Source organism: Pantherophis guttatus, chromosome 3 (genome assembly GCF_059756535.1).
Source record: "Pantherophis guttatus breed Tessera chromosome 3, ASM5975653v1, whole genome shotgun sequence".
NCBI classification, from domain to species: domain Eukaryota; kingdom Metazoa; phylum Chordata; class Lepidosauria; order Squamata; family Colubridae; genus Pantherophis; species Pantherophis guttatus.
In genome coordinates, this window is record NC_142065.1 from 25470274 (window position 1) to 25614452 (window position 144179).

Here is a 144179-nt window from a genome sequence, read left to right on the forward strand (position 1 = left end):
TATTCATCTAAAAGAAATCCAAATTTAAATAGTATTTCTCTTACAACTTTTCACTAATTGGGAAATAACTGCATAACCTTCCGGTTTCCCCTTTGCATCTGATATATTTAAAGTAGAGGTGAGAAGCATATGGTCTTTCAGATATTCCTAGAAGCTCAGCCACCATGGTCAGTAATGAGAGATGCTCAGAACTGCTCAGGACATCTAGAAGGCTTAGGTTCCCTACCCTGCATGAAATTTTAAAAGTTGCATCATAAATTATACAAGCATACAGTAAGTATGCCCTATGTCTTAAATGTGGGATATGAAAGGGTGGAAGATTAGTATTCCAGGTGTCACAAGTCAAAAAAGCAAAAAGTTGCCTTTGTAAAGTCACCATCACTTTTCAATTTCTGCAGAATCACCCAAAAGAAGCTTTGAATATAGAAAGCAGCATTTTTTCTCTTAAATTATTCCTTCTGTCACTTTTACTCAGAAATATAGTAAAACTTTAAACAAGGAGTTCGCATTACATCGCATTTCCCTTAGCAACCGAAGTTAAACTTTGTGGCAGAGATTATAAAATAGGAAGTGGAATGAGAAGAGGCACCTGAACCTTATTTGAGAAATTTGCACCCAGCAGGCCTGAAAAATAAAATCTAAAGTACAATTCCCAACCAAGGCTGTTATTAATTAATCCCCTGTGAAATCTTCCAGTTGCTCTTGCTTTTTTATTCAAGTACTGGATACAAGATAGCTGCCACTTCCTCTGAGATCTCTTTGTGTGTGTGTGTGTGTGTATTCATAGTTAATTTTGGAAGTTCATGACAAATGAGTGCTTCGGTGAACATCTGTAACAAAAAGGGTACTTCACCTCCCACATATGCTTAAATCACAAAAGAATGTCCTGCTTTCTTAAAAGTTTGAATTCTAGCTGCACGCCAATTGCTTCTTTCTGATGTTATCATCAGTTATGTTCCCTGTATGATAAAGGCTACTTAGTTGATTGCAGTTTTAGCAGAGAATGTATTTGAACCAAGTTATCTTGTTAAAAGTGGCTTAAATTGGTCATTCTGCGGGATGGATGAAATGGCAACAACTTCAACTTCTCCATTGATTGCTGTTCATCCAGGTCATCATGTCTTCTCTTTAGCTTCTGTTCTAGCTAGATAATCCATTTTTAACAAAGGTATTATGTTTCTGTTCTCTGCCTAAGCAAAGAAAATCTGTGCATTCACTTTTTCCCAAAGTAATTTTGGACTAGGTTTTCACCTTTAATTTGCATCTCATTGCTAGTCAATAGGTAGCAGAAGGGTGAGGTTTTTTAATCTGCCTCAATTTCTCTGTAAAATATGCCAAGAGGCATAGAATTTAAACACTGAAATAGGCTGCCATCCAGGGGTGAAATGCTCCCGGTTCGGACCGGATCGCCCGATCTGGTAGTGATGGCAGCGGGTGGTTCGTAGAACCAGTAGCAAAAATCCCTGCCCCCCCCCAACCCAACTGAGCCGCGCGATCATCAGAGGCTTTTTTTAATTTTTAAAAGCATTTTTTCTACAACCTCTTCGGCCGAAAAAATGCTTTTAAAAGTTTTTTTTTAAAAGGCTCTGACGATCCCAGCTAGTTGCCTGATTGTCAGAGGCTTTTAAAAGCATTTTTTAAAAACCTCTTTGGCCGAAGAGGTTGTAGAAAAAATGGTTTTAAAAGTTTTTTTTTAAAAAGGTTGGCCATGCCCACTCAGTCACATTACCCCCTCGCCCCCCACCAAGCCATGCCCACAGAACCAGTAGTAACAAATTTTACATTTCACTACTGCTGCCACCACTCTTTTTCTTTATTCATAGAGCGAGAAAGTTTCTAGAAGTGCAGGCTTCTTAACTTCTTGGGAATGAGAGCCAATACAACTTACTTTTACTATTACTATAAACACAATAAATGTAGCCACAGTGTTCCTGTACATTTTAGTCATGTAGGAGAAGCGATCCCTTAAAGATGCAAAGAAATCCTCATCAACCCTCTCCAGTCTAATTACAAATAAAAGTTTACTGGAAATAAAAAGCAGTGATGTGTAAATCATAAAATAAACATAAAATCCTATACGAGGACTGCCAGATTTCTACGTTAAAATACATTATTCTACTTCAATAGATTTAGAGGGGTCCTGAATCAGTAGCATATCACACATTGGAGTTACCTGGTCCAATGAATTGAACAGGGATCCCAAGAATAGACAAAACAGCACGAGACAAGAAAAGGACTTTGCTAAGTTCTATCACCACAAGGCATGCTGGCTGTTATAAACCATAATTTGAGCTGTGCCATTTCATCCTGTTTGCATAATTATCTAAGCCACTTCTTCCCTCACAAATTAAGATAGTGAAATACATTTTGGCAGGGCTAGTTAATGTTTTACTCTATTCAGAAATGAATTTAAAAAGTACAGGAACTCCTTTTTCTATATTTAGGTGGTAATAATAGTTCAATTTGAGATGGAATGCAGAGCAAAGTGAAGTTAGTGTTTATTTTTGTTTCTATGGGAATTAAAAATATAATCACGGTGTTGATCAGATGTAGCCTATGCAAGCAATGAGATGATTCTATAATTTTTCTGTTTTTTTTCTTTTCTGACATACTTCTGTCTGATTTCTTAAAAAGTCAGCATTTCCTTACTGTTTAGTACAATCAGGTCCCAATGGATTGTCTGGAGAGGGAGGATGCTACTTACCCATAAACTGAAAGAGGTATTGGAAAATAGATGAGGGAGGAGGTTTTCTCCAACAAATGGTTTTGGAGATACAAAAACATCTCCTTTAGCATAAACAAAATCCATCAAGTTGAAAAACATACTATCCAAATATCCAATCAATAGGCTCAAATATATTTTATTCATCAAATATTTATAAAATATATGAACATACCAGATATACTTCCTCCAGGGGCTGGAATGCTAGATTCTACACATAACAAAATATGTATATTTATATATAAAAAAAAAGAATTATATTGTCACCTACATAAATACAAGATTGTCATGAAATGGTACCAAAATTTCTTTTTTTGGGAAAGTCACCATAAAACTTCCAGCATGATATAGGTAACCATTATGTCACGTCACGAGTGATGGCTCCTTTTTCAGGAAGCATTAGAATTGTCTACTCTTTGATATTGAGCACGTGTATAGATATCTCTTCTGTGCCATAGTTGGTGCCAGCATATATTCCTTTGCAGCAACCTGCCAAAACAACGAAGAGATTAATACGGATTGACCATGCCCTGCTTCAAATTCTCTATGATATGGGCAAAACACTTCTGCATTGGTCAGTGTTAGCAGTGACAGATATTGTAGCCAAAGCCAAACTACGACATACCGCTTCTTTGAGAACTGATGGTCTATCTCTTCCAGAGACTGTCCTTTGGTTTCAGGTACAAATAAATAAATAAATAATACAGCCGCCAATCCCACCAGTCCATAGAAAATGAAAGTCCACGACAAGCCAATGATATCTGCATGGAGAAATGTAACAAAATCAATGTATGACATAAAGCCACATTTGCTGGGATAGGATAAAGGCTGTCGTGAAATCAGGAGCTTACCAAAGGCTACTTAAAAGGAGCTTCAAAATTTCCTTTCAAAAGTAAATTTACACTTTATTAGACTCACGCATTCAGCAAAAACAGAAGTTTCGTCTGGGCATTAGTACAACAATAGATGCATTGTAAAAGGTGCCAGTCATTTTAATTAAACTGAATTAAAATTATCACTTTATAGCATTTTGATTGCAAAACCTCTCAGGGGTGAGGTAATAACAATAATAAAAGGTTTTAAAAACATTAACAGCATGGTTTTGCAGTGTTTCTCCACCTTTAGTACCTTGGGGATGGACAATTGCCATAAATACTTTTCAGATGAGTTTTACTATTAACAGCAGGACCAGATGGCTTTCCTCTTCCACACACAGACTAATACATATCTGAACTACAAATGAGGGCTGACATAATATTTCTGGAATTAAAATATCTGGCAATACTTGAAATATTTTGACAATATTTTAAAATATTACCTCAAACCCAAAAATAATTCTAAAATCTTCTGAAAGAAACAAAGTCTAAACCAGCTAAATTAACTGAAGAAATGCAACCCTTCTCATAGAAGTTCCAGAGATGCTTTTCCAAAAGGTAACTGGACTTTTTTTCCCTTCTTCTTTGAAAATATTTCGCTTCTCATCCAAGAAACTTCTACAGTTTCTTCTTCAACCATGACCTATGTGATTAAGAATCTCCATAGACCTCATAAAATCAGATAGATTATAATCTTACTTTTTCAAGTGAGCTTCAGAAGTAGCTTCATATTAGCTTCACAATTGTCGTTGTGTTGTATTGTATTGTACTGTACTGTACTGTATTAGGAAACAACTGACTTTTTAAATTTCAGACCTGGGGTTGCACATGTCTGGGCCAACAACTGTTTCATACTACTAGTTGTAATTTTTTAATTTAATATCTACTAGTGACAATACATTCAGTATGCAATCCCACTCTTGAGAATGACACTAAATGGCAAACCACAACATCTGGTGTAATTTTGGATTTTTTACCTTTTTCTGCAGCCTTAGTATTATCTCCTCTGATGCAGAGTTCTGGAGCATGTAAATATTTGTCTGCTCTTTTGTGAGGAAAACACTGTATCGCCTAATAAATATATTATTCAGCTATGGACTTTGGATTTTTTTCTTCTTCTAATGACACCATTATGATATCTTCTTTTAAAAGTTACTTTTGCCCATCCAAGAAAATCATGAGAACACCATGGCTTCTGACATAGAGTAGACTAAGATTGCCTTGAACTGAGTTTTCTGGTTTGGTAGAGATTTGAGACTGGCTATCTTGAGTCTAAATTTAACATTCTAGTTATTATATATGTCTGATCATGATTCCAGAAGTGACATAATAAACAGGAGACAAGACAATGGCAGTGACCCTTTGTTGGGTCTAGATCAGGGTTACTCAACTTCAGCAACTTTAAGACATGAACTTCAACTCCCAGAATTGGGAATTCTAGGTGTTAAAGTCCATAAATCCAAAACATGTTGAGATTTAGAAACACAGGTCTAAGTGCACCCTATTATCACCTCCGCTATGGTTAGCAGAAAAGAATGTCAACAGCAAGCCAATACTATACCTACCAATGATGTCAAGGAATGTAAGACTGATTAGTAAATTGGCAGCCCAATTGAAACTATTGCAGAATGCAAAAGCTCTCCCTCGTATGCTAGCTGGATAGATCTCACTGAGGACAAGCCATGTCACTGTGGGAGGAGAAAAGAAAGTCAAGGAGTGCAATTAGGCATGAGGAAGAAACAAATCATAAGCAACATTTTGTCCAACCATAAGAAGAAACTGGAATGGGAACGATATTATAGAAAGAAAGCTTGAACTGTTGGGTTGGAAGATGCAATTATTCAGAAGCTTCAAGTTAAATACAATGAAGACATGAAGACAGACACTCTGGATTATTATTATTATTATTATGACTACTACCACTATTACTCTTGCTCCTAAACAGACTTTTAAACTCACACACTTTTAAACATAAAATAAATATCTGCACATGCATGTTACTTTTTTACAAGAAACATTGAAAAGATAGGTAGTACACTGTTCCAGAAAATTCTATGTGTACAGAGTGTGAGTGGACAAGACAGACATTTTCACTGGATTGTAAAATAACTGGAACAATAAAAAAAAAATACTTGTTACAACAGGTGCAATACCTAGATGAATTTGGCTAATCCTGAAGAAGCTGAGGAGAGTAAAGCTGACCTGGTAAATAGTTTAATGCGAGGCCATCAATAAATTCAATTTGTGGAGTAGAGTGGAAAATAATAAAAATACCAAAAGGCAATGGAAAATAACTTCCATCTCACTGGTTAAGAAAACAATATGGACATGGACGTGTAGTCTCCAGATGTCAACTCAAGTTAGGGGAGATTTTACCTTTTCTCTTCATTTTGGAAAACTGTATTAGTAGGTGCATTACAGTAGTATCCCATGTCATTTTAATAACTAAGTGGGGCCCTGATGGCTAGAAATTACAGAGTTCTAGTTACAGTTTTAACCCATCTAGAGAACATCAATAAGAAGGCTGGGCATTGCATTGCCCAGGTGAATGCATTGCACCAGAGAGCACTTATGGACTAAAGGCTGCTTTGTCAAGTACCAGTATCAACAAATTGACCATGGTAAACGGTTGGATTCATGAATAATATAAAATAATGTAGAAGTCAGTATCAGATTTATTAACTGAAGTTTATATCAATTTTTTTGTGAGATTGCTTGGCCCAAATAATGAAGATAAAAGCCCTACTTGTGGTTCTACCAATGAGATCAGTTCACAGGCAATGCCTTGGAGCAGCACTTATAGTACTTGGTTATAGCATTCCAATTATGGAACTTCAGAAAGATGTTTAGCTGGTACCTATGCTATCTTTCTGTAAATAATTGTAGACATGACTATTCACCCAACAATTTATGAGATAACAATTTCTCTAGGAATAGATTCACTTTAAGATGACCAGTGTTTTTTTTCATTTGTTAAATTTGTTTTAATGTTTGTATTTATTGGTTTTTAAACATTTCTGGTTTTATTGTGACAGTTTTATTTAAGACTGTTTTTTTAAAAAATTCTTTTGTAAACCACTCTGCTTCTGAAAGGAAGAATAGCAATATGCAGAAATCACATAAATCAATTAAACTGTCAGTCAATAAAAACCAGCTAGTCTGAACTTCAACTTTTCTTAAAATAATACTTTTCTTTTAATCAAATGCAAACCTCACCTGATTAAATTATCTTTTCTAAGGCTTCTAACTGGCCAACACAGGTTCCTCTTTCATTTAGATATCTTCTAAGTATTTGGAGCAGGCATATAAAATATGCTGGAATCATTGTTTGTAGTACTAACGCCTCAACTGAAAATATTGACATTTTATTTGCAAACTGTGGAATTATAAATCGGCAGATGTATGTTATCCATAGTTATGTTTGCTTAACTAGGTATGTAAAAACATTTGAACACAGTGCTTACTTCCTGGAACAGATAGGTAAAAGGAACTCTTTTAGAAAGTTGTGTGTGTGAGAGAGAAAATACTCCAGTGATTCCACTTATTGAATGGAACAAGACTAGGTGCTTAGCTTAGTGGGAAAGCATAGGAGAAAGCTTGTCCTTAGCATGTCCAGTTTAAAGTGAGACAGAACAATAGTGTAAGACACATTGTAGGTGCATAAACCATGGATTCCTGTGTGACCCGTGCCAACTTATTTCAGTTCCCAAAATATATCAAGAATGGGAATTGGACAAACTTGCTGCTTGACTTTCTGCAGAGTAATGGAATTTTAATATAACCCCCTCCCCAAACTTCTCATGTTACCTGATTGTAACCAGGTTCCATACCTGTTACCTTGTGGCCTTTGGAAGCTAAGCGGTTTCATTTTTCTTTTGTTTCTAAATGAAGCTCCTGGGCATAAGATTGCTACCCTGGTCTAAAATCATCTCTGAAGTGAACACAGAATGGCTTTAGAAGATCAGAAAATTATCCACTCAAAAGCCTATTCACATTTAGCCAGAATAAGCCCTATAAAATTTAATTAAAGAGGCTAATGACTGAAAATTAAGAGTTCTTTTTCCTGGGTTATTTTCTTTTTAAATGAACACTCCCTCCATTCCTGACCCTCTTTATTATGGAATACTCTAATAAAGAATAGGAACTCCCGCAGAAACTGCAAATGCATTTATGGTTTGCATGTATAGATTCATGAATCAAATGACTTACTTCACTTGTTCTATTATGGCACATACCACGATATTCTAATTTTAATACCGTAAGGAGTAATTGCAGGCCATTTCGGAGCCAAACTAATTGGGCAGCACAGAAGCCCAACAAACAAACATAATAAACTACTTATTAAGACTCAAAACATATTCAGGTATAGACAGGTCCATCTATGTCAGAGGGCCCTAGGACAAGAAGTATGAAATCAGGAAGATACTTACTTGGTCCAAATCCAATTGAGAATGCACTTACAAAGGCCATCAAGCTCAGGAGTGTAATCCAGTTTAGGAGCATGTGCTGCTTGGAAGAGGCCCCACTCATTGAAGAATTGGTATCCCATTCTTTTTCTTCCACTGACTGGGTGAGAAATGGAGTTTTCTCAGTTTCTAATGTAACGGTTGCCCTTTTTTCTCCACTTTTATTATCGGTAAGCGTTTTGGCATTGACTGCTGGTCTCATGATAGCAAAAGTTGATTCAGCTTGTATTTCACTAGTATCTTTTGTCAATAAGAAATAGGAAGCAGCTGGTTGGGGAGAAACTGAATTTATGTGGGGAGAAGGTGAACGGAAGGAAGTATTGTTTGAATCTATGAGCATTTCGCAGTCTTTAACCATATCTAATGGAACAGAGCAGCTGACCAGGCCAATAACCATAACTGAAAAAGACATCACCAAACATCCAGCCATCAGCAACACCCTTCGGCCAACCTTATCTGCAAAAAACATGGCAAACAGAGTTGCGATAACCTTCATCACCCCTAGACCAACAGAGGCTAGGATAGCAGAGGAATCAGTTTGAAATCCCACAGAACGGAAGATAGTCGATGCATAATAGAGGGCATTGGGCTGTCCGGTGAACTGTTGAAAGAGGACCAATCCCAGGCCAACCAAAGTCCTGTTTCTCATATTGTCCTTTGATCTGAGGAGATCGACAAGAGAATAATTCTTCTCCATGGGGCATGGAAATATTATGTCTTCACCATCTTCATTCTTGTGAGATTGAATGAGGTTACTATGAGTCACACTGTAGTGTGCCTTGAAAGTCTTGGAGTTGTTGGGGAGGAACAGGATGCTGAGAAGCTGGATGACGGCCAGGCCAATAGCCAAGCCAAACATGTATCGCCATCCCTCAGGAGTGTCAGCAAAGATATAATTCAGTGCATACGAAAGTAAGATGCCCATGGTGATTCCAGCTTCATAAAGGGATACCAATACCCCTCGCTGATGGGCAGCCACCATTTCAGAGACATATATGCAGCACGCCATAGATGATAAAGAAATGGCAAAACCTACAGTCAGACGTCCAGCCACCAGCCAAATAAGTGATCTAGCAAGTGTCAGGATGAGACTGCCACACAGCAAAACTGCATTGCTGAGCAATATTGCTTTCCGTCTTCCCTGCCGGTCAATAAAGATTCCTCCAACCAAAGAAGCTATGAGAGCTCCAATGAGTAAGGCACTCACAAGGACCTCCTGCTCAATACAACGAAGATGGAAAACCACCTGCAGCTGCAACAGGGCTCCTGAGATGATTCCGAGTTCATAGCCAAAGATCAGTCCTCCAAGGAGTGAGATTGCTGATGTCAGCAGGAGGACGAACAACGCTTGTCCTGGAGATTGAGAATAAGAGCAAGAGTGAGATCTGACAGAGCTTCTTCTTTAAGTTGGTATAGTTTATAATAACTTCAGTGTTGTAAGCTACACCACATTTGAAAGCAAAATTTGTTATTATTGTTTTACATATAAAGTCAATCCAGGATTAATTGTCTCCAATACAGGTTTACAACAGTTCATTTACTGACTGTTCAAAGTTACAACATCAGTGAAAAAAGTGACTTATGACCGTTTTTCATACTTACGATCATTGCAGCATCCCCATGGTCACATGATCAAAATTCAGATGCTTGGCAACTGGTTCATATTTATGAGGGTAGCTGTGTCCAGGTGTGGCATATGATCACCTTTGCTTCTGAGAAGCAAAGTCAATGGTGAAACCAGTTTCACCTAACAATTGTGTTAGTAATTTGCCAACTGCAGTGATTCACTTAACAACTGTGGCAAGAAAAGTCATAAAATGGGGCAAAACTCACTTAACAAATATTTCACTTAGTAGCAAACATTTTGGGTTCAATTGTGATCGTAAGTTGAGGACTACCTATACATCAGCATGTTCACTTTAATGATATTGTGGTTTTTAAGACCTTATCTTTCTGTCTTATCTACTAAAACTAATCTGAATGTCAACGTTTCTGAGGTCAGAAATGGCAGGATTTTCTGAAATGCAAATTAATTCTGTTTTTTGGGGGGGGAAGCGCAGTTAGGAGAACCTACATCATAGTCCCAGTGAAACAAGAGTACTTGCAAGAGTCACAGAAGTATGACTCAATGTTGGAAAACATGGAAAACCTGCTAGGGCAGAAAACAGGGTACGGTAACCAGATTTAGTACAATCCCCACCGCAACGTATTTTGAACATCCCATGGGTTCCTGGAAAAGTGTCCATTATTTTCAAATTATTAAAAATAAAGCTGCTTTCAAAGGTTTTATAGGCCTAAATTTGAATCCCAAATTCTACCTAGATCATGACAGTATGCAGCATGTTTTATATCAAAGTAAACATAGCAACATCTTAAGGAAAGGGATCAGTGGTGGGTTGCCCCTGGTTCGCAACGGTTCTATAGAACCGGTAGTAAAACCGGCAGGAGGCTCCGCCCACTGACCCTGACGTCATGAAAACACTTCTGTGCATGTACAGAAGCTTCTGTGCTTGTGCAGAAGAGTGCGCCGCGTGTGAAGCAAGCACGTGCGCCCAGCCCCGTTGCGAACCGGTAGTATAAGTAAGTAGAACCAACCCCTGAAAGGGATGTATTACTTGAGTGCATATTTTGCTCTGAAGGGATTTTTTCTGTATAACTACAAATCTGCATTCACCATCTATTTATACTTTGGCCTTCTCGTAAAAGTGGAAGCTAGCAATTATCTCACCATAATTACAGTGAACATATTTTCTTGAGAAAAAACAAAGGACAAACCTGAAAAGGGGGCAAATCTGAGAGGAGTTCATGAAGATAAAAAACGCTTTAATAGCTTATGTTTGCTTTAGAAGGGCAAATTCAAGAGCAAACCAAGAAAAACTACAAAAACGCATATTAAAATATTTAAAATCAAAGAGTATATGTGCATTTACCCTTTTAAAAAGAATTTGGTTTCCATATTTTTTTCACGTGGATGTGAAAGCTTGGGCTTTAAGTGGTACCATTTGTATGACACAAGTTAAATGACCAAAATAAAGGACAAATGTGAATTTTTGAAAATTAAGTAGATCTGAAGAACAGCTTTCTCAAATACCGTAAAAGGCTGTCCTCTATAATAAAGGACATATGGTCACTGTAACAATTCGTTTTATTTCACAACCATCTTGTAGAATACACTGGGCAGAGAGACAAGAACTATCTCCTGGCAAACTTCAGGGCCGAGTGGGAGTGTTTGTAGCTTTGGTTTAACCTTCTAGTCTCTGTGATGGATGTACCCTTCGTGTTGTGCGAAAGCTGAATTTCAAATTCCCTAGCAGCAGGTTGTAAAACAGTATTATTGCCTGTGAAAACCATCTGCTGGAAATTAGGGGGCTTCTTTGGGCAGCTGGTTGGTCATTATGAGAACAGATCGCTAGGCTAGATAGGGTAGGTGTCCAATCCAACAGGGCAATGTTTACTGTACATTATTATGAACAGCATAATGTAACACATCAGCTCCTATTAGCATGCTAACAGCCACTGGCAGGTTATGGATGGATGTCACAGTACACAGAGAACTCCATTTAGTGAATCAAGATTTCTGTCCTTAAAGGTTTTAGAGAGATGATTTATAAAACATTATTTTTCATTCACAAAATATTTAAATCTGGATCCAAACTCTATTCTGATTGTCCTGCATGCAATAAGCAGAAATACTGCAATGACTAACTTTTAACATTCAGTATAATGAAACTAGATCAATTGGCTTGATCTAGACCCCATTCTTGCAATCCAACTTTATGTATATTTATTTTCAAGCATATCCCACAGATTATCTGTTTGTTTGTTTCTATGCTTGATTTTTTTTCCCCAAAAAAATCAAGGCAGCAAACATATACATTACACCTTCCCCCTCCTATTTTTTCCACAATAACAAATCTGTGAGATGGTTGGGTTAAAACTGGCCCAAGGTCACGCAGCTGGCTTTCATGGCTAAGGCAGGATTAGAATTTGGGGTCTCCCGCTTTCTTTCCTGGGGCCATAATCATTAGACCGAATTGGATCTCTTAGTAGCCGTGTTTCCTCAAAAATATGACCCTGTCTTATATTTTTTTGAACCCTGAAATAAGCGCTTGGCCTTATTGCCATGTGCTCAAAAGCCCGATTGGGCTTATTATCAGGGGATGTCTTATTTTGGGGGAAACAGGGAAAATAGAAAACCAGGAAGCTGGATAGAAATCTTGTTTATGTCAATTCAATATGATAGGGTTTTTATATATTTATATATATATATATATATATATCTTCTTAAGTTTTCACGGGTGTGCATATGCAAAAAATTAAAATCTCGGGTGTTTTCCCGCGTCATTATAAATAAGTTGGTTAAAATATTTAAAATCCTGGTTAAAATCCCAGCTTAAAATCTTCTAAAAATACAGAGTGCTCTGTAAGGATTTTTAAGCTGGGATTTTAACCAGGATTTTAAATATTTTAACCAACTTATTTATAATGACGCGGGAAAACACCCGAGATTTTAATTTTTTGCATATGCACACCCGTGAAAACTTAAGAAGATATATATATATATTTTGCATATATATATATTTATTCAGAAGGGTAAACATCCTATAAACATGAATCACTGCATGAATGTATTTCTCCAGCTGGAAATAACATCAAAGAATGCAACCAGATGCTTTCTGGAGCTAGTGGAGGAAAAAGATACCAAACGGATATCAAATCATTCTTTGTTAGGGAGAGAATTCTCATGAAAGCTATAAATAATTGCTGAAAAAGTCCCAGAGTTGCAGCTGGTCACACCAACCAGGTTTTGTGACATTTTTTTTGGACCGTTCTGTACATACCTACCCCCCTGGGATACATTTATTGGGATTTACTCCTAGCTAAGTGTCTATAGGAGTGTTACTCAACCTTGGCCACTTTAAGATATATAGATTTCAACTCCCAGAATTCCCCAGCCAACATATTGATGTCCATGTGTCTTAAAGGGGTCAAGGCAGGGGTGGGTTCTACTTACCTTTACTACCGGTTCGCAACGGGGCATGCGCAGAAGCGTTCTGATGACGTCGGGGTTGGTGGGCAGAGCCTCCCTCCGGTTTTATTACCGGTTCTATAGAACCGGTCTGAACCGGGGGCAACCCACCACTGGATCAAGATTGAGAAACACTGGTGTATAGACTTGCTTATTGAACTTATAAGCAAGCATGGAAGAAAGAATGGCAGAAAGAATGGTTTTAAGGAACTGAGGGCCTTATAGAGACATCAGAGGGAATGACAGGAAAAAATCAAGATGACCAGGACAGTGCAATCAAAGCCCTTTACCTTTTTATATTGAGGTCTATATGATGCATGTAAAAAGGGCTGGAGATTCACCCATGTTGATTTTACCTAACTAGGTGGCTCAGTGGCTAAGACACTGAGCTTGTCAGTCAGAAAGGTTGGTAGTTTGATGGTTCGAATCCCTAGTAAAGGTCTCCTGCGTGAACAAGGGGTTGGACTAGATGACCTCCAAAGTCCCTTCCAACATTTCATTTCATTTTCATTTCATTTTATTTGATTTATATACCGCCCTACTCCCAAAGGACTCAGGGCGGTGAACAGGCACAAGATAAAACACATAGAATACAAAAATTTAAGAGCAGAAGTAAAATCGAATTAAATCAATTTAGCCCAAGACAAATTTAAAACCCCAGGTTAAGAACAAATTAAAATTTACATTAAAATTTACATTAAAAAGAGAATGGGAGAGATTAGGCCAGACCAGCCTGGTGAAATAAAAAGGTCTTAAGAGCGCAGCGGAAGGTGCCTAGATCCGGGATCCTCCGTATCTTCGGGGGGAGCTCGTTCCAGATAGTAGGTGCCCCCACAGAGAAGGTTCTCCCTCTGGGGGCCGCCAGCTGACAATGTTTGGCCGACGGCACCCAGAGGAGTCCTTCTCTGTGAGAGCGTACCGGCCGGTGGGAGGTGGGAGGCCGTTTGCGGCAGCAGGCAGTCCCGTAAATAACCAGGCCCTAAGCCATGGAGCGCTCTAAAGGTGGTAACCAAAACCTTGAAGTGCACCCGGAAGACCACTGGGAGCCAGTGCAGCTCGCGCAGGAGAGGTATTACATGGGAGCGCCATGTCGCTCCCATAACCACCCGCACTTTGCGCCAGTTGGAGCCTCTGGGTGCTCCTCAAGGGGAGCCCCATGTAGAAAGCGTTACAGTAGTCCAGGCGGGAAGTGACGAGGGCATGAGTGACCGTGTTTAAGGAGTCCCGATCCAGAAAGGGACGAACTGGCGAATCAGGCGGACCTGATGGAAAATCCTCCCGGTCACGGCTGTCAAGTGCTCTTCTAAAGACAGCCGTGAATCCAGGAGGACGCCCAAGTTGCGAGCCCTCTCCATGGGGGCCAGCGATTTGCCCCCAATAGTCAGCGATGGCGTCAACTGACTATATCGGGACGTCGGAAACCACAGCCACTCAGTCTTGGACGGGTTGAGCCTGAGCGTGTTCCTTCCCTACAGATAATTCAGGAAGCCCTCTATTCACATAACATCAGCCAACTATATGGAGGAAGAGAATTCAGTCCTTGGCTAGATTTGATTCCATCCTTTTACCTGGGGAACATTTGCTCAATGCCACGAAAACAACAACATCATAAATACACTTTTGTAGGAAGAGGTTTCCAAGAATGGTGAGTTGCAGTTGAGACAGCTGAGAAAGTGGATGAGAATTCAGGTGAGGATTATATACGAGGTGACTGTTCAATTGGCAGAAGAGCCATTGGGTTTTCTGGGAACTTATGCCTTAGTCCAGTGATGGCTAACCTTTTTGCTGTCACATGCCAAAAGTGGGGGAGCACGCATGCGCCCACACCCATAATTCAATGCCCCCCTGCACCCTGCATGCGCGATCCCCTACTTTTGGCACACAATGGCATGGTGGGCCCAGAAGGCCCGTTTTTCGCTCTCCCCAGGCTCCAGAAGCTCTCTTGGAGCCTGGGGAGGACAAAAACAGCCTTCCCCACCCCCTCAGAGGCCCTCCAGAGGTAGGAAACAGCCCGTTTCCCGACTTCCGGTGGGCCTGGAAGGCTCGGAAATCAGTTGGCCAGCACACACATGCGCGCTGGAGCTGAGGTAGGGCAATGCTTGCGTGCCCACAGATATGGCTCTGCGTGCCACCTATGGCACACATGCCATAGGTTCACCATCACGGCCTTAGTCTAATTCTTAACTACCCCCCCCAACAGCTCCAAACTTCATTCTCAGCCACTAAAATTAATATCTAATTCTTTGCTGTTAAAAAAAAGAAACCTTATTTTTGTACTTCATCTCTTCACATTGTTAGTAGAATTTCAGTGTCTAACTTTGCCGTCTCTCCCATCCCCAAATAGACAACACGTAGGTCAGAGGAAATAAATGAGAACTTTCATTGTTGCATTATTTTTGCCATATGAAACATTTCTTGGTCTGTTTGAGCATTCACTTCTACAGAAATTGCTTCCAGTTTTGGAGTGAGACAACTAGACTGTAACTTGTGAAGAACTAGGCCTATATTTAAGTACATTAAGTTCTAAACTTAGTATGCAACAAGGAGACAGACAAGAAAAACTAAAGATAAGAACTCTTAGCTGTGTTTGCTTCCCTTTTGTTAATGGCCAAATCTGATTACTTTTTAAATCTTTAGTTGCTTTATCTTTATATTATCAGTCTTTGATTTTTATCTACCTTTATTTTATTGAACATGGCATACATAATTCTCCCTCTTCCTTTTTTCATCACAATATTTTATGGTGAACTGGGGGCAGGGAGGGAAGGAGGGAGGAGAGGGAGAGAGGGGGAGGGGGAGGGAGAGAGAGAGGGGGGGACTGGTTAAAAGTCACCTATATAGCTTTTATGCATAAGATTAGAAATCACAATTTTATGGTTTCTAATCCAGAACCTTAAATGCTATACCAAATGGACTCAGTTTATTGATTATCTAGTTTATTGTGTTATTTTATTATTATCTACCTAGAGTTGAAGTTGGAGCTGTATACAAGACCTGTAAAATAAATGTCTGAATGGAGGAACAAATTGAAACACTTCATGGAGTGTGTATTCCTGGAGTTAGGAATAACAGCTCAGAGACTGAGTACTGCAACTTTTAATAATCAAACACAAAGTCTGGAGGTACAGATTGGACAGATCAGTCATGCCATAAATAATAAAGTTCTGGTATACATAGATGAAAATTCATATTTTAACCCAGAGATTGCTGAAAGCAGAAATAAAGGAATAGACAGAATAGTTTGAAGGCATACTTCAAAAATGGTTTGGAAGAGAAGAAATGGTCCAGACCTGATGCAAGCAAGCCTCTCTATTATTCATTAAAGCAGCTTTTTCCCTTCTCTATGCCTATTGAAAACTTTTTAAAGGTTTTATATATTTTATAGTTGACTTTATAGCCCAACCTCTTACAAGGGTTGAAGATAACTGGATAAAAAGAAGTACTTTTTTCTCCTTTACCTAAGGATCATATATCATAAACCGCAATGTGGTTTGTTTGGGTTAGAGTTAGCACAATGAAATTTGGAAAGTATGATTTTACAGCTTACATGTGAACTGGGCTACTCTGTCTTATTCAACTAACCATGACTTGGTGCAATTGTAAACTTTAATCTTCAAACATTAACCCTTAAAATTATCAACACACTTGAAAATGGTGTCAATAGCTGCAATCCTGTATTCAAAGAATTGAGGTACTTTCAATTTCTCCCCCATTCTCTGGCACCCCACCATCGTATTATAAAAAGGGTAGGAAGCCAAATGAATTTTTAACTGAAATAGTGTGCTGCCTTTGAAAACCGATACAGAGGAGCAAACTGATTTCAATCTGAACTTTCATTAATGGCTGTGCTAAATCTTTTTCTGACATTAGCAAGTATGTTTTTGTGCTAGAAAGGTAAATTAAACCAGTGGCCGCATTTAATTGGGGAAATAAATGGCAAGGTGTTTCATTCTGTAAACAATGATTAAGAAAGGTCTTGTCTTCCATCTAAACCAAGGGTCTCCAACCTTGGCAACTTTACGACTTGTGGACTTCAACTCCCAGAATTCCTCAGCCAGCACGTGCTGGCTGAGGAATTCTGGGAGTTGAGTTCCACAAGTCATAAAGTTGCCAAAGTTGGAGACCCCTTATCTAAACAAAATCCATTTAACAGAGCAGGTCTTATTCTTGAGCAAACATGTAACATTTATTAAAAGACCACCTGCATATCAGAGGCAGACAATATTCTCATGCCCTACCTTCTTATAAACTACTCCACGAAACCAATATGTTCTGGGATTGCATGATATACTGAAATGTAAACTTAATCCCATGGGATCCGTTCACACTGGGCTAAAATGTAGTTGACAAGTTTACCATTTGCCGATTAGCCAAAAGAATGATAAACAGTCTGAGAGAGAAGTCTTATGAGCTACTTGCTTAGGTTCACGGTGGACGGTGACACTGCGACCCAATCCTATCAACTCTGCACTTTGACAGTGCAAAAGAATGCAGCTTGATTAGAAAAGCGAACGCCTTCGGCTACTCTTAGCTTTCACTGAACCCACCAAAATCTTCCAATCTGGCTGACTTGACCTCAACTCCTACCATCCCTGGTCAGCTCTAACCCAATGCTTCCCAAGGGGCATCAGACAGGGAATGTTAGTGCTTCCGCTCCTAGACCTAACACTGTAATCCAAGATAAAGAAGGAGAACTATTTTTTTTCTTGAGACCATTTTAAAAGCGTTTGGCAAAGCACGGAGGTACGGAGGATCCCGGATCTGCGCACCTTCCCTTGGGCGCTCAAGATTTTCTTATTTCATCAAGCTGGCCTGGCCTAAATCTTTTCCCCTGTTAAATGTAAATTTTAATTTGTTTTTTAAATTATTGGGTATTTTAATTTGTCTCAGCCAAATTATTTAATTCGTTTTTATTCTATTTTAAATTTTTGTATTTATGTGTTTTATTCTGTGGCTGTTCACCGCCCTGAGTCCTTCGGGAGTAGGGCGGTATACAAATCCAATAAAAGCAAACAAAAACAAAACAAACCGATACAGACAGATAGATAGATGCACACGTAGGATATTAACCCATTAGTCTGGCAGAGGAAAACAGCAACTGAGCACACGGGACAAAGCAATGGGGAGCAGAGAAGCGAACCGCAAAGGCGACTTGTTTGAGAAAGAAGCAAGTCGAAAAAAGTTCCTTCCATCAGAGAACAAACCGAAGCCCTGTAGAGAAGTCCGCCCTTCCCCGTCCCCTGCTACTCTCCTCGCCGGACAAGGAACTCACCCATGTTTGATGGAAGCGGCGCACACAGCTCCCCCCAAAAAAGTTTTGTTTCCCAACTCGAGAAAGAGAAGAGAACTGGCGGCCCGGAAGCCCCTTAAGGGATCGAAACTTCAACCAGCGGTTCAGCGCTTCCCAGCCCTGGACTTTAGCGGCGAGAATGAAGGGACGTCCCGCATTCCGACGGTAGAGGGCTCGCCGCTGGGACGCCCCCGGGGCAAAGCTCTCCCTTTGCCAGGATCGCATCCTGGATGTCCGCGCCGCCGCAGAAGGACAGAGGCAGGAGCAGAAATTGTTGCTCCTTCGGGAGCCCCGGGAAGCTGGAGGCCCACGAAAGCTTCACTTGCCCTACAGTAGGGACCGAAGAGCGCCACGTTGCTCCGGACTTGCCTACGTGCTCTCGGCGGGGAGGGGAGCCCCCCTCGCAGAAAACAGGGGAGACGGTCAGCGGCGCTGGGGAAAAGGAGGTGCTCGTTCTTCCAGGGCAGGAGCGCATTTTCAGGGAAACTAGCAAAACGGCCCCCTTTGCTCGGGCTTGCTAGATCCCATCCATTCCGGATGCGTAGACTAAACGTCGCCGATTCTGGTCTGCGAAGTCAACTACCGATTGTTTGGGAAGACCAAAGCATCGTGAAAAGCATCTTTGGCACAGGGATCTGTGCCTGCTTTAAGATAAGATAACCTTTATTGTCTTCTTTTTTTTTTTTTACTGGCACACATTAAAAATGAAATTATGTTGCCTGCTCTCAAAAGTGTACACATTCATAACAGGCACATGTATGTATTTACCTACACCCTTCCATATAAATACATATAAACATTAATCACTGCCCATCTCTTGAATACATAGTGGGAAAGTGGAAGCTTGAGAGTATCACAAAGTTGATACTGGATGGAACAAAACTGTGACTTGAATCTGGATGTTTTGTTTCGGATACCACGAAGTTGCCTCCCAGAAGGTAACAAGGAAAAAAAAGTCATGAAGAGAATGTGTAGTGTCCCAGACAATACTGCCCGACCCTGCTCAAGCAATAACACTTATATTGCTATGTCCTGGATAGAACTGAGTGAAGTGCCAATATTTTCTGCCATCCTCACCGCTCTCTGCCCCGCCTTCCTGTCTGAAGCCGTAAGGCTTCCAAATCAGACTGTAATGCAAAATTTCTATTTCACTCTAAAGCAGGGCTGTCAAACTCGCGGCCTGCGGGCTAGATGCGTCATGTGGCCCTGCCTGGTTTAGCGAAGGGGCAAAAAAGTCCTGAAACGTCACGTGATGCTGCCATGACAACATGAATTTGACACCCCTGCTCTAAAGCCATATTTTCCTCACCCATGATTTGTTGAACAAGCCATAGTGGTCTGGTTCATGTCTAATAGGCCCTGTTCATAAACTGCTCTGGCTATTCCGCACAGTAAAGGAATAGGAAATGAATCACAAGTTGGCATGAGGTAACCAATGTCCACAGACATTCCACAGCATCCAATTGTGGCCTTCTAATAGCACCATGATTGCTCTTAACTTTGGCAGCAAAAAGGCTGATTTGGAAGTGTGTGATTTACACTTGGGGGTTTGTGGTCAGTTTAAGAGTGGGAAATTATGAGGAAAAACGGACCCATTTGTCTCTTCTAATTGCTCCCAAACAAGTAAACAATCCAACATGTGTGTTTGGGTAACCTTAGAAGGCCTTTTGCAGCTAGCTGGCTGGTCAGAATCTAAATTCTGTGTTTGTGATACATGTGAACTCAACCACTTAAGTCAGTTCAATATAATACTCTGCTGGTGGTGTTTCCTGGTTCTCCCCAAAGTTGATTAGGATTAAATCTAAACCAGGGGTGGGAAACAATGGCACTTTTATGGCTGGCTGAGGAATTCTGGAAGTTGAAGTCCACAAGTCATAAAGGGGCCATGCAGTAGTGGGATTAAAATCCCGTCGCTACTGGTTCGCTAGTGGGCACGCGCTCGCTCACGTGCGCGATGCTTCTGCTCATGCGCAGAGACATCTGGGTGGGTGGGTGGAGCCTCCTGCCACCGCCACCAGTTTGCCCGATCTGGGGCGAACTGGTAGCAACCCACCACTGGGGCCACGGTTTCCCATGTCTGATCTAAACCTTCACATTGTTGCTATTGGCCTGAACAAAATTTCAACCCTGGATTGTGAGCTGCCCAGAGTTTTTGCTGAGATGTGCGGCTAAAGAAATCAAACACACATGCAAAGCATGTCACTTTCCAAACCCTTTACCAGTAGTGGTCACAGTATACATTATTGTGTGTAATAAATAATGTGTGTGTTTGTGGTTTATGTCTTGCCTCTGCGTGGTAATTAGATAATAGATTCCCAATATATATACTACTGGAGATAAAATGTTTCCTTGATTTGAATTGTAGTTGAAGTCTTGATTCAAAGTGCCAAGTCATGATTTGTTTCATTGTGGTTTGCTATATAAGCCACAGCTACATTGTCGGGGCGATCTTGGCTAGAGATTTGGGATTAAGAAGATATACTGAACGTGTATTTTTCCCCAAGGAATCACATTAAAGCCAGCAACCCCTTTGTGAATCAGCCATTAAGACAAGAAAGAATTGGAGAGGCATTTAAAAGTAAGATTTATAGTAATGAGTAATTTCAGCCTTCCTTGCCTAAGCTTGATAAGTACATGAGACAGTTATTACAAAGAAATAAAATATATACTAGGCTAGAACATTTGCAACTCTTTAGTTTCTAAGAACAGCTATTAAAAGGGGAGAGCATTAAGATCTAAGATACAATTATGCACGAGTAATATGAAGTGGACAGAGAATTTATTCTCTCTTAAAATACCCACTGAAGCTTTAAAACCATACAGTATTTAAAATAGACAAAGAAAGGCACTCTGGAAAAAGGTGCTTCAGTGCCCACAGGAGTGCTGATTAAGATCTGTTGGCAATTGCTTTAAGCCTCTGGATCTTCTAGGATCACATGGCTGCCCTTTGCAACTGTAGGATGATCCCTAGAAAAAGTTGTGTTGTGTAGACAAGGGCCAAATATGGATCTTTTGTAAACTGAAGCTCCTTTTTCCCTTCAAATCTGAGGTTTTGCATAACCTTAAAAGAAAGCATTTCTTCCATTAACCTATGGCATTCATTACCACATATAAGGGAAACTAATAGACAGCTATAAAAACCGACTACATACATTCATCAGGAACAGATTTGTCTTAAAGAGTTCATGGTAACTCCAGGTTGAGATTATCATGCCTCCAAATACCACTTGCAGAGGGGTATAACTATAGCAGAAGGTAGGTCTAGGTTGACTATGGTGAGAAACCAGATTCTTGATTAAGATGAACCTTGGTCTGATCTAACAAAGCAATTCTTATATTCTTATAAGTATCCTAAATAATTTTACTCTTAACACCAGGGAATCTTAGGATATAGATCAAAATAGTAAATGGCAACGCAAATCCTATCCTTTTGAATACGTGTCTGAGACATTAATAAGCAAAGGGGATGGGGTTTGTATCACAACATTCTGTCCATTATCTTGCAGGAGTTGATAATAACCATTATCCTGCAGGAATTTAATAAAAAATTAAAAGTAGAATCAAGATCAAATCCTTACTGATTTTAAAAGATTATTGAAAAACCAAAATAGTAGCTCACCTAGAATGTATGCCACAGGTCAGGTATAATTGATTTATTCCTTGCTTATTTTGCTCTCGCTATATAGTGGTTTTCTTTTTTAAGAATCTTTCTTTCTTTCTTTCTTTTCTTTCTTCTCTTCCTTCCTTCCTTCCCTCCCTCTCTGTTTTTGTAAGTTACAGTAACAAAAAGAAAAAAAAATCTAAGAGTTCATTTTCTATTTCTGTGTCATAATAAAACTGTTCACTGCTGTTTTTGCTAATATCAGGTTTCTTTTACAATATTACAGACCCTAGGCTAGGATTGCCTTTTGTTTTATTATTGTTTTTTTTTTCAAAACCTTGTTTTATTACAAATTGATGGTATAATGTCTCTCTTTGGAATTTCACTCTTGTTTTTTGAACACATGAAGTTGGTTCATATTTTCTCTCCGTGTTTGGGAATACAACTGAAGATAATCTGTTCTAGTCAGAGGGGTGTATATCCAAACTTGTTTTTTTTCTCTTCATATTTCTAATTCATATTTAAATGAGCCAGCTCTTTAGATGTTTTATAGATTGGCTTACTGTTCCCTTTTTCAAATTTAACTTGGAAAAATTAAAAAAAAAATGTTTATCCTGAATGGTTACATCTTATGAATGGTTCAAAAGGACTTCAGATAAGATATTGAAGAAAATCCATAAAATCAGTAATGTTGAAGGAAGTGGGATTTAGAAAAATGGATTCAGAAATGATGTTGGAAGGATTTGCTAACTAGAGCAATTGCTGATCACCATGTTTGTTGGTCTTGCACTTAATAGGACAGTGACAATCCTTCATTTCTTCCCAGACTGATATTTTAGTTTATTAGGATTTGCTCCACATCCTGCATGCAATAACTGGGCTCATACCTCAGATGGGAAGTATGGGAAACCGAGGATGGCTGTGTGAAAACATTGAGTAGACCAGTTCCTTGGAATCTCTTTTAATGAGAGTGGAAAATCACTTATTTGCTTCACACATTTGCTCCTTGTGAGGAGACTGAAAGACAGCGGATTTTCTGCAAGTTTCAACATTCAGACATTACAGAATTACCATCTCATTTGCAACTGTGGCAGAAACTTTTAAAAGAGTACTTCTAAGCTATGAGAGAACTTTGGAATTACAGCTTTGAAAATGCTGGGTGAGTCTATCTTCAAGCTTGAATGAAAGGAAATTTTGATCATAAGTTTAACAATTTAAAGAATCTGAAATAAATAGCAAAGTGCTAAATAAGATTTCAATTTCAGAACGCTATAAACAGACTAAAAATCCAGATAAAATTGGAATAAACTTGTAAAATTGAAACTTTTACAAATACAATAATGATAAAGCACTAACAGTTTCTTAAGGGAAATAGATCCATTTTGGTTTTTACAAGACAATATATTTCATTATTTCAAAAACTGGACATGAGAGGGGACTATGGTTTTTAGGTAGAAAGAAGACATATGGGCCTATAAGATGATGGAAAACATTATGATGTTAAAAATACTGAAGGAAACTTTTGAAGAATGGAATCAGAAAACAGTAGCCTCAACAATGTCAGTAATAATGTCTGCTTCTATGGACAGACCTATGTCCAAAATATATTACTAAAGAAATTTCAGATGGAGAACAAATCTTATCTGACAAAATAGAGTTCGTATTGAAAGTTGATTTACAACTGATAGGCCGAAAGAATGATTTACAAATGGTTGTTTCACTGAATCTACAAAAGAAGCTATTGAGGTACTGAAATTTAAAAGTGAAGTTCAAATGACAAACCAAGAGGGTGATTAAGATATTTTTTTCCTATTGGATTTACAAAAGAAGCTTGTTAAAACATTGAAGGACTCTGAAGTAAGGAAGTAATGAAGAAAAATCAAGTTCTACAACAATTTTTGAATGAACTAAAGATTAAGTCTGTTAGAAGTAAAAGGAAGGAATAGAAAGTTGGTTTATTAGATCAAGATTAAATCAAGATATGTTGGTACTTCTAGTTATCTTTTCTGGACTTTCTGCTGACACCAGGACTGAAAAGATGACGTTTTGTGAATTTGTCTATAGATAAGGAATGGGACATGGGAAGAAGAAAGAAATATTTGTAACTTTAGAGAGCAGGAAAAACAACTACAATAATCCACTGCCTATACTTTTGACATATGAGATTTCATATTTAGGGAAGACAGGAAAAGGGAAACAATAATTTCAATATAATGGGTGAATAGAGAAAAAGATAAACTTGCCATTTTAATCATATGCAAATTATGTTAAGCCACTTACAGAATTTACTGTACAAACTGTACAGTACTGTACTGTACTGAGTGTGACATTCTTTTCAGATGCATCATGCCAGGTTTCATACTGGTAAAAAAGTGCGGAGAAATGCATTTCTAAAAATGAAGCATGGCACTGCTTTTCATGTCCATTTCATTCTATCAAACAGTAATTTATTTTGAAATAAAATTTGGGAAGAGCCCTACTGCAGTAGCTCAACAGCCCATTTAATCCAGCACTTTGTGTCATATAATGCTTGACCAATTTTTTGGGGGGGGAAGCTTACAAACTAGGACAGGAGGATAGTAGCTCTTCTACACTGTTATTCTCTGATAGCTAATAATAAAGACATACAGTACTTGATTCTTGAGCTAGTAGCATCAGGATGAGCATCTCTTGGTACCTCAAAAACTCCATGGATATGTTTTACATTTGCCATATCTGGGGCACAACTGAATGACCAACCACTAGATGGTGCCAAAGACATACAGAAAGCTAATTCTTAGGGTTGAAGGCATTTGGATTTTTCCAGATTTGGAGGCTCCATACATACAGATTATTCTTAAAACCATCTAAACAATTAACCATCCTGTTTGCTTTGTTCCAACACTAGAGATGGCAAGAGGGTTGGGGGACAAGGTTTTATAGCTTTATAGCCAGATTCATACAAAAATCCATAAAGTCATCATGTCGTTTGACTGGATTTTGCTTAGCATGAATTTGCTCAGTAGGAATGCTAACTTGTGTTTTAAGGATCAATATGTTAGCTAATTAATTTATTCAAACCATAATAAAGTAAGCATGATTTAGCAATGTGTATAAACACCTCCTAAAAGATCCAACATACAAGTTACATGTGCCAACATTTTCCCTTCCTTAGATATGAAAGATGCAGATATTCTTTTTTTACAATACCATCAAAGTTACCCACACTTGTATCTGTCGAAATAAATAAAAATCATGAGAGGAAGCAGACAGTGAATTAATTACTCTGAAACCTTTGCAGTGAACACTCTGCTCAGAATGAAACATTATCTTGAAGAATGCAGGCCTCACTTACCTACTCTGGCTTTATGACTATGTAGGGCTATAATTCCCAACTATCCTAATCAGTATAATTAGAAAAATAGGACTAATATAAGCTATGCCAGTAAAGCAAATGTAGCATTAAAAATCAAGCGGGTATGTGAGTTCTCCCTGCTTGAATTATAGAAGCATCTTTGTTTTCATGTATTCTGTGATGGCGTCTTTATTCATTTTCTGAAGAGTTTACAGAAACTATCTTCTGCCCATATGACTAAGAAGGAAACAATTATTTACATATTACATTAAACATTAAAATCCACTGCCAATTTTTGTGTAATTCTTGGTGGTAGATTGAGACTTGGGGGGCTACAGGTTGTACAGCCAAGGAAAGATTGCAGTCATGCAATTCTTTTTATATCAAACTTAGTAAATAATAATCCAAGCCTGTGTTTACCCAGGACTAAGGCCAAATAAATTCAAAGGGTTTACTCTGAAGCAAATGGGTACAAAATCTAAATCTTTAGTCACTGGGTGTTGTGCCTTGTGATTCCTGATGAGTGTATCTTGTCTTTTTATCTACACTGAGAGCATATGCACCAAAGACAAATTCCTTGTATGTCCAATCACACTTGGCCAATAAAGAACTTCATTCCATTCCATTCCGTTGATTGCCAAACAGGTTTTCTTGGCAACAGTTTCAAAAGCAGTTGGCTTTTGGCCTTCTTCCTAAGGCTGACAGTGTAGGATTGACCCAAATACCCATTGGCTTCATGAGTAAGGCAGAAGTATAATTCAGTTTCTAGTCTGGGACTCTGGTACGTTTTAGCCACTACACCAAAATGCCTTTTTAAGAAAAATAGGTTAATCTCCAAATATATTTTGTTTAAATTAGAAAGCAAATTAGGGGATTAGAGGAGCTGTAATGCAACAATACCAGGCTCAAGGTTGACTCAGCCTTCCATCCTTTCTAAGGTAGGTTAAATGAGGACCTAGTTTGTGGGGGCAATAAGCTGACTTTGTATAAATATACAAAAGTATGAAGGCTATTGCTTAACGCATGGTAAGCCGCCCTGAGTCTTTGGAGAAGGGCGGCATATATATCAAATTAAAAAAAAAATCTGTTTCAGGAAAGTGCTGGGATGGAACTCCCAGTGAATTTCCTAATAAGGAAATCTGAATGACTGTAGGAAAGGAGCGATATGGAGCAACATACAGGTAAGTAAGTAAGCAAGCAAGTTATGCAGCACAGCTCCAAATTCAGATTCTTACTTGATTTTCTTCATTGGTATACTAGCCCTATCATTCCAGAAAGAATGTAGGAAAATTTACTCTATTACGGTTTAAAAATATGGACTGCAAACACACAGCCGACCACAAGATGGCAGATTTTCCTCGGTTTCCTTGCTGACATTTAATGGGCTGATGCTTACAACTCCAATAACGTTGCTCATTCAGCTGCGGAATTTGCGCACCGCACACACACCACTTAGGTTAGGATGATTGCGCATGCGTACTAAAAGAGAAAGGTTGTCTGGCCATTTTGCCATCATGGCAGGATCAAATTCGGAAGGTGGGTCGGTCGAAACCGATCCATCAGGATTCCCTCCTCCCATGGAAGGGCTGCAGTTGATCCAGCAGGGAGCCGAAGCCCGCCTCTATCGGGGCCAATTCTTAGGCAGGCCGACCGTGATGAAACTCCGGTTCCCGAAACGTTACCGGCACCCAACGATGGATGAGAGGCTCAGCCACAAGCGAACGGCACAGGAGGCCCGTTCGTTGCTACGCTGTCGACGGGCAGGTGGGGCGGGGCTTAGCCAGGGATTGGATGAGGCAGGAAGTGGGTGGGCTCCACAGGGCGGCCAATCAAAGAAGAGTTAGATCCGCTCTCCCCCCCACCCCATGAATTAAGTATTTAAAAGCTATTCTATTATATTCTAAATAGGCTAAAGGAGGGAGATCAAATCAGCTCCCGTTTGACAAAGGAAAATATATATGACAAAATATACATGTATATTTTATTGTCCTTCGAACATTGATCAGTTTTTAGTAGAACTTGATTTAAAGGGTTTTTTTTACTTCCCTTTATTGGAGGGACTGTCTGAAATGGCTAAGGAAGCAGATTGAATTTTTTAAAAAAGAAATGTAATGGATGTGTTAAACACGTTTGAATGTGTGGTATTTGGAAAAGATATATCACCACCTCTTACTTTGAGGATTACAAAAAAAATTCTTTTTCTATAATACTTTTTCAATTTTAATGTATTAATTCCATTTGCCGTCATCAATTTCTCGTAGACATTGCCATGATACAGGAAGTATTAATGTGATATATTGAGTATGTTCCTGATCAAGTACACCTTGTGTTTTACATTTCTGCAATTAAACTTACTAAACTAAATTGGATATCAGACTGCTGGAAGATGGAATTGTGCTTTGGGCAGTGGCCATGACCTTGTGAGCTTCATACACAGCCATGGAATCTCACTAGGTGATTTGGAGCCAGCTCTTCATCTTAGCCGATATTCCTCTTAAGGGCCTTAGAGAAAAATGGAGGGCAGAGTGCTATATAAGTGTCTTGAAGGAAGAAAGACGAGATGCAAGTTTCATTGAATAAAACATGCCAGTTTTAAAATCAACATTTTTTCTGCTCCAGACTTTTAAAAACATTTTAGTCATATCTTGTCAGTACATGAGCATTCCCAGCTTTTCCCTTATATTCTAAATTCTGTAGCTTCTCATAAATAGCCAGCTACAAATAGTATGGTGATGTGTTGATTGTTTGTTTTATAGCTCAAAAGCAAAGAAAGACTATGGCATACAATAGCACATGCCAAAGATAAGGGAAGGGATAGAATGGTAACATTGTCTGGAGGAAGATGAGCACCAAAAAATGCTTTTTTCAGAACATTAGTCTATCTCCTAAGATGGTATATTCCACCACAAACTAATGGTTTTTATTGTCTTTTTAGGGATTTCTGCACCTGTTGTGTACTTTGTGGACTATGTTGTCAACTGTATATATCTTGAAGACATTGTAGGATCAACTACTGTTCGGGATTATATAATCTCCCAGCAGCAATCTGGTGAAGGTATCAGCAATCTTATTCAATTAGCTGAAAAGATAGGAGAGATATTGGCACGAATGCATGATGAAGACCTCATACATGGGGATCTCACAACTTCTAACATGCTTTTGCGACCACCAGCGGAGAAGCTGGAGTTGACATTAATAGATTTTGGACTAAGTTTTATTTCTGGCCTTCCTGAGGATAAGGGTGTTGATTTATATGTCTTAGAGAAAGCCTTTTTGAGTACCCATCCAAACACAGAAGCTCTGTTTGAAGCACTGTTGAAGAAATACTCAGCTGCATCTAAAAAATCAATTCCAGTGATAAAAAAGCTGGATGAAGTACGATTAAGAGGAAGAAAAAGATCTATGGTTGGATAAAGAATGCAGACAACACAGGGAGAAAAAGAAGAGGAACTTAAATTTTATATGTCCTTTTAAGTATTTTCAGTTATGTCTAATAAAATTGAATTTAGTTGTTTTATTTCATATTTATGTACTGGAACGTTCTTACTAGATTTATATAATGATAGTGAAAAATTCAAGAACAGGGGTTAGTATTTGCTTCTTTGTAATCTGTTTATTTCTTGAATCGGTCGGAATTTGACCCACAGTCTTACTGTGAAGATGTAAATCCTTGATGTAATATGTTATGCAACCCAGTCATATGATTGAAATAATTTGGGCCATTTCAAGGCTTGCAAGTTCCTATTCATCTCTTAAGATTTTATTTGCATCACTCCCTTTTATGCCAAGAGTACATTTATGGCCTCAATAAATATTGTTAATACCTACAGGTTGAATATCTCTAAATCTGCTGCAATCTGTAGTGTTAGACAAATTTTATTGTATACTATGCATTCTCAACATTCATTTATTAGATTTGTTTCCTGCCCATCTCACCTTGGGGCCACATGGCAATTGGATAGGGTTATGCCTGTGACTATTCCTCTTGTTTCCTGCCAGACTTCTTGTCCCCTTGACCACTTACTCCTTTCATTAGTATTTAATAGTAAGTTGCATAATGCAAAACAAAAAGTCAGCCCCATCATCATGTTTATTTCCAAGAAAGTGTCTTATTTTCATAATCTTTGGTTTCTGCAGACCAGTACTTTGTCTTGATGCATATTCATCTGTCTAGAATTAAAAGATAATTAGTGAGAAATGTGGCAGGTATCATTCTGATATATGAGTAAGTGGGAATATCATTCATAGTACCTCTATTGTGAAAGTGCCCCTGGGGTTTTTGACATTTCAAATGCATATATTATTCCAGAGAGGTTGAGGGTCATAAGTCTATCTTTCACATAAGCCCACTTTGAATCCAATAGAGTTTGCTTCTAAATATATTCATGGAAGATGGACTATGTGACTGCAGTTCTGAGTACTGGAAGAAATGAAGTAATGTTTTGCGCCTCTTGGTTATTTTTGTCTTTTGGATTTCAGTTTAAACGAATATCCTGTTGAAGCTATAGGAAGGAGATCATGTATCATCTGAAGGGTTACAACGGATTAGATGCTAGTCTAGACACATATTATAGATTCACTCCAATTCATTTTCCCCCTTGTGATGATAGCAGAATCACAAGGGTTTTTCCAAAAAATAGAAAAAGGGACTAATAGTGGATTTCCTTCAAAGTTGGAGCTTATTTGAGCTTTTTGAACGGAAAAATTAAAAAAATCGCACAGGCTATGTCACCTCAGAAACCACAGAAATGCAACCTAGTGTATATATTTGTATAAATTGTTAGAAATTACTAATAACATTTAGCGGTTGCTTCTTACTAGGTTGGTGAAATGAAATACATTTTGGAAATTCATTTACAGAACATTTAAGCTACATGTTTCCCTTTTCTCCTGTAGCAGCTGTTGCTAAATAGATAATAAAGATACAGCCTTTATTATTTCTATAAATAATTCAAGACAGTGAACATACTTAATATTCTTTCCTCCTATTTTCCCTACAACTGTGAGGTGTGTTGGACTGAGAGAATGTGACTAGCCTGAAGTCACCCATGTGGCTTTCCTTAGACTTAATTATGGTAATTAAGTAATTAAATTGATTAACATTTATTAATTAAATTAATGGAATTTGACAGATTTTCTTCCGCAAGTTTCTTGTAATAATTATCTGGCAGGTAAATATTCGTTTACCCTAACCCTAACCCTAAATATTCATTTTCCAACATGCAGTATTTCCCAGAATTAGAGGTGCACATGTGCACAAAAAAAATATTTACCTGTGCATTGCCTGCCTGTTATGAAATTGTTAAGAGTTTTCAATACTTATAGCAAAGGAAAAAAGGGGCAATGACCATAAATATCCTGTCTTCTATGAAAGCTTTTTTTTAACGTCTTTTTTTCCCATTTGGCAAACAATACAATGAACAGAAAGCTAAGGTCATATCATACAGTAGCATATATATATTTGTTTTCTGAGGTTTTCGCGGGTGTTTGTATGTAGGTCTTTGGTTATTCGGGTTTTCTCCCGCGTAGAATTGGAGGTTTCTTGGCGACGTTTCGACGAAGTCTCATTCGTCATCTTCAGGCTGGTGTCCTCGGCTTCGTGCTTCCAGGAGCAATGTGAGATCGCAGCTGTCTCTTCCTTTTAACTGCTAGTGGGGGTGTGAGCTGATTGGGTGGGAACTTGGCTGTGTTCTGATTGGGTGGAGGTGTGTTCTGATTGGTTAGGGGCTTGGTTGTGCTCTGATTGGATGGGGGGTTGGTTATGCTCTGATTGGATGAAACTTCGTCGAAACGTCGCCAAGAAACCTCCAATTTTACGCGGGAGAAAACCCGAATAACCAAAGACCTACACACACACACACACACATACACACACACACATATATATATACATATGTATATATATACATATATACATATATATATATATATATATACACACACACACACACATATATATATGTATATGTATATGTATGTATATGTATGTATATATGTGTGTGTATATATATATATATATGTATATATGTATATATATACATATGTATATATATATGTGTGTGTGTGTGTGTATGTATATGTGTGTGTGTGTGTGTGTGTTCTGTGTGTGTGTTCTGTGTGGATTTAGGATCTGAGGTAAATTTCAGCCTTCGACTGATGCATGGATGCAACGTTTCTTACAAAAAGTTGCCAAAGAGGGAGAAAAATAATACATATTAATAAGGCAGATACAAGCGAGGTGTTTTAGTTAGGAAAAAAATATTTATTAATAAGGCAGATGCAAGTGAGGTGTTTTAGTTAGGAAAACTAGTGGGAAAGGATTAGCTTTCCTCCTTACATATTATTATTAATATGTAGTACAGTAGGTGGATTCTGTGTCGCCTCCGCTCCCCTATTCAAGGCGTGGAGTTACAGGTAGCAGGTTGTCTGCTGGGTTCTTTAGAACAGGGATCTCCAACCTTGGCAACGTTAAGACTTGTGGACTTCAACTCCCAGAGTTCCTCAGCCAGCAAAGCTGGCTGAGGAACTCTGGGAGTTGAAGTCCACAAGTCTTAACGTTGCCAAGGTTGGAGACCCCTGCCTTAGAAGCGCTACACTGGAGTAAGCGCATGCAGCATCGTCCTGGTTTACACCTGCCCTCTTAGGCATCCTGTATTTAAAATATTTGATAACTCTTTCAAGAGACCTGGTAGCCCCCACCAGCATGGACTGGACCGGATTTACTTTCCCGGTGGGTTGCAAATGTCGAAAGATCGTATAAACTTCACGAAAGTCTCCCGGGGATGAAGCTGATCGTCACAACCAGAAATGCCGGGGGGGCGGGGCGGGGGAATGCACAACGCAGAATCCGCTTCCATCTTGTTCGCCTAAAAACACGCTTGTCGCTTCCAAAACTACCGTAGCGCAGCGGCAACGAGCAACGATAGTTTCTTATGAAAGGTCGGCAGGTATCGAGTTCGAGACCGCGCTTGGATACCCCGTCTTCCCTGCAAGCGTCCTAGCGCCTGAGACTGTTCGTGTCAGAGGCGTATTCACTTACTTGCTAGAAAAGTTGCTCCAGGCCAAGTGCCCATTTCCCCGTGGATTCAGGGTTCCACCGGCCAGGGCATAATTTTAGTCCGCGATGATCACTTATCCGGTTCCCAATTGTTTTGGGTTCCTTGCACGACGGGAGGGGGCGCTGTAAGACATCCCAGGACTCAAACAAAAGGCAGAACTTTCTCTGCCCCAATGCCAGTCCCGTGTCTTTCTTTCTGAATAGCCATGGGTCTGTTCCAGCATTTTTTTTTGGGTCATGAGCATGTCTAAACCTGTGTTTTTCAAACTTTTCTCAGAATTTTCCAGCCAACCATGAATTCTGTGAGTTGAGGTCCATCCATCTGAAAGCTGCTGACACTGGTCTACAGTGCTTATCTGCACACTCTGAACCAGGGGTGAAATCCAGCAGGTTCTGACATGGTAGCAGAAATTTTGAGTAGTTCGGAGAACTGGCAAATACCACCTCTGGCTGGCCTCAGAGTGGGGTAGGAATGGGGATTTTGCAGTATCCTTCCCCTGGAGTGGGGTGGGAATGGAGATTTTGCAGTATCCTTCCCCTGCCACGCTCACCAAGCCACATCCAGCAAGCCACACCACGCCCACCAAGCACACCCACAGAACCAGTAGTAAAAAAATTTGGATTTCACCACTGCTCTGAACCATATATCTTATCATTATATCATATTATATTATGTGTTCTTATTATATATTATATCATATCTTCTCATCAGTCCTATCACCCATCTCCTCCCACTTATGTCTGTATGACTGTAACTTGTTGTATCCTTACGATTTATATTGTTTCCTAATATGATTTGATTGCTTATTTGTACCCTATGACTATCATTGTACCTTATGATTCTTAACGAATGTATCTTTTCTTTTTATGTACATTGAGAGCATATGCTGCTCTCAATGTACATTGCCCAATCACACTTGGCCAATAAAGAATTGCATTGTATTGTATAGAAATCATCATCATCATCATCATCATCATCATCATCATCATCATCATCATCATCATCTTTTTAGCCATTGTCTATCTACTGCAGGATGAAGGCCTCTTCTACATGTTTCCAACCAATACTGAGTTTTCTTTTGCCAGTTGGGCCCTGCATTACCGGCTAATGTCGTCGATACATCTTGTTTTAGATCTCTTTCATGGATGCCTTTTTATCAAGTGGAATCCATTCAATGACTGCCTTGGTCTACCTGTCATCAGTTCTTCTTGCTATGTGACCAACCCATTTCCATTCCATTTCGTTTACTCTCTTGATAATATATTTTTGTTTGTTCTCTAATCCATGGGCAGGTCTTTCTATCTTGTCTTGTAATGCTGAGCATATGTATCTTTCCATGACTCTTTGTACCAATTGTAGCTTAAAAAAATCTGTTTGCATTAGTGTAAGAAGTTCTGTCCACAAGAGAAACTGACGGAGTGGGAAAGAAAGAGGAAGGGAAAATAACTAAAATCTTTCATGGGGCTGAAATATCCGACACTCTCCAATTATAGGAACAGGAAAAGGGGGAAGAAAAGTGTGGGAAATTGGTCTTTTGGAGTCCCTTTGCCCCCTTAATTCTCTCAATTTCCGCAAGTTTAAGAGATGTAGACCTGAATTCTCAGAGTTTCTCAGGAGAACGCTGAGGTTCTCCTGAGAAGCTTGCTGAGGTTGAGACACTGTTCTAGGGCATGGAGGCTGAAGAACTACTTCTATTTCAGCTGCTTTGGAGAACAAACACCACAATACAGTAGTTCATTTTCTTTATCAACACTGGAACTTAGAAGAGTTTTTCAAGCATGCTGGCTGGGGAATTCTGGGAGTTGAAAACCATGTGTGTGAGAAAGAGAAGGGAGGGAGGGGAGGGAAGGGAAGGGAAGGGAGAGAGAGATGTCAAAATGGTGGCTCTAACTTCTGCGACACAAGCTCTACCCTGTGTTATATGCATGATTGACGGTAACCCAATCACAGCCACCATCTTGATTTTGTTTTGTTTTTTACCCCTTTATGGACTTCCAGCTGGAGGTCACAGATTTACTTCTGTTTTCCACAAGCATTTATAATTTCAGCAAACTAATCTTTAAAAAAAATTTTCACTGCTGCTGAATCAGGTGCTTTATATTTTTACAAGATGCCAAAATATCCTGGCTCCCCTTCAGCCTATGTTCCCTTTCCTAATTATGTTTCTTAGCATCAGGAAACAACCCCCCCCATCTTGTTTTCAGGATTAATTAACCTCTAGTAATCATAGATAGCATTTACAATAGAATGCCTAATTTTGTATAAACTATTTCCAAACAGTTTCGGTTTGTAATGTGAGGATCATGTAATAAAGAGATGGAAACCTGATTATACCATGCTGATTTTCTTCAGCTGGATCCAGTAATTCTTCCTTATACAAAAACTTAAAACACTTGAAGGAAGTTGCCAAGTTTGAAAAATACTGACTTAGAGGAGCCACTGGGGAGAGTGTGTATGTGTGTGTGTGTGTGAGAGAGAGGGGGGGAATATCACACAAAATATTTTGGCTAGTGGACATATTTGGAATTTTGAAAGCATGTTAGGCCACCATAAGAAGATTGATCCATTCATGAAATTGCTACCATTGTGACATGCAAGTCCCAGAATGATGAAAGTCAGGCAGAAGAGACAAACCCCACAGGCCTTCTGCTACGTTTCCTCAAATGGCCTTTATATCATAACATGCCTTGCATATGTCTTCACTCTTGAAGACAGTTGCCTGTTTTCATCCAACAGGGCTCACTCCAGAATATTCTGAATTCCCACTGCAGGTTGAGTTAAAAACTGCTGAACCACACATTTTTCTCCTAGTATGATCCATGTGAACTGGTTCCAAGATAAGGAACCATTAAATGTTGGGGTCTCTCACATAGACTTCGTAGTTGGCACCAATGTTTTGTACTCCAGGAGAAGCCTTCTGAGAGTCACATCATTGATGGAAATTGAGAATTATGAGGCTTATTTGCAGAGTAGAACACACCATTAAAATATGTTGTAGAAATTGTGATTGTGTTTGTGTGTGTGTGTTGTGTATAAGCATGCTGAGTCCTGTCCGTTTAGACAGCTGAATTGATAAAATCCTTGACCAAACAACATGTGGGCTGAAAGGGGGGCCAAAAATGCACTCTAGATAAAGCCACGTGAATAGAAAAGCAGTGAGGCAGCAGCTTAAATGTGACCTGACCTGCATTCTGACACTCTTTCACTGCAGGACACACAGCAGCACATTTTGGCTTTCGGTCTGAAATGGTCATCTGTGAAAATACCACATACTGTGGCAAGGAGATTAAATTTTGCCTACAGAGAGCTTTGAAGACAGTCATTTCTAATTATTAATGTTATGGTGTAGCTATTGCAGTCAAGGCCATGACTGCTCCCTATGACTGCAAGTAATGTGAACATGGACAGATCGGCCCCTGGATTTTACAAGTGATGGGACCCTTGAAAGGCAAAGCACTTCTGGCCTGTTTGCACAGCATTGCTAACGTGCTCTGGGAGCAAAGATACTGCCCCCTGAAAACACTCTAACCCAGTTAATTAACCTCAACAACTAACTCATAGGGGGTTAGCTTCAATGTTAAGCTACCCCAGGACTACACTAACTCACTTGCCCTGGTCAGTAGTGTCAGGCAAACTGCTAACTGGGGAAATAATTGTCCATTCCCACTTCTGAGGCAGAACTGAAGCTCTAGAATGGCCCAGGAAAATGGGAATTCACCAAACATGAGTCTTCCATCTCCTGTTTATCCTTTATTTCCTTGGGCTACACGGGATGGACGAAATGGAACTGAAGATGTTAGTGGGATAATGCCCATACAGCCTCTGATGGTGCTAACCTTGAATACAACCAGAGAACATTTCTTTTACTCCTGGTAACCAAAATAATACAAATACCATGGTATTCACCTTCTTTTGCAGTTTCTGAACGGCATACTTCAAAATGACAGATTCCCAATTAAACAAGTTAATGGGATGTTTTTTTTTCCAAATTAGGAACTCTTGATTATTTCCTGGGAGAAATAATAATACACCTGGGGGTAATTTGCAGCTGGCAACCAAATTGGAAATTATAATGGCCTGTCTACTGGAATCAGGATGTATGACTTCCCAGATAGAAAAAAGAAATACTATTTTGAGAAATGAAGGAGCATGAATATTGGTAAATACCTGTGGATTTTCTCAGCAGTAAAAAAAAAAAAAATGCCACAGCTAAGAGCCAATGATTGGCTTAACCATTCAGGCTGGAATGATAATTGAATTTATTTTTGCAAATGCAAAATTGTAAATGGGTAAAAACTGTGATCTCCATTTAAGATGAGTGCTTGGGATTTTTAACAAAATGATTTTTGGGGATTTTGTTTTAAAAAACAGTTGGTAGGAGGGGATGATGTTCCCAGACACTATTGCTGTATGCTGACTTCCTTGCCGAAGTCTGCTTATTTTCCATTACTCTCAGATTAATGCAGGGATCCTTATGACCTGCATAGGATGATTGTGCCTCAGCCCAGCTTCCTTGCCTAAAAGGAACCTTTTTATTTAAGGAAGCTGTTTACTATAAGCAGTTAATTTACTTTGCAAACCAGGGGTGTCTGCACATTAAAACTGAGTGGAGCTTTAACTGCATTGCCACAGGTCTCTTGACCTTTTTTTTTATTATTTGATTTATATGATTTGATTATTTCATTTACCTTTGACCATAACATACAGGCACACCTGCTGTGAAGCATATACTTGTTTAGTCAACAAATCTGACAACAACAAACAACAAATCAACAGAGCCTGGATAGCTCTGCAGACAAAGGCACTGTAATTTAACACCAGCTGTCTGCAATTAAAGTAAGTTCGAATCTCGCCAGGCTCAAGGTTGACTCAGCCTTCCATCCTTTCTAAGGTAGGTAAATTGAGGACCCAGTTTGTGGGGGCAATAAGCTGACTTTGTATAAATATACAAAAGTATGAAGGCTATTGCTTAACGCACTGTAAACCGCCCTGAGTCTCCGGAGAAGGGAGGCATATAAATCAAATTTAAAAAAAAATGAAAATTGCCCTCATTTGTATTTGTGCCTTTTATAAAAGATTGGACAACTAAACTCAGCAAGTGATTATTTTCACACATGTAAAATTACTAGTTAATAACTACAAAACAAGTTGCTATTAAAGATACAGTTACGATGACTGCAGTCAGCAACCTGAAAACCTGAGTGTATTTTAAAAATCTTTTCTATATTGAAGGAAAATTGAACAGTATTTTGAAGTGGAAATGAATACAGTATACTGTAAAAGCAAACCAAAGTAGCTTAATTTGATTGAGCATCAAGACTTGGTGAAAAGTAAAATATTGTCTACAGCTAACAGATGTCGCTCTCCTTTTCAATTAAGCTCTGATCATTGTTCCTTCTCCAGCTACAGAATTTAATATATATCTTCAGGGAGGAAAACAGTAGAACAGAACTATTACAGTAAAATTATATATTATAAACCCTGATTTGTATTTCACCTTTAACATGTAGTTTAACAAGGTATCTTCAATGACAAAGAAAATACCCCGCAACATATTTTCCTGTATATAATCTGTATATACAGAGACAGTCACTTAGACATATATGGGGTTCCTAATGAAATAAACTACAATTGATTTGGCTACAACAGTCTGTACAAATTAGAGGATGCATTTCTTAAGAAGATCAAATAACCCTTATACTTTACTCTCCTATTAAAACCACAAATTAACTTATAGCTCTGATTCTTTAGAAGGTACATCTATATGTGATCACTAAGAGTTGACATCAACTTGATAGCATATAAATTTAATAAATAAAAATTAAAATAATGACTTTTAATAAAACAACAATTACAAAACCCAAAGAACTAAAGGCAATGCAATTGAAAAGTCCTTCATTTGTGCAACATCTGGGCAATGTCAACATCACAAAGCCCCTTTTGTATATACTGCCAGAGGTATCCTAGTTGTTAAATGACTTATATATCAGCACCAACATCTTGAAGTAAATGTGAAAATCAATGGGAAGACAGTGAGCATCACAGAGAGTAAGTATCGTATGATTTTGATGTTGTGTATTGTTTTATAACCTTGCCACAGTAATATTCTAGCCAATCTAAAGCCTTCAAAAAGTCTTCCACACCACAGGAAAGAATCTATAGATCAGTGGGATGCACAGGCCCAGATGATCCATTGGAAACTAAGAAGAAAATATTAGAACATTGTTTGTTTCATCATTAGATGAATTATTTAATTATTGTTGTGTTCTATGATGCACCTAATATATTGGTTTTAAAGTGCTATATTGTGGCCATATAATTTTTAAATAAATTAATAAACATATTCTATTGGATGTTCAGACTCAACATTTTGACTGATCAATATGTACAATCAAAACTGCTATTACAGATGATGGAATCCTACAACTGGTCCCTCTCCTTTTCTGGGGATTGGCAGGGGTATTTCCTGCTGACTGGTGATATGGAGAAAAGTGTAGACTGCAAAGCTAGAAGAGTCAGCCAACTACTTTGCTTATCATGTGCTGTATATGAAAAATCAGGATAGCATAATACTGGCATGACTGGGAATAAATGCAATATAAACTGAATAGGGATCAACAATGGATGCAGTAGTATAGTAGGACTAATAGTATACTGGTAGTTTTCTGTAGGTAATCCTATACATCAGCAGTTTGAAAAGACCCTATTCCAAAAAGGTGAGCATAGCTTATCTGGCATTACAATTTTCCAAAGTCAACAGGGCATTCTGAGATGCCATCCACAAGAAGTTTCATTTGGGATTGTATTGCGAATTGAGGATTTCTTTCTTTCCAAATTAATCCAATAATTATTCAATCGAGCCTTTATTGTGCACACCTCCAATGTAAGTTGTAGCTTCAACTCACTGTCATAGAATTGTTTTACAGCTACTATATAATTCTATCCCTTCCCTCTAGTACTCCTATCTCTCTTGCTGGATAGTTATGTAGGAAGAACAAAGCTTGATTTCTGTCTAATCTTAGTTTTGTCTGTCATAGTTACAAGGTTTGTTTATTAATGTCTAGAACAAGTGCTAAAATGTATTATGTATACCCTAAAAATAGGAAAAGAGAGAAGTTGTTTTGTTTTCTTACTATGGAGGGTTTTTTTTTTCTGACTGTAAACACATCAGTGATACAGAAGGCAAATCCAGCTGATAATTGTCCCTCACCCTCTTATCTTTCTATGCTTTGATCTCTTCTTCTATTTCATGATAAAACATGGCATGAAAGTGGTATTTTTTCCTTTTGCCTGTAGCTGAGATTCTTTACTAGCTCCCTTGTTGAAATGACTGGTTTTGCATTGCCTCCCTATTGTCAATTTTCTCTCTGTTTATGGAACTGAAAAGCTGTGATGCCTGATTTTTTTTGTAATGCTCCAGTTATGGCAAGGTTTGCTTATGTGTAAATTATTATTTTATTAGGCAAGCTTTGGGAACAAAACAAATCTCTTAAATTACAACTGTTTGCTGCACACCTCACCCAGTGGTGAAATTCAAATTTTTTTACTACCTGTTCTGTGGGTGTGGCATGGTGGGTGTGGTTTGGCTTTGTAGGCATAGCTTGGTGGGCGTGGCAGGGGAAGGATACTGCAAAATCTCCATTCCCTCTCCACTCCAAGGGGAAGGATATTGCAAAATCCCCATTCCCACCCCACTCTGGGGCCAGCCAAAGGTGGTATTTGCCGGTTCTCTGAACTACTCAAAATTTCCGTTACTGGTTCTCCAGAACCTGTTAGAACCTGCTGGATTTCATCCCTGACCTCATCTTACCTGCATAAAATAAGTGAACACATGTAAATAAATCCTTGCATCTGGACATTTAGACACATTCATAAACCCGACATTTAGACACATTCATAATGCCCAACTGGGTTATTTAAAAATGTTGTATGGGTCTAGCAACCTAGTCATTTCTGGGTCAGGATCCAGGTCCTATTAAGCATAAATACCTCCATTGTTCTGAATTCAGATGGCTCATGTCGTGCATGGAAAAAAGGATTAATATATGATAATTATCTGAAGAAGCATTGGATGACCCTATAGAATGAGGTTTTTCAAGGCATGCCCATATAGTTTCAAATGCCCCTATGAGTTCTGGAATTTCCCCCACATAGGCTATGATTACATCCTGGTTTAGGAGATGGAATAAATTTACACCTTTTCCCTTCATTTTTTTCCCCGAGAAAACTCTTGAAATGCTTTTTTAAAAGTATGTAAGTTAGCCTTTGACATGGAAAACATACCTGCTGTCTTAGCCCTAGTAATACAGCTTTGACGTTTGCACAGGTTCTGGCTAAGATCTTTTCAAATAGAAGGATCTTTGTTACACAAGAGCAGCACCGCCAATTGTTGCCAAATTGTCTCTGTGTAGAATCAGTGCTTCCTTATTCTGAATGAAGAAGGTGAACCACTGCCTGGCTGCCACCACCAGAATAAGTGAATGGCCAGAGAGCATAGGAGGATATTCTAAATGGGTTAATAAATAGAAGTACTGTAACCCAAATATTCATTTAACAAAGTAACTTAAATATACAAATCTAGTCTTTTGCAATGGAACTGTTTGTTTACAGGATGCCTTATCAACTGTTTATATATAACCTTTGACATATATGTGTTCCACTGCCCTTTAACCCTTCATTTCATTCAATAGTCTCATATTATTCTCAGTGGCTTTTGAGTATTGGTGGTTCATCTTAAACTCACCTTGATTTGCTTCTTGCCAGTTGTGTGGTGCAAAATGAAAGCTTTTAGTTAATACCAATACAGTACAAAGCATCTCAATAAATCTCTCATTCTATCCCTTAAGAATGTGTCTGTGGCACAGTGGTTAGAATGCTGTATTATAGGGTAACTCACTGCTCACTGTCAGGAGTTTGATCCTGACTGGCTCAAGGTTGACTTAGCCTTCCTTCCTTTGGACATCAGTCAAATGAGTACCCAGATTGTTGGGGGCAATATGCTAATTCTGTAAACCTCTTAGAGAGGGCTATAAAGCACTATGAAGCAGCATATATGTCTAAGTGCTATTGCTATTGCTATTTTTGGGACAGAAGAGAATGTGTATTCTAACTACTCCATCACATGTAGGATGTTGTATCTTCCTTTCCATTTGCATTGATGATAGTGATGTTTGATTTAAATTATAATGCTGCAATTTAAATTTTGTTATATGATTACAAATTCAACCTTTCCCATTCAAGTCTCAGTCAGACATTTTCTTCTATCTATCTATCTATCTATCTATCTATCTATCTATCTATCTATCTATCTATCTATCTATCTATCTATCTATCTATCTATCTAACATGGGTTCTGGATGTGCTGTAAGCATTTACTTATTTGTTCAATTTATGAGCTGCCTCAATCATTGCAATGACTCTAGATGATATATAGCAGTGATGGCTAACCTTTTCCGGACTGAGTGGCCAAAGTGCGCGCGCAGGTGCCCGTGAATACATACGCCCGTGCCCAAACCCCCAAAGTGCAATGCGTGTGCGCCCCCTACATGCACCCCACCCCTGTGCATCCACGTGCCCCCTGCATGCACCCTCCCCCCACATGCACACGCGGCCCCCATCATATGCCCTGCCCCCCTGTGCATGCGTGCATGGCCCCCGCATATGCCCCTCTCCTGTGCATGCATTGCAGAGACCTGAAGACCAGTTAGCAGGTGGAGGCACCGCACAGCGGGGCTGAACTGGGGCGACGGCTCACGTGCTCACAGAGATGGCACTGCGGGCCACCTCTGGCACATGTGTCATAGGTTCGCCATCACGGATATATAGCATATTTTAAAAGGTAGGGAAAAAACAATGACAGAAACTCTGAAACATGTTTTTTTTCATCCTTTTAGATAATATTACTGTTTCTTTTAACCTTGTGAAGCTGTCCAGAGTTGCTTTAGTTTAGAAATCTGACAAAAATCAATACATAAATGATTAGGCATTTATTTTTATCAAGCACAGACAAAAGATACAGATCTATATCTTCAATTTGGAATTTGATGATTCTGCAAGGGTTTCCATCACTCTTCCAGTTATGTTGGACATCAGGTCCCATAATTTCTAGATTGACTGGCATTGGCTTGGGGTCTCCTGACTCTGGGTGCATTTCATCTTTACTCTTGAATTCAGAACTGTTGTGCCGTTTGGGGGTTTCTTTGAGACTCCTGGATCTTGCTGGAAGAGCAACAGTACCATGCTGAGAGGCAAATCTATTTTGTGTCTAAGAATTACTCTTGTTCCTAGGTTAGGAAGCCCTGCTCACTGTCATCCATTCATCTCCTGTTTGGACTATTGAAATGCACTGTCCATGGGATTGCCCTAAAACAGGGGTGTCAAACAGTGGTGGGTTGCTACCGTTTCACCCTGGTTCGGGCGAACCAGTAGCAGCAGAGCTGGAGGCTCCGCCCACCCGTCTGGATGCTTCTGTGCATGCGCAGAAGTGTTGTGCGTGCGTACTTGCACACGCACATGAGCAAACCAGTAGCAAACTAAATTAAAAATCACTACTGGTGTCAAACTCACGGCATCATGATGGCGTCACATGATGTATCGTGACTTTCCCCCCTTTCGCTAAACCAGGAGCTGGCCACGAGTTTGAGAGCCCTGCCCTAAAAGAACATGTAGAGGTTGCAACTGGTCCATAATATGGAAGTGCAAAAAATATGGGTTCACAATGGCACATCTATATAACACTGCTGCTCCACAAATTGCTTTAGCTTTCTACAAAATTCCAGGTGCAATTCGAAGACTTATTTACTGCTTTTAAAGATATTCATGGGTTAAAGGTAAAGGTAAAGGTTCCCCTCGCACATATGTGCTAGTCGTTTCCAACTCTAGGGGGTGGTGCTCATCTCCATTTCAAAGCCGAAGAGCCAGCGCTGTCTGAAGACGTCTCCATGGTCATGTGGCTGGCATGACTAAATGCCAAAGGAGCATGGAACACTGTTCCCTTCCCACCAAAGGTGGTCCCTATTTTTCTACTTGCATTTTTTACGTGCTTTCGAACTGCTAGGTTGGCAGAAGCTGGGACAAGTAACAGGAGCTCACCCCATTACGTGGCACTAGGGATTCGAACAGCTGAACTGCCGACCTTTTGATCGACAAGCTCAGCGTCTTGCCCACTAAGCCACCACATCCCTTCCATTCATGGGATAGGGCTCAATTATTTGCCAGACTGCCTTTTTCTGATTCTTTGCCTGTCCCATGAGATCTGGCAGGGGGGACATGCTTCAAGTCTTTTCTATGAAAGTGTCACCTAACAGACCCAGGAAACATATCTTCTGTTGTAGTGGCCAGCTGCTTGGAATAGCAAATCTTCTGTGATGCTGTTGGAATTCCAATAAAATCATTTTCTTCTAACTATTGGGCTAGTTGGATGAGTTCATCCTGTCCTGGTTTTAGATTGGAATATGTTGGCAATTTGGCCTCATTTTTTTTCTTTTATAGGCCCTCAATAGTGCTTTCTCCAAAAAGTGAACGGAGAGGGATAGATTCATACTGCACAGAAATATATATATATATTAAAGTGGGTGTTGTGGCCCATCAGTGGCCGGTGCAGCTAATAGCTGATTCCGACAGCAAGGAGGCTGGTGTGGTGCTGGCACTCGAGTCGGACAATGAGGAGGCTGGAGAAGATGTGGTGCCAGGGGTGGGGATTCAGCCAGGGCCTTCAGAACCTCCAGAAGCTCCCTTAAGTGAAGAGGATGAAGAGGAGGAGCCTCTTCTCGATGCACGGGTGTGCAGAGCTGCCAAAAGGCAGGAGTGGCTCCTCAGGAGGAGGTCTCCTTGAGAGTAAGGCTTGGGGCTAATTGGCAACTCCCTTAGCCTATTTAAGAAGGAACGCCGACTGAAGCAATTTGCAGGGAACAACTGTTCACATACCTTCCTGTCTTGTCTTGTTTATCTTATCAGCTTCCTGCAAATTGCTTCTGGGCATTCTGCCAAACACAGTAAGCTTTCAGTATTATTCTTTGAATTCTTGGCAGATGTTAATGCCATTAATTAACAGCCGTTGTTGTAAAAAACTGGTTTATTTAAGGTTTGAACAGACTTTCTGTGTGCTGCGTTCTTTGGGGTCCATAGTTGGGGCAGAACAGTGGGGAGCACATTTACTACAGGTAGTTCTTGACTTACAACCATTTGTTTAATGACTACTCAACATTATGACAGCACTGAAAAAAGTGACTTAAGACTTCACTACAACCATGGCAGCATCCCTATGATCATGTGATTAAAATGCAGGTCTTTGGGTACCAACATCTATTTACAAAACCTGCAGCATCCCAGGGCCGCATGATCACCATTTGGGACCTTCGCAGGGGGCTTCCATCAAAGCCGATGGGAGAAAACAGGATTCCCTTAATCACCGTGTGATTTGCTTACTGACCAAGACAAAAAAGTTTGTAAATTGGGCATGACTCACTTATTGACCACATCACTTAGTGATGGAAATTCTGGTCCCAATTGTGATCAGAGGCTGAGGACTATCTATGTTATATCTTTCATTTCCCATCTTCCTGGCCTTCTGGTATTTTTTTCCTAATTCATTCATAAACTTTCTGAGACTTTGGGGCTTTTGTTATTCCCCCCACGATCAAGCAAAAGAAAGTGACTGTTTCAGGACTGAACATTATCACTTTGGTGGAGGGGGAGGGGAAGGCATGAAAAGAGCTGCAGATCAAAGCATCCTTGTTGTGTTTGGATATCTGCCTTGTGGAACATCTTGTCCTCCGGTGTAAGGTTGGCCCTGACCTTCTGATAGAGGTTAAAGGCCTGGGCTCTGCCAGTCAGCTTGGGGCTCCAATGGGGGGGGGGGTGAAGTATCACAGTGTAGGTGGTTGATCAATTAACAACAGATCCCACCTCTCCCCCATCCTGCTCCGCCCCGCGGTCTCCTTTTTTTAATTGGGCCACAAAGTTCTGCACTTTATACTAATTTATTTATGTTTTTAGTTTATATTGTTTTTTTTTATTTTTTATAATTGTAAGCCAGCAAGAGTTATCTTCATTTAAGATGGGCAGCCTATACATTTTATAAACTACCCAGAAGTGAATTCCACGAAAATGGAATCAGCAGAACTAGAGAAACACAGAAGAAGCGCGAAGATGGACTCGAGTACAGGTAGTCGTTGTCTTACGACCACAACTGAGCCCCAAATTTCTGTTGTTAAGTGAGACATTTGTTAAGTGAGTTTTGCCCCATTTTACAACCTTGCTTGCCAGTTGTTACGTGAATCACTGCAGTTGATAAGTTAGTAACACGGTTGTTAAATGAATCTGCCTTCCCCATTCATCTTGTCTGTAAGATTGTAAAAGGGGATCACGCGAGACAGCAACGGTCATAAGTATGAACCAGTTGCCAAGCTTCTGAATTTTGATCACATGATCACGGGGATGTCACAGAGGTAGTGTGAAAAACGGTCATCGATCATTTTTTTTTCAGTGCCGCTGCAACTTTGAACGGTCACTAAACGAACTGTCTTAAATCGAGGACGATCTATATTTATCCCTGCTCGAAAATGACAGCCATCCGTTGGGAAAGACCGATGTCAGAAGACGAGGCCTGCCAGGAAATGGGAGTGGGTTGGGTGGAGCAGGGCTGATGCAGCCTTCCTTTCTGGCCTCGCCCCGCTCTCACCCCGCTGCATTTCAGCACCGCGCTGCCACTTTTCTCGCCGCCTCCTTACGAACCAACCAGCACAGTTTTTAAAAAGAGCCGTGCGCCGCCTCGGCAGGGGCTGTTCCGGCGCCGAACCGCCCTCTCGATTTCCCTCGTCTCGGGCGAGTAGAGGCGGCGTGAGGGGGCGGGTGCCCAGGCGGAGCCATCGAGCTTGGGGGCTCGTCTTCTTGGGTCCGACAGGGCTGGTACGGAGTAGGAATCGGTTGGAAGAGCCCCCTGCTCCGGTCCGGCCCGCTACTCCCCCCTCCCCCGGTAAAACCCCTGCCTCCTCCTCCTCCTTCCTCCCCTGAGATAAAACCTCGGTCCCGGCGCTGCGTCCGGTCTCACTTAAGCCGGTCCCGTGGGGTGTTTGTCAGGGTATGGCAGCGCTGGGAGCCGTAGTGAAGAAAGTGTGGTGTATCCGCCGCTATTTGGTGCTTCTGTGCGCTCCGCTGGTGCTGCTGCCCATCCTCTTCAACCTGCCCCCCAAGGTAACGCCTTGCCCGCCACCCTTTCTAGGGTACCCCCTTATAAAGAAGCTTCTTTTCCTTCCTGCTTTCTGTGCCCCGATCCCGGACTCCGTGTCCGTCCCCATGTGGAGTAACCACTGAGCTGCTCCACCGACCAAGCTGCCTCCCCCCCGTCTTTCCAACTTTATCTTTAACTAAGATAAGCAACATCTGAGCAGGTGATTTCCCCCCCTCCTCCTCTTAGTGTGTGGGAAGCTCGGTTCATATAACTTTCAGACTGTCACCACCATTGGCACGTCGTAGTTACAGCAGTAGGAGGAGGAAGAGTAGTATGTCCTCTACTTTGCTGAAGTAAAATCTCTGCCTTAATTGTTTGTTCAACTTTTATTAAGCAAAAGTAAAGCAATATTAACTTTAATTAAGGGCCTCCCTTTTCATAAAGAACTTGTTCTCTGGAACAGCCCAGAGGTTCTGAGAAGCAACTTTTCAACATTGGTCCTTGTTCCTCTTCCCCATCTCTTCTGGTAACTTTGATTTTTTTTCTCCCTCCCTTTTCCTCTTTATCAACCGTCCTGCTTAACGTCCCAACCACTTAATCCACGCCACTTAATCTGTGCATTCTCAGGATTCTAAAATATTACTATCATATTTCTATGGTAATAATTGCTGGTTTTCTGATTCTTGCAAACTTATTATTTTTTAAATTTCAAATATGTTTATGCTGCCTTTTCTCTTAACAATTCAGAGGAACTTAAAGTTGTTGGTGCTTCATCTTGGTCTCCTACAATTTATTGATTGTACACCCCACCCAATATGATTTTTGATGACAGAAGATCATAATGACTAAAAACAGTTCTAATCCAGTGTGTTTGAAGGGCAGCAACTTGGAGACAATTGACGTTTCCAGCTAAGAATCAATCTTTCAAAATACAAGCTGACTTTCACTGATAGTTGTTCTGTATCATATACATTTTCCTTTCTTCTTTTCCAGGTTTCTTCCCTTTTCCCTCAGCATTTTTATCACTAAGAGATATTTGCCTCAAAGGAGTATTTTTTCTTCAAATCTAAATCATTAATCTCTCTGTAGAAAAATAATATTTCTGTGTCTTTAAAGTTCCAGTTTCCCCTCTGCTATGTTAGAAGACTTGCAGCTGTAGGAGAATAACTCTTCTCTACCACCCAGTCAAGAATACTGTGAGCCATGTACTGTTCTCTCCAAAATTAATTCTCTCCAGCTAAACATTGTAGCCACTATTCCCTGGCCTGATCTGGTATGATTCCCTGGTACAAGATTGTGTCTTAACGCAGCATCCTAAATCTGAATATTTTTAATTGAAGAAGACTATCTCAAGTTATTGGAGAAACCTTCATTCCATTCTGAAAAATAATGGAAAATCACAGTTTTCCAGATGCTTTTTTCATTACAAAACTAATGTAGTTAGTTTGGTTGAAGAACTGCTTCTCATTCATATCACAAGGATATGAATATTTTTCCTGGAGAAATATCCAGAGCTTGGTCATTATTGTTTTTTCAGATGCCACGTCCAGACAAACGTTTTTGTACCAATAAAGAAGAATATTTGTAGCTCAGAGTTGAAATAAGGCGTCCTTGGTGCTCTCTGAGCTTGGTTGTTTTCTTGCAAACGTTTCATTACCTGTACTTGGTAATATCATCAGTGCTTGTGACAAAAACAAACATTTTTGTTTCCTGTGCTTCAAGCGAACCTGATTAATAAAATAACATCGCTTTATTCCAATTTTTGTCTCTTCTTTCTTGGTTATTGTTTCCAAGATATTTCGTTGTTACTTTTATGTTTTGGTCACAAAGATGTTCCAGAGAGCATGCTCAGAATAGAATAAGTAAGTCCTGTACATTTTAATATACAAACAAGTAGTGTAAGATTGTAATGCAGTGCAATTTATTTTTAAGAAAAACGATTTGATTAAGAGTTTTCTAAGCAATTATTTGGCCCACTTCCTAAATTTGTCATTCCATGCATCGTCTGCAGTATAATTGTACATTATTTTTGGCTATTTCAGTACATCTATAGATGATACAAAGTCGTGTACAATAATATTAGATGTGGAATAGGATTTTTTAAAAATAGAATCAAACGTAGAAAAATGGTATAGAATTTTCTTATAAATGCTAGGATTATCATCCTTTTCTTTTTCCTCTTGCCAAGTTCTAATTGAGATATTCAGAGCTTTGCTGGCACAAGGGAGACCAACAGCAAGGACACCCAGTTCCAATTCTCTGAGAAAATGTCCCTGTCTCATCTTCTGCTTCAGTCTTTAAATGTCTTTCAGGTTAAAAGATCTGCAATCATGTGCAATAAAATCCAGCACTAGTGCTTTCAAGCACTGTGTCTCTCACTGTATATTGTATTTTGACCATTCCTGAACATGTTCAGGACAACGGTGTGGCACTGCTTTACACAATTTAATGTTCTTCAGCTACATTGTCTTTCTTCCTAAACTGCATTCCCATCAATCAGATAGAAAGCTGGTAGTATTTTTCCTTTTACACCATGAAAATCAAATTGTATCTACAGGTAGTCCTCACTTAGGGTCTGCGATTAGGTCTAACAGCTCAGTCTTTAAGCAAAGTGGTTGCTAAGTGAAATGTGCTTCTGATTTTATATAGGACAGGGTATATTAACTGACCATAATGTGAATACACGACTGAGAAAGAGAGAGATGCTGTGAAGATGGTAAATGTGAACATGGGTCACAAAATTATTTTTCCAGCAATTGTTGTAATTGCAAGCAGTCACTGTCTGAGAGAGTAGTAAGTGAGCACTACCTGTATTAATATAATATCTTAATATCATTGGACTCCCTGTTAAATTTCCTCATCCATTGATCTGCTTGCTTGGCAGAGCTATAAAACTCACAGGGAATGAATATTTTTCTTTTTTTAGTGCCTTCAAGTCAGTCTGCACTCCTTGCAATTGCCTGAAGAAGTCCCTGCGGCTTTCTTGGGATATTTTCAGAAGTGATTTGCCATCACTGCCTTCCTAGGGCTAAAAGAAAGTGACTGACCTTAAGTAACTAAGTCAGCTTTGCTAAAAGCAGGGCTAGATATCCCAATATCCTGGTTTCTAGCCTGGTGTCTGTAATCATTACACCAAACTGGATCTCTTTAGAAGCTTTGTTTACTAATTAAACTTTCAATAACTGCATTCAAATACATGTTCATACAAACCAGAATGAATAGTAACATACTAAGGCTCTTTATTTCTACCATTGAAGATAGTGTTTTAAGATGGTTGGGATATCTATCTGGCCATTTATTTGGAAGTTCAGTTGTTGGAGCCAATAATGAAGCACTTTTTGCCTATACATTCTAGGGAAACTTTTGTTTCTTATATTTTAGCCCTAAAGTGAAGCAATTATATTGTATTCTTATGCTATTCTTAGGACTGAAGTAGATATAATTTGAAATGAGTTTCAACCTGCATGTAGAATAACAGAGTGGAAGGGACCTTGGAGGTCTTCTAGTCCAACCCCCTGTTTAGGCAGGAAATCCTACACCACTTCGGACAAGTGGTTATCTAATCTCTTCTTTAAAAACTTCCAGTGTGGGAGCATTTACAACTTCTGGAGACAAGTTGTTCCACTGATTAATTGTTCTAACTATCAGGAAATTTCTCCTTCGTTCTAAGTTGCTTCTCTCCTTGATTAGTTTCCACCCATTGCTTCTTGTGTTTAAAATAATACTGATATTATCAGGACAGTTTAAAGGACTGATAATAAATGAGATCATAGCAGACGAGGAGACAGGTATAATTCTTTCCTGCAATAATCCTGAAAACAACCCTTACTCTGAAGCTGATACTTTAGAAGAATAAGACCATTGGCATAAGTGAAGTTTCAGCATTTGCAACTAGAGAAGGAAAAAGTTAGCCTCTACCTGCCCTACTGCGTTCTTTCTTTCGATTTGTCCAGTGCTTTTAAAGCTTGCATGTTTGAAGGAGAATCTGATTGTAAAGAAATTTGAGAAGGGATATTTAAACTTTGAGTGCTGCATTTTGTTCAACTTCTTCTGTTATGGATTATCAACTTTTTGGTGTTATAAAAATAACGGGTCCTTTTCTGACACATACATTAGAAATTTGGATTTATTTCCTACTCATGAATGCTAATACTATATAGTGCAGGGGTGTCAAACTCATGTTGTCATGGTGGCGTCACGTGACATATTGCGACACTCCCCCCCCCGCTTGCTAAACTGGGCGTGAGCGTGTCTTGTGCGTGATGCATCTGGCTTGTGGGCCGCGAGTTTGACAGCCCTCGTATAGTGGTTAAAGATGCTGCACCAAAACAAAAGAAACCCAGAATCTAGCCCTTGAGAGGCATGGAAGCCAGCTGGCTAATCTTGGGTCAGTCATGCTCTCTCAACCCAAATCAACATTCAGGTTCTACAACAACCTGTGGAAGAGTAGAACCCCTTGTCACATCAGATACTGAAAGCTTTGCTATGTGAACTGAAGCAATTGTAGTGCAAACCAAGCACTCAATTGAGACATGCTAAGAAAAACAGCAACATTTTAATTTTTAATTTTTTTTAAATCTGGCCCTTATTGTTTTTTTAATAAATAACTCAAGGTGATAAACATACCCAATACTACTTCTTACTTCTATTTTCTCAACAACAACATCCCTATGAGGTGAGTTGGATCGAGAAGACTAGTCCAAAATCCTCCAGCTGGCTCACAATCATCTAGTTTCTAGCCTGATAATACTTTAATCATCAAACTGCCTCAGTTTCCTACTCAGATTGTTGCCACACATACATTTTGCTAAAATAAACTGTAGGAACTGGTAGAGTTCTTCCAAGCTACATTATGCACAATGTTATTTATCACATTCATAATGCCCCTTATCTCGCAATTCAGGCGACAATATGGTAATATCTTCAATGTACCAAACAATATTAGCAAAAATCCCTGTCCCATGAAGCTTATAATCCAATTGTAAGCATGCTCCGCAACTGGTTGGATGGCACAGTTGATATGTTATCTGTCCCAGCAATAAGGCTATCTATTCTATAGACCAATCGCACCATCCATATTTAATATATCACCTCAGCAGTGACTGGATGACGATGAAAATCTTTATTATGAATAATCTTAATGTCTGTACTTTTGAATGCGATATATCAGACAGTTTAATTACAGCTTTTCCCCAAAAGGTCTTTTTCCAATATACAGTTCATAGAAGAATGCAAGAAATTGGCATCATTTTGTTGAAATACAATTTCTATTGAGCTCTAGGCTCCCTCTCCTCTGTCCCTATTTAGCGCCTGGCTCTGATGGGATGAAACATCCTGCAGGCCTGAAATCTTGTCCATGTCTGCATACAGAGGTTCCATGCAAATATTTATGCTATCTCAAGGCAATATTTTCTGTATTCGTTAAATAAACAGATTTCTTTAATTTGGGAAAAATGGCAAATGCCTAATTTTTTTTTTTTAGCAGCCAGATATTCTTCGTTGTGCTTATTGTGAGACCAATTTCTGATTTTGAGAATCAGAATAACTTTGTATGGGCACACCGAGAAGGCTGCTGTTGAAAAAGGAGAAGGCCAGACTGTACATTTTAAAATGGTGTCTTGAAATGCTAAAGGTGTTAGGACAGGTGAAGGCACAGTGGGCCAAGGTGGCGCAGTGGTTAGGGTGCAGTACTGCAGCTACTTCAGCTGACTGCTAGTTCAGCAGATCAGTGGATCAAATCTTACCGGTTCAAGGCTCAAGGTTGACTCAGCCTTCCATCCTTCCGAGGTGGGTAAAATGAGGACCCAGATTGTTGGGGGCAATATGCTATTTAGTATACTGTCTTTGGTGTAAGCCGCCCAGAGTCCTTGGAGAGTGGGCGGCATAGAAATATGAATAATAAAATAAAATAATAAAAATAATAAATTCATATGGTTGTTGGATCTATGCAGCAGGAAGGAAAACAGGTATGTTAGGCATACTTTTCTGAACTGAAACGAAGCCTGGTAGGAGTCGAACTCTAGAATTTTCACCTGCTAAGGAAGATGAAACCGTTCTGCAATGAATGAATTGTGAATGCAATCTCTCTCTCCTTCCCTTCTCCCCACAAACTGCAGAGATTTTCAAGTTTTTTGATCTGATTGACTGACACTGGGGATTTTGGGTGCTGGGTCCTGTTTATGATTTTCTTTCTTTCTTTCTTTCTTTCTTTCTTTCTTTCTTTCTTTCTTTCTTTCTTTCTTTCTTTCTTTCTTTCTTTCACAATTGTTTTAAAAAATATTTACAGAAGAAGATAAAAACTAATACAAACTAACATAAAATATGGAAGAAAGAATCAAAGAAAAATCAAAAAGTATGAGAAAAGGAAAAAGTTCAAAAAAATAGAAAAAATAAGAAAAAAGATATAAAGTAGTAGCATCTGACATTATTCACAGCAGTTTTGCTGTGCATTCTCTCTCTAAAGTTACATCATATGCGAAGTTCTTCTTTCTATAATCTATCCTATCTAATCCTCAAAACCATAAATCAGAAGTTCATTTTTTTTTTAAATTTTAGGCAAAAAAGACTACAAGAGGCTTCCAGTCACCATTACATGTAGATAATGTCCTTTCTCTAATCAAGAAAAAATCAATTTACCCATTTCAGAAAAATCTGTCAGTTTCACCAGTCTTCCATAGTGGATTGTGTCGAATCTTTGCATCTCTCTGAATATAATTATCGTGCTGCAAAAATCATATACTAAAATATTCTTCTATTGCTTTTTTCTAACTATTTATCCATTAATCCTAAAAGGAAAACTTCTGACTTCAGTTGAATGAGCTCTATTTATCTTTGTCCTTTTTTGTTTCTGGACAGCAGGGCACACTTACAAACAATCTGGCCTTCTCTGCAATTTTACAAAGTTTGGTTTTTCCAGTAGGTTTTTGGAAACAGATGTATTGTGAATTCTTTCCTCTTGGAATATGATACTTTTGTTTGAATTGAGTTCATATACCTGTTCCGACACAGGACTGCAAAGTTACTTTCTGATTTTTATGTATATATTTAACCTTAAGTTTGGTTGCTCAGAGTTGCAGTGGCATGTACGTTTCATAAAACAAAAATATTTCTATTTATTTCAGTATAAAATGTCAGGTGGAGTGTTGAATTTGGCAGATATGAAGGAACCTGTCGGGAACCCAAATATTCATGAGCGTATTGATGAAACTTTCCATTATATTACTGCTGGCATTTAGATTATACCTTGATTGAAAAACAAACAAACAAAATAGCTTTGCTGGACCAGGTCAAAGTCTTGCCTAGTCTAGCACCCACTTACATATAGTGTTGTTCATTTATTTTGAGTGATATGGAAGCAAAGCTTGAAGTACCAGCTTCCTCCTGTTGTTCCTTCCAGTAACAGATAATTCAGAGGCAGTTCCTGAATTTCATTTCCTGAAAGTGGCGGCAGCACATCAGCAGTAGCCAATAATTCTACATTAATCTTTTGATTCTGTTTTGACGTCCTTTGTCCCTAGTAGCCATCAGCATGTCTTCTATTATTATAGTGACTTCTCAGTATTAATTATGCAGAAAAACACTTTTTTTCTCTTTGTCCTGACTCTTGGCAAATAGCTTTATTGGCAATCCCCTGTTTCTAGTGTTTGCTTTGCTGTGAGTATAACACCGAGATGAGTAACCTATACCCTAGAATTGCATGCACAGATACAGACACAAACACAAACACAGACAAAGGCACAGACATGCACATATACATACCCGCATCCACAGTGTATTTTAGAAGTTTCACTGATCACTTTTGCTGAACATCAGTTGTAGGTTTCCAGCTATTTTGAGAAGGCAAACGCACAAATATTGCAACGGAATCCATAAAAAGGTCTTAAAATAGAGACAGAGATGGAGAAGGGAATTCTAATACCGGTATTATCATCTTGCCCACTGTCGTGTAAAGTTACAAAGGATGATAATCTGCAGTAGCATAGCCCAAGGTTTATTTGTAGATGGAAGGGAATATACCCCAATTTTGTTAGGTTATTTAATTGTAGGCAGTGTTTTTCAAGCTTGGTACCTTTAAGATGTGGGACTTCAAATCCAAGAATTGTTCAGCCAGCATGTTCACCTGTTTCTTTGCTCTGGAACAATCTGAAAAAAAAGGAAGATTTTGGAAATTCTAAGATTTGAAATTGCACTGGCTAATACCTAATAAGAAAATAATTCATTTGCCCCATTATTAAACAGTTTATTTTTTGCTATTTTAATTGTATTTACTTTTATCCTACTCTACCACATTCATACTTTACAGTAAAGCAAGCTATGATTTTGCTATTCTCAATACAAGAATTTTATTGTATGTATCCTACAAATAATTTACAAGATCCAATATAAAATGGCTAATCACATTACTTATCTCCCATCTCCATACAGTATGTAGTAAGTACTTCAAAACTAGGTTTTGGTACTTTCAATTTATTTGCCTTCTTGTCACCAAGCATTCCCAGTCACCATATTCTGGGAGTTGAAGTCCAGACATCTTCTATTGCACTGTAAATAGTTGGAAGTCGCTGCTTTTTTTTCTTTTTCTTTTCCTTTTTACCTTATATCCCCTTTCCCTTCTTTGTGATCTTTATTTTCATTTATAAAAATGAGATAATAACCTCTAATAAAAATGTAAAAAAAGAGAGATCACTGAAAGGGTGAAATCATTATGGAGTGTACCCTATTGGGCTGGGAAGCTGTGTTTCTCAAGTACTCATCTCATCCCAATCCAAGGTGGAGTTATGCCTTTCCTTCAATGAATTGGAGACGAAGACAGAATACAAGCCTTTATGCCATAATAAAAGGGCATCACACCAGGGGTGGGCTTCAAAAATTTTAGCAAGGGGTTCTCTGCCCAGTTGCTGGCTGGGTGTGGCCATGGTGGGCGTGGCCTAGTCAGCCTCCTGCACCATGGCGGGGGGGGAACGAGTTTTTGCCCTCCCCAGACTCCGGAGGCTTTTCTCGAGCCTCCGGGAGGGTGAAAACGGCCTCCCCAGGCTCCAGAGGCCCTCTGGAGTTTCCAGCCTTCTTGAACTTCCGATAGGCCCGTTTTTCACCCTCCCCAAGTTTCCGTGTGCGCCCTGCACCCTGCACTTACCTGCATCCAAAACTGATTGTGTGGGCACTCCTGGAAGGGGTGGGCAGCGGTGAGCAGGGCCAGCCAGGAGTAGGATTTGGGGGTTCTCCAAACTGCACAGAATCTTAGCTAGCGGTTCTCCCGAACCCCTGAGAACCCCCAGCAGCCCACTCCTGCATCACACTCAGATTTTGGCAGTGTCTCCATAAAATCACACTTGAGCAATCAATGAGGAACAAGGTCAAAAGGGGGCATCAAAAGATATTTATAATGTAGGCTTCAATGCCATTAAACAAAGTCAAGACAAGGTAATTCAGAGTAAACCTTTTGCTACGTATTCTAAGTGTTAATAGCAAGAACATGAGATCTATGTGTCTATCATTTCAAGGAATTTGATATGCATTTAGGCTCTACTAATTCTATATAGTGCTTCTGAAAAGGAGCAGCAACCTCTTCAGAAGCAGCAGCTCCTACTTCAATAAATTCAACACATGCATTTTGTAATAAACAGCTATATGTACAGAAATATTTGAATATTATTCCTGGACCACATTCCTTAATGTTGGACCTCGTCTCTCATCTTTTCCAAAAGAAAGTCAGAGACAAGTGAACTCCAGAAACTTTCCCACACTTATTATATGTGTTCATATGTATTATTCATATAATTTATATATGTTAATATACATAGATAGATAGATAGATAGATAGATAGATAGATAGATAGATAGATAGATAGATACTTAGTATACTTTTTTGGGGTAGAGATAGATTTGAAATTGACTACAGGTACTTAACAACAGTTCATTTAGTGACCATTCAAAGTTACAATGGCATTGAAAAAAAAGTGATTTATGACCACTTTTCACATTTATGACCATTGCAGCATCCCCATGGTCACATGATGAAAATTCAGACGATTGGCAATTGACTCATATTTATGACGGTTGCAGTGTCCTGGGGTCATGTGATCCCCTTTTGCGACCTTCTTACAAGCAAAGTCAATGGGTAAGCAAGGTACACGTAACAACTGTGTTACTAACTTAACAACTGCAGTGATTCGCTTAACAACTGTGGCAAGAAAAGTTGTAAAATGGGGCAAAATTCACTTAAATGTTTCACTTAGCAACAGAAACTATGGGCTCAATTGTGGTTGTAAGTCGAGGAGCACTGTACACTGCTACTAAATATCCCCTGAGAAGAGGTAGAGAATTCACCAAACAGGCCACTGTGATTATTGGTGTTCAGGCCTGCACTTGAGCTTGCACAAGACTCTCCAGTTTGTTCTGATATTGAAAAAGTTCTTGTCACAGCTTTTCTGTCACCTATATACTGTAATTCTGGAAAAAAAAGATGCCATATAGAAGAGGAAAAGGCAAAAAAAAAGTGAAAGGGGGGAAGGAAGATAGAAGAAGAGGGAGAGCACAGAAGGAGGAAGGCACAGAAATATCATGGTCTTTTTTAGAGCATTCTGTAGAACATTGTCCTCTTCTGTAGTGAGATCTTATTTAGCTCTGAGTTATTGAGACGGAACTCAGTCACTTTTGTAATTGAAAACTTCACTGTTGTTAAAGTTACAGCAAAGGTAGATATTAAGGCATATTTTGAACAATTATTCCCACAATCTCTTAATATTGGCATTCTGTCTGCACTGATGGGAATACAAATCCAGAATAAATAATGGAGAACAATAGCAATAGCACTTAGATTGTTACATCGCTTCACAGTGCTGTACAGCCCTCTCTAAGCAGTTTACACAGTCAGCATATTGCCCCCAACCATCTGGGTCCTCATTTTACCGACCTCGGAAGGATGGAAGGCTGAGTCAACCTTGAGCCGGTGAGACTCGAACTGCCAAATATTCTTCTTTTTCCTCTGTGGTAACAGATTATGTAAAACATGTCTTGCATAACTGAGGAAAACACAACTCAGCTGGCAATTATTACACGGTTGGAAAATTAACTCAGTCACAAGGCTCGTAAGAAAGTTCGCATTTGTAACAAAAAAAGTCATTCTGAATGTTAAACAAGTCAAATAATTATTTTTTTAAAAAGAACATTTGAACTAATTCAGAGGCTGGGTCAAAACTAATTGGTCATTGCCATGGAGCACAGTAAGTCAGACGTCAAAACTGGTAGAATCAAGAAAGATGCTATTTACATCTTTTTTCTTTTTCCATGGGAACTGATGCCCTTTGACCAAATTCACCACATGGCTGCTTTGTGCAGAGACTTTGGTTCCCAGTTTATGTTAAAATTGAGAGATGGGAAATTTGGTAGCTTTGATAGATCTGTTTGGAAATCTGTTTGGAAACCTGAAGAACAGGTGGACAACACAAATAGCCCATTTGTCAGGACCGGAAATTCCCATTTTTTCAAATTACGTATGATACTTCTTTCCAGCCAGTTCTCAAAACTTTATAATTACATTGCCTAAAGTTGTGGTTGTGACTTCTGTATTTGAATAAAGATTAATCACTTGCAGAAATGTAGGTGATGTGACTTGGAATAATACTTATTTACTAGCACTTTTATTGGTCAATGACTGAAATACATTTTTTGCCTAGTAAGTCTTGTTTCCAACTCTTGTTTCCAACTCAGTTTCTGCATGCTGCACTTAAGTGGGTGATTAAATAGATTTCTTAGTTCATCTTGTGTAGTTTCCATTCCAGTATATGCCCAGCCCTTTTGAAATATTGAATGATGAGCTAATGACAATGTTTTTCTTTCCTTGGCTGTTTTCTTCCTTTGGTTTTTTTTCACCTGAATGACTGTTTTGTTTTGTTTTCTTATCTGATCCCTCCATTAATGAAATTAATCCATCTGATGTATACCTTTAACCTAAAATTCTTCTTGCAGCCTTAAATCCATACAAAAAAGGGAATCTATTGAGTGCTCATGTAGACCATAAATAACTTATCATGCACTTATAATAAACCACACTTCTGAAGTACCTTTTACATAATTCAGATACTTCATGTTTATAGTCAAACTTTAATATAATAGATCACTATTATAATAAGTATGAAGGTATGCAGTGGCTTTAGACTTCACAAGAAAATTGTACCTAGTTCTGCTGAAGAGAATGTCAGCATTTGCTTAGGCTGACACAATGGGTAGGGGCAAGGAAAGCAGGCTGTAGGATTTATTAGGATAAATAATCAGCACCCACTGATTTAACACACCCATGGTGTTAAAGAGATACAGAAATCTTTAATCTTTGTTTCTATCTAGGGTTCATCTGAGTGCAAACTTTCAGCCCCCCCCTTTTCCCTCAAGGGAACCTGAGATGCCTGGCTCCGACATCACCACAGATATGCTTCCTTAAAGGCAGCTACTCTCAATGCTGAAAAATGTTGATGAGAAGAAGGAAGAGCCACAGCCCTAGACAATGGTCGAACAAATGAACATTGAGTCTGAAAGAGGAGAGTTGATGAAAACATGACAGAAAGCACCCTCCATAGTTTTTAAGGAGAGGGGGATACCATCAGACTTGCATAATTCTGTTAAAATAACCAATAATAATACATACTGCTAATGGGATTTTAATATTTTTTTATACCTGAGGTTTTTATATGTAGTTTTACCTATTTGTTCTGTGCCACTCAGAGTCACTTCGATGAAATGAGCAGCTCTATACATTTGATAAATGAATGAATGAATAAATAAATAAATAAAAATTTTGCAAAAAAAAAAAGTTAGAGTAAGTACTCCCAGATGTGTTGGTCTGCACTAGCTTGCAAGGCTAACAGAAACCTAATTTGTAGCATTGCTGTTGTAAACAATGAGAATAAAGTAAGAATTACAAATGTTTTTGCAATTTTCCAAGTGATTTATAAGTCCTTTATAATGCTTCCCCCCCCTCTTTTTTTTTCCATTGCAGGAAGGAAAATGTCTCTATGTCATTTTGGTGATGGCTATATATTGGTGCACTGAAGCGCTGCCTTTATCAGTGACGGCTCTTCTCCCTATAATTCTGTTTCCGTTCCTTGGAATTCTCCCAGCCAGCAAAGTTTGTCCCCAATACTTTTTAGACACCAACTTCCTCTTTTTGAGTGGCTTGACCATGGCGGCTGCCATTGAAGAGTGGAATCTGCACCGTAGAATTGCATTGAGAATACTTATGTTAGTGGGAGTCCAACCAGCCAGGTAAGTAACTACAGAAACAACTAAAATTAGAGTTTAGTTGTGTCCAAAATAAGAAAAGAAGGGGTGGGCTAACATTGCACTTGTCATAGTGATCTATCATATAGCAGAAATGTGTGGATCCCAGATACATATTATTTGTTATATTTATTCCCTATCTTTTCTCCAGGAACAAATGATGGCTTAGGGTTCTCTCTGTTTCTGCAGCATTCCTCCCCGCCAACAACAGTGCTGTGGTATAGGTTGTGCACAATCATACAATAACTTTGCCTGGCCTTTAACCCAGGTTTTCTTAGTTCTAGCCTAACACCATTATACCACTTTTTGTAAACATGTCAAGTTTGGATTTAGTCAAGGTCTTTTGTACTTTGTGAATTTGGATGATGAATAATTTTTAATTTTAATTTAATTTAATTTCGAATTTATATACCGCCCTTCTCCCTGAGGACTCAGGGCGGTGTACAGCCAAGATAAAAAACATAGAATACAAATATTAAAACATTTAAAAATATATATAAAATTTGGCCCAAAAAATTAAAAATCACAGACTAATTAAAAGGATTTAAAAGTTTTAAAATTTCTTCTTAAGCCAACCCGGCTTGCTGGAAAAGATAGGTTTTCAGGGAACGACGGAAGGCATTGAGGTCCTGGATTCTTCTTATCTCCGGGGGCAACTGATTCCAGAGGGTGGGAGCCCCCACAGAGAAAGCCCTCCCCCTGGGGGCCACCAGCCTACATTGTTTGGCTGATGGCACCCTGAGGAGGCCCTCTCTGTGGGAGCGCACGGGTCGATGGGAGGTCATCGGTAGCAGTAGGCGGTCTCGGAGATAGCTAGGCCCTATGCCATGGAGCGCTTTAAAGGTGATAACCAACACCTTGAAGCGCACCCGGAAGACCACCGGGAGCCAGTGCAGCTCGCGCAGGAGTGGTGTTACATGGGAGCGCCATGTTGCTCCCATCACTACCCGCGCTGCTGCATTCTGGACCAGCTGGAGCCTCCGGGTGCTCTTCAAGGGGAGCCCCATGTAGAGAGCGTTACAGTAGTCAAGGCGAGAGGTGACGAGGGCATGAGTGACTGTGCACAGGGAATCCCGATCAAGAAAGGGCCGCAACTGGCGAATCAGGCGAACCTGATAAAAGGTCCCCCTGGTAACAGCCGTCAGATGTTCCTCCAAAGACAGCTGCCCATCCAGGAGGACTCCCAGATTGCGAGCCCTTTCAGTGGGGGCCAAAGACTCGCCCCCAATAGTCAGTGATGGAGTCAACTGACTATATCGGGATGCCGGGAGCCACAGCCACTCAGTCTTGGAAGGGTTGAGCCTGAGCCTGTTCCTCCCCATCCAGATCCGCACAGCCTCCAGGCACTGGGACATCACTTCAAGGGCATCGTTGGGGTGGCCTGGGGTGGAGATGTACAGCTGGGTGTCATCAGCGTACTGGTGGTATCTCACCCCAAAGCCACGGATGATCTCGCCCAGCGGCTTCACATAAATGTTGAACAGAAGGGGCGAGAGGACCGATCCCTGCGGCACTCCACAAATGAGAGGCCTCGAGGTCGACCTCTGCCCCCCTGCCAACACAAACTGCGACCGGTCGGAGAGAAAGGAGGAGAACCACCGTAACACGGTGCCTCCCACCCCCAACTCTTCCAGCCGGTGCAGCATGATACCATGGTCGATGGTATCAAAAGCCGCTGAGAGATCTAATAGGACCAGAACAGAGGAATAACCCCGTCCCGAGCCCTCCAGAGATCATCAACCAGCGCGACCAATGCCGTTTCCGTGCTGTGCCCAGACCTGAAACCTGACTGGAACGGATCCAGATAGGATGTTTCCTCCAGGAATTGTGGAAACTGTTGCGCGACCACACTCTCAACAACCTTCGCAATGAAGCGAAGGTTGGAGACAGGACGATAGTTAGCCAATATTGCTGGGTCCAGGGACGGCTTCTTGAGGAGAGGCCTCACCACCGCCTCTTTCAGGGCAGCGGGGAAGTGACCCTCACTCAAGGAAGCATTAATAACGCCCTGGAGCCAGCCTCGTGTAACCTCCCGGGAAGCCAGTACCAACCAGGAGGGACACGGGTCCAGTAAACATGTGGCCGCACTAAGTCTCCCCAAAATCCTGTCCACATCATCGGGAGTCACAGCATCAAACTCCTCCCAGATAACATTCTCAAGACTGTTCCTCGTCACCCTGCCCTGATCTACCCAGTCAGAGTCCAAATCCCCCCGGATCTGAACGATTTTGTCATACAGGTATTGTCCGAAATCCTCCGCCCTGCCTTCTAAGGGATCCTCCCGCACTCCCAGATGGAGCAGGGCGCGGGTCACCCTAAACAGGGCGGCCGGACGATTCCCTGATGACGCAATAGAGGCGGAAAAGTAGTTAGACTTTGCCGTCTTTATCGCCACTAGGTAGGTCTTAATATGCGACCTTACCAGTGTTCGATCAGATTCAGCGAGACTGGCCCTCCAACCGCTCTCCAGGCGTCTTTTCCGGCGCTTCATTTCCCTCAGCTCCTCAGTAAACCAAGGAGCCACCCGGGATCGGCATCGGGTCAGAGGCCGCAAAGGCACAACTCGGTCCAAGGCCCCACCAGCCGCCCGATCCCAGGCGGCTACCAGGTCCTCGGCCGAGTCATGTGCTAGATCCTCTGGAAATGGCCCAAGCTCCGTCTGGAACCTATCAGGATCCATCAGGCGCCTGGGGCGGATCCATCTAATTGGATCCGCCTCCCTGCGGCGAGGGGTCGCGGTTCGAAGATCTAGGCGAAGGAGTGAGTGGTCAGTCCATGACAAGGGTTCCATGTCTATATCCCCTATAACAAGACCACTCAACCACTGGCCAGAGACAAAAATCAGATCCAGAGTGTGACCTCCCCTGTGAGTAGGGCCATGAACTAACTGGGTCAGGTCCATGGCCGTCATGGAAGCCATGAACTCCCGAGCCACCTCAGACGTTTCACCGACAGATGGCAAGTTGAAATCACCCATGACTAAAAGCCTGGGTGTATCTACTGCCACCGTGGCTATCACGTCGAGTAGCTCAGGAAGGGCTGTTGCCACGCGGCAGGGAGCCAGGTACGTAAGCAACAAGCCCATCTGAACCCCACGGCCCCACCTCACAAGGAGGGACTCACATCCGGCTATCTGAGGCACAGTGGTCTCCCTCGGATCCAGATCCTCGTTAATAATAACCGCCACCCCCCCGCCCCTCCCCTGGGCCCTCGGCTGATGGAATGCTCTGAAGCCTGGTGGGCACATTTCAACCAGAGGGACGCCACCCTCCGGGCCCAACAATAGCAATAGCACTTAGTCTTATTATATACTGCTTCATAGTGCTTTACAGCACTCTGAGTGGTTTACAAAGTCAGCATGTTGCCCCCAACAACTTGGGTCCTCATTTTACCGACCTCGGAAGGATGGAAGGCTGAGTCAGCCTTGAGAATGCAGTATTGCAGGCTGTGGGCAGAGTTAGCCTGCAATACTGCATTCTAACCACTGTGCCACCATGGCTCCTGAAAATTTGTTTAAAAAGACTTCTATAGCCCTTGCAAATAAGCTGGTATGGTATGGTATGGTATGGTGTGGTGTGGTGTGGTGTGGTGTGGTGTGGTGTTTGTATGTGTGGTATGGTATGGTGTATGGTGTATGGTATGGTATGGTGTGGTGTGGTGTGTGGTATGTGGTGTGTGTGGTATGTGGTGTGTGGTATTTGTTTAAAAAGACTTCTATAGCCCTTGCAAATAAGCTGGTATGGTATGGTATGGTGTGGTGTGGTGTGGTGTGGTGTGGTGTGGTGTGGTGTGGTGTGGTGTGGTGTGGTGTTCGTATGTGTGGTATGGTATGGTGTATGGTGTATGATATGGTATGGTGTGGTGTGGTGTGTGGTATGGTGTGTATGTGTGGTATGGTATGGTATGGTGTATGGTATGTGGTGTATGGTGTATGGTATGGTATGGTACAGGGGTGGGTTCTACTTACCTTTACTACCAGTTTGCAATGGAAGTGTGCGTGCGTGAAGTGCCAAAACTGGAGTGATAGTGGTGCTGGCCCTTACAGATCTCTTGATAGTCTTTGGTAACATTGATCAAGTTATCTTTCTAGATTACTTTGGAAGGATTAGCATGGAGGGCACCAGGGGTGGGTTCTAAAATTTTTTACTACTGGTTCTGTGAGCATGGCTTATTTTGTGGGCGTGGCTTGGTGGGGGGGGTAATGTGACTGGGTGGGCGTGGCCAACTTTTTTTTAAAAAAAACTTTTAAAAGCATTTTTTCTACAACCTTAAGAGGTTGCAGAAAAAAATGCTTTTAGAAGCCTCTGACGATCAGGCAACTCAGCTGGGATCGCCAGAGGCTTTTAAAGGCATTTTTTTTCCTACAACCTCTTTGGCAGAAGAAGTTGCAGAAAAAAATACTTTTAGAAGCCTCTGATGTTCCCAGCTGAGCTGCACGATCATCAGAGGCTTTTTTTTTTTTACTTTTAAAAGCATTTTTTCGGCCGAAGAGGTTGTGGGCGGGGTAAGTGAGCAGCGACAGGGTCGGGGACCGGTTCAGGGGCATGGCCAGCCAATGTTATTACTGGTTCTCCGAACTACTACAAATTTTTACTACCAGTTCTTGCGAACCGGGAGCAACCCACCACTGGAGGGCACAGTGGTTTCAGTGCTTCAGTGCTCTGGGGCAGGTTCCTGTCAGTGTTGGTGGGGGTTCCATGTAGTGTTAAGCCCCCGCTTTGCAGGTTTTCTCAGGATTCTGCTCTCTTCCCATCCCATACCTATTTGGGATGATGGCATCAGTTGGAATGGTTTTAATAATCATCAGTATGCTGATGATACTCAATTACATCATACTACATCTACACCAGGCCAAGCAAGTGATGACGTCAAGGTTTTGTCCACAAGTCCAAAGAGTGTGGGGGACTGGAGGGGGAAGAAGAGGTTTTGATTTAGCCCTAGCGAGATTGAATGGCTAGAAGTCTTAGGGCTCACTAAACCAGTGGATTTTCCAGCATTTGTTGTGGCTGGGATAGCATTCTCACAAAAAGTGTCACAAAGAGTGTACAGTTTGGGAGACCTCCTAGAATCTCAGTTCCAACTTGACAAAAAGGAGGCACAAATCCATTACAGCTGTTCCTGAATTAGGAGGCCTTACTTATCATGACTTGGTCACTTCCCGTTCAGATTACTGCGACACAATCTATATGGAGTTGTACTTGAAGACTTCTCAAAAGCTGTAACAGGTCCAGAATATGGCAGTGTGACTAGTTAAGGGCTCACTAAGCTACTTTCAGGTAACATTACTTCTGCACAAGCTGCACAGGCTCCCAATAGGTTTCCAGATGCAACTGAAGATGCTGAGTATCAGCTATGAAGTCCTTTGTGGTGTAAATTTGGTTACAATCTCTTGTTAGTTTGACACAGAGCAACACAAGGCACCCACAATTACTCATACCGCTGCAAGATTTCATACGACAGATTTGCTTAGAAAAATAATTCTCATTGAAAATAATTACAAAACATAAAACCTGTTTAACATATTCTATAGATGTGGCTGTCACCTTGACAACAGGACAAAGTGTTTCTATTCTCGTAGGTTTCATTTTGTGTTGAATTTTAAACCCTGTAAATAAAGTCAGTGAGCCTTCTGTTCTGGTGGTTAAACATCAGACTAGAAACCAGGAGATTGTGAGTTCTAGTCCTACCTGGCACAAAGCCAGTTGGTTGAACTTGGACCAGTCATTCTCTATCAGCCGTGGGAAAGAGACAATGATAAACCACTGCAAAAAAACTCTTGCCAAAACACCTGCAGAGATTACTCAAGGCAATTGCCAAGAGTCAGAAAGTAAAATAAAGGCATTTTTGAATCAATCTTAGCTCCTGGTTAGTACATGAACACATTTGTATTGCTGCCAATACAAAAGTGCTTTATCATTGCCTTCTTTTAGGATTTTCCCCCCCAATTTTTCAAGAATTTTTCAGGATCTTGTGGTTTTTGGTATCTTTTATCCTAATACAAAGTGGGTCTGTCCCAGCTCAGGTTTTTTGAGATCACCTAGGATTGGTTAATGTTGAGATTTGATGGGTTTTTAATCTTTGGTCTGGTTTTAAATCCTTTTCCTGTTAATCCCTTATAATTTGTGTTGTGCTCTGGCTCAGTTTTGCTTATCCACAGTCAGAACAAAGATGGTATCAGTTATAGTCCAATATATATGGAAGTGTAGAGAATAAAGAAGATGATCTTGATGGAGTGAATGAAGGCAGCAAGTAGATAAACATTGTGGAAGCCCAAATGTGGCAGAGGAGATCTGAAAATGTCTGAGACAACCCTTTATGTGAATTCACATGAACATAAAAAAGATAGGAAGAGAAGCACATTCAGACTTGCAAGACTCTTACTCTAGCTATTCATAACAAAAGTAGCTATAGTTGGCATATAGTAGTTAAAAGTGGCATATTTGGCATCTGTTTCTGGGTCTGGCTATCTAGTAAGACTGACAGTAAGGCACCAAATTGGTATATGCTGGTAGCAGTGGTGAAATGTAAATTTTGTTACTACCGGTTCTGTGGGCGTGGCTTGGTGGTGATGGGTAATATGACCCAGTGGCCGTGGCCAATTTTTTTTTTTTTACTTTTAAAACCATTTTTCTACAACCTCTTTGGCTGAAGAGGTTGTTAAAAAAATGCTTTTAAAGCCTCTGACGATCCCAGCTGACTTTCCTGATCGGCAGAGGCTTTGTTTGTACTTTTAAAAGCATTTTTTCTATAACCTCTTCGGCCGAAGAGGTTGTAGAAAAAATGCTTTTAAAAATAAAAAAAAAGCCTCTGATGATTGTGCGGCTCAGCTGGTCAATGGGGGGGGGGAGGGATTTTTGCTACTGGTTCTCCGAACCACCCGCCTCCATCGCTACCGGATCGGGAAATCTGGTCCAAACCAGGAGCATTTCACCCCTGGCTGGTAGGTGATATTGCACCATACTGATTAATCTAAAATGATGTCACCATGGAATTTTCTCAACTGAAATGAAAAAAAAATTGATTCTATAAGATCCTGAATTTCTTCTCTTCTCTTCTCTTCTCTTCTCTTCTCTTCTCTTCTCTTCTCTTCTCTTCTCTTCTCTTCTCTTCTCTTCTCTTCTCTTCTCTTTTTTCAGGCTCATTTTAGGCATGATGCTAACAACTTCCTTCTTGTCTATGTGGCTGAGTAACACAGCCTCTACTGCTATGATGCTACCAATTGCATTGGCTGTTTTAAAAAGCCTTTTTGGAGATAAGGAAACATCTAATGATTGCAATAGGGTAAAAGAGGAAAATAAAGGTAAGTCTGATTGATGCATCCCAGTGTTCCTAAAAGTATACGTTCATTTTTGGCATGTATGTGTATGTGTATGTGTATGTGTATATGATATGTATATGTATGTGTGTGTATGATATGTGTATGTGTATGTATATGTATAAGGTAAAGGTAAAGGTAAATCCAATAAATAAATAATAATAATAAAGGTTCCCCTTGCACATACGTGCTAGTTGTTCCCGATTCTAGAGGGCGGTGCTCATCTCTGTTTCAAAGCCGAAGAGCCAGCACTGTCCGAAGACGTCTCTGTGGTCATGTGGCCAGCATGACTAAATGCCAAAGGCGCAGAGAATGCTGTTACCTTCCCACCAAAGGTGGTCCCTATTTTTCAACTTGCATTTTTTATGTGCTTACGAACTGCTAGGTTGGCAGAAGCTGGGACAAGTAATGGGAGCTCACCCCATTATGTGACACTAGGGACTCGAACCACTGAACTGCCCACCTTTCGATCAACAAGTTGTATGTGTATATGTATATGTGCAAGGGGGCGCAATGCAGGGGTGGGTTCTAAAAATTTTTACTACTGCTTATTTTGTGAGCGTGGCTTGATGGTCATGTGACAATTATTTAGGATTTAGCAGAAGTACTGGTCTACCAGGCTTTTAACTGCTTGCAGAGCTGTACTGATCTACTTATTTATTTTTGCAGGCACTGGTCTACCCATTTATTTTTGCAGGCACTGATCTACTCATGTATTTTTTCAGGCACTGGTCTACCCATTTATTTTTGCAGGCACCAGTCTACTCATTTGTTTTCTTTTAACACTGATCAGCTGTAGAGCAGCCCTTTGAAACCCCGCAGCAAGAGTTTAAACAGTTTTTTCTGTCTAGCCATCAACTGGGACTCAGGAGGCAGCAATAGATTAGGGGTGGGGCCAAATAAAAGGTAAGAATAATGCGGGGGATGGGGGGCAGGGGGGGCGGGAGGGGCAGGGGGCAGAACAGGTTCGGTGATGTCATATCGTCACCGCTACCGGCTTGGCGGAACCGGGAGGAACCCACCACTGGTGCAATGGCTCAGGGGTTAAAGAGGCTGAACTTGCCAGCTGGAGAGCTGACAGCTTGGGTTTGACCCAAGAGCTATGCAACAAGCTGAACTCCTGTTACCTGCTCCAGCTCCTCCCCACCTAGCAGTTCAAAAGCATGCAATTGCAGGTAGATTAATAGTACCATTTCAATGGGAAAGTAACATCTTTGGCCACATGACCATAGAAATTGTCTTCGGACAACTCTGGCTCCGTCAGCCAAGAAATGGAGATGAGCACCGTGCCCGAGAATCAGACATGACTGGCAGGGAAACCTTTAGCTTTATATGTATATGCATATTAGTTCCCATGGTGCTGCAACAAGGAATAAGAAGGACAATAGATCTGTAGATGTACATAATATTCAAAGCGGCGTTTTCCTATATTCTAACAACAGTAACTTAGTATGGAAAAATATTTGTTCTGAGTACAAGAGAATGAATTGAAGAAATGATCTGATTTAAACCTCACCTGAGCACAAGAAAGCAGGTCAGTGCTATTCAGATTGCTTGGATGGACAGTATCTTTTATATTTTTTTGAAATAGTATGATAACATTTACAGACATGAGAGGTGGAGTGGGCAGAGACTGCCAGATTTCAGAAATATCAGTATAAACATTTTATGACTTACAATTCAAGTTATTTTTAAAGAATTATTGGATTAACAACAACATGAAAACGAAGATGCAAAAACCCACTGATAATCCAAACTGCCAACTTTGCAACGACAAAGTTGAAACTGTTTCACATTTAATATGTGAGTGCAGCAAAATCATGTAATCAGCGTGCAACAAACTGATTACAAAGTTAGACTGAATTGGTAAATTAATCCACTGGTCATTATGTAAAAAATATAACTTACCTGTATCCAAAAAGTCATGGGAACATAAAGTGGAAAAAGTTGTCGAAAATAAGAAGGTGATGATCTTGTGGGACTTTCAAATACTTTCAAATAAGAAGGATCATCATTTGGAACACAACACACCAGACAGTTGTCGAAGCATACAATTTATTGCTGTACCAGGAGGCGCCAGAGTCGAAGAAAAAGAACTGGAAAAAATAATGAAATATTGCGACCTGGCCATCGAAACTATGCGATTATGGATGAAACATGTAACAGTGATACCCATTGTCATCCAGGCACTTGGTACCATGTCCAAGAATTTTACGAAATACATCAAGAAATTGCAGCTTCCTTCTATAACACCAGCGGAGCTGCAAAAAACTGCGCTACTCAGATCACATATTTTAAGAAGATACTTGGTTGATACTGTTCTATCCCCGTACCACCCCCCCACACAGAAGGCCTGGAGTTAATAAGCCACACGACAAAACTCTTTGAAGATAAAGCTGGCAGCAACCCAGTGGCTAGCTGCCAATTCAGACTTTACTCACACAAAACAAAGATTAGACTGTAAGCATTCTGATAAAACAGGCAGAGTTTCAACAATACAAGGATTAATCCAAATGCAGTCTGATAAAGCAGGCAAAGTCCAGTAACGCAGAGATCATGGATTATTTCCAGTTTTTGCTCGTCACAAACTGAACCAGCCACCACACCCACATTTATACCCTGTGGGGTGTGGTCCAGTGACTCAGCTAATCTCTGGCACGCCTTCCTCTCTGCTGCACACGCTTCTCCCTGCGCCTCTGCCGAGGGTCCAGCCAGCACTTATCTTCTTCATCGCTGTCCACCTGTGGCTGAGGGGACGTGCTTGGCTCTGAGCCTATCTTTTGGCCTTCGGTGTCCTCCGGAGGCATTGCCAGAGGGGAGGGTCCTGGAGAGGGAGGCCTTGCCAACTCCTCTCCCTCACTCTCAGAGTCTGTATCTGTCGATAGCCCAGGCTCAGGCAACAGAGCCACAACAGATACCTAGAATACTGCAGCAACCCATATCAACCATCAGCATCAGTCAATGATATTTGTGATACATTTTTAAATGTTCAGTTGACTGACTTTCATGTTTAATGAATAAAAGTTTATAGCAATAGCAATTAGACTCATATACCGCTTCACAGTGTTTTAAAGCCCTCTCTAAGCGGTTTACAGAGTCAGCATATTGCCCCCAACAATCTGGGTCCTCATTTTACTGACCTCAGAAGGATGGAAGGCTGAGTCAACTTTGTGTTGTGGTCCGCCAGCAGCCTGCAGAGCTGGCAGCAGAGTCGTACAGTGAGGAGGCTGGGGAGGACAATGGGCCAGTCCTGGAGTCAGGGGAAGGCCCGGATGAGGGCTCTGCGTCGGAGGCAGAGATGGGGCCAGGGCCATCTGGGAGCAATGCGTGGACTCTGGAGCTCTAGAGGCAGATAGCAGAGAGGCAGAGGAACAGAGGAGCCTATTCCTAGTGCATGCATGTGAAGAACTGCCAGAAGGCAAGAGCAGCTAAAGCAAAAAGGATGACTCGGGAGTAAAGCCAGGAGATTATTGGCCCTTCCCAGAAGGCTTAAAAGAGCAGCAACAGCTCTTGGGATCTTTGTAGGAAAGCAATGTTGCTACATTTGTTCTTGTCAGTGTCTCTTGCTGCTGAACTTTTGCCAAGAAAAGCCTTTGGCAGGATGCCAAAGTAGAAAAGGTTGGTGATAAGGACGAAGGACTGTTTATGAAGAATTTTTTTTGGACTTAATTTGGACTAAGATGAGAATGAAGTAATTCTCAGCTGTTCTAAGAAAATATGTTTGTTTAGGACTGATTGTGTCTGGTAATAACTACTTGGGCCTAGATCACAACAGTTTGCTTTCCTACCAACAAGGCTAATTACCAACAAACCTTTATCACGATGGAGCAGCTTCGTGCCAAGAACACGAAGCTTCAGCAGCAATTAGCTTTGTTACCTGCACAGATGGCTCAGCTCCAAGCTCCCCCTCCCCGTAGAAAATGTCCCATTGCTGTGCCAGACACGTTTGATGGCAATCAGGCCATGTTTCCTGCTTTTGTGGGACAATGCCAGCTTTTCATCAGCCTAAGAACTGAGAACTTCCCCACTGACTGGGATAAAGTGGGGTTTATGATCAGCCTGCTTTCTGGCTCTGCGGTTCGCTGGGCCATGCCCCTGCTGGTCCAGGCTAGTCCTCTGTTGGACAATTTCAGGAGGTTTTGTGTGCATCTCAGACTTATGTATGAGGACCCCATCAAAGCGCAGACTGCCACCAGACTTCTGAAGACCCTGAAGCAGGGCCGGAACCCGCTGCAGGAATATGTCAGTGAGTTTTGGCTGCTTAGCCAGGATTCGGCCCTTGTGGACGCATTCCAGGATGGGTTATCGGAGGAGTTGCAGGATGAGCTGGTCCGGGGTGATATTCCTCCGACCCTCAAGGCACCCACCTGTGCCTTACGATCGACGCCCAGTTGCAGATATGGACCAGTCGCCGTGCCTGCCAGGAGACCCGGGTGGTACCAGTTGTGCGTGAGACCCCAGTTCCAAGAGAGGAGCCAATGGAACTAGGCATAGCCAGACCCCGTCTGTCGGTGGCCAAGAAAAACAGACAGCGATCAGGGGGGTTGTGCTTGTATTGCAGGGAACCCGGGTTCATGGCCGCCTCTTGCCCCAAGAAACGACAAGGGCCGGCCCCAAAGCCACAGAAAACCCTGTCAGGAAATGCCCCAAGCCTGATCTAGGGGAGACTCTGCACCAATACCAAGTCACGCCCAGCAGACATGGAACCCGGACCCACCCGGCACTTGATCCTGGCGGCAAGAGTATTTTTGTCCAATAGTCTGTAGGGGGTTCTGGCTCACGTCTTGGTTGACTCCGGAGCTACAACTAACTTTATGGACGTGGCATTTGCAGCCAAGTATGCAGTCCCTCAGTGTCCAGTGGATCTTCCCATGTTTGTGGAGACCATTGATGGCCGGGTGCTTCTGTCTGGGCCTATTAAGGCCACCACACAACCCTTGCGCCTATTGAGGAGGTCATTCAATTTTATATTACCTCTGGCCTTCATTTTCCTATGGTCTTGGGCTTGCCTTGGCTCTGGACACATGACCCGCAGATCTACTGGTCCCAGAACTTCATCTCTTTTCTGAGCCTGCATGCGTGGACCACCCCCGCCAAGTCTGCACAGGCCAGTTGCTGGATCCAACTGGGGTGTCCTTGCCCCCCGACTTAGAGGACTTTGCAAATGTTTTCAGCCCCCGCACTGGCCATATGACTGCCCCATTGATTTGATTCCAGACGCGCCACTCCCAGTGGGATGTTTGTATTCATTGCCGAACCCTGAGTTGGCTGCGTTACAGGACTTTGTGGACAAAAACTTAGCTCAGGGTTTTATCTGGCCCTCATCATCGCCACTGTCTGCCCCGATCCTGTTTGTGAAAAAGAAGACCAGAGACTTGCGACTTTGTTGCGACTACTGCAAGTTAAACACGATCACAGTGTGCAACTGGTATCCTCTGCCCCTTATTACTGAACTATTGGAACGGCTCCAGGAGGCTACCGTGTGTTCTGTCCCCGTCTCCACACACACACACATACACACACACAGCCAGCCGAGGGTTAAAGGAAGCACTTGGCACGCACAGTTTGTTATCAAAAACTTGGCAGCAAGACGAGCACTGACTGCCAAGTGCTTTTTACTTAATATTCCTTCACCAGATAAACAGAAATACACAGAGTTTGCAAATAGTCCAGTTCAAAACAAGAAACCTTCGGCAGAGTTTGCAAATAGTCCAGTTCAAAACAAGAAACCTTCGGCAGATTTAAGCGTTGTTCAAAGTGACTAGCCAGAGTTAGTTTTTGTCTGTCACAGAGTCTTAAATGGCCACCACACTCTCTTATATAGTCTCTGGGGTGTGGTCCAGTGACTCAGCCTAATCCCTGGCATGCCTCCTCAACTGCTGTAACTGTTTATCACGCCTTCATTGGCATGGATCCAGGAACGACAGATCGCCTCCATCGCTATCATCGGAGACACCTGGCTGCTGGCTAATCTCCTCTTCCTCGGCCGGCACCTGAGGCAGTGCCAGAGAGGAGGGGCCTGGAGAGGGAGGCCTGGCCGACTCCTCTCCTTCATGTTCGGAGCCTTCTCCCTCCGATAAGATAGGCTCGGAGGATGGAGCCACAACACCATGTTCACCAAATTGGACCTGCGTGGGTCTTATAATCTTGTTTGAATTCGTCCTGGGGATGAATGGAAGATGGTGTTCGATACCCAGTACAGACATTTTGAGTATATGGTGATGCCGTTTGGGCTGACCAATGTTCCCGCGTCTTCCAACATTTCATCAATGACATTTTCAGGGACCTCTTGGACAATTTTGTCGTGATTTATTTGGATGACATACTGATCTACTCTCCTTCCTGAGAAAGCCACTAACAGCACCTCCGCCTGGTGCTGCAACATCTTCGGGAGCATCACCTGTATGCTAAACTGGAGAAATGCCAGTTTTTCTAGTCCACCATCGAGTTCCTGGGACATCGCATCTCTCCTGAAGGCATTGCCGTGGAGCCGAGCAAGGTGGAGTCTTTACATAGTTGGCAACCTCCTCGGTGAGTGAAGGATGTCCAGCGCCTCCTCGGGTTCGCCAACTACTATTGGACCTTTATCTTGGGCTTTGCTTCCTTGACCATGCCCCTCACCCAGCTTCTGCAGAAAAAAGTCCCGTTTCATTGAACTACCTCCGAGCAGCAGGCATTCCAGGCCTTGAAACAGGCATTCATGAAGGAGTCCATCTTGAAGCATCCTGACCCCCACCATCCATTTGTGGTGGAAGCAGATACATTGGATGTTGCTGTTGGAGTGGTGTTACTCCAGGGTACTGCACGTCCGGCGGTACCCTCTTCCCTTGCACGTATTATTCGCAGAAGCTCAACCCTTCTGAGCCAATTATACCATCTGGGAGAAGGAGTTACTGGCCATTAAGATGGTGCTTGAGGCCTGGAGACATCTTCTGGAGGGGGCCCGGCATCAAATTGAAGTCCGGACGGACCACAAAAACTTGGAGATTCTACAGACCGCCTGGAAACTGAACCAACGGCAGATTCGTGGTCCCTCTTCTTTGCCTGGTTCAATTTCCATGTTACGTACATCCCCAGTAGTCGCAACCAAAGGGCAGATGCGCTCTCGGAGTATTCCCACATCGAACACCCACTTCCGCTTTGGACAGTGTTGCCTGTAGAGTCTTTCTACGTGGTTCAGGAACCAGTGGATTTACGGGCTCAGATACAGGAAGCGCAGTGGCACGATGCTTACATGGAGCAATGGAAGGAAGAGGTAGGACCCACCTCTCCATTGACATTTCACTGCTTGCTAACTAAAGTTTTTGTTATTCTTCAAGGGTAGTCTCAAACAGAGTTCTGTGCTACCAAGGGATGGATAACTGTGGCCAGATCCAACCACCTCGTGTTCACTCATAATCTAAGACAATCCTTCCTGGAATCACCACCCTCAGTAGATCTAAAATAGCCAAGGACAATAAGTTCTTAGTTACAGACCTGCTGTTCCAGAGAACATAATCCTTTTCCTAATAGTTTGAACAAACTCAAAAACTAGATTGTATCAACATTTGCCCAGTCTGAGACATACACTTTGTACTGTGGAATGGAAAAGGCATCTGCGGTATATTATTGTTTTAATTCCTTCCCTCTTGTTCTAGTCATGAGCTGAGACACCATTTTATTGCTTAAATAAGAAAGAATGCCAGGATTGGTGAAATAGTGAAGTATAAAACATGACAGTGCAAAAGTCACAGGTTCACTGAGCTGTAAGACACATACTTTCAACAGCAGAGTGAGCAGGTTCATAGACTTTGTCCACCTTGTGCTTTTCTGTAATATCCTGTCTGTCCCAATATGAAGAAAGAAGTAAAAGAAGATGACAGTTCCAAGTGGAAAAGTTTATACAAGAAGATTTAGGGTCAAAAGAGCACAGGTTCTGTTACAATCAAGACTCAACAGGGTATTTTAATCCCTAGTGATCCTAATTCTGTCCCTCTGCAAAAAAATGTATTAATAAGATTCTAATAAATATGAAAACAAGCATTTCACAGAAGTACAATACCAATAAGTACATTTTTCTTAAAAAAAAGGCAACAAAGTTAAAGATGACTTTTGTTAATTATGAATCTTGAAAAATCTTAATAAGATTAATAAAATGAATATGGTGCCATCAGAGGTAAAAGTTTCCAGGGAGCTTGGAAATAGATATAGTAGATATGCAACTGCAAGTAGATTTATTGTTCCTTTTTAAAAAAGCCAAAACAAACATTAATGTAATATTTGTGGTATCTTTGATGCTCTCTGAGCTTGGTGGTATAATACCGTAAACCAAAAAGCAACCAAATCATAATCTGAACCAGTATAATTTGTGAACCATTTTATGATGCCATAATTGCCATGTGGTACTCAGCAAACTTTTAAATTCACCTTAGAGCAGTGTTTCTCAACCTTGGAAGCTTGAAGATGGGTGGACTGGAGAAACACTGCCTTAGAACCTCAAAAAAAAAAATCAAAAAGTAATATTCCATGCAGCATAGTGAGACTAGCAACTCTACTTCTACAAATGGAACACTAAAGTATGAAACTACTAATTTAGGATGGCTGTATTTTGCTTCTAGTATAAGCAATATAGTTTAGTAGTAAAATTTGTATGTGTGCGTGTATGCCTGCAACAATTCTACTGAGATCAGAACAGCACATTCTCTTAGGACCAGGTCAATATATTTCAGGTTCCCTCTTTTTTAAAAAATGCAATAATTGCAGTGAATATCAATATTTATTTCAATGTGGACTAAGATGAATTTTATGAATGTCCAGAAGTGAATATGCATTTTCTCCATTTTTTGAAAAGCAGATATCAAAGAAGACCACTTTTTGATAATGGTAGGAATCAATGCAAGTCACATACACTGTATACACATTTAATAAATATGATAATAATATAAATATATTTCAAGAATCATTTTTCTGTTCTATTTAAAAACTCTTTTGAAATATTTATTTTTTTAGGTTCGGTACATCAGAATAAACTTCACATGGTGCCAACTGAGATGCAGCTTCTGACAAATGCTAATGAGTAAGTTGCTATTGAAAAGGAAGACACTATCTGTATGAAGTATCAAATTGCTTCCTTGGCAGTAATATCCAAGGCATACATCTCTGTTTTTATGGAAAATAATCTTCTACATCTTGCTATGTTTTGTAAGATTTGGGGAACTGGTGAGATGGGAAATTCTAATTTTCTTAGTAGGGAAAGACATTTTGTAAACAAGGGACAAGAACAGTGGTGGGTTCCTCCCGGTTCGGTCCGGTTTGGCCGAGCCGGTAGCGGTGACGATATGACGTCACCGAACCGGTTCTCCCCCCTGCCCTCCCACCCCCCACCCCCCACGTTATTCTTACCTTTTATTTGGTCCCACCCCCAATCTATTGCTGCCTCCTGAGTGATGACTAGAGGGAAAAAAACTGTTTAAACTCTTGCCGCAGGGCTTCAAAGGGCCATCCTACAGCTGATCAGTGTTAAAAGCAAACAAATGAGTCGGGTCGTAAGTGCGAGGACTGATTGTAAGTGCGAGGACCTTCCAGAAATGACTCTGACCAGCTAGCCATGCCCACCTAGTCACATGACCTCCAAGCCACACCCACAAAATAAGCCACGCCCACAGAACCAGTAGTAAAAAAATTTAGAACCCACCCCTGGACAAGAACCTACATAGTTGAGAAACAAGCACAGATTTTGATGCAAAAAGATGGTAAGAAGACACCGAGGGTTTGGATCTGGGGATGAATTTATAGTGAGGGTAGGATTCCAAGGTGCTATACGGGGAAGATCTTTCTATATATGTTTTTGTAGTTCTGTGCAATATATCTACTCATCTATAGCACACCAGTCCTCATTAGTAGCATTTCTAGATACTGCTTGCAGATCGCAGTTCCCACAGTTCTCAACAGCACCAGAATCCTGGGTTATTGTTCCATACATCTGGATGATCCTTTTTGAGAAATCTGGAAAGAGAATTTGGGGTTTGGGTATGCTTTCTTCCATTTTCCTTTGATAGGGTTGCAAGGAGAAAACCACCTGCTTCCATTTTCAAGGAGCAGCTGTTTATCAGGATGTCCTCCTGACCAAGATTAATTATGTTTAGTTTTAGTAGTGGTTTAGCCTAGATTAAAATATGGTTGTAGTCCTGGGGAATCTTTTAGTTTTTTAAAAAATAGATGCAGTTTAGTGTCTCCAAGTCCTCATATTCTTGTTAGTTGCAAAGTTGTGTCCAACCCATCGTGACCCCATGGACAACGTTCCTCCAGGCCTTCCTATCCTCTACCATCCTCTGGAGTCCATTTAAGCTCATGCCTACTGCTTCAGTGACTCCATCCAGTCACCTCGTTCTCTCGTCGTCCCTTTCTTCTTTTGCCCTCAATCTTTCCCAGCATTAGGCTCTTCTTCAATGAGTCCTTCCTTCTCATTAGGTGGCCAAAGTATTTCAGTTTCAGCTTCAGGATTTGGCTTTCTAAAGAGCAGTCAGGATTGATCTCCTCTAGGAGTGACTGGTTTGATTGCCTTGCAGTCCAAGGGACTCTCAGGAGTCTTCTCTAGCACCATAGTTCAAAGGCCTCCATTCTTTGGTGCTCAGCCTTTTTCCCTTCTCCCACCAGTTGGAAAACTGCTAAAGAGATTTCTCTTTTCTCCATATGGAATTCAATCAGTAGAAAGGGAGACTGCTGTAATGGTACTATGTTTTTTCCGGTCAATTATCTGTCAGAAGGGAACTGCCTATATCAGGATACCAAGTATAATTATAATGGTGGGATAGCATCACACCACAGTCCTTCCGTCATTTGTTTGTCTGATTGGAATAAAAGGCTTCTGCATTGGGGAGAAGGGGAGATTTGTTGGGAAGGTGCAATGCAATGTTGGTAACTGTGGCTACTACAGTGGCCTCCAGAACTAAAAAAATTGTGTTACCTTGATTAAATTTTAGTTCAAATCAACTACAGTTGATACAAACAATAAGAACAATGCTGTAATTAATTGGAAATGGAAGCAAAACTTACTTTTTTGCTATGCCAGTATAAGAAAATGGAAAGGAAAGCAGGTTCACACATGTATTGTTAAATCTGTTAAATAGTCGTTTTACACAAAATCCAACAAAGGCATTGTTCAACAAGGCTATATGTAATAAGGATATTGGGCATCTCCAGACTGAGTTGGGAAAGATCCCTTCCTAAAAACTTGAGAAAGTTCTGCAAATCAGCGTTGATTGTGTTGGACAAATGGACCTAGTCTATAGTTCGCCTATGATTCAACTATGACTATGCCTATTGTGTATGAGGCAGCGTCTTCTGTTCCTTCTGGCAAACATTCCTTACTCTTAGGCAAGGGGTCTTTTATTTCTTTTTACAGTAAATGTTAAAGATTGAACCTTGAGCCCTCTGCAAGTTAAGTGCATGTTCTGACACTAAGTTTATGGCCCATCTAGTTAACTTTTCTCCTTTTGTCTTTAAAGGAAACAAACATCCAGAATTTAGGTATTTTTCATACTTGCATAAAAGATAAAAAACAAAGGACTTGTCATGCGGGAGAAAGAAAAGTTGTGTCTTCTGATTTTTCATCTTCTATATACCTTAAATGCAGGGATGGTCAAAATGGGGCGGGGGGAACCCTAGTCTAAGTCTTCTTGTTCATATAAAATAGCTTCAACCACTTTACATTATAATGTCATCCTTCCAAAAATATTGAGTGTGTCCCATGATCGCATTCCCATCTCTGTATTAAATGTAGAGTTGGTACTGTTTTTATTTTTCATCTACTTAAAAGATGGTCACAATCCTAAACAAAAAGGTTAAAATTAATTAAAACATTGGGCGCCACTGGTGCAATCTATTGCTGCTTCAAACTTAATCCAACCTGTACCCATAGAGGCCTTACCCTTTTGCAGAAGAATTAATCCCATTACTTATAATATACAAAGTGCCCCAAATATTCCTCTCTGAAGGTAACAGTAGACCTATAAGCAAAAACTTATTTCAAATGCTATATTTTTATTTTGAATGTTTTGAAGGAAAGACATGACTGAAGAGAAGGAAGTCACAGTTGACATTTCCGTGGATGCAATGAAGGAAGAACAATACAAGGCAAATGTATGGAAAGCATTTCTGATTTCTATCCCTTATGCTGCTAGTATTGGTGGAACAGCAACACTGACTGGGACAGCCCCGAATCTCATTCTTTCAGGACAGTTAAAGAGGTACAGTTTTTGTCAGAGTTGGGCATCTGGTATTTGTAGAAAACAACACTGGCAACGATAATAGGAAATCTTCAGATATTGGTCAGGTTCACACAATGCACAATGTGACTTTTTGATATTGGCTTATTATATTATGTGAATTCAGCCACTATGTTTTGTGTCTCCAGATGGGTGAACCAACTTATTGTGACCTATTGAAAAATGTTTAATAAATACAGCATAAATTAATTCTATGAAGTCAGTCAGTGTGTGTGTCAGGAATTGCGAAGTTAGGGACTGTTGAGTAGCATTTTCCTAGAGAATGTAGAAAAAATTCAGATAATCGTGGCTAATCTTTTATTAACTGCATTTTATAAATTGGTTTTAGAAGGTTGTAAGACATATTGTGTTGGTTATATATTTCATATTTCAAATGTATTCAAAGATATTTTCTCCACTTTGTATTAATTGGTCTTTTTCTTTCTCTAAGTTATTTTCCAGGATGTGATGTTGTGAACTTTGGCTCTTGGTTTGTGTTTGCCTTTCCCTTAATGGTACTTTTCCTTTTTCTTGGATGGCTCTGGATATGCTTCCTTTATGGATGCATTAGCTTAAGGTATGGTTACATCAGAGTTATATGTATAATTTGAATTTGTTTTCATTTGCAGTTGAAATAATTACTTTAACTGGGTATTCATCCAAAAGTTGGAACAAGGGACATCTTTAAGTTGAATGTATATTCAACCTGTTTTCATTCATATTATTTTCTGTAATGTCCTTCATTTTTTAAAATCATTTTTGTTTATACAATGGGGTTTGTGTCCTTTGTTCCTAAATATGCTGACTTTTAAAACTGGAAATGTCCATTACCAGCAAAAGATAGAGAACAAGATATTTCAACTGGGAAGTGGAAGTTGTAAAGATATTTCTCTTCCAGCCTTTTTACTAATCCTGGAAGAGTTCTCTACACTTCTACACTTATTCTTCCATCATGATTAAAAATTCTGAAACTGATGTTGACATAGTTTTGTTGAGAGCTGCAGGGAGTTTCATTAATTTGCTGTAATGAATATAGGGTTCAAAGACAAGTATTTTTTTAAAAAAACAGTTGAATATTCAGTAACTAGAAGAAATGTTCTGTTCTTGTACTTATTGGTTTTCTTTAAATGTACTGTGATAACAGTAGATATTCACATTTTACGAAAGTAAAAAAGCTTGTGGGTTTTTCCTTCTTTCAAGCTTCAGTGGTTTTGCAGAATTAGAGTTAAAGTATCTCCCTGGATATTTGGACCAGGGCATGTTACATTTGACAAGGATTAAACTTCAGTGATTTCATTACACAATTTGTTAATTGGTAACTGTTTTATTGTAAACCTTTTGTAATCTGGGTACTTACAACATCCTCTTCTCATCTCCACTGATGCCTTCTTCATTTGCTTTCAAATTGAAGGCATTTCTAAGGAATTCAGGGACATTTCAAAAGAGTATTTTCTAAACTTTAAAGATAATAATTATAATAGTAATCTGCTCATAGCACAGGATAAGATGTCTGAGCTAGTTTTTAATTTGGTTTTCTTGACATTTTATTTTTTTATGTTAACTGCTTTCACTGCCAAGATGAGGTGATGAAGATTATGATAATGGAATATCTGTATTTTAAATAATGCTATATGTAAAATAATCTCTATTATAAAATAACGTAATTTGCCATTCACATATTCTTTCCCAAAAGTTTTTTTTTTCTTTTTAATAAATTTACAGACATATCTAAAATTCTGTTTTCACTTTGTCATTATGGGGTTCTGAGTGTAGATTAATGAGAAAAAAAAAAGAATGTCAACAACTAGAATGACGCTGCAGGAAAACAAAATTGACAAAAGTGAAGTGGGGGGTCTGAATACTTTCTGAATGCACTGTAGCTAGGCTAGCTGGAAACTGTGAGAAATCTCTTTGAAATGGAGCAACTTTGTGATAAAGTGAGAAATCTACTAATCTGAAATAGGAAGTCCTTCAATGCACAGAGATAATGCATAGGTGCAGAAGATTAGAGATTTGTGAATATAGTTTTTATATGACAGTGACATTCTTTTTACAACTGGGGAGGCTGATTCTTTATTTTTATTTTTATTTTTTTGCATATACAAGTATTTTTGCTGCTTACTGATAGGAGAAAAGAAAGATGTTCAATTATTTTACTAACTAAAAATACAAAAATCTTGAGTTTCTTACAATGTACCTGGAACATGATAGCTACTTAAACTCCATTCTCACATTGTTTTAAAGAACATTTTGTTTGCCACATTTTGTGGAAATTCTCAACCATTTCCACCCATATTATAAATATTATTTTTAACTCTTTCTAGTTTTATAATTGGCATTTGTCAAAAATGCCAAGATGAACATTCTCAACAGATGATCACATGTACCTATGTCCAGGCAGACAAGTCTAAACTTTGCATCTTCTTCATAGTGGTACTTTCTTTATAATTCTTTCTCAGAAACAGGACTTCATAGGTATTGAACGGAACCTTTTAAAAAGTCATTTGGCTGCTAAAATAATGATAATATATTCTTTAAAATGCCCCAGTGATGCTGAATATAGTCAGTAAATAGTGTACTGTCATGGCATGACAGAATTGTCATTCAAAAGTATCTCTTAGACATATAACCTATTTTCCTCTAAAGTTAAAACAAATTTAACAAAATGTTAACAAATAATCAGCCAAAATTTTAAAAACACAGAAATCAGAAAATAGAATTATATTAATCAACAGCAGTAGGAATTCTTTTCTGCAAGCCAGGATCTTACAATAAATATTGTGGATGATCTGGAGAAATGGCTACACAACTTAAACTGAGCAACTCCCCCCACCCACTTTTCCGATTTTCAGAGACTGCAAAAAGAAAAAATCGGAGATAAGAGCTGATGCAGAAGGCAGAGCTCGGGCAGTTATAACGGAAGACTATGAGAAACTGGGACCGATAAAGTAAGTCACAATGAGAATAACAAACATCACAAAAAAGAAGATGAAATTATTAGGAAAGGACATGAGATATCAAATAGATGCATATTATAATGGTAACATTTCTATTCAGTCCCATTTAACATCAGAGATATCTGCAGGTTTTGGTCAAAAGAGTTATAATGGTGGTTGAGATGATGCATTGGAAGCCCTGTCTATTTTTTATGTGCAGTATGTGTTTAAAGGTCTTTGTTTATGACTGTACATCTAGGTTAGAACTAAGGACTCTAGAATTAATTTAATTCTAATGTCAGTACTGTCATCTAATAATGGGGATTTTTCATAAATTTCAGATTTCAACGTATGTCAACAGCTGTACTTAACTCTTTTACAAGAAAAATCACTGTAGCGATAAGAATGTTCATGAAATACACATTCTCCTATAGCTGTTTTGTTTCTATTTTAATGTCTTCTTTTCATTGATCAAGAATGCTTAGTTGGAGCCATGCTTCGAGACCAGATTTCAAATGACAGAATCCATTTGAAATATTGTCGCTGTTGTTGTGTTTAATTATCTCTGCTAAATTATTTAAGTAAAGAGTGAGCTAATTCTTTAATTAGCTAGTCTTCTGAGTTTTGAAAATTTGTAGCTCAGGCACTCAAGAATGATCCCACAGAGCAATAAAGGATGTCCTTCATGAATTATCTTTTATATAATGATCACAAAAGCTGAAAAACTTCAGCCCACATAATTAGAGGGCTGTTCTATAAATTATTTATGGAGCCCATTGCTTTCACTTTTTTTCTTAATAAGGTAGTTAGCTCATGCAGGCTCCGTTGTTGCGTATTGTACCTATATTTATGTATTCTCAGATAGAACAATCAAAAGGGCATTTTCAGAAAAAGCCAGACAATCTTTTTAATTTGTTCACTTTCCTCAGATTTTTTGTTTTGTTTTTGTGTTATACTTTTACCTTTTTAAACTTGACTTTTAAAAATCTGCGTATAGATATTGCATAGATACTGCAAAATAAGGTAGGACAGGTTGCCTGAAAAGATGCTGATAAGATTTCATCATTAAGAGATGGTTATGCAAGAAATTAGTCTCCTGCTCCACCATTCAAGTGATTATACATCAGGAACCTGCAAAGTGTCACTGTAAAAATCAAAGGCTTTTTACTGTTTTAAGAATATAAAAACTCCATTAAACCAGCCCCTGCCAATTTGATTAGCAATTCCAGATTTCTTTGAAATCGCTTCTGTTTCTTGTTTCTTTCCTTAAATCTATTGATGGTTTTCTGCTTTTATTTATTTATTTGCTTTTGATGCTTTGGTTGCCTTTAGAGTGCTTTTTGATGCTATGGTTGTTTAGTAATGAAACTCCTTTTAAATACTCATTATGAAGTAGCTTTCCATTCTGCTCCCTTCTCAGCATCCAAAGGCTGAGATTTTAACTGATTATAAAATTAGACTTTTAGTACACAGTGTTGTATTTAACGTAACCAAATTAAATATAAATTGTTTTCACATTCCTGGAAAACAATGCACATAAGGACCAAAACAATGTCTACTTCTGACTCTGATCATTATATGCTATACTCCTGTTTGAATTTTGAAACATAGTCTTCATGTATACAAAATCTATTTATTGAAAAACAAAGTTCACCTTTCAGGGTACTATCACCAGCCACTGATGTATAAATCACAAAGCATTTGAAAATATAGGTTAAAAATGTACACATAAAAATGCACCAAGATGATTTAATGCACCAAATTTATCTGTACCTGCCAATTTATCAGTTCTCGCTGTCTAGGCAGAGAATAAGTCTTCCAACCCATTCTTAAAATATGGGCAGGCTCATACACTGACGTTTTTAAAGCTCAAAAACATTGCTTTGAATTGTGAAGGGAAGCAATAAGCAGCCAATGTAATCAATACAAGAATATCTTCATTGCCACAAGCATATTTGTACCCTATTCTGTATCTACTGTAATCTCTGAACTACCTTCAGAGGCAGTCTCATGCCCCTAAACACATGACAATAATTTAAGGTGAATATAACCAAGGTATGGGACATCATGACAAACATATTTCAGATATAAATATAGGCAAGACTCAGTTTAGCTTCCTAGACATATCCATTAATGCGTCTTGGCAATAGTATGGAAGTAGATTGCTGATGCCTTCTTCTGGAATGTTTTTGACTTCCTAATCTTGTCTAAACAGTTATATACAGCATTTCTCAGCGATCATTCATTTAAATACTACTCAAGTCTGGCTCTGCTTATGTTTTTCACAATCAGCCCTGATCGGCTACTGCTGTCTACTCAAGACCTTCCAAATATACATTAGACATTTCAGACATTAGTTCCTCAAATAGAATGGAAGTGTGTGTGTGAGGAAAATTCATGTTTGTTTGTACCGATATTCATTTATTTGAATGCCTGGAGATAGTTTATATCCATGCTTATCTACAACCAAGATTCAAATAAGAAGTGTAGTGGCTCTTGGCAATTAAATGGGGAAATTGCTGCAGGTTTCTTGGCAACATTTTCAGAAGTGATTTTCCACTGCCTTCTCCTTATAACTAAGAGAAAGTGACTGGCCAAAATCACCCAGTTGGCTTCACGCTTAAAGCAAGATAAGAGCTCAGACTGACCCATGCTAGTCCAATAAACAAAACTGACTCAGGTTATATGATATGTGTTACATAACAGATAAATAACATTTGGAGTTATATTCATTTTGTAGGTTTCTCCTGCATTTTTTTGCCTTTCACATAAAAAAACACCTTAAATTATTTGTTCCTCTTCATGTTTCCTACCATCTGCTACTTCTAACTGAACTTAAACTTCAGGCAATTATTTAAGTTAAGTGCTTAACTTAATTTTATTCCAATACAGGTTTGCAGAGCAGGCAGTATTTGTTCTCTTCTGTTTATTTGCCATCCTGCTATTCTCCAGAGATCCAAAATTCATAACAGGTTGGGCAAGCTTATTCAAACCAGGGTAAGCTTTTATTTTTAGTTTATTCAAACTCATTTAAGTAAATAAGAGATTTAGGAATTCTGTCCTATATTGAATGGAAAATTGGACCAAATGTTCATATCAGTAGTGGCTTTCACTTACCTTCACTATGGTTTGGAATTGTGAGCGTGCGCGTGCGCAGAACCTTCTGCACATGCGCAGCGCATCCATGATGATGTCCGGGTGGGTGGGCGGAGCCTCCCGCCACTGCCGTTACCAGTTCGCCCCAAACTGGGGCGAACCGGTAGAAACCCACCACTGGTTCATATATTTCTTGAAAAAGTCATCCTAACTTGAGTTTAACAATAACAACAAAGACAATTTTGTTGTAAAATATCTATCAGGTTAATGTAGCTGTGTGGTTATTTAAAAAGTGAGAACATGCTTCCAATTTTCAAGAATACATAGAAAAATCATACTCTTTTCCTCTGATAATGCTGTTTATAAACTTTATTGAATTGTATAATCCACTGATTTCTCAATTTGCTTCAAAAACAGCATGCATTGCATTTTAAATCTTTTTTCTGCATTTAAGAGATTATGCAATGCCAAATTTTGATCATGCTTTAGTTGAAGTTCCCAGATCTGCCTTCTTCTGTTGCAGAAAGATGGAAATTATATCTCATTAGACCCATAGGGCACCATCATATTAGTGAAAACTCTCATATTTCATGTATCAGAGGAAAAGGTCATAAGTTTTTTCTTTTTTACTTCCTCTTAGATAATGGTTCTATTGTAGGACACATACTTTACATGGAAATTAAATACCTAATATATCCAATTCAATATCTAGAGTTTTTAATTGTCTAGAAGTTTGAAGGACTTTTGCTTAAGGTCTCAGAGCAAATGCTGACAAAGGACCACAGTTAATATTTGTAGGGAGGGTGTTTCAATTTTCATCATGAACTTGGACAGGGCCATGATTTAGATGTTTACCTGACTTTTTCAGAAGTGGTTTTTATTTTTTATTTTTTTAATCATGCTCTTTTAAAAGATGTGCTTAGTCTAACTCAGAAGTTCCACTTCCTCCCTGTGTTGAAACAGCTGCATTGTTGCACTTAATTTTTAAATCCAGATCAAAATGGGGGGTGGGGTGTTTCAATGTTCTACATCTACATTACTTTCAGGATCACCTATCACTACAGTCCATCCTACTCTTCCAGGTCCAACAAGGTATCTTCATCAGTTCTCCTGGATATACAGTATCTGACTCTGAAATTATTTGGTCTGTAGCTGGTGAAATAGCCCTTTCTCTCTTCATTTTAGAATATGATTATTTCAATTATTGTACCCTATAATTGGTCAGTTATCAATAATCACTCAATGATTAAAAACTAGTCTTGATTTAAAAAAATAAAGGCTACTTCTCATGCTTTCTCCAATTTGTAATTTTAGGTTCCAATTAATTTTCTAATTTAGGGCAGTAATTTGCAGGGTTTTTTAAAAATAATTATAAACTGTAAATGTTCATGAACTTATTCTTTGATAAAATCTGGTTCGCTTACGTAGAATCTTCTTTCCATTTCTGTTAGGTTTGTCTCAGATGCAGTTACTGGAATCACAATAGTGACAATACTGTTCTTCTTCCCAGCGAAAAAGCCATCTCTTAAATGGTGGTTTGATCTAAAAGGTAAATTGCTGGTTTACCAAAGTTTGTTCTCAGGTCTCATATTTTTAAATTCTCTCTAGAGTGTATTGTAACACTGGCTTCCACAGGCCTATAGAAAAGGTTGACTGATACGTTTCTCTTTTTAAAACTCATTTATCCTATAGAGTATTAAAAATATTCAGTTAGGCAAAGAGGGATGAGGGAAAACACTTATTGATATTAGTGCCTCACTTTGGACTGGATAGGAAAAGGGTGCCTTGGAGCAGGGGTCTCCAATCTTGACAACTTTAAGACTTGTGGACTTCAACTCCCAAAGCTGGCTGAGGGATTCTGGGAGTTGAAGTCCACAAGTCTTAAAGTTGCCAAGGTTGGAGACCCCTGCCTTGGAGTACACAGAGGCTTTCACATAGCACCTTTCAGAACTTTGAAAACAACTATATCTTCCCCCAGGATCACATGGTTGCCTTCTATAATGTGATCCGGGGGTGGGGGGAGAGGTGGGACCTAATTTGGCTTAAAGAAATATAGGCAGATGTTATGAAGGATCCATGGTACTCTCTGAGCTTGCTCTTTGGCATTATAGCAATACCCCAATCAGGAAACTGCCAAAGAGCCATTAGTAAACAGCCCAACAGGTTAGGGTTAGGGTCCAGATCCCTAATCCCTAAAACTGCCCCTTCCCACACAGACAGGCAAGACACCAGAATATCAACTGACAACAAACAGCACTCCTTACTAGCACTGTTGTTACCTAGTGAGGGTAATGAAACATCTGCAAGAAAACAAGCAAGCTCAGAGAACACCAAGGATCCCTCATTTCAACCTTGAGCTCAAATCAGAGGTGGTATTCAGCAGGTTCTGACCAGTTCTGGAGAACCGGTAGCGGAAATTTTGAGTAGTTCGGAGAATCGATAAATACCACTTCTGACTGGCCCCGCCCCCATCTAGTCTCTGCCTCCCGAGTCCCAGCTGATCGGGAGGAAATGGGGATTTTGCAGTAACCTTCCCCTGGAGCGGGGTGGGAATGGAAATTTTACAGTATCCTTCCCCTGCCTCGTCCACCAAGCTATGCCATGCCATGCCCACCAAGCCATGCCACGTCCACAGATCTGGTAGTAATTTTTTTTTAATCCCACCACTGCTACAAATATTCTCCTTTATTAGTAGGCAGATGTTATGCACACTCAATAGAATAGAATAGAATTCTTTATTGGCCAAGTGTGATTGGACACACAAGGAATTTGTCTTTGGTGCATACACTCTCAGTATACTTAAAAGAAAAGATACATTCATCAAGAATCATAAAGTACAACACTTAATGATAGTCCTAGGGAAACAGTCAATATAAATCTTAAGGATACCAGCAACAAGGTTACAGTCATACAGTCATAAGTGGGAGGAGATGGGTGATAGGAATGATGAGAAGATTAGTAGTAGTGCAGACTTAATAACTAGTTTGACAATGTTGAGGGAATTATTTGTTTAGCAGAGCGATGGCATTTGGGAAAAAACTGTTCTTGTGTCTAGTTGTTCTGGTGTGCAGTGCTCTATAGCGTTGTTTTGAGGGTAGGAGTTGAAACAATTTATGTCCAGGATGCAAGGGGTCTGTAAATATTTTCACAGCCCTCTTTTTGACTTGTGCAGTATACAGGTCCTCAATGGAATGCAGGTTGATAGCAATTGTTTTTCCTGCAGTTCTAATTATCCTCCGAAGTTTGCTTTAAAGAATCTTGAGGAGGGAAGAACAATGAAGATCCAGAAGGGGTGACTGTCAATGACAGTGGATTCATTGATAATGTGTTCTGTCAGATGCCAATTTCCCTGTTCACCACAAAGCACCAAGTTCTCTGCTCTTTTCAGCACAGACTGTGGATGACAATGGAAGTAATGGCTTTTGAAGATCCTTCCTTTAGTTCCCCAAATATAATTGTTTGCCTTTCTTTCTTTCTTGCCTTTCTTTCCAAAAGCACCTGACATTTGGATAATTAATATAAAGGCAGTGTTGCAGAAAATCATGTGACTTGGCTAACTTTGTCCTCAGGATAAGGGAGAATTGTAGTAATGACACAAAACAGCTATTTCAATTGTTTTGCGAGATGGATATAAATTGGACAAATAAATACACAAATACATAAATGTGCTTACTCTAGTAATAAGAATTCTCTTAGGTAACAGGATGCCTTGCCTTGCAAAAATCCATTTATAAACCTTTACTGATAAGGTTTGGATTATTTGTTGCCCTAAGTGTTATGTTTGAACTGTGAGTAGAAAATTAACCCTCTAGATCCAAAGTGCGAACTATTTTTTTAAATGCCCACTGAATGGGCATTAGATTTTTAAAATACTTTTTTATTTGAAGCAAAGAAAACATCAAGTTCAAAACCAAATAATGGCAAATAAGCAATAAGCAAATGATAAAAGCAAAGCCAAAAAAGTGATTTCAAAGACAAATGTAAAAATGTTGCTCATACATATTCAATATTTCTATTCTGATATTTGCATAGACAAAGGTCACCAGATAAATATTGAAGTTACAGCATTTCTGCACACTACATACTAAAATATACAGTATTTGACTGAAAGGATAAGATTACATATTGAATTAGTTGGATTTCTCCATTTTTTCTCTGCAGCAAGTGACGAATCACATTTACTGGAAGAAGTGTATTTATCTAATTACACATGTATTCATGCTATGTTTGACCAGAAATTGCAACATGGTAGATTTTCTGATCCACGTTTTGCATAAACTGAAGTTGTTTCAGTAAAAAATGCTCTTATATATCATAGTGATAGGTTTACTATCTGGTATCCTATCAGATAGTCAGGTTTACTATCTGGTATCCTCCTTGCATTATTGTTCCTTGTTTCTAGCCAAAACAGCCAATGATTGAATAAGCTGATTGAATGGGTGCTGATTATGGAAATTATAGCTCATCATATTTGGAATGCAACAGTATGGTGGTTTAATGAATGAATTAAATGATATGTTTCTATTTTCTTTTACTTCTGGGGCTTTTTAGGCCCAATCCATGTATTACTTTTCAGTGTTTTTGTAAATCTGAAATGCTGGTGTTAACATTACCATTTATATTATGCTGAAAAGCTCTTTCCTCCCAAGAATTTGTATCAAATCAATTCCTGGTTCATTGGTCTGTGAAATTTTGATTCACATACCTATATCTCATATATAAAATATGATAAACGGGTTTCTTTAATAGAAGATAGTTCATGACACAAGAGATGCCCCTTACTGTATAATAGGATAGTAATTCACAGTTTAGCATCAGAAACTCAGCTCTCATGACCCTTCCCCTCCCACCTGACATAGCCATGAGGATTCCAGAGGATTTGCTCTTATATTTGCTTAGACACTGTTTATCATGTTGCCTGAACTAGGAAATCATAGTTAATATTAACTAGTTTATTTGAAAGGAGCCAGTTTGAGGCTTGGCAAAAGATGCAAAAATATCTGAATGTATTATGGTTGCCTTGGATTCAAAGAAGAGCAAAAGACTGTCAACTCAGCTTTATCTAGGCTCATTCACATCATATTAAGCTATTATTTACAGTAGGGGTCCCCAATCCCGGGTCTGTGGACCGGCACTGGGCCACGGCATGCCAGAAACTGGGCTGCACAAACAAGTGAAGCCCCATCCGCGGGATGCAGGCAGCATGCAAAACCACACCTCATATGGTCCACAGAAAAACCTCTCTCCAGAGAACTGATCCCTGGTGCCCAAATGGTTGGGGGCTACTGATTTAGGGCAGCATTTCCCAACCTAGTGCCCTCTGCTACATTGAGACTACAGTTTCCAGAATTCCTATACAAATTGATGATTCTGTTTGATTTATTTCCTACATTCAATATATCTGATCCTCTAGACATATGCATGAAAGAATTTGTAATAATGGTATTATGCAAAAATGCAGGAAGGATATCAGTTAAAACTACACTAGACTATGCATGACCTGTTGGGACATCCTTTCAAAGTTATTTCTTTACCTAAAGAGAGAAACAGAATGATCATGGATAGGCAAAAAGCAATAGCAGCGGAAGCAACTTCTCACTTTCTGCTGGCCTCCCCATTGTCTTTGCTTGTGGGAAGCTAGCATGGATTGTCAGAAATCTCGATCACTGACTGTGGCTACAACAATGTGAATACAACTGGTATGAAGATCCTTGAAATTTCAATTACATTGGAATAATGGGTCCTGGATTTTGTATGCATTGTTTAAGTTAGCTTGCAAAAAAATATGCAAAAAAATAAAAATAAAAATTGTGCTACATTAGGACTGTAACTTCCATCACTCCTAACCACCATTATCTCTGGGCTGACTGGTTAAGGATGCTGGGACTTGTACGCCCAAAACATCTAGATAATCCCAACATATCTGGAGGTTCTAGGTTGGGAAGGCAACCATAGACTGTATTGCTAATTTCTGTCCTTCATTACAAACCTTTTCATCTAGCATCAAATGTTGAGAATGAACCTTTGCTAACTTGGAGAAAAGCCCAAGAAAGTGTTCCTTGGAATATAATTCTGTTGCTTGGAGGAGGATTTGCAATGGCAAAAGGATGTGAGGTACGTCTGTTAAAGTGCAGCCTATGAAACATTTGTCTCTGTGTGTGATTTTCTATAGGCACTATTGTGATATATGACTTTACATTATATTATGCTACATTTATTTATTTATTTATTATTTAAATTTCTATACCGCCCTTCTCCAGAATAGGACTCAGGGCGGTGAACAGCCAGAATAAAAAACAATACATACAAAATTTAAAAACAATTTAAAATAATTAAATATTATTGGCCATAAATTAAAATAACCCAATTTAAAATCAATTTAAAATTAACTCAAGCCAGCCCCGCTAATTGAAATAAATGGGTTTTCAGGGCCCGACGAAAAATCCGGAGGTCTGTTATTGTACGTATCTCCGGGGGGAGGTTGTTCCAGAGGGTGGGTGCCGCCACAGAGAAGGCTCTCCCCCTGGGGGTCGTCAGCCGACATTGTCTGGCGGACGGCACCCTGAGGAGGCCCACTCTGTGCGAGCGTACTGGCCGGTGGGAGGCTATTGGTGGCAGAAGGCGGTCTCGTAAGTACCCCGGCCCTAAGCCATGGAGCGCTTTAAAGGTGGTCACCAACACCTTGAAGCGCACCCGGAAGACCACCGGGAGCCAGTGCAGCTCACGCAGGAGAGGTGTTACGTGGGAGCGCCTCGTCGCCCCCATAATCCCCCGCGCGGCCGCGTTCTGGACCAGCTGGAGCCTCCGGCTGCACCCCAGGGGGAGCCCCATGTAGAGAGCGTTGCAGTAGTCCAGGCGGGAAGTGACGAGTGCCTGAGTGACTGTGCGTAGGGAGTCCCGATCTAGAAAGGGGCGCAACTGGCGTATCAGGCGGACCTGATAAAAAGCCCCCCTGGCCACGGCCGTCAAATGATCTTCCAAAGACAGCCGTGCATCCAGGAGGACGCCCAAGTTACGAGCCCATACAGTGGCCTGGTTCACACATTACATTAAATTCAAATCAATTTGGTCAATGTTGGCTTAGTGTGATCTGTTCATCCCTACCATTTATGAATTTAGCTGTATGTATAAAACTGACCACTTTATTTGCTTGTTTGTTTGTTCAATTTCTATAGCTGCCCAACTCAACCAAGTGATCTGAGCAGCTTAATATAGTTTGCTTAACTAGCCATAATTCAAAAAGTCTTGCTATAGTGTGGTGTTATATTTGAACTAAAAACCAATTTGGTTTAGTGGTTAAGATACTTGGCTAGAAGTGGGGAAATTTGAGTTCTAGTCCTTTCTTAGGTCCAGAAACCAGCTGGGTGACTTTGGCTACTCACTTTTTCTAAGCCCTAAGAAGAAATCATTTTATTTTATTTTATTATTTTATTATTTATTATTTATTTGTCAAGCATGTATAAGATAACAGATATAAGTATAAACATGATTACGAATACAGGAAATGGATACGAATAAATGGGGACACAACTAGACAGGGACTTGTTCATATAATTCCTAGGAGTCGCATTTAGCTGAAATGCAAAATAAATAGATGATAGAAAAATTCATCACGTGAATTTTTCTGAAGGGGAAAAAGTACTACAGTGACTCCTCAATTGAAAATAATCACAGATGACGGTAATAATTCAAAACAGGTGTATTGTTTAAAAACACAATGTGCTACATCTTTTACAATTAATTATCTGGTCCCAAGCAAGCTTGGATGTCTTTATTATTCTAATAGAATAAAGAGATATTTTGCCACACCAGCAATATGTGAGGCAGTAAATATGAAGGGTAAATGGCCATCTTCATTCATCTCCCTGAATGAGTCCTCCAGGGAGGCATATCTATTGTCAGTTAAATGATCTTCCCCAAATACTGTCATTGTATGATAAGAACGGAAGGAGATTTGCAGGGGTTTAAATATTATTGATTCTCTTACATAACTTTGGGAAATTTCTTTTCTTGCTACAGGAATCAGGTTTGTCTGTCTGGATTGGCGGTCGTCTTGATCCTCTGGAGAATCTCCCTCCTCCTGTGGCTGTAATTCTCATCACAGCAGTCATAGCAATGTTCACAGAATTTGCCAGTAACACAGCTACAATCATCATCTTCTTGCCTGTCTTGGCAGAACTGGTAAAAATACTCATATGTATCTTTTGAACAGCTTGCAGCATAAGCTCTCTTTTCTCTTATCAATGAGGAGACCTTGGCCCAGGCAGTAATAGCTGCAGTGGTGGGTTCCTCCCGGTTCAGTCCAGTTTGGTCAAGCCGGTAGCAGTGACGATATGATGTCACCGAACCGGTTCTCCCCCCCTGCCCTCCCACCGCCCCACCCCCCCCACGTTATTCTTATCTTTTATTTGGTCCCATCCCCAATCTATTGCTGCCTCCTGAGTCCCAGCTGATGACTAGAGGGAAAAAAACTGTTTAAACTCTTGCCGCGGGGCTTCAAAGGGCCGTCCTACGGCTGATCAGTGTTAAAAGCAAACAAATGAGTCGGGTCGTAAGTGCGAGGACTGGTCGTAAGTGCGAGGACCTTCCAGAAACGACTCTGACCAGCTAGCCACGCCCACCTAGTCACATGACCTCCAAGCCACACCCACAAAATAAGCCACGCCCACAGAACCGGTAGTAAAAAAATGTAGAACCCACCCCTGAATAGCTGCCCTTACTTACTAATTTATCTTCTGGGTTGCATTATATCCTTGCACATGGCCATCCCTTTTCTGATAAGCACATCTGTAGAAGCTTTTTCATAGGACTTGGAACAAAACTTTGAATTTGTGTAGATCTCACATTGGGACTCCACTGAATTTGAAGAAACTTCAAGGAAGGGAATTCCTTTTCTTGATGTAATGTTATGCCACCAGAGTCGAAATTTTGGGTTTAGACAACTTAGAATTTCGCCGTCTTCGGTCTGACCTAAGCATAGTACATAAAATCATCTGCTACAATGTCCTACCAGCCAATGAATACTTCAGTTTCAACCAAAACAATACAAGAGCACACAATAGATACAAACTCATGGTAAACCGATCTAAGATAGACTGAAGAAAATACGACTTCAGTAACAGAGTTGTCAATGCCTGGAATGCACTACTCTACTCTGGTTGTTCCCCAAATCCCCAGTCTAGACTTTAGACTGTCTACTGTAGACCTCACCCCATTCCTAAGAGGCCTGTAAGGGGCGTGTATAAGCGCACCAGCGTGCCTACTGTCCCTGTCCTAATGTTTTCTTTTATTCGTATCCTTTTCATCTATTTATAATTATGTTTACACTTGTATCTGTCATAAAATGCATGCTTGACGAAATAAAATAAAAAAAATATAAATATAAATAAATAAATAAAAACAGGGTTTTATTTGACATTATGCTTTCCTTGAAGTATTCTGTCAAGTGGGTTCCTATGGGATCATCTAGTGAAAGCGTGTACAAATGCTAGATATTATTTATTTATTAAGTTTATTTGCTGCTTATCTTGCTCCTGAAAATCTGGTTTAAAATAAAACAATATTATAAAAGATTAAGTAAGATAATAAATACCTTAAGTAAGATAATAAATACATTAAAATTAGCAAAGAAATAGACAGAATGGAAATCGGATCTTCTAATCCAAAAATCATTTACAGGATGACATGTCCCCATCCAGGCCTCAGGCCAGTTGACAGAGCCAGATTTTCAGGCCTTTATGGAAGGTCAAAAGGGCTGGACAGATCTCATATTGGGGAAATATGATGTTCCAAAGGGTTAGTACTGTGACAGAGAAAGGTCTTCTCCTGCCCACCCCCCAGCCAAAATTTCTTGGCCAATGTGGTCCAAAGCATGCCCTTATTACTGGTGCAAGTGAGGTGGGTCAATTCCATTGGGGTGAGATGGTTCCTCAGGTAATCTGGACCCATGCCACAAAGAGCATTATAGATAATATCTGGAATTGGACCTGGAAGCAAACTGGTAACCAGTGCAGCGCACATAATAGAGGTGGAGAGAGATATCTTCGGTCCTTCCTCAAAGATATATAATTCACTAATAAATTATCATTTAAAGTCTCATTTTTTTAATTTCTGTTTTTCAAAGGCCATTCGTTTGAAAGTGAATCCACTCTACTTAATGATACCAGGAACTGTAGGATGCTCTTTTGCCTTCATGCTTCCAGTCTCTACACCCCCAAATTCCATTGCTTTTGCTTCTGGCCATTTGATGGTCAAAGACATGGTAAGTTGCTTTATAAGGTAATTATTACTATAACAAAATTACCAACAACACAGGAAGGTGGATATTTATTTATTTATTTATTTATTTATTTATTTATTTATTTATTTATTTATTTATTTATTTATTTATTTGTTCGATTTATATGTTGCCCTTCTCCGAAGACTCAGGGCGGCTTACAATGCTTTAAGCAATAGCTTTCATATTTTTGTATATACCTGCTTAGTCGGGCTTTTGGCCCCCCCGAGCAGTGTTCTTTTTATACAAAGTCAGCTTATTGCCCCCACAAACCGGGTCCTCATTTTACCTACCTCGGAAGGATGGAAGACTGAGTCTGAGTCAACCTTGAGCCTGGTGAGAATTGAACTCGCAGTAATTGCAGGCAGCTGGCAGCTAAGTACTACTTTAACAGCAGTTTTTAGTCCGCTGCGCCACCAAGGCCCCATATCTTGATATCTTGGCCCCATAGGCTCAGTTAATTTGCAGTACCACATGTCACCATAGTTACCATTTCACTTATAGATTGTTTATCATACGAAGCTCAAAATTAGTTTACAGTAAGAAATTTTTAAAAAGCAGTAGAAAATGGGTACAGGAAGGTGTGCCAGATAGATATTTGAAGCTAGTCTGAAGGTAATAGGGGATATGTTTAAATTAGAGCTGCATAGAGATAGTGTTTTGAATTTTCCACCAAATTTGTGAGCAGAAAAATTGGGTGGATGGTTTTGTTGTTCTTGAAAAGAAAAAAAATCCCACCCCACTTTCTCAAGGTAGATAATACCACGATGGAGGGGGGGGGGGGGGGAAACAATGAAAAGTTCCTTTGCAGATTTTTCATTTGAAATTTGCCTGAAACATGGGAAGCTAGGGAGGCTGCAGACAGCTGGAGCAATGATTTTCCAATGAAAGATAAGACATTCATCATACACTACAAGGGTGTTGGAAATATTTCCAGTTCTAACCATTTTTGAATTCTAAGAATGAATTCTCTGAGTTTTAAGTACTTCCATAATGACTGGCGAAGCTCGTTTTGTAAAACAGATGTTTTGTATTAAAACCAATTGCCACACTTCTTCAGAATTTCAGATTTATTGTTCTCTTATCTGCCAAAAACCAAAAAATTCTAAAGAAATTTTCCCATCAAATTGATACGTCTATTTACCTAGCACTAGAATTCACTTGTTTTCTTTTCCACCAAGCAGGGCTGGCGTGAAACCCCCTCCCCTTTTTAGTTTTAGCTTTTAAATTGTCAAAGGGGTTTTAGTTTAGTTTAGTTTAGTTTCAATGTTTTAAATTTTTGGGCCACAGTTATTTAATTCTTTTAATAATTTTAAATTTTGTATTGATATGTGTTTTAGTCTGGCTGTGCACCGCCCTGAGTCCACTTGGAGAAGGGCGGGATATAAATTGAATTTAAATAAATAAATAAATAAATAAATAAATAAATAAATAAATAAATAAATAAATAAATAACACACTTTTAAGGAAGAAGTGAATTAGCAATGATTAAGCAATGATGAACGTTTCTGCCATTTCCCCAATCACATGCATAGCTTTGATTTATACCACAAAGGAAGCACATACAATATGATATGATATGACATGGCGTGTAACTCTGCCTGGTAGCTGCATATTTTACCTAATGAGAGACATCATAACTTCATAGCAGTGGAATATAGATAGGGAAAAGAGCATGGGGGGAAAAAATGGAACAATTCTCTTTCCCCTCATTGCCAGCTTCCCAATTTAGCTACCAGCCTATCATAAGTATAGACCCATTGACATGGAGTCTTTGGACTTTCAAAGATCATGTGTTCACCAAAGAATTCTAAATAAATATGCACATTTGGATAAAAATATTATTTTTCTTTTGGACTGGCTAAAGAATATAAAGGAATGAATATTGTTAAGCAAACATCTGCATGTGAACCAATTCTTACAAATTTCCCCATAGTTGGTCTGAGGTTAGGGTGGAATAATTCATTGGCATGATTGAAAATGAGGCAACAATTTTGGGAAGAATGTGAAAAAAAGGAATCCCAAAACCAACTCATGACCTATGAAGCAACTCACAATTTAGAGAGCACATCCTGTCATTATTATTTCCATGACTATTGGAGGCCATTAATAATGAGAGAAAAAAAAAAACTATGGCCAAAACCTATTGCTTACTTCTGCCCAAATTGCAAGATGGTTCTTGTGTTCTATGACTATGCAGAGATTTCCTTTTTGTCCATTGCTATTCATATTCACAAAAATGTTGTAAGTAAAGTATATTATAGTAGGCACCAGCTGGAACTCTCAGGAAAGAACTTGGGTCATCTCCATATCTTTTGTAGCTACTACACACCTTGCTTCATAGAGGTGTGGAGGTTCAGTGGCTTAATGATGCTGGAGATGGTCTCTGCTCTAATGGTTCAAAACCTAGCACTCTGTGGCAGGGTGAACTCTCATCATCGCCTAATAGTTCGAAAGCATGTTCTATGCGAGTAGATAAATAGGGACCACTTTGGTGGGGAGATGAGCTGGTACTATGTGAAGCCACTCAGATTCCTGTCGGCTCTGAACCTTCCTGGTTGGAGTGCCTATTTACTAGGTGGCTCCAGGGAAGAGGGGGAATGATGCTGCAAGAAAAGAGCTGTTCATCTTTCTTTCTGGTGCAAAGCCAGCTCACCCTCCTGTGCCACACCTTGGGAAGCATGTGAGTGTATTCTACAACAGAGCTGGTAAATTGGCATCCAAACTATTATTCTGCAATAGCATTATGATCTCCTGGTTAAAGTAACAACACTGTATGCTAATAGTAATAGTAATAGTAATAATAATACAAATTCACCATCAGTCAATTGGAAAAGACAGCTTTACTCAGAACAGCTTCCATCCTGTGACAAAATCTGTAACACCATCAAGCATCCAGATCTGCCTATCCCAGGTCCTTGGAAAGGACTCGATAGGTAGACAAAAATGCCAGACCCAGTTTGAACATCTGGATGACTGTGCGACCAACCATAATAATAACAACTTTGCTTTATATGTACAGCATTAGGAACATATCCAGTAATATGAGCTCTGGTGGCACAGTGGTTACAATGCAGTACTGCAGGCTACTTCATATTTTTATCCAGACAATGTTATGTTTCATTTGTTAGTTTTATTGATATTGTTTCCTGATTGCTTATTTGTACCCTATCATTAAGTGTTGTACCTTATGATTCTTGATGAACGTATCTCTTCTTTTATGTATACTGAGAGCATATGCACCAAGACAAATTCCTTGTGTGTCCAAACACACTTGGCCAATAAAAAATTCTATTCTATTCTATTCTGTTCTGTTCTGTTCTGTTCTGTTCTGTTCTGTTCTATTCTATTCTATTCTATTCTATTCTATTCTATTCTATTCTATTCTATTCTATTCTATTCTTTCTCTTCTGTTTATTCACCACGTCCCTCATGCTTTTTTTGTTGAAAAGGAAAGGATGGAATAATTTATTGAAATGCCTTTTCTTGGAAATATTACTCTCAGGCTTCCTTTATCTGGAAAACCCTCCTTTAGGAAATGCTAAGTTGAGCCGTGGTGGCGCAGTGGTTAGAATACAATACTGCATGTCTTCTGCTGACTGCCGTCTGCCTGCAATTTGGCAGTTTGAATCTCACCAGACTCAAGGTTGACTCAGCCTTCCATCCTTCCGAGGTCGGTAAAATGACCCAGATTGTTGAGGGTAATATGCTGACTCTGCAAACCACTTAGAGAGGGCTGTAAAGCATTGTGAAGTGGTATATAAGTCTTAAGTGCTATTGCTATAGTATGGCTGTATCCCAGCCAGAGCAGAGATATTAGCAAATGAGGTCTAAACAGCTAGTCCTGGGAGAGTTATCCCTAGTATTGGGATATTTACTATCCCTAGTAAATATCTAGTTTGATCTTTGAGCAAGTAACTGCAGTTTCCTTACTCAAAATTGCCCCATTTTATTAATGATCAGGTTTGCAGGACCTTATGATATTAATTTATCACTGTCTTTTAAAATAGAAAAAAGGAGTATAGTAATTATTTGAATTTTAATCCTTTAGCAGCTCATTTCTTTTCTCTCCCATCATTGCCTAAAATGCACATTTTCCACATTAACTGATTGAATACATTTCTGTATTATTACTGGAGTTTAACTCACCATGAAGTTCCTGCAGTGAAATATTCGTGGCTTCCTTGATCTGGAAATTGTCTGAAATCCCATCCTTAAAGCCATTGCACAGATGATTTTCTGGAAGATGAGATGTAAATATTATAATCCATTCATGAAACAAATAGTTCAGACTATTTTGAATTAGTTCTAAATTAAGAAGGATGTATTCAGGGGAGGGTTCCAAATTCTGTTGCTACCGGTTCACTCATGCATGCGTGCTCATGCGCGCAGTGCTTCTGCGCATGCGCAGAAGCATCCGGGCGGGTGGGCGGAGCCTCCCACTGCCACCGCTACCGGTTCACCCAATCCGGTGTGAACCAGTAGCAACCTATCACTGGATGTATTTCAACTGAACATTAGAAGAAACATCCTAATGGCAAAAAAATCCAACTATAAAAGGAAATATCTGGTATGCCATTGAGTCTCTTTCCAGACCAAGGTTGAACAGCCACTAGTTGTAGATCGTGGAAAGCTAAACGTCTTAAATTGAGCAGTGGGTTGGGATTGATGACTTCTAAAGCCTGCTCCAGTTTTATAAGTCTGTAATGAGCCACAGCCTGCATTCTAAATCAAAAATATTTACTCTCTTTGCTTTCTTTCTTTGCAGGCGAGAACTGGCCTACTGATGAATTTGATGGGAATCTGTCTTCTGAGCTTGGCCATCAATACTTGGGCTATGAGCATCTTTCAGCTAGGCAGCTTTCCTTCCTGGGCCAACATCCATATGGAAAATGCAACCACTCTACTGGAAGATGCTCAGAACATTACTTTGAACTTAACTATAAATAAACTTATATAACTATTACTTAACTATAAGTAAAGCAACTTTATTGATGAGATTGGGTGAGAAAACGTCTGTCCTCAAATCTGAGCACTAAATTAAATTGATATTGAATACAGGTATGCATGGAAGGACATACTGTTGATGCGCCTCCACCATAGGACCATCATGTGTTTTTGTTTGTTTTTACAAATCTTTGTAAATACTCATTGACTATTTGAAAGACATAAAAGACTTTTTCATTTTTCATTCAAAGAATTATCAAGTAGCTCTAGATAGTCTTTCACTGTTTGAGCCCTGGAAGATCTTTTCCCATCTTTCGTTGTTCAAATAAAGGGGATTATTTTGCTTTACTGAAGATGATCATTGCCTAAATATAGGCATATCTGGCTATTTAATGTAGGAGCATATTACATCTGAATACAGAAGCACATGAGTAATTAAAACAATGTATCTTCCCTTGAATCAGAAAGCTTATTGCAAACTATATATTCTCTGCCAGATACAGGCACAGCAGGTTATCAAAGCAGAAATGTTTTTAAAAATCATATTATATTGTTTGACTAAGGTAGTGACAACTTAGTTGAATCTGTGATGTTTAGAAGAAACCCGGAGAGCAGATAATATTGATAATATTATAAATCTGAGTTGTTCTGAAAGATAACAGGTAAAATGGAAAATGTTTGCATATATATGCAAATACAGGTGGGAAAGTACTGAATATAGAAAGAAAAGTGTTGATCATCTTTATTTTCTGTGTGATATTTATTGACCATCTATAAACAAAATAGCCATAATAAGGTCAAATAAAGATACTCAGAACTGGCAGGGCAGCCAATTCTGTTGAACATTGATAGGAATCTGTAGTAACTTAAATGCTGTTATCACCTCTTAGGCCAGAGTTTCCTTTCTCAAAATTGTTGAAAACCCTGATATGTATTAAAGAGCATGTCAGTAGATCAATACCCTTGACTTGGTGCCTTTTGTGTCTGTTTCTTGAGGCCAAAGTACAGTACCCATTTTGTGTATTTTTAAAAATTTTGTTTGAACATGTACGCTCTCTCCTACCAGAATTACACACTTAGGGATTTTAATTATATTCTTGATCAATTCTATATGTGCACGATGATCTCTAAACAATTTCTCTAGTGACATAAAAGTTGAAGTTAAGCTGTATAAAAGAATTGGATATGGCACCCCAGACATAACCAAAAGTTGCTCTCAAACTGTAGTTTTTTTATGTGATAAAAAAGGGGTAATTGCTAAATATATGGCTAGAGAGAATTATAAATGTAATTAATGTTAATAACATGTAAATATGAGTAAAATGAAATTATATCTGGTTTTTGCCATGAATATGTCCAAGAATTTTGGGACTCAACGTTCAACTTCAAATGAGTTTCCAACACATAAAATGTTGCCTGCCCACAACTGCCATACACAAGCTTATTAGTCCTGTAAATGATAAACAATTTATTGATGAAAAAGGGGAGGGATGCAGATTTTCTGAATTAAAATGATCCTTTAACAAAAAGCAATTACTATGAAAAATTGTCAACAGTAAGATTTTGAAATGAGAACTTAGCCAGTTCTAGACTTTACCATGTCCTATTGTCTTATTGCAGACTTGCTAGATTCCTTCAGTGCATTCTTGATCCCATAAATGTCACGGATTTGAAGTAATCCAAAATAAAATGGAAAGTAAAGTTGAATGCTGGTCTGTTCTCATTCAAAAATAATTGAAAGTGAAACTTAATGTTGGTCTGCTCTCATTAAGCTTAAGTGACTGGTTACCCTTAGCATTATTCTAGATTTTTTTTTTTACAGTAGATAGCAATGTATATGAAGGAGATCTAAACTGGTATTAAGGTTTGGTTTGTATTGTTGTCCTCTAGAGTATGTTAGATTCCACCAAAAGCACTATCTGACTCCATATAAAATAAATTAATGTGCTGGGCATAGGATAGAGCAGTGTTTCTCAACCTTGGCTACTTGAAGAGGTATGGACTTCAACTCCCAGAATTCAATTCTCCATGTCAGCTAGGGAAATTTGGGAGTTGAAGTCTACACATCTTCAAATGACTTAGATTGAGAAAAAACTGGAATAGGGTGTGGCTTCTTTTTATACTTGCCATTGTCCATTGGAGAAATTTATCTGGTATAAAGTAAAATGACAAACTTCACTTGGTGGTGGCATTAGTTATTGGCAGCATCATACCTGAGAATGCTTTATCACAGGTCATAGTCACTATCTAGATCTCTCCCTCTATGTGTCCAAATCATGAAAATGGTAAAAGTTTTGATTGTTGATCTTCCCATGGCCATTAGTCCTTTGTGGGGAATTATTTGCTGCTTGGATTTGAGAGACGGATGTTAAAATCTGATCAGTTTTTATTGATTGATGATCTGTGTACTTTCAGTGAAAGTGTTTGCGTATGAACATTGATTCCAATCAACACTGTAAACCTGATTCTGTGTTATATTATTATATATGTGTGTATAAGAATTGGACTTTAAGCAAGTATAAGATCAATGTTGAAAGCATGCTTTGGAAGATTTAATATAAGGAATTGTGCTGAGGGTGTATGGAAGTTCAGCCATGAATTTTGCAATAATTAATTTTGTTATTCCTTGCCTAGGCTTAAATCAGGATTTGTTTCTGGAGCATATGTGGCAAACAGAATGCTGGGTTGCCTTTCTTACTCTCTCCTGTTAAAGGTTCATGCTAGTATAAAAATTATATTAAATCAACATCACTGATGTAAAATTAGGAAAAGGTCAAACTAAAATCATTGACATATAACCACCCAAGCATCAGATGACATAACTCCAGATACCTAAGGTGCATAATTGTGATGACTGAGAATAAAATGCATTAATTAGTCTATGGCATTGTTATGTTCTATGTGAGTCACAAGGAAGGCATGATGTCTAGCCTTTTTTTTCATGAACATGATGTAATGTCCAAATGAACGTTTCTATTAATTTCCACAGTATAAAACAAGATAATTATGTTGTCTAGGCTAGCTATAGAATTGTAAAAGTTGAAAAAAATCCAGGCAACCACTAGATGGCAATGGTTGTCTGAATTTTTGCAGGTTGGATCTCAAGCCTTTAAGGTATGGGTGTCAAATTCGATGCCTCACGTTGCCATCACGTGATGCTTAGTGACCTTTTTCACCATTCGCGGAGCTGGGGTGGGTGTGGCCTGCGCGTGATGCATCTGGCCCATGGGCCACCAGTTTGACACCCCTTAAGGGAATGGAATATTTTTGCTAAAACTACAACACTGTATTTATTTTTTGACACAAATATTATGAAGCTTCTAAAAAATTACATAGAAGAAATATCAGTGATAAACACAATGCTTATAAATCACTAATAAAAACAATAAAATAATTGCTTTAAAAAATACTAAGGCATCAGTAATGTCAACATTTTGAATGACAGAAGAACTTATCCAGCACCCTTCTTTGTTAGCTTATATTATGGCTGCTACGCACCCCTGACTGGGGAATTTAAGCATTGAAATTTTTACTTCTATAAAAGCATGTATGGAAAATAAACTATTTTATTTAATGTTTAAATATTGGGCATGATTACAAATGCAGCCATTAAAAAAACTTTTAATTTGGTCTCTATAAACTTGGTATCTGGTTTTTCCCCGCAGGAATCTTGCATCTATCATACTGTATAGCTTTTACTTTGAAGAGAGTGGGCCCACCTATTTTTAGTTATGGGTGCAGCTACTACTGGCATGTTGTGTTTGGTGTGTGTGCTTTCCCAGACCCTAAAAAAATAAAGGTTCCTGTGATTAAGCTTGATTCCTGGCAGTTTAATTTATTTGGTAATAATATATATTTGACATTCCTTTCTTTCTAAGATGTGTTTTGTTTTCCTTGCCTTAAAGAAACTATGCAGATATGTCTTTCTCTTTTTTTTTTAGTATGCATTCCTGCTGGGGAATTTTGGGATATGTATTGTTTTGAGCCAGTGGTGAAATTCAATTTTTTTTTACTACTGTTTCTGTGGGCATGGCTTGGTGGGTGTGGTGTGGTTTGGTTTGGTGGCCATGGCTTGGTGGCCGTGGTAGGGAAAGGATACTGCAAAATCTCCATTCCCACCCCACTCCAGGGGGAAAGATACTGCAAAATCCCTATTCCCTCCCCACTCCTGGGGGAAGGATATTGCAAAATCTCCATTCCCACCCCACTCTGGGGCCAGCCAGAGGTGGTATTTGCCGGTTCTCCGAACTGCTCAAAATTTCCAATACCGGTTCTCCAGAACTTGTCAGAATCTGCTGGATTTCATCCCTGGTTTGAGCCTCATGTAGAGGCATTAAGATTGTCTCCCCTTAAGGGTGGGGCCTTATCTTGCTTTAAATGTTATATTAGCTATTGCACAGAAGGAGGCACTATGTACATATTTTCATCCTTATTGTGACACTTAGACATAGATATCCTTCATGCTAGATGTTCTATGTTCGATCCAGTGTTTAACACTTGAACCCACAAGCTTAACTATGTGGTGCATTTAGCTTTCAAGCTATTTTGGCCTGGTAGTCAGTAGCTTACAGAAAAAGTCAGTAGGGTTGTAACTGGTCGTATAGTGCCTCCTATTGGTCATTCATATTATACCATTTGATATAACATTTCCTTGCCTAGCCAAAAATCCTGTGCTATCTTGGTGGTTTCCCAGTCAGTCCCATTCAGATCCCCCAATCAAGTCCAACTTTGCTTAAATTTTCCACTTCAGCCAAGGTTCATTAAGTGCTGCCAAAGTTTCTCTACCACATGATTTATGATGAATGTTCTATAATGCAGGGTATAGTAACTTTTAGAAACACATACTATAGTAGCAAGCATTCAGGAATGGACTGTATTCCAAACAAATATTATCAAAACAACACATAGAAATTGTCATTCAGATGCTTGGCAACTGACTCATATTTATAATGGTAGCTGAGTCCAGGGGTCATGGGATCACCTTCTGCAGCCTTCTAAGAAGCAAAGTCAATGGGGAAACCAGTTTCACTTAACAATCATGTTACTAATTTGCCAACTGCAGTGATTCACTTAACAAAGTCGTAAAATGGGGCAAAACTCACTTAACAAATATTAATGTTTCACTTAGCAACAGAAATGTTGGGCTCAATTGTGGTCATAAGTTGAGAACTGCCTGTATATGTACTGTGAAATTATCTTGGCAAAAGCATGGAAATGGTTTGCCATGGCTGCCTTCTGGGGATGTAGCATATAATTGTAATTGTAAGATTTCTGGGGGTCTTCTATCTGAGTACTAGCCTGGTTGGACCCTCCTGAACTTTCTTCGAATTCCTGGCTGCTGTCATTTTCTATAGTGAATATTTATTTATTTAAATGATTTATATTGCCACTCATCTTACAAAATATACTCCTCTACAGCTAAAAGCAATTAGACACTATAAACATATAAACTCCCTTTTTTATGGCCCTTATTTTTTTTTTTTAAAAAAACCCTATAGAATTAAAACCATCACATATCAGATCATATAATAAACCTGTAAATCTCAAATTCCCTGGTTATTTTACATGTCTGGGAGATACATTTCTAGGTGATTGGGTCTTTTATCTCCTAAAATACTATCCTTTTAGCATACCTATTCAACCATTAGCTTTAAAACAATTGACAATTAGTTTAACACTAATCCATCCTATTGTTATGACACAACCACCCAAATTAGAGATGCAACTTTTAATTGATAATCTGAGATGTTCCTATCTAAACAATGGAAATGATTGCTAGTTGGTTTTGTGATACACTCTTGCTTTGCATTTATATTCACAATACAATGACCTCTGGTTGTAATTCAGAATTTATGTGTCTGATGTTTGGATTATGCATTTTCAGGCAGCATTGTAATAAAATCACACCATTTGGCCACAAGGAGCCAGTATTGTGTTATACAGGAGGAACTACACTGATAGTACTACCATAGTATACATTTTTTTCACATGCTTTAGACAAACACTCCAGACCACCAAAATTACTGACCTCTTTTTTTTTCTGAACAAGAACCACCACAAGATGCTTTGATTAACATTTTCTAAAAAGATTTCTGTACATTTGCACTAGTCATCAACCAGAGAGCAAATAAATGAGATCATGGAGATATGTGCATTGAATATATCTACTGCAGAGATTATTAAAATGTGTCTCTGATACAGGGATATGAGAATGTTAATACTAGATCAAGGATGCTGAGAAACAAAATATTTTGCAATTATTAATAGAATTCAAGTTTGGAGAAATCTATTTGGAGAAATCAAGTTTGGAGAAATCTATAAGCTTGCAAATGATGGTGTAGAAAGTTAGCACCCACCCCTCTCCTAGAAGAATGAAATATTTTAAGGAAATATTTAAAAGGACAGGATAAAATAAAAGAGAAATAAAAAATCTTAAGGGAGACAGAAACTCAGAACCCCAGCCCACAAGCAGATATTGAGCTGGGACATCTTTTAAAAATGCAGATTTGGTAATCTATTACTCCCTGCAGCAAAGTCTGAACAAAGGCAGATTAGCCTTCACCCAAGAGCCAACACAGGGCAAAGCCATTAAGGCATAATAGGAATTATTGCATCACCCTCCAAAATTCAACAAACGTAGCTCAGACAAACACCTAGGATTTGTACTTTGCCTATAGAGCCAGCTATGACCCCCACAGAAACCCTACATGGCACCATGTGAGTCTGACAACAGCTAATAGAATACATGTTCTTGCACAGGATCAGGAAGCTCAAGTGCAAAGCCCAAGAGAAGGTATAAAAACCCCTCACTCTCAACTCCATGTGGTCAGCTGCCTAGAACCACCCATGTGGTTCTACTTCACCATCAAACCATCAAACCATCTTTCCAATCAGCCTCCAGCCTCCATTTTGTCTCCAGTGTCTTTCTCCCAGCTTGGAACTGAACCAGATATTTCTTCCAACAATGGGTTTGCATTTACCACAGAATTAGGGCTGCAGAGCTAGGAACTCTATGTAAGCTCTCTTCTCTGCAGCTCCCTCTGTCTCCAAAAACTCTGGAGAACTGGGGGGTTTTTTTGGAGCAGCTTTTCTCAACTGGGGTTCTGCAGAACTGCAAGATATCTCTAGTTCTGTGAGACTTCCTGATTTTAAAAACAAACAAACCACTTTTTTTTTAAAAAAAAAAACACGTTTTGCACTATGCAGTGCTAGTGCTTGCAGTGGTTGGAATTTTTATATGCCATGACTCAGCTGCTGGCCTGCAATTCATGGGTTGTATTTGTTAGATGTGAATTCTATTGTGAAGTTTTTGTATTTTGGCCATTTTTGTGCAGGCCATCCTTGGTTTCAATTTCAATTATTTATTTACCCTAGAGGAGCCAGGGTAAAAATATGGGAAAAGGCTGGTTTGGAGCCTCATGAGAAATAACAAGCAGCGGAAATCATTAGCTCCAAGTCCTTTTTGCTTTCACAAACTGAGTGAATCTGCTCATTTCCAGATAAATCGTTTATCAAATCCATCATGTTTCCTTTCCTCAGCTACTTTTCCTTTTCCTATGGATAAGAGAGGAATTGGTGTATTAATAGCTGGGATAATACATCTGAAGAGCTGATTCTTAAGATGGCACTGAGCAGTGGTGGGTTGCTACCGATTCACCCCGGAACTGACGAACTGGTAGCGGTAGCAGCAGGAGGCTCTGCCCACCTGCCCAGACGCTTCTGCGCATGCGCAGAAGCATCGCATGCACACATGAACAAACTGGTAGCAAACTAAATTGAAACCCACTACTGGCATTGAGGTTACACTAAGAAATCATTGCAAGTTGTCAGGATTGTGATTTAGGTCTAGCCTAAAATGTTGTGAAGTTGTGAAAGCACTAAAGTCAGAAAGGAGAATTATTGCAAGGAGGTAGAATCAAGCAGCAGATACGGCTCTTAGTAGGCTTTCCTCTATATGCAAATGCTTTAAATTTTAGCTTTAATTTTTTAATATAAGAATAGCCTGTTTCCCCGAAAATAAGACATCCCCTGATAATAAGCCTAATCGGGCTTTTGAACACATGCGCTAAAATAAGCCTCCCCCCCAAAATAAGCCCTCCCCGAAAGTATTTAAACGCAGAGCTGGAAATCAGGTAAGACAGCAAGAGGAGCCCCATCTTGCTCCACATGCCCCAAAATAATAAGACCTCCCCGAAAATAAGGCCAAGTGCTTATTTCGGGGTTCTAAAAAATATAAGACAGGGTCTTATTTTCGGAGAAACATGGTATCAATATTATATTAATGTTGGAACAATTTAATAAGAGCTTAGTATATGTTTCTATTATATCAAATGCCTGGTAAGGTCTCATTGTTCTAGAGTTAGACCATTCTGTGATTAAATTTAAGGAGCAACTTGATAATAATTTGTAATAATTTATCTGCAATAAATAAAAAGGAAGAGGGGGGAAAGGAGAAAAAGATTTGTGTCCCAAGGTACTGCAAAAACAAACCCAACCTACATATCAGAGCAAGGAAGACTGTGTGAGCAGATGATATAGCAAAGCATTAGCAAAAAAAGTCTAATAAAGCTTGATAAGGTTGTGTGTGCTCTCTGATTAACTTCTAATGAAACCAGCTGTGCTTGAATTTGAAGCCACACACTAGATACTTAATGGCAGCTGCATAGAGGCCATATCTTGTTATACATCTCTGTGGAATGTGTGACAAAATAAGTATTCTTTAAACCTCCCCCAATCAGGCCTATTTAACCCATTTAGGGATGGATGAAAATGATACCTTAAGCCTGTGCACATGTGAGAATACCCATGAAATTTCAAAAAGTAAAGTAAAGGGGGGGAGGGGAATTTCAGTCCCACTCATCACTAAAACCAATGATGTCATGATATCCATGTCTTTAGCTCTGAGGCAGGAAACAAAGTGAAAATAAAATAAATAAAATAAAATAAAATAAAACCCTGTTCTAATGTCAAGGAAGATTACTGAAATTTTAATGAAATAGTCTTCATTATGAAGAGGGCAGTTTTGAGTCATAGTGCCGGTAAGGATGGAAGAAGCTGAAGAATTTATGTCTCTTTCCTTCTCTCCTTCTCTTGTCTGTAAACAGCATTACTTGTCTCTGATGCATTACCAAGAGACAGAAAGAGAAAAAATGCATCACCTTAAAAATGTGGCACAAATATGGATCATGACTATGATTGAAATAAGATTAAAATGTACCTCAATTTAAGAAGATGACTACCAGTGGTGTGCCTACTCAGTCTTCTGTCCAAATGCAGCTGTGGGGGCAAATAAACTCCCCTCCACACCACTCTTTCTCTCTTCTTAATGTTCTTTTTCTATAAACTAATCGAGTGAATTCCATACTGCTCGTCTCCCACACTTCTCCTAAATAAATAAATAATTAAATAAGTTTATTGTCATTGTACGTGTATACACAGAATACCCATACAACGAAATTCACTTAACACCCAAAGACCAGGTCCAACACACATAACAATCCCCAAACACACTCCCACCCACCACAGTTCTCCACCCCTAAACCACCCAAAACTCCACACAACAGACCAAGTAATACTGTCCAACAGCTCACTGATGGTGGCCCTTTAGTTAATTGTTGAGTGCAATTATAGCTCTGGAATAAAAACTATTCAGAAAACGTGTGGTCCGAGTTTTAATTGTTCTGTATCTTCTGCCAGAAGGCAACAGTCCAAAAAGATTGTAAACAGGATGGGAAGAGAATGTTATTTAACTTTCTCAAGCAGCGAGATTCGAAGATGTCATCCAGGGCTGGTAGCTGGAGTCCGATGATATTCTGGGCAGTTTCTTAAGCCATCTCTTGGAAATTCCAATCTGGATCACAGTGGGTTGGCAATACAGCTGGACTGGTTCTTAATCTGGACTATGACCACTACAATATTTGATTGTTCATTTCCTGCTTCTTGCCTTTCACATCCCTGCAGAGAGAACAAGACTCACTGGATGGCTCCTGTTGCAACCTGGTTTACCAACCACTGATTTTTCTTCTTAGAGTGACAACTTGCAAAGCATTCCTGGCCTGCTCTCAAGTTGCCATAGGCAAGAGGGATGGGAAAATGGCGAAGTAGCATGGCAGCCAAAAACAAAAGCACATTCCAGGCATATCTCTCTCAAGGCTGTCTCCCGGAAGGGAGTGATCTCTACAACCCATGAAATTGCTCCGTTGGCGAATGTGACTGATGACACACCCTGGGGAAACAGGGTCAAGTCTGGGTGTAAATCACATGGGGTCAGAGTTGGCTTCACTTGGAATGTGCTGACATGAAGCTCCTAATAAATAACTGGATTTCTTTTGAAGCTTGGCTCGAGGCTCATGATTTAATTAGGGCATCCGTCAGAGACTAATAAAGGTATTCTTTAAGTTAGCCAAGGATGCACCCTGATCCAAACCACTCCCAGTTTGGTCCCTCTCAGTCCAGAGCCTCAGATCTTCTAAGACAGGGGTGTCAAACTCAGTTTCATTGAGGGCAACATCATGGTTATGTTTGACCTTGGAGGTGGGCGCTTCCCGAGCTCTGTTTACAGGTGCGATGGCCTCCTGCAACTCTCTGCCAGTGAAAACGGAGCTCAGGAGGGCTGCATGTAGCCCTCCCAAGCTCCGTTTTCGCTGGCAGAGGTACTGCAGGCCATTCCTTTGCCGTTTCCAGGGCAGTCCTGTGCACCCCACTGGCCGAATCTGACTCCTGGGCCTTAAGTTTGACACCGCTGTTCTAAGATCATGGCTAACTCCCTGCAGGGGAATTTGCCTCTATGTTGCCTCACCAGTGTTTCCCAAAATACTCCTCATATGCAGAGGTTTAGGGCTCATTTTTAAACTAGGAAAGAGATTTCTTGTTTCTGTCAGCTCTGTGTTGATGACTCTTTGAGTAACGGGTACATTTTTTTATTGTGTTTGCTAATCAGGGGTTCCATGTGACCCTTTTTAAAACTCTTTTTCATTATTTGGGGAAGTGTCATTTTGCCTCATCCATGGCCTATTTCACAATATTGTCAGCGCTACCATTCTCTTACAGCACTGGTCAAGGATGGGCCTTCCTCAGCAGTGAAATACACTTATCTTTGCTACCAGTTCAGAAATGTGAGTGCACGCACCTCTTTTGCGCATGCACAGAGCTTTCTGCGCATGCACAGAGGGTCAAAAATGGGACATAATGACATCCCGGGGGTGGGCGGAGCCTCCTGCCGCCGAACCTATCGGTTCGCACAAGCTGGATAGATCCAGCCGGATTTCACCGTTGGCCTTCCTTGTTATCAATTACAGGTGCAGAGGAGGATCAAGGGTGAAGAGGGAGGAAACACTCCATGTTCCTTACAGCCCCACTTCTGTGCTTGTGATCTTTACTCGGAATATGTCTGAGAAGAGATCTAGTATTAGTCTCTAATTCCACATTGAAAAATAACTGAGCTGACTGGTCAACTTATCTTGCCTCATGTTAAAGAGAGCAGCAGGTGGTTGTCTCTCATATTAGCAGGTAATGCTTGGTGGGAGAGAAAACTCTCTAACTTGCCCCACATTAAAATGGAAAGGTCTGTAACAGTGATTGGTTTCATTAATGAGAGAGTCTGGCCACTGGAGCAGCACAATAGATGCCAGCATATGTTTTCTGAAAACTCCAGGTTTGGACAATAACAGTTTTTAAAATATATAATGATAAAAAGAAACAAAATTCTGCAAATACAAAACTAAACATCTAAATTAAAAATACTTATAATCACCTTCCTCAGGGATCCATTAACCATTGTAGTTACTATTTAAACTTTTTATTATCTCCCCTTGTTTAATTTATAAAGCCCTTTATCATCAAGTTAATTTCTCTATTTTTGTAATGTAATCCATACACAGACTCCAATCTTTATTAAAAAACCTCTGTAAATTTCGCTGACTTTTGCCATCTCTCTTAAAATGGTTAAATATCCAATTTTCAACATGTGGAGCTTCTTCAGTTTTCCATTTCTGCACATACAATCTTGCTGCAGCGATCATTATAGAACAATAAGACACCGTAGTTTTTATTCAGTTCTTCTTCCATAAATCCTAAGAAGTACAGTTCTGGTTTCCTCTGCAAAGGATTCCTATTATTTTCACCAATGTCCTATGGATGAGGATTAACATATTAACCTGTGCATGACGAAGGGCTCTGGAAGAGAACAAAATGAGATTAAAAGTACCTAGGGGGGAAAAAAACCGTAGGAGCAAAAGTACCTTCGTATTGGAAGAGGGCCGTAAATAGCTTGGAATGGCTTCTCCAGGAGTGGAGAGGGAGAACTGTGGGCAGAAGTGATACATAAGGATCAGGGGTAGGTTCTACTTACCTTTACTACCAGTTCACAACGGGATCGTGTGCACGCTCTCGCTTCCCTTGTTTCTGCGCATCCGCAGATTGTGGTGGTGGTGGGCGCATCCGCAGATTGTGGTGGTGGTGGGTGGGGCCTCCCACCGGTTTTACTACCGGTTCTTGTGAACTGGTCTGAACTGGTCTGAACTGGGGGCAACCCACCACAGATGAGGATAGGACATGAATGGGATGCTTTGGGAACATGTAAAAGGGGAGTGCTTCTAAGTGCTAAGCCCTCTGGCTCTTGGATTGCTCAAAGAAGTCCTTAAATCACCAAAGCCCTGCATTCAGCAAGAAGAATTTTTGAACCTTTAGCAAAACAAACTGAAATATAATTCCCTCCATCTGTAAAAAAAAAAAAAAGAAAGAAAAAAAAGAAAACTTTTTTCTTGCTCTTTGCAGGCTTTTAGAACCTGTGACATCACATACACATTTATTCCATAAATGGAAATGGCTTTTTGATGAGATCAGCTACAATTTTTTTAGGCAGTATGAAGGGACACATAGCCCAATCAATGGGAAAAGTGGAGGCTTTTAAAAAGAATGGTCTGTCTAATGAAAAAATATTTCCATTCCCACTCTCTTCTAGCAAAACCTAAGTGGGTATAACTTCCTTTCAACGTAACTATTGAAGAAAGGAGGGGAGATATGAGTGGAGAGTGAATGAGGCCAATCAATTTAGCTTTTTTAAAGCAATTTTTGAGGGCAAAATGAATGCCTTAACTTAAAACACCCATTCTATAGCTTTATAACTGCAAAAATCTGCCTTGGTCCTAAAGTTGTGTACATTCCCTCTGTAATAAGATTTTAAAACAAACACAGAAGAAAATTCCATTAATAACCAATAAAGAAAACTTTTCTTCTCTGTGAAAGAGGAAGGGGAAGTGAAGAAGGAGAAATTGTTCATCGTTTGGTTTTTGAGGTAAATGATTTCAGCAGTTTCATAAGGAAAAAGGCTTCACGGGATGTTATTAAGCTACACAATTATAATATTAATAACAAATGCTGCCCACTCAGGCACTATATATGTATTTATGTCTTCCCGTGTTTCTCTGAATTATTCATCTGAAAAGCGTGCTCTTAGCTCACTTATCATGGAATAAACATTTCACCTAAATGTAGAGAAAAGACTTAGGGGGAAAATACAGTTCAGTCTGAGCTGGAAGGAGCACAGAACAGCCAAGCTACATCATCATCTTATAAAATATTTGTTTTTTCTTTATTACTCTCTTTATGTAGGATTAATACTATGAATGGCGGTTAAGAAGAATTGCCATTCATAAAGATGGAAGATTGTGCTTTATTTCATGTCATGGGTCCAGTCAAAAGACATCTCTTCAAGTTGGTATTGATATTGTTTGCTTTTCAAGAAGGAATATTATAAACCAGAATAAAAGCAGAAAAAGTTGAATATTCACTCTTCAGTTTTAATTCAGCTGCCGTTGATTTAACAGAACACGTTGATTTCAATGAGAACACTATCAAGTCTAGTTTGAGTCGAAGTTAAGAAATGGCTGGTTCTTTGGATCATACACGGAGAAAATATTTGGTGACTATAAGCACTTTTGGAATTTGAGAATATGTCATGGCATTCTAACAAAATGGTTGTCTTGGTAGGCATGGGTAGTCACAAGAAATTAGACTCATCTTATTGTTTATCTCCCTTTGCTGTAAAACCTCTCTGATATTGTTTTTGAGATATGGGCAACTGGAAAACAGTCAGGGAATTACATAATAATTGTGGTACTTGTTGTGTTTTGTATTGATCTCTTGCTAATGTCCAAAAAAATCCTGATTGAATTTTTGCATTGGTACAATGCGCTGCATGAACAGATATTTTAAGTTTGGAAACACGATTTCTAAGTGAGCACAGTGCCATCAAAATATGCTCACTAATATTAAATTATTTATTTATGTAAAGCATTTATATTGCAGCCCATTTTATATCAAATTCTGAGCAGCTCCCAATCAGCAATGAAAACAATATCAATAATAAAATAACACATTACAGAAAAATATTAAAGTACGTAGCAATCAGCTGATTAAGTTAACCACCATGAGTCAGTGGTACCGTAATTCCGAGTGACCAATCTCAGTGCAGTGTAAAAATAAATGTTCCCTAGCTTCTGCTTTTTCTGAATCTTCTTTTGCAATACTAAGCGTAGTTTTAACAATATACTACTAGTGCAAGGAAACAGATTGGCAGAGTTCCTCTAGAACTACAATTATTAATCATTATGTTTAATATTATTGGTATGATATTCAATCAGCAACAGGCACAAATGGAGGAAATGTTGTTATGTATTCTTCTTTAGGGTACACTGCAGATTGGATCAATAATTTAAATGAACAGTTAAGGTTATTTTTTTAAATTAACATTTTAAATTTTAAATTTAATTTAATAACTCTTATTTAAATCCAGATTTTCAGGGTGGTTCAATCCCATTTTTTTGTTGGGTTTCAATTAATTAATTTTATTTTTTAATCTTAAAATAAGATGACTATTTTCAGGATTGCTGACTGTTTCCAAAGGATCTGGGAACTTCTTCATAAAACTGGGTATGTGTAGTTTTTTAATATTTTAACTGATATAGTATAATATCCTCGCTTGCTAGACTACATTGCTAGTAAGAACTGTTCCACTAAAGAAAATATAGGTTTGTTAAACCTTATTTTGAGAATGCTTTCGTTACAAAGATTTGGGTAATATAGCAGAGAATTGAATGATTGTATTAACATAACCTATATTATTCTGAAGTCAATGCAAATGAGTTTCAGTTTATTGTTTGAAACGATTACTTTGCAATTGCATATTTTGTACGGAGAAGTGCAGAGTAACTGCACGAAGATTTCTTTTCAAACCAGTCCAAAAATAAGCATAGATTTAATAGTATATGAATGTAACTGAACGGTTGCCTTGCAATAGTATTTCTGTTTCATCAGCTGATTACAAACAATTTTGTTTTGGTATTTTGCTAAGAGTTTATGGTGACCAATGCATGCAATAGTATTATTTTTAATTGGGTAAAATATTGGGCTAGAAGCAAAGAGACCCAAGTTCTAATCCAATTCAACCATGGAAGCTCAGTGGGTGACTTTGGGATCTTTTTTTTTTTTTTTGGTCTGACCTACCAGTTGTTGTAAGGAAACGTAGGGGAGGAAATACAATGTACATTGCCTAGAGCTCCAGAATGAAAGGTAGGAAACAGAATTCTCCTTCAAACTTGAATGTGTATATGTTTCTACATATAGAGAGATATGTGTGTGTGTGTAAATGAAATATGTGTATATAAGTGTGTAAAATATTTTTTAGCAATTGAAACTATTTTATCCATTACTGACACAGGTTGGGAATCTGGACCTACATTTGGGACATTAAGTTCCTAAAGATACAAGAATTCATGCTGGATATCTGGCTTGCTTACTCCAACCCATTACCATCCAGCCACAGCCAGCTGTTATCCTTATGTGTGATCTGTTCCTGCATTGCAGCATCTGTTGGAGGCCTCTTCTACTGCTGGATGTTTTCCTCTCTGCAATATTCCTTCCAGTTTTCTGCCTTGGCATCCTCTGTCCTTAGTTTCCTCATGTTCTTAATCCTCTTTTTGGTGCATCCAGTCCGGTGCCTGTTTACCACAATTGTGCCTACATTAGGGACTAGACAAGGAAGAAGGCTGCTGCTGTCTGCCTGCTTTATGATTGTAGCTGTCAACATTATCCCAAATATTATGAACAATATCCAAGCAATCCTGAAAATCATTAAATGCACCTGCAAGAATTCCATGGAAAGCCTTGTGGCCTCAATGCTCCTGTTGGGTAATGTTTCGTGGGACTTCAGCCACTCTCTGAAAATCATAATTGACAAGATGCCATATAAACTCTTTAATTCAAGGGATAGCCATGTTCAATTTAGAAATCACAGTAATATCTTCCAACTAAATGAGAAAATGGTTAACACCAGCCAAAATATCAAGGAAGACTTTTTATATGCTGATAAGCTGGTCCAGAAGATAATACTTTTGACCAACCGGGTGACGGCTGGGTTCTTTCTCTTTTATCTCCTTTTTCAAGCAACATGGTACCTGAAGAACTATCTTACAGATGTTTGTTTTGATAATATTTATATTACCCCAGAGCTGGAAGATTTGGCTCGGGAAAACAAAACAGCTGATTTGCTGATTTGCACATCCAGGAAGTTAATTAAACCAACCAGCTTCAAATTGTCCCCAAAAGAACTCAAGGCTTCTCTCAGACACGTTTTTCTTCTCACATTAGTTCTAGTGGTGATGCTGCTTGTCATAGCAACTGACTACATTGCCTTTCATTTGGCACAAACAGCTGTAACTGAAATCACTCAGATCCCTGTTGTCCCAGTTACGTTCTGGGTAAAATATGAAGTGAGTACTGAAGTCTCTAGTTTGGGCTTAAGTTGGTCTCTTTCAGCCTGGAACTTTTCAGATATGTTGGGGCCTCAACCTCCAGGATTTCAAATAGAGCCATGAAATGGCATTTGCCAGATACATTCATTGTCAAATGAATGTATCTGGATTCACTATGGAATTTTAATAATGTAGGCAACAAATCAGCTTAGCTGAGCCCACAGGACAGAAGGCTTAAAATCTGAAACACCAAACACTACCTATTTTCAGGGAGAACTTCATTTGGCTTCCTTTCCTAATTCCTGTGTATGATACAGGCAACATTTTCACAACCTGTCCTGCATTTCTGGCAATTATAATGTTAAAACAAAAATAAAAACAACATTATATCAAACAAACCAATCAGCAAACCAAGTAATAATCTCAACCTCTTAGTTTCCCCTTCAAAGCTAAACCAATCTCATAAGAGATAAACAAAATCAAATTTGATTAGAAAAAGATGAATGGTGAAAACGTTAAATGTGTACAGTACAAATATTCAGTTCCAAAAGTGGTAAATACCACTTGGTTAAAAAAGAAAATGCAAAAGACAGTGTGATGTTCTGGGCGGATCTTAAGATGTCTGACTTTTCACCCCCTTTGAGGTGGCCTCTACATTTCTAATCAATAATTTATTTTGTTGTTTCAGATCAAACTAAATTTTATGGATTTTTTCCAATCTTTCGTCATGGTTCCATTTGAGAGAAATTACCATCAAAACCTGACCTTTGTTTCTTCTAACTGCTTCATGCAAACACCAAATCCTCCCAACACAGCTTTGGTTCTGGCCGTTCTGCTTCTCTTTTGCATCATTTATGCTACGGTATTTTTGGAAGCATACTCACACCGTCTGCGCCGAAAAATTTCAGCCTCCTTTTTTCAGAACCAAGAAAATCAGAGAATCCAATACCTCTATAAGAAGCTCATTAGAAAGCACAAGAAAAAAGAGCAACAGGAGGCATCAGTACTTTGTTGAATGCTATTTTACAAGAGCAACTTGCACCATTTCTAGAATTAACAATAATTAAAGCCAATATTATTTCATCACAATTCTAAAGGAAAAAAGTAATAGCGGGTAATATAGAAACCGGATGATACACAACTTAAAGGAGTTTGAATACACAGATTTATCATAAAATAAAAAAGTCCCATTTGAATCAAGCACAACTCCTGATGATTACATAAACAGGTGCATTTATTTATTTGTTTATCATGTTTTTAGAGCTGCCTAACTTGCAACAACTCTGGGCAGGATACAATTTTTTTTTAAAAAAAAAGCCTAATGCAAAAGATGAAAGATGCCGGTAACCAGAGAACCAACATAACCTGCACAGCTACCAACATAAATTGCACAATTGCTTTTCAGAACACGAACTCCAGGTAAGTCACAGCCTGAAAGGGAGAAAACAGGTTTTCAAGGCCCATGTAAAGGGCAGGAGGGCAAGGCTGTTTAAAAATCTGAGGAAGACAATTCCAAATGCACATTAAAAAGGAGTAGGGCCTTGATTGTATGGTTTGCTGCTCTCTTGATTTTCTTTATATCCTTTCCTGAATATTTCTGATTTACAATATAGTTTCTGCATTATTCCCTGCCTCAGAACATTAGGAAACTGTAATACCTAAAACGTTTGGCAATTGTGATAGAGTTACAAAATGTGCAAAAGAAGAGATTTGTGGCTATTTTTAACCCTTAGGCTTAATTGGTTAGTTAGTATTAGATATGGGTACTGCCTCACTCCCAAAAGACTCTAGTGTCTTAAAATACATAGCGAGAAATCAAACAATAAAAACACACATGTATCCAGAAAACAGCCACATTTATGAGAAACCAAAATCCAACATAGCCTCTGCACCCATCCTAATCCTAGGCCTGGAAGCTCAGCCACATTTCTAAGAATGTTTGCAAGACCTGTAGGGCAGGAACCATATGAATTTCTGAGGGAAATGCTCTTGTAGAGGGCTGCTCAGTGCTCACTTACATCAATATGCTTGGTCATGCCAATGGTTCTCTCTTTCTTGCAATTCTTCCAATATTGTTTCAAGTGATCAATTTCCTACACATCCAGTCTCAGGGATGGGTTCAGAGCAGTGGAGAGTTGACATGGAGGCCTTAGTCCTCATGAATAGATGAAATGTTCTTCTTATTTAAATGCTTTCCTTGACATTTCTATGGGCATATCACTGCCTGCCATTCTTTTCTTAAGCCCATTTGCAGGAGGGGGGAACTGTGTGTCTGTGTTTTTGCCCCGTCTCTTGAAGCTGACTAATACTACCCACGTTAAACAAACAAACAAACACCCAACTCTGTGTATAACATCCACAGCAAAGTTCACAAAAACTACAGTACTGGAAGAATTTCCCTCCCTGACCCAGAGATACAAAATAAACTTCTTGCTAAATTAAGAAGGGATTTGCCACAAATGCAGCCCACGGTTTTTGTTTGTTTGAAAATATGTGATTAAACTTCATTCTCCTCAGAGCTTTATTTATTTTCTTTTATCTTAAATTCCGCCTCCAAAATGGCACCAGTATTAATTATATTTTTGGCTTGCTTAAAAATTCCACACTAATCTGCTAGAGCTAAAAAGGATGATGGTAATTATATATATGCATGAAACTTACAGATACAAACTCAAGGGTACTCTATAATCTACAATCTATATCTCTACACAGTTTCATAACTCTGAAGTCAAAAGGAGAGTTACATTGGCCGCTAAACAGCTGCTGAATTGAATGTGATTCAACACTCCTGCACTCTTCTTTCCGGTAATAGGGATCAATTCCAGAAAATATTTATTTAAAGCATTTATAAACTAACATTAAGAGTACAGTCTCCTTCAACATAACAAAAAGGAAAATCAAACTGAGGGGGAAAAGATTGACACACACTGCTTCTCCTATTCATAGTAATCCTAAAAGGACTCTTATTTTGTAATTATTATCCAACAGCAAGATTACTAAAAAGGGAAACAATGATGATGGACTTGATTTGGTCTGTGGGCCCTTGATGTTCTCTGAGGTTGGTTTTTGCTTGCAGATAGCACTTAGACTTATATATCGCTTCACAGTGCTTTTACAGCCCTCTCTAAGCAATTTACAGAGTCAGCATATTGACCCCAACAATCTGGGTCCTCATTTTTATTGACCTTGGAAGAATGGAAGGCTGAGTCAATCTTGAGCAGGTGGGGCTTGAACTGCCAAACTGGCAATCAGCAGTCAGCAGAAGTAGCCTGCAATACTGCACTCTAACCACTGCGCCACCACGGCTCAAGATACTTGATTACCCAAATAAATAACATCACCTTTGACATGCTGGCTGGGGAATGCTGGGAGTTGAAGTCAATTCATCTTAAAGTACTGACACATACATACACACACACACACACACACACACACACACACACACATATAGAGTGATCTTTTCAGATTTTTGAATGTTTTCAGTTTTTTCCTATAGTATTGTAAATGTTATAAGATTGAAGTGTTTTCACAGCCATGATGCCCAATGGTGAGATTCATATTAAGCAATAAGGAGAATGCTTTGCAACCTAACAGCATATTCAGAGAATATCCAACCTAACCACATGCTATTTATTTCAATCCCTAGCGAATTTCAAAGATGTATGACTCACACTTATTATCTATTGAAAAACAAGGTTAAACTCCCGTCTCTGCAGCAGCTATGCATCTCTTTGAGAGCTGACAGCAACTTAAGGCTTTTGTTGGCTTTGGAAGGATGGCTTGGAAATATGCATGTTGACATTCTCCAACTTAAAAAACAAACAACAACCAGAAAAGTGTGATAATCACTCCTACCACCTAAACACAGCAGCAATATGATGCATGTTCATTGCCACTTTCACATTATGTTTTATTCAATACTCACCAGCCCATGCCTGTCATAATAGAGCATTTTGTTAATAGTTAGAAAAATCTATTTTGGAGCAAACAAGATTTTAATTAAAAACACAGAGAAGCCGGGTATGATTTTATTATTATTATTATCAACTTGAATATACTTTAAGAAATCCAAGCACTTATTTAAATGTAAATTCTGACTGGAGACAATGATGTATTTTAAGTGTCTGATTCACAGGGGCTTTATTATTGAATCATTTCTTCCATGCCATGATTGTTTGCATAGGGAATTAAGCTAGGATGCAAATGAGAGATTGCAAAAGATGGAACTGACAATAAAATGAAGGGCTTAAGCCAATTATTATACTATTTTCATTAATCTTTTTTCTTGCATGGGTTATGTAGTGCATTGCCACCAAAATCACAAATACTGTCAGAACAAAGCCAGCAACAGCTTATGCAATGAAGGTAGTATTTATATACCAACTAAAATTGTTTTGCAGTGGAGAAAATAGAAAACAGTAGCATGTAATCTTAGTCTTCAGAGAGTAATAAAGTACTCTGCAGTAGCAGAAAGTATTAAAGAGAAATTTGTTTGGTTTGCCCTTGAATATGAACTTATTTAATTTCATATTTTGAAACATGAGATGAAACAAAATTAACTTATAAAATTACATTATTCTGACTTTTGCAGTGTAACTGCTTAATTTAAAAAAAAAAAATCTGAAAATAGGTTTACTCGAAGTACGTACGCCTATATAACCAAATATGTAAATTAATTGAAATGATGGGGAAAGTACATTAGAGAACATTCCGAATAAAATGCGTAAGTGGCATTTGATACAAAAGGCAACTGTATGCAACTGCAGGTGAAAGTATATATGTATTAGTCACATAGACTTTTACAATGATTTTTCAGTTTCTCAAACTATCAAAGAAACCTGTGAACATAATTTACTGACTGAAAACATGGAAAACTGAAATAAGTCAGCTTTGACAGATTTGTGCTTCCCTAGTGACAGTTCACTGAAAAAGAAATATAGGAAATAACATGAATAATATAAATGTTTAAATAAACTCCGCCATGTGCAATAAGGCTTAAATGTATCAGAAATTGGTTTAAATCAAATCTGGCTAGTTTAGTATTATTTCTCACTGGAGAGCAATGGCTCTCCAGCTGAAATCTTTCCTATCTTTTCCAAGAAAAAAATGATCATTAACCCTCAGACCTTTTGCAAGTAAACCAGGTTTTACAAACAACTAACTTCCCATCCTCAATTAAGAGCAGATGGAACTTCAACTTTGCTGTGTGCTGTTCAAGATACAGTACATGATTTGAATTCATGTAACTTCACCCCATTAATTCTAGATGCCTTTGCCTAAGGATTTCCTTGCTACCGTATATTTTGAGGAATGGGGAAACTCAAGTTTAAATTGTATTTAAGATTTTTTCATAATTTGATCTTCTTTCTTTTCACTGTGTGTTAGGTATTTAATTTTTTTAATTAATGATGCTGCTGGGATGTGATTTATTAGATTTATAAATGGCTCTGCGGGCATTTGTTTAAGAACAGCTTATGAGTTTGCAAAAAATTTAAGTCTATTGGTACAATGTTAGGAAGTAATAAAAATATTCTTTATTTGAGTTAACAATATTTTGACTGCCTTCTCAGGTCATAAGGCAATTTGAATAACCACCAGCTGAATTCAGAGTGTCAGAAAAAAAATTCTTGGTTTAATAAACTGATCTGATACTCCTAAACCAGAAATCCTCTGTTTTAGTTTAACAGAAAAAGAGAATTACAGAATTGGAAGGGACCTTGAAGGTCTTCTAGTCTAACCCTCAGGCAGGAAACCCTATACCCGTGATGGCGAACCTATGGCACGCGTGCCACAGGTGGCACGTGGAGCCATATCTGTGGGCACGCGAGCGTTGCCCTAGCTCAGCTCCAGCATGCATGAATGCGCCGGCCAGCTGATTTTCAGGCCTTCCGGGCCCACCAGAAGTCAGGAAACGGGCTGTTTCTGGCCTCCAGAGGGCCTCCAGGGGGGTTGGGAAGGCTGTTTTTGCCCTCCCCAGGCTCCAAGAAAGCCTCTGGAGCCTGGGGAGGGTGAAAAACAGGTCTACCAGGCCCACTGGTAACCTTTTTGTCATTGCGTGCCAAAAGCGGGGGGAGCACGCATGCACGGGAGCGGGGAGGCGTTAAATGGTGTGGGCACGCGGGTGCGCGATTGCTCCACGCTCCCCCCGCTTTTGGCACACGACGGCAAAAAGGTTAGCCATCACTGCCCTATACCATATACCATTTTTAAAAATAGATTCTTTAACAAATATTTTATGCAGTAGAATTCAACCATTTTCTGGAAGCTGCTGGGAAATCTTCCCTCCCAGTTTTTTTCATTTGCACCTTCCTTCAGCTTCTCACTCAAATACTCACTCAAATGCTACAATTGCCCACTTTTTTCTTTTTCTTGATAGAGGGAAAGTATTTCTTTTTTTAGTGCATTGGCAAGGCAAGGCAAAGGTGCACACACAATGAAGCTATGATCTCTTTTAATATAAAAGTAAATGTAGTGGCATTCACATCCAGTCAGGCACAACTTTTGAGGCATTTGATCAATTAAGACACCAGAGTGCCTCTTGGGCCATTATTGCTACAGCATACCATTTGACACTGAATTTTTTCTTCTTCTGTTCAATTATGTCTGATTTTCAGAGACTTCTTGGACAAATCCTGCAGTTTTCTTGGCGAAATTTTTCAGAAGTGGTTTGTATTGCCTCTTTCTAGACCTGAGAGAAACTGACTGGGCCAAGGTTACCCAGCTGGCTCTATGCCCAAAGTGGTACTAGAACTTAACAGTCTCTCGGTTTTTATCCTGATGCCTTAACTATTAAACCAAACTGGCTCTACCACTGATTACCAACCTCTAATCAAATTACCTTAGAACAGGGGTGTCAAACTTTATTTTATTTATTTATTATTTATTATTCATATTTCTATGCCGCCCACTCTCCAAGGAGTCTGGGCGGCTTACACCAAAGACAGTATACTAAATAGCATATTGCCCCCAACAATCTGGGTCCTCTTGATTTCATTGAGGGCTGCATCAGGGTTGTGTTTGACCTAGGATGGCTGGGATCAGTATGGCCAGGTTGGGCCTGGCCAGCTCGATGTCACTCATGTTGGGGGTGCCTGTGGCGGCCCTAGCGCTTTGCCAGTGAAAACAGGCTTCCAAACTCTGTTTTCGGTTGCAACAGCCTCCTGCAACCCTCTGCCAGCAAAAACAGAGCTCGGGAAGGCCAGTTCTTCACTGTTTCCAGGGCAGCCCGTGGGCCAGATCTAAACACCCTGCCTCCTGGCCTTGAGTTTGACACCCCTCTCTTAGAAAGATAGAGTGGTCACTGGCATATTGCTGAAAAAAGGGATAGACGAGAATGTAGAGATTAAACACACTGAAGCATTCAGATTCTGCTATAATTGACGATTCCTGAACTATGCAGGAAGTTAGATCAGTGTTTCTCAACCCTGGGAACTTTAAGATATGTGGACTTCAACACCCAGCATAGCTGGCTGGAGAATTCTGAGAGCCGAAGTCCACTCAGATCCTAAGGATGAGAAATACTGGCTTACTGTATATGGTTTCCAAGATTTCTTCCTCCCATCGTTCTATAAAGTCAGGGATAATTAACTGTATCTAATATTTCCATACTGTATATTTTCCCCCTCACTTATTCCTTTTACTTATAATCTTTCAATTAAATAAAATTAATTTCAAAAAGAAAATCAACTGTCATGGAAGGAGTATTATATATGTTCACTGCCTTGAGTTACTTATAAAGTAATAAAAATGGGATAAAAACGAAATACATAAATAAAAGTAAATTTTAATTTATTTATTTTATATCAGAAAGCTGCCATGCTGAATATTGGGCAGGGGTGACTCTCTTTCTCTCTTGCACTCTCTTTGTCTTTCAAAATATGGTATCCATAAACCTTTAATCAAAACCTCATCTTTTTTTAATGGGTGTTGCAATGCATGTAAAATAGGATGGGCTGATTGCATGGCTGTGGCCACTGTTTTGACTTTTTTCACCCTTCTCCCTTCAGACAGCACTGAAGTTGGGGAATGTTTGGGGGCAAATTGCAATAATTGAGGGCAATCTAATTCTAGAAGCTTTTTCAGAACTAATGTGGAATTGACATCTCCATGTTGCCAGGGCAACTGCCAGACCTTTTGTTCATGTAATTGAACAAAGTCATAATAAACCTTTAAAGTTTTTCTTTGTGACTGACTAGGATAGAGAAAAGCCCCCATGAGAAAAGACAAGTACTGTAATTAATAAAACTGGATATTCTGGCTATTTTGTCTTGAATGGCAGCCCAGGAATATCTTAAAGGAAATTAATAAAATAAATATATTGCTAACAGTTTAAATTATATTAAATTATATCAAACCAATGATATGAATAAAAGTAAAATAACAGATATGACCAATTGCCTTTTAATGTGGAGAATAATCTATCAAATCTTATTTATATAGAGAATTTCCATACATATTGTTCCTATGACAGAACAATATTTTGTGATCCTTTCTAAGATTTCAAAATATTTCTTTGGTAAGAAGAACACATTCCCTTCCAAGGAACAGGCAGAGTGATTAATTAGGAGAGTGTTACTAATTCAGAATGCCACATATAGTACAATAAACAGTTCAGGAAAATATATGATGGGGTCAATACAATTTAAGAAGAGAAGGTTGAATTCATTGACTTTCCAGGCATGTTGTTCCACTTTTTCCTACTGTTGCTATAGATTCAGACTGAATCAGTAATCCTTTTCATACATTCTGGCTAAAATGAGTAGGAAGGAAGGACTGAACACAGTTGAACCTACCTTCTACATCTGGGATGTGTGAATGTATGGTTGGCAATATGGAACATATAAAAAATCTCCCCGGTCTCTTACTCATTCTATTTTTTTTTAAAAAAGTAATAGTACTTGAATATGAAACAACATGTAAAATGCAAACAAAGCAACCAATCTCCTAGAATAATCTTTATTTCTAAGAATGCAGTTGGAATTTACATAAATCCCTTTGCTCTGCTTGGGAAATAAAAATGCTGAATGTTTGCAGTGTCACTGCGTTTTTGTATTTACCAGATGAGCTATCATTTGGGGACTTTCAGACTTACCGTAGCTTGCCAAGTTCTTATCAGTATCTATTGCGCATGTCTACATTCCTTTCCTTCTTCTCTAAAAAACTTTTCTTTGTTCTTCAGCCAGGGAAGGTCAGGCTGGGGATCTTTGCCAAAATGTAACTAATTTAGATAGTGAGATGTTTTATTTATTTATTTATTTATTTGATTTGATTTGATTTCTATACCGCCCTACTCCCGAAGGACTCAGGGCGGTGCACAGCCAAACAATAAAACACATACATACAAAATTTAAAAGTAGAATAAAATCAAATTAAATAATTTTGGCCCCGACAAATTTAAAACCCCAAACTTTTAAAACCAATTTAAAATTGAATGTATAAAATACTAAAAGATATGAATAAATATGAGTTTAATTAGAAAATGTATTTCGGTTTATTTTTCAAAGAATACACAAGGAGAACGCCACGATCCAACTCTAATTGAGGGCAATTACCCCAGGCAAGGTAACGGGGCTGATTGCCGCTCTGACACGCAGCTCGGTGTTTGTTGTGAAATATATCCAATGGTCTACAAAGGAGATAAGGATTTTCTACAAGTTAAAAAAAACAGTTGCATAGCTCTTTCCACACACCCCCATAATGTATTTCTCTTTTGCTTTCAATGAAGTATTTATATTTATTACATTGCAGAACATTTGATGAGGCATAATCATAGGGATCTCAGATCACATTTGTTCACCCAGAATAGAAATTGATACCAAATTCAGAAATGGAGTTGATACTCCCCCAGAAAAGGAACTGAACAGATATACTAGGAAGCAAAACCCTTTGCGAACATCCCTACTTGGCTTCTTCCAACTTCTCTGTCCATAAGACCTACAATTTCTTCCTCACTTGGTTACATTTGTAGATTAAGCCTAGCACAATAATCCTCTTGAAATAGTCTTCTCTGTTTAGATCCATAAAATATAATTCCCTTTCTGTTCTGCTTAATTAAAGGTTCTGTGTCATTTAATGCTTGCTAATGTTTAAACCAATTGCCAGTTTGATAAGATATTATTATATCTACATTTTCATCTGTATTCTCAATATGGCAAACTGGGTTCTTGGCAGAGTTCCTGGATCATTCCTGCCAGCAGCACTATCTGCTTATGATTCTAAATAACTATTAATTATTTGGGGTTTTAAAATATAAAATATAAATACACAATGTGTGGGCCAACAATCCTGTATGATAATGAAGTTGTCCAGGAGAGTAAAGAAAGTACCCAAGCAAAATATGAGAAAGGAAATGCTCATGTTATCAAAAGAGCAGTTTGAATTGCAACAGATTGCTAGCATTAAAAATGAATCCTGTTCCAAAAGAGAAGTGAAAGCTTTTTTAATTCATTTTTTTGGCAAGCTTTTTAATGTTTTCTTTATGTTCTATATTTTGGATATATAAACCAGCTTCGGTGTACATCATATTGTACATTTACCGTATTTTCCGGCGTATAAGACGACTGGGCGTATAAGACGACCCCCTACTTTTCCTGTTAAAATATAGGGTTTGGGCTATACTCGCCATATAAGACTACCCCTCTTCCAACGCACACCAAATAAAAATTAAAAAAACATCAGATTTGATTTCAATATGGTAATTTTAATTCAAATGCTTATGACACGCAGGTACTTAGCAGGAAAACTGTCACTTATAAACATAAGGCTGTTTGTCATCAAACATGTCAACATAAAACAGTGCAATTGGATTAAACTTTTCCTAATTCACTCTAAAGCTGAAAGGAAGGATAAGACAATAAACCCATGGGAGCTGCCATGCTGTTTGTTTTCTAAGCTGTCAACCAAACTGGAACTGATTATGATAGGAGGAAGATAACAAACAATAGAGAGCCAGTGCCGGGCAAGTCCCTGGCGAGTCAGTAACGCCCATCATAACTGCAAGCTATTTTTACAGGTTTTGCTGGCGTGACAGTTTCCCTTTAAAAGCCTTCAAAATCCTCCTGTTCGTCATCTGATATCATAAGTACATCAAGGACATCTTGTGATACATTTGTAAGGCAGTCATCATATGGATCTAATTCCGTATCAGATGGTGTGGTCTCAGCTTCGGCTTCCTCTTCATCTTGCCACAAGTAGTCGTCCTCCATACCATCTAATGAATTTGATATGCCACACTTCTTGAAAGACTTGATTACTGTTTCTGCATCAATATCATTCCAGGCTTTTATGACAAACTTGCACAAAACATCCAACTGTGGAGCACGCATGTTTCCTCCTTTTGTGAATGACTTTTCACCGCTAACCATCCACTCATTCCACTGTTCTCGAATGCGATCTTTAAATGGCTTGTTTAGGCACACATCCAGTGGCTGTACCAACGATGTCAATCCTGCAGGAATAACTGCCGCATCTGTGTTTATTCTTGCAAGCCTTTGCTTGGTGCTGGGAGTTAAATGAGCCCTGAACATATCCCACACCAGTAGACTACGTTTTTGAATAAGTCCACCTGGTCGCCTGCTCCATATATTATCAAGCCATAGCTTTACCCCTTCTTCATCCATCCAGCCTTTTTCATTCACATGTACAAAACAACCAACAGGGAACTTTAGTTTCGGCATTGTTTTTCTTTTAAAAATAATCATTGGTCTCAGTTTGGAGCCATCAGCTGTGCATGCTAGTACCACTGTAAAACTGGACTTCTCATGTCCTGTTGTTTTAATTAAAATTGTTTTTTCACCTTTTGGATGGACAGTTTTATTTCCAATCATATCAAAATTCATTGGAGTTTCATCCATATTTCCGATACTACTTAACGCATAGCCATGTTTCTTGCGCTGTTTTATTACATATCGATGGAAACTATTTACTTTGGCATCAAGATCTGCAGGTAATTTTTGTGCAATTTTTGTCTTTTGCCTCAGAACCAAATTATGCCTTTCCAAGAATCTAGTACACCAGGATACAGTGGCCTTAAATCTGTTGCTGTGATCTGGGTTAGATTTGGCCCACTGAAATGCAAACAAACGTATTTTATTTCGTGTAACTACATAACCATTTTGGCGATGCTCATTCACCATGTCTGCTACATGTTTTTCGAGTTCTGGCCAATGTGGGGTGCCTCTTCTTAATGCACACTTACCCCTTGGCATACTCTTTAACGCTTTTACATTTGCTTTCCAGTCCCGAACCATCTTTTCTGTTACTCCATATTGTCTTGCAGCAGCACAGTTATTATGTTCCATGGCAAAGTTTACAACTTTAAGTTTAAAACTGGCTTCATATTTCTTTCTTCTTGCTGGTGGAGCCATGATGGGGTCTTGACTGTTATATTTGTATACTATACTGTATGTACTGTTGCTGTACTGTATGTATTGTTGCTGTACTGTAGAGAAAGGTAATGGGCTACGCTACGTGTAGTGGCAAGAGGGCTATTTTGTACCAGGTTTTTTTCCTTCACCCATGCAGCCTTGTCGAGATCCGCACAGCTTCATGAATCTGAATTGCTGGCACTGACTGATGAGGCTAAGGAAGCGCCGACAACATTGACAGGAAGCTGTGCCGATCTAGTCAAGGCTGCATGCTGCTGAATGCTGGAACCAGCTGGTTGCTGAGCGGAGCTTCTCCCAGGCATCTAGGGGGATATTACCCATGCTCCAACTTCCCCAGCTGACCCCCACTGATGGCGAGCCCCACCGGTCTGGGGAAGTCAGAGCGTCGGTAATATCCCCCTAGATGCCTGGGGGAAGCTCCGCTCAGCAACCAGCTGGTTCCAGCATTCCAAGGCGATTCCAAGGAGGTCCACGGTGAAAGCGGTGCCGCGGTCAACCTGGGCCAGCGCCTTGAACACCTGGCTCTGCATCTCCATTATGAGAAGCTCCATGCGACTTCGCATGTCTCCGCCCCAGTCGCGCAGCTCTCGCAATCCGCTCACCGGAGGAGCCATGAAGTGCTCGCACCGCCTTGCCAGATCTTCCTCGTCCTCCTTTCCCCACAGCTTTTCCCGTTGTAATTGCTGCTGCTGCTACCGCCGAGGCTGCTCCTTCATCTCCGCCCACCGCACCAGACCCAGCCCGGCCAGCACTGCCGTGGCTCCCGCAGTCCAAGCGGATCGGCGCCCGGGCTCGCAGGCGAAGGGTGGGAGTGCGCAGCGATCGACGCCGATCGCTGCCACCCACCATCGCCCCAACGGGAAGAACCGCCCAGCAGCGATTCCAAGGAGCCCGAAGCGAACATCCTGGAGCAGCGCAGGCCGGCCCAGAGGCTTAAACCCCGGGAGCCCAGGTGCCGAACCCGGCACAGCAGAAAAGACATGACAGCCGGTGCCCAGTTCCTTCTGCAGCCATCCAGATCAGCGCCCGGGCTCGCAGGCGAAGGGTGGGAGTGCACAGCGCACTTTCCTGGCTTGGCGCCGATCCGGACGGCTGCAGAAGGAACTGGGCACCGGCTGTCATGTCTTTTCTGCTGTGCCGGGTTTGGCACCTGGGCTCCCGGGGTTTAAGCCTCCGGGCCGGCCTGCGCTGCTCCAGGATGTTCGCTTCGGGCTCCTTGGAATCGCTGCTGGGCGGTTCTTCCCGTTGGGGCGATGGTGAGTGGACTGCAGGAGCCACGGCGGACTCCTTCCCCACGAGGTATTGCTCTGCATTTCACCACCTCTTCCAGGCTTGCAGCCACCCACCATCGCCCCAACGGGAAGAACCACCCAGCAGCGATTCCAAGGAGCCCGAAGCGAACATCCTGGAGCAGCACGGGCTGGCCCAGAGGCTTAAACCCCAGGAGCCCAGGTGCCAAACCCCGCACAGCAGAAAAGACATGACAGCCGGTGCCCAGTTCCTTCTGCAGCCGTCTGGATCGGCGCCAAGCCAGGAAAGTGCACTGTGCACTCCCACCCTTCGCCTGCGAGCCCGGGCGCTGATCCGGATGGCTGCAGAAGGAACTGGGCACCGGCTGTCATGTCTTTTCTGCTGTGCAGGGTTTGGCACCTGGGCTCCTGGGGTTTAAGCCTCTGGGCCAGCCCGTGCTGCTCCAGGATGTTCGCTTCGGGCTCCTTGGAATCGCTGCTGGGTGGTTCTTCCCGTTGGGGCGATGGTGGGTGGCAGCGATTGGCGTCGATTGCTGCGCACTCCCACCCTTCGCCTGCGAGCCCGGGCGCCGATCCACTTGGACTGCGGGAGCCATGGCGGTGCTGGCCGGGCTGGGTCTGGTGCGGTGGGCGGAGATGAAGGAGCAGCCTCGGCGGTAGCAGCAGCAGCAATTACAACGGGAAAAGCTGTGGGGAAAGGAGGACGAGGAAGATCTGGCAAGGCAGTGCGAGCACTTCATGGCTTCTCCGGTGAGCAGATTGCGAGAGCTGCGCGACTGGGGCGGAGACATGCGAAGTCGCATGGAGCTTCTCATAATGGAGACGCAGAGCCAGGTGTGCAAGGCGCTGGCCCAGGTCGACCGCGGCGCCGCTTTCACCGTGGACTGCTGGGAAAGGAAGGAAGGTGACCCGAATTCCGGGGTAGAGTGGGGACGTGTTCCTTTCTCGTGGGCCCCGCACTGCCTGGCACCTCTTGTAGGTTGGAACTACAAGAGGTGTAGGTTGGAACTAATTCGGACTACAGCTTCCCCTCAATGTTGCCGGCGCTCCCAAAGTGTCATCGGTCAGCGCCAGCAACTCAGATTCGGGTACCCGGCGTATAAGACGACCCCCGACTTTTGAGATGATTTTCCTGGGTTAAAAAGTCGTCTTATACGCCGGAAAATACGGTACACATAAATTGTCTGTCTGAAGCAAATTTCAGCATACTTGTAACAAAGATATCCAGGATGGCGGGTGGGATGATGTAAAATGGTGGGTGAAGTTGGGAGATAATAGAATAGAATAGAATAGAATAGAATAGAATAGAATAGAATAGAATAGAATAGAATAGAATAGAATAGAATAGAATAGAACAGAACAGAACAGAACAGAACAGAACAGAACAGAACAGAACAGAATAGAATAACAGAGTTGGAAGGGACTTTGGAGGTCTTCTATTCCAACCCCCTGGTTAGGCAGGAAGCCTTACACCACTTCAGACAAATGGTTATCCAACATCTTCTTAAAAACTTCCAGGGTTGGAGCATTCACAACCTCTGGAGGCAAGTTGTTCCATTGATTAATTGTTCTAACTGTCAGGAAATTTCTCCTCAGTTCTAAGTTGCTTCTCTCCTTGATTAGTTTCCACCCATTGCTTCTTGTCCTATCCTCAGATGCTTTGGAGAATAGCTTGACTCCCTCTTCTTTGTGGCAGCCACTGAGATATTGGAACACTGCTATCATGTCTCTCCTAGTCCTTCTTTTCATCAGACTAGATATACCCAGTTCCACCAATCGTTCTTTATATGTTTTAGCCTCCAGCCCCCTAATCATCTTTGTTGCTCTTCTCTGCATTCTTTCTAGAGTCTTATCGTGGTGACCAAAATTGAATGCAGTATTCCAATCCTCAACCATTTTTTTTAGCTAACATTGCATGTATTATACACTCAATAGTGTACACTCATAAAAAAAGAGAGACTTTGATTGCCCTGTTGTGCCCACTATTTCATTCTCCCCATGAACTCCCCATGAATTCCCCATGAGCACCAAATTCAAGCAAGCATGGGGCACCAAATTACACATTTGTTGCCATGTATGTTGTACTATTATAATAGATCATTTACGAAGAAAAATTGTACATAGGAAGGAATGTTGAATTATTCCCTACTTTGATGATTCTTCCTCTCTCCAACACCTGCACTCTTTTGCTAGCTTTTAAAGAGATTCCTGCTGTCAGAAACTCATGTATCTATTTTGCAGAAAAGAATTCGTTCCAAACTATGGAATTCACATCTGCTGTTGTCTCCTGAGTTTCTTCTTTCCCTTTTAGGATAAGAGTTAAAATTTTATTCCTCACTCGGGCCTTTTGATCTGGACTAATAAAAATATGATAATGAGTGTAGGAGCTAATTGGTACTTGAATGGAGACAATAAAAAAATATCATGACTGCAGACTGGACTGGGAAGTTAAACAAACAAATAATGTAACAGCAAGCTACTTCCTCACTCTTGATAATAAAATTGCATGGAGATGGACATATAGTAACCAGGAGTCAAGCTTGACTCAGAATTTACCTCACAATAATTTTAGCTGTTTTCTTGGTTTTATTTGTTTATAATTTATTAGACATGTTTGCTAACTTACAAGCACAAAAGGGGAGAGGGTTACCAGCAGGTTCTGACCAGTTCTGGAGAACCGATAGCGGAAATTTTGAGTAGTTGGGAGAACCAGTAGTAAAAGTTCTGACTGGCCCCGCCCCCATCTATTCTCTGCCTCCCAAGTCCCAGCTGATCGGGAGGAAATGGGGATTTTGCAGAATCCTTCCACTGCAGTGGGGTTGGAATGGAGATTTTACAGTATCCTTCCCCTGCCACGCCCACCAAGCCACACCCACCAAGCCATTCCATGCCCACCAAGCCACATCCACAGAACCGGTAGTAAAAAAATTTGAAACCCACCACTGGGGGTTATATATTTAAATTGTTAGCTGGCTATAGAACCAAAATAAATGTGGACTAGGAAGATAGGTCCAGTAATGGACTATATGACAAAGAATGTAGATAGATATTAAGGATGGGAGAAAAAAAAATCCATTAGTTTGCTTAAATTCACATTTTCAAAGCCACGTGCACACACCAAAACATTATTATAGATTTAGACTTACAAAGCCGGAATAGAATTTCCCAACAGTATAACCTCTTTGGGAATTGACCTTTCTCTATTTCTAAATATTTATATAACATTCTTTCTGTCAGCCTCACTGGATAGATTAGAAAGAAAATGAACTCCACAGGAAGATTGGAACTGTAAATCTGTTGAGATAGACTATAATAACAGAATTTTGCAAATCTGACTGTGTTTTATCTCCCATCCTTCTTATACCTCAGTGAATCAGTGAGATGTTTTCCTTAGCTTCTGAATATTGTCTTAGTCCCAGAAATTAAAGTATGTTTCAGCCTAGCATATTTGTATATTTCTGACAAAGTAATCTCTTTAGGAGAGATAGTTTGGTGTACTGGGCACCCGACTAGAAATCAGAAAACCACGACTTCTTCTAGTTCTAATTTAGGCATGAAGGTGATCTGGGCCAGTCGCTCCTCTTAGCCCCAGGAAGCATGCAATGGCAAATCACTTCTGAAAAATCTTGGCAAGAAAATGGTGGGGATTGTCCAGGCAGTTGCCAGGAGTATAAAAATTGATTCAAAGGCACTGCAAACGAACATTGATAGGCATAAATTAGCAGACACATATTTTATGCAATCCCCTGTCCTCTATTCTGTTGGTCCCTCAGCTTTCCTTCGATATTGCATAAGAGGCTACTTGACTGAAAAGGGGATGCGGGAAGTCTGAAAGACAACATTTCTTCCCCCCCCAAAAAAACAGCCTTATTTTGGAATGTTCTTCTATTAGGATTAGACAACCTTTACACGCCACCACAAAAAAATAAATGTGCCAGTTATATGAATAGTACATTGGTGAAAAAATGTGAATCGATATTTAATAACACATTTTCCCCCAGATACCCTAAATTGGTTTCTGTAATAAGTTTTCCAAGTAAAACTCTATATAAAATGTTTCCACTGGTTTCATATTTCCTTGCTGTTAAAAGTACAGCTAGTTGATTTTGCTATTGTTTAACAGATTACTTGTCTTGTACACAAATACAAGATATCTTTCAGAAAGGAAGAAGAATCTTACTAAACAACCTAACTGTACTTTAATAAAGAAATTGGCATTGCCAAATTAAGAGAAGAGGTAACTGCTATGCTGCACATTTTGGACCTCTATGTTTCTAATCTCCTTCTTTCTTTAAAAAGAATTAATTTATTGGTCATCTGTGAATTATAAACCTGAATTCCAACCTTTGGATAAGAATGCAAAGTCTAGGTGTGGACTTCAGTTTGAAAACTGTCTTGGGATAAAATTTTAAAGAACATTTCAACGCTATGTTGTGCATGGCATGGATATGGTGCAGTGGTGAAATGCAATTTTTTTTACTACCGGTTCTGTGGGCATGGCTTGGTGGACATGGCGTGGCTTGGTAGGCGTGGCTTGGTGGGTGTGGCAGGGGAAGGATACTGCAAAATCTCCATTCCCTTCCCACTCCAGGGGAAGGATACTGCAAAATCCCCATTCCCTCCCCACTCCTGGGGGAAGGATACTGCAAAATCTCCATTCCCTCCCCACTCCAGGGGAAGGATACTGCAAAATCCCCATTTCCTCCCCACTCCTGGGGGAAGGATATTGCAAAATCTCCATTCCCTTCCCACTCCAGGGGAAGGATACTGCAAAATCCCCATTCCCTCCCCACTCCTGGGGGAAGGATACTGCAAAATCTCCATTCCCTCCCCACTCCAGGGGAAGGATACTGCAAAATCCCCATTCCCTCCCCACTCCTGGGGGAAGGATACTGCAAAATCTCCATTCCCTCCCCACTCCAGGGGAAGGATACTGCAAAATCCCCATTTCCTCCCCACTCCTGGGGGAAGGATATTGCAAAATCTCCATTCCCTTCCCACTCCAGGGGAAGGATACTGCAAAATCCCCATTCCCTCCCCACTCCTGGGGGAAGGATACTGCAAAATCTCCATTCCCTCCCCACTCCAGGGGAAGGATACTGCAAAATCCCCATTTCCTCCCCACTCCTGGGGGAAGGATATTGCAAAATCTCCGTTCCCACCCCATTCTGGGACCAGCCAGAGGTGGTATTTGCTGGTTCTCTGAACTACTCAAAATTTCCGCTACCAGTTTGCCAAACTGCTCAAAATTTTCACTACTGGTTCTCTAGAACCTGTCAGAACCTGCTGGATTTCACCCCTAATATGGTGATGTCATCAGAAGCTCCAGAAGCAACATTTTTAACCAGCAACCCCATGCTAAAGGTTGTCTTTGCTGCTGCTGATCCAAGCTTTCTTGAAGAAACAATTGTTTCAACATTTCAAGGAGAAGTGTTTTACTCATGCCAACATGCCATGAAGCACAGCCAGGGGTTAGAATTTGCTAGTTACTCACCTTCTGTGTTCATCAGAGTGATGCCTCCAGAGCTAGCTGTGGCCTCTGCCTGCAGCATGGCTTTTTTCACAGTGCAGATTTGATAACCCCCTTCAGAGTAATTACTACAGGGTAATCTATTTGTCAGTAGCATTGCTCCTGCTGCTCCTGAGAAATGTGCAGGAAAATGGATAGAATTATAACTCTTTTTTGCAACTCCTGTAGTAGCTCCACTTTGTGTATCTAAAAAAATAACAGAATTGGAAGGGACCTTGGAGGTCTTCTAGTCCAACCCCCTGCTCTATCAGGAGACCCTATACAAATTCAGACAAATGGTTGTCCAATTTCTTCTCAAAAACATCCAGTGATGGAGCACACACTACTTCTGAAGGCAAGCTGTTCCATCTCTGTTGGCATTCCATGCTCAGAGCCTTTTTGATGACGTCTGGACGGGCAGCCTCCCGCTGCTGCCGCTACCAGTTTTCCCGAACTGGGGTGAACTGGTAGAAACCCACCACTGGTTGACCCCCTCTTCTTCATGGCAGCCCCTTAGATATTGGAACTTAGACATAGATATCACTCCATAGTACTTTATAGGCGGTTTACAATGTTAGCATATTGCCCCCAACAATCTGGGTCCTCATTTTACCGACCTCAGAAGGATGGAAGGCTGGGTCAATCTCAAGCCCATCAGGATTGAACTCCAGGCTGTGGGCAGAGTTGGCCTGCAATACTGCATTCCAACCATTGTGCTATCAGCACCCTTTCAGGGCTCAAACTATAAGTAGGTCTACAGTACTAATCTTTTTTGTTTTCTCAAAACAACATCTGTTTTTTTAATGGTAATAAAAGGTCTTATTGGTCTAATAATTTTTTCAGGTTCCTTCATCAACACATTTCCAAGTCCTTTGCCACCGGGAGAGATGAGGTTAGCATTCTATTCTTAAATTATTTAAATTTAATAATTTAAATTATTAAAAATTAAAATTATTAAAGGTCAAATAGAATTCGGTCCTCTAATAGCTACAATATAATATACATAGCAATTCTATATAATTACCTTGGCCCATGGCTTCCCCTTCATATTTTAAATCAGTTGCATTACATCCTAAACCGGGGGTCTCGGCTGGCTGAGGAATTCTGGGAGTTGAAGTCCACAAGTCTTAAAGTTGCCAAGTTTGGAGACCCCTGTCCTAAACAAACTGCATGCCATCACTCTCTGAGTAGCCCCTCTGTCTTTCGCCCAAAAAAGTTTTAGAATTGTACTTATTCTCAGTTCAGTAATATTCATGCATTCAATTAGAAAAAAAGAAACACTTCTGTTTACTGGTCCTTTTCTGGTTTATTCGTGACCATAAAGCATACATGCAGTTGCTCTGTTATTATCAGGAATAGCCCTTGCACAAGGCAGAATCAATTCTCTGGATTAAAAGGAGCTACTGGGTAGATGGGCATTGGCCCCTGTGGTCTCTCCCTTCTCAGAGAACTATAGAGTTTGTCCTACTGTTTTGGAGCAAAATGGGCTTACCATAGATCCACATGGGTCCTGCAAATCTTGGAGCACCTGTTTTACTCCAAGTCTTACCTACAGGAGAAAAATGAGATATCCTGCTAGTAAATGAGCTTTTATTTATTCTTTTATATTTCTAAGAAGTTTAAGAACCATTTTGTACTTTTTAGAATTTCAGTATTTTGTTATAGTTCTTATCGTGCTTTCATCTCATGTTTGTTGCAGCTATTATTACAGTGCATCGTCTTTTTCTTATCTATTGTGCCATTTTATATAGTTTCATATTAGTTTTCAATTGTTCTACACTGTTGTATTTTGTACATTATGTTTTAACTGATAGTTTAATGCCAGTTTATTCCCATTCTCTTCATCATTGTCGCGTCCTCTATAGTACTCACATAAGTACTCAGATAAGATAAAAGTAGCCCTTTCAACATCTGAAGTCTACTTGGAAACTGCAGTTAATACAAAATGCAGCAGCCTGCTTGTTGGTAAACGAGAGCCACTCTACTATATATAATGTGGGCTCTGTATTGGTACATTTCTGGGGACAATTCAAAGAGCTGATTTTAACTTCTAAAGCAGGAGTTCCCAATCTTGGGAACATGGCTGGCTGGGAAATTCTGGGAGTTGAAGTCCACACATTTTAAAGTTGCCAAGATTGGGAACCCCTGGTCTAAAGACCTATATGGCTTGGTATTTGCAGGATCATATCCTAAAATAAAACCTGAGTCTTTCTGACAATATGCTTCAGATTCCTCACATATGGAAGGTGAGAAGCTTGGGGGCTCAGAGATAACTTTTCCATCAGGCTCTCAACATTATTAAACTGCTTCCCCCATAAATCTTGGTTACAACTGGGATTATTCCAGAAGGCTTTTAAAAAAGAGCATTTCTCCAAGGATTATGAGGTTTAGACTTGCCTCTATTAGACTGGGTCGGCTCTAATGATTTTATCATTTAATGCATCTTTTTGTGTATGATGTATCTGTGAATTATTTTAGATTCAGTGAGATAGATGATGGGGGGGGAGGGAGGGCAGGAAAGAGAGGAAGAGGGAGGGGGAGAGAGAGGGCGGGGAGAGATATTTCAGTCTGAACCAATCCACCACAAGATGTAGGCTATTTCCTACAGCAGCAGATTGGTTTGAAGACCAAGTTTGACTCTAAATATTAGATCCCTTTAGGATGAAGCACAGTTGAAAGAACCAGTGCATGTGAGAATAGAATTCACCAAAACAACTATATTTTCAGTATAAATTTGTATTTTAAGAAAAATACAGTCTGAAGGATTGTTCAGTTCTTATCAAATTCAATATACTCGTGATGTTTGTCTTCATTACTTTACATTACCAAATTACAACCTTAAAAATTAATATCAAGCAGGAGAAGAGAAAATCTGCAAAATGTAACATTTTGCATCAACTATCAGATACTGAAGAAACCAAAGGATATATTCTGAATTGAACTATGGGAAGTTAGTGGAAGCCACCTGATAGATAACTGAAACTGGCATCAACAGTCAATGTAATCAATGATACCAAGAAACACAATAGACAAGCAATTTTTCAGAAGATTAAACAAATGATATAGAGATGACAGTAAAATATCAACAGTCAACTAGACTATTTGAAAAATATATTAGAAAGTACAGCTGTCTGAAGAAGTAAGAATGTGTGGAAATAACTCTTCAAGACCTAAAATTAAACATTCAATCACAAGAAATCAGTGATAGCGTAGAATGCATCAAACACTTCTATTATGAATTATATGTTGACAATGCATAACAACTGAACATCTCCAACTATTTGAATACTGGACTTTCTGACATAATTCCAGCAATAGTAGAAGATGCTATTAACAACTTTTAACATGGCAAAGCAAGTGGCAAAAGTCACTGGCGATATTCTCAACTCATGTTGGAGTGTAACAGGCAAAACATTGCAGAGTTGTTTGATGTTCAAAACTCACTGGTTTGGCAAGTGTGATCACTTTTTCTTTTAACGCACCTCATGTCATCTTGACTTTTTTGACCTTTCCTGCAGAGATGCCTATTGGATAGGAATCACTTCTCAAACACAGAACCAACTTATCTGTTATAATTGGAGTTCCTCCTTCTATGACCGGGGCCTTGATGAGGTGAAGGGGCTTGTGTGAGAAAATGAAATTGTGGGTGTTGGACATGTATATGAAGGGTCTCCCAAGGTGAATAGGCCATGATGAATACTCCAGACTAACACAAATCACATCTGACAACCTTCATTGGACCAGTATGGCAGATTATGATCTATTCCTTCCGCATGCCAATACAACCTCAAAAATGGCTCTCATTCCCCGGAGGCCCTACAGCAACTACCCTCAGCAGCGGGGAGACCTCCCTGAAGGCAGAAAGTGCTAAAGCTCAAGACTGTATAGGTTGGAATCATGTAGAAGAAGCCTTCATCCTGCAGTAAATAGACAATAGCTAAAATGATGATGAATTGGAGTTCATAAGCTTGGGCTCTATAAATTTGGATGAGGACTAAGTTCACCATAAGAGTACCTAGATACTTATACCTGTTATCTCATACCTGTTTGACAACTAAATAAATAAATAAAATAGATAGATAGATAAAGAAAACGTTAACTCTTTGCTGACATTCACATTCAAAATATTCATCCACATTTTTGCAGTCCAGATATAACTTTTGTCTGATATTATTATGCAGCAGAATAAAAGAATCTCAACAGCAAGAGAAGCTGAAGAATGAGACGGCCCCTTACTGTGCATAGATCACTAAATAACAGCCATTCTTTGCAGTTTCATTTAGATTCAATGGTGAGCTTTCATTAGCAGTGTCACAAAGAGACTTTAAATAATTTTGTACATTTTAACATAAGCCCAAACTGAAGAATAATGACTATACTTCCACATTCCCAGAGGGTTGTAATAAATCAGCACTATGTCCTGACTTTTTACAAAAATTACATAATTACAAAAATTACACACTAACAAAAGCTGAAGCATTTGTAATTGTGGTGCTAAAAAGTTGACAGATATAGGCGTTGAACTTAACTATAATTACAACTGCATTTTTCTCCCAGGGATCTCTGTTTTCCTAAGAAGCACCTGATCTTTGTGTCTCCTATCTGCTTCATCTCTATCATTATCTCTTCAGAAACATTTGCTGTCACAGTTCACCTTGCAGAGATCTGTTTCAGGAAGTTCATCTATCTGCCCTAGGTTGTTGCATTCTAATTGCGTTCCCACATTCAGATTTCAAATTTGTTCCTCACAGTCTGAGAGTCCTTCAGGTGCTTTTTTGCAAACTCTAAGTAGGCAAACTCATGTGTTTTGCACTGAGGAGAAGCTTCCATCTAGCCACTCTAAAATCCAACCATAACTTATTCTCCAGAATTGCTTTCAGATTTACATAAATATGTGGAAGGGAAAAAAATTTGCTGTACATAGTCATGCTCCTTTTTTTCACCTAGACGTAATTTCCAAAAGAGGCCCTTTTCGTATTTGGACCATATCTGTAGGGAGCTGCATTCTTCCATTAGAGTTATCATCTGGATTTCTGTAAATGTACTTTTTTTTTTTTTTGCCCCAGCTGTGCTCAGCTCAGGAAGGGAAGAGAAATGATTTTCCAATGACATTTGAGGATAGAGCCACAGCAGATGGTGATAGAACATAGTAGCGAATGTTGCAGCATTGAGGAGAAAATTGAGGCAGGGCTTCTCATGGTAGTCCCTGAAGAAGGAGGTTTCAGAAAGAGGGATCTGGGATTGGAGAGCAGGTTTTATTTTATTTTTTATGACACTCGGAGGGAATGGTGTTGAGAGAAAAAGAGAGTGAGGATTTAAACACTGCTATAGTGTTTTTATTTTTGCATTATTTCATGCAACACACTCTGACTTAGAGCCAAATACTTGTGATTTCCTAGTCATACAAGCACTGATTTAGCTCACACCTACTGTCAACACTGATGTAAGTGGCAGAGACTTCTGAAATTCTAATGCAAGCCACTGAGCTTGGATGGGAGTAACCAGAGGAAGTATAACAGATTTATTGAGCCAATCTCACTTTGGCAAGCCAGCATAATTAAATAAATAATCGGTGCACAGACTTTGTTTCAAAATTTGAAACACAGAACTCTCCTTACGATCAGTATTAAAAGAGGCTTGACCAGCGGTGAAATTTAGCCGGATCTATCCAGCTCGCACAATTCGGTAGGGCCGGCAGCGGGAGGCTCCGCCCACCCGCCCGGATGGCATCATGTCCTATTTTTGACCCTCTGCGGATGCACAGAAGGCTCTGTGCATCAGTGGTGGGTTTCAAATTTTTTTACTACCGGTTCTGTGGGTGTGGCTTGGTGGGTGTGGAATGGCTTGGTGGGCATGGCTTGGTGGGCGTGGCAGGGGAAGGATACTGCAAAATCCCCATTTCCTCCCAATCAGCTGGGACTTGGGAGGCAGAGAATAGATGGGGGTGGGCCAGTCAGAATTTTTACTACCAGTTCTCCGAACTACTCAAAATTTCCGCTACCGGTTCTCCAGAACTCTTCAGAACCTGCTGAAACTCACCTCTGCTGTGCATGAGTGGAGGAGGTGCACACACTCACATTTGCGATCCGGTAGCGAAGGTAAGTGCATTTTACCCTGGGCTTGACCTGTTTGTGAGAAACACCTTTTCTCTTTGTTTCTCCATAATGGTCCTGGAAAGGCACCTGGGCTATTTGTAGGGAATGGGGCAAAAAGAGTCAAGATCGGCAGCTGTGCAACTGAAGCCCAACATCTTTTTCTATGCACTGGAGAGGCAGGGCTTCAAACACATCGGCTTAACTTTTTTGGAGCCTCTCTATCCTTGCAAAGTTTAGAGTATTCTAGAGTAACCTTGCAAAGCAGAGTATTCTTTCAACCTCATAGGTTGAGGACTATTCAGTGCTTTTGATTCAAGGCAAAAAGGAGCTTCAGAGCATGTGGGAACTTACATGTAGCACTAGTTTGCAGATTCTTCAACCAAAGGCATATTTTCCTGGAATCGCATGGAACAGTTTCACGATCCTCTGAAAGGAATCAGCAGCTGCTTTAAGGAATTGGAGATAGATCAGTAGTGGGTTCCTCCCGGTTTGGCCTGGTTCGGCTGAGCCGGTAGCAGTGATGATATGACGTCACCGAATTGGTTCTCTTTGTTCGGGAGCTGGGTCCTCCTGCCCCCCCCCATTATTCTTACCTTTTATTTGGCCCTGCCCTCAATCTATTCGCTGCCTCCCAAGTCCCAGCTGATCAGCTAGAAGGGAAAAAACTGTTTAAACTCTTGCCGCGGGGCTTCAAAGGGCCGCCCTACAGCGGATCAGTATTAAAAGGCAGTGTGGTGGTAGACCAGGGTGCTCGAAAAACAAATAAGTAGACCGATGCCTCCAAAAACAAATAAGTAGACCAGTGCCTTCTAAAACAAATGAGCAGACCAGTGCCTCCAAAAACAAATGAGTAGACCAGTACAGCTCTGCAAGCAGTTAAAAGTCTGGTAGACCAGTACCTCTGCTAAATCCTAAAGAATTGTCACATGACCATCAAGCCACGCCCACAAAATAAGCCACACCCACAGAACCAGTAGTAAAAAATTTTAGAACCCACCCCTGAGATAGATGTCTATGGAGATTCTCAGTCATCCAGGTCATGGTTGTCCCAAAGGTGCTTTTTCAAGAGGCAATTGAAATTTCTGATTTTTCTCTGAAGACGTTTCGCTTCTCATTCAAAAAGCTTCTTCAAGCTTCTTGGAAGAGAAGCGAAACGTCTTCAAAGTAAAACCAGAAAGTCCAATTGCCTCTTGAAAAAGCATCTTTGGGAATTGGGGACAGGTGGTGTGCATGCCTCCTGGGTGTCCAGGCCTTCTTTATGCCTTTTTACTGCAAAGTGCCAGACAGGCCTGTCAAGTATATTCCAAAATCAGCTTCAAAATGGGAAGAATATATCCACAGTCTCACTTAGGACTGCCTCGCCTTAACAGACTATAGCACTGTTTCTCAGCAGCAGCAGCTTTAAAGTGTGTGGTTTTCAACTCCCAGAATTCCCCAGTTGCCATGCTGGCTGAGGAATTCTGGGAATTTAAGTCCATATATTTCAAACTTGCCAAAGTTGGGAACCACTGCGCTAAACAGAAGCAGACCAAGGAAAGAAAATGAATGCAATTTGA

The 144179-nt window shown here is 39.9% G+C and overlaps 4 protein-coding genes across 4 annotated transcripts; 3 read left to right on the forward strand and 1 right to left on the reverse strand.

The window, feature by feature from the left end:
* Positions 1-2845: 2845 nt before the first annotated feature.
* SLC2A10 (solute carrier family 2 member 10) lies at positions 2846-18951 on the reverse strand. The gene is made up of 5 exons (XM_034413851.2): positions 18365-18951; positions 8028-9416; positions 5163-5285; positions 3348-3483; positions 2846-3211 (listed from the first exon to the last, which is right to left on the reverse strand). Exons 1-5 carry the CDS (start codon positions 18366-18368, stop codon positions 3112-3114), a joined length of 1752 nt encoding a protein of 583 aa, XP_034269742.2. The 5' UTR covers positions 18369-18951; the 3' UTR covers positions 2846-3111.
* A 5935-nt stretch (positions 18952-24886) lies between these two features.
* On the forward strand, positions 24887-29144 carry TP53RK (TP53 regulating kinase). Its single transcript, XM_060689635.2, has 2 exons — positions 24887-27081; positions 28253-29144. Exons 1-2 carry the CDS (start codon positions 26790-26792, stop codon positions 28729-28731), a joined length of 771 nt encoding a protein of 256 aa, XP_060545618.2. The 5' UTR covers positions 24887-26789; the 3' UTR covers positions 28732-29144.
* A 17129-nt stretch (positions 29145-46273) lies between these two features.
* Positions 46274-100656, forward strand: SLC13A3 (solute carrier family 13 member 3). Its single transcript, XM_034413852.3, has 13 exons — positions 46274-46568; positions 59537-59802; positions 66954-67117; positions 76121-76187; positions 79174-79359; positions 79829-79954; positions 82230-82325; positions 85206-85310; positions 86861-86958; positions 91411-91523; positions 93429-93590; positions 95533-95670; positions 100454-100656. Exons 1-13 carry the CDS (start codon positions 46458-46460, stop codon positions 100643-100645), a joined length of 1824 nt encoding a protein of 607 aa, XP_034269743.1. The 5' UTR covers positions 46274-46457; the 3' UTR covers positions 100646-100656.
* Positions 100657-115461: 14805 nt separating this feature from the next.
* Positions 115462-118558, forward strand: OCSTAMP (osteoclast stimulatory transmembrane protein). Its single transcript, XM_034415276.2, has 3 exons — positions 115462-115563; positions 116351-117401; positions 118072-118558. Exons 1-3 carry the CDS (start codon positions 115502-115504, stop codon positions 118396-118398), a joined length of 1440 nt encoding a protein of 479 aa, XP_034271167.2. The 5' UTR covers positions 115462-115501; the 3' UTR covers positions 118399-118558.
* Positions 118559-144179: the final 25621 nt, after the last annotated feature.

Bases quoted from the DNA above. Each gene is read 5' to 3' on its own strand.
- SLC2A10 (XM_034413851.2), bottom strand. The intron at 3,484-5,162 runs GTAGGTATAGTA...TTCTCCATGCAG, and splicing joins TACATTCCTTGACATCATTG to ATATCATTGGCTTGTCGTGG. The intron at 3,212-3,347 runs GTATGTCGTAGT...TTGTTTTGGCAG, and splicing joins CATCAGTTCTCAAAGAAGCG to GTTGCTGCAAAGGAATATAT.
- TP53RK (XM_060689635.2), top strand. From the start codon at position 26,790: ATGCGTACTAAAAGAGAAAGGTTGTCTGGCCATTTTGCCATCATGGCA. The intron at 27,082-28,252 runs GTGGGGCGGGGC...TTGTCTTTTTAG, and splicing joins GCTACGCTGTCGACGGGCAG to GGATTTCTGCACCTGTTGTG.
- SLC13A3 (XM_034413852.3), top strand. From the start codon at position 46,458: ATGGCAGCGCTGGGAGCCGTAGTGAAGAAAGTGTGGTGTATCCGCCGC. The intron at 67,118-76,120 runs GTAAGTCTGATT...TTATTTTTTTAG, and splicing joins GGTAAAAGAGGAAAATAAAG to GTTCGGTACATCAGAATAAA. The intron at 79,955-82,229 runs GTATGGTTACAT...TCCGATTTTCAG, and splicing joins TATGGATGCATTAGCTTAAG to AGACTGCAAAAAGAAAAAAT.
- OCSTAMP (XM_034415276.2), top strand. From the start codon at position 115,502: ATGACTATTTTCAGGATTGCTGACTGTTTCCAAAGGATCTGGGAACTT. The intron at 115,564-116,350 runs GTATGTGTAGTT...TTACTGACACAG, and splicing joins GAACTTCTTCATAAAACTGG to GTTGGGAATCTGGACCTACA. The intron at 117,402-118,071 runs GTGAGTACTGAA...TTGTTGTTTCAG, and splicing joins CGTTCTGGGTAAAATATGAA to ATCAAACTAAATTTTATGGA.